Raw genomic sequence first — 132454 nt, forward strand, 5'->3', positions numbered from 1 at the left:
TTTCTGTAAGATGTTTGGATATAGAGTTTACTGTTCCTGAAAATCCAGGAGAAATTGGTATCTGTTCTTTGGTGGAAGTGCTATCAGCTGGTCAAGTGTGATTGAATTGTCCCATTCTTAAAAAATAACAAAGATGGGCTGACTAGATGGCTCAGAAGGTAAAGCACTTGTTGTGCAAGACTCATCCTGAGTTCAATTCCTAGAACCCACATAAATGGGGAAAGAAAGAACCAACTCTACATGAAAGCTCATAACCCCCTACTTGACACTTGTGGTCTCCTACTATGTCGTACCACAATAGTAATAATACTAAAAGAAGAAGAAGGAGGAGGAGGAGGAGGAGGAGGAGGAGGAGGAGGAGGAGAGGAAGAAGAAGGAGGAGGAGGAGGAGGAGGAGGAGGAGGAGAGGAAGAAGAAGGAGGAGGAGGAGGAGGTGGAGGAGGAGAAGAAGAGGAAGAAGAAGGAGGAGGAGGAGGAGGAGGTGGAGGAGGAGGAGGAGAAGAAGAGGAAGAAGAAGGAGGAGGAGGAGGAGGAGGAGGAGGTGGAGGAGGAGAAGAAGAGGAAGAAGAAGAAGAAGAAGAAGAAGAAGAAGAAGAAGAAGAAGAAGAAGAAGAAGAAGAAGAAGAAGAAGAAGAAGGAGAAGGAGAAGGAGAAGGAGAAGGAGAAGGAGAAGGAGAAGGAGAAGGAGAAGGAGAAGGAGAAGGAGAAGGAGAAGGAGAAGGAGAAGGAGAAGGAGAAGGAGAAGGAGAAGAAGAAGAAGAAGAAGAAGAAGAAGAAGAAGAAGAAGAAGAAGAAGAAGAAGAAGAAGAAGAAGAAGAAGAAGAAGAAGTAGAAGAAGAAGTAGAAGAAGAAGAAGAAGAAGGTCTAAAACAAACTCAGTGCACACATGGAAGATGAACATAGCATTCAATATGCATAGAGTGAGAACATTCTCTTCGAGCCTTTAGAAAGTTTAAGAGAAAGAGTCATCTCAGAGAGATGGATGTAAGCCCTGCCCCTTCATAACTGTATGGGGTCTAATAAGAAAGACTTCAAAACCTTCTGGCTTAATATTTACAATTCAACAATGTGCTTACTGAATTTATTTTTCTTTGGGAGATATGAACCAACGTCTCCTCATTCCAGATAGGGCACCAACAACAGACCAAAGTAAAACTTCCAATGAAGTCCAGGTTGGTGAACAAATGAGTTTATTGGGATTACTTATAGGGCATAGGTGAGGGACCACACTTGGGTGACTTCCAAGCCATTGCATCACCACAAAGTCTCACCCCATCCCTGATAATGACTTCATGGAAGCAGCATCACAAAGCCTCACTTTAGTCACCTTCTTCTTCCTGTATGTATATTCTAGTGTCTCCAAGGTCACTTGCAACTTAGAAGAAGTAGAGGGTGTAATGGTTGGAGTCCTGGGTGAGATTCCTGCACCCTCATATAGAGTGTTGAGGTGACATTAACATTACCATAGATCTAACTCTCCCTGTCTAGTTCTTGCTTCATTGGCAAGACTATAGGCTTCAGTAGCCTACTCTATGATGGTCATGGAATAAACATGTTATGCCTACTGCAGATACCCAAACTATCCAGTGATGTAGCAAGGGTGTGCTGGATTGTTTTATGTCAACTTGACACAAGCTAAAGTCATATGAGAGGAGGGAACCTTAATTGAGAAAATGCCTCCATAAGATTAGACTGTTGGTAAGCCATTAGAGCAGTGATTCTTAATTAGTGATTGATGGGGATGGAGTCATTTCTGAGCTGGTGGTCCTAGGTTCTATAAGAAAGCAGAGTGAGCAAGTCACGAGGAGCACGCTAGCTTACTAGCTTACAGCACCCCTCCATGGCTCCTGCATCAGCTCCTGCCTCCAGGTTCTGGCTCGGTTTGAGTTCCTGTCTTGATTTCCTTTAGTGATGGACTACAGTGTGGAAGTGTAAGCCAAACAAACCTTTTCTTCCCCAAGTTGTTTTTGGTCATGGTGTTTCATCACAGCAACAGTAACCCTAAGACAAAAGGGAACTCTCCAAATCCCAGGGAAGTGTCCTTCATTCAAACACAATGTTGTCCTCCATTTAGGAGGAAGCTATGAAGGGAAAGCTTGTTAGGGAGCAGAGGACTCTGGGGATTTTTCTCAGAAGGCTTCCATGTTGCCTCATGAGGCTGTGAACCCAGGCAACATACTTTCCCTCAAGGCAGGATTCTCTCTGATAAGATGTGGGAATTGTCAGCATCTCGTCTGCCAAACAGGTGCTCAGAAATGCACTTAGACGTGAGTGAGTCTAGGCAATATTGGACAATAAAGTTAATCACACCTTGACTCTTCCTGTGGGCATAAGTGAAAATTGGTGAGCTATGCCATGTAGGATAAAGTTCACCATTGAATTCTGGCTGTTCCCGCCAGGGCCATACATCTCTGTAAATAAAGGCTTGCTTCCCTCTTTGAATTGCTGTTCTTGCTCAAGACATTGAGGTTTCCCTTTGCCCTGGTTTTGAAAACTAACTCGGTTCCATGCTATTATCAGCAAAGCCTGCGAGAACTGACAGCCCTGGTACTCTTAAGTTATCAGGGAATAGTTCAGTCAAATAAAATGTAGTTGAAATTTAACTGAATTGTCAAAGCTTCAGTGAAATAGGGAATTTGGGCCAGAGCTGTTCACGTGATTAAAAACGATCCCTAGACACACACCTATCAGCGAGTGGGGTGATCTGTCTTACCACTCTCTGTGGGCAACGTACATTTTGTAAGTTCTGTGTATGCCATGGAATCCTGTATTCTCTCTGTTATTTCTTGAGAACATTTCACACCAAAAGCATGGATTTTAGAGTTTCTGTGAAATGTTGTTTGCTTATTTTATTTGCTGACAGGGTCTCTACCCCAGTCTTGAACCACTACATAGTAGAGTATATTATATTTCTGATCCTCTCTCCTCTGCCTCCATGGCATAGACGTGTGCTGTCACATCTGGTTTTATGCTATGTTGGAGTAGCAACCTAGGTCTTCATGCATGATAGGTAAATGATCTACCAGCTGAACTGTATCCCCAACCCTTCCATACATGTTTATAAAGATGCCATTGAATTGACTCCAGGCTTTTCCTCATAGATCTTGTTGTTTCATATTTACTCTTTGTAGGACTTGTTTTGTTTTGTTTTGTTTTGTTTTGTTTTGTTTTGTTCCCTTAGGTAACCGAGGATCCTGACAAGAGGCTCCTGAAAGTGAAATTTGTGGTACTTGGTTTATTTTTATCTATCCAATCAGCCAGTCAACATATATGACTTGAATGCCTTTCTCAACAACATTCTTAAGACCCGGAGATACAAAGATGCACATATAAAAGGCACAAGGAAATAAACACGACTATCATTACAAACCTTCAAACCACCATCTCTAGTTGGACCCTTGACTTACTCTTATGTTTATCTCCCAAAAGTTAAAATCTTTCCAACCCAATACCGATGCGCCAAAAGCAAAGAGTGCCACATGTGTCCTTTTGTTTGTAAGAACTTCTTTTTCAAACCTGCTAGCTATTTAAACATTTAGGAGCCTCAGAAACTCACCGGCTGTGCCAACTGGTTTTATGTCACCTACAAGCTAAAGTCGTCTGAGAGGAGGAAACATCATTTGAAAAAATGCCTTCGTCAGGTCAGGCTGCAGGCAAGCCTGTGGGGCAGTGGTTCTCAACCTTCCCGATGGTTCAATTCTTTCCTACAGTTCCTTGTGTTGTGGGGACCCCCACCCATGAGATTGTTTTCATTGCTACTTCATAACTGTAATTTGCTACTGTTATGAATTATAATGTAAATATCTGTGTTTCTGATGGTCTTAGGAAACCCATGTGAAAAGAGTTTGATCCCCAAAGAGGTCATGATCCACCGGTTAAGAACCACTGCTATAGACCATTTTCTTAATTAGTGCTGGGTGTGGAAGGGCCTAGCCCATTGTAAGTGATGCCCCCCTCTAGGCTGTTGGTCCTGGGTTCTATAAGAAAGTAAGCTGAGCAAGCCATGAGGAGCAACTCAGTGAGCTGAATCCCTCCATGGCCTCTGCATCAGCTCCTGCCTCCAGGTTCCTGCCATGCTTGAGTTCCTGTTCTGACTTCCTGCATTAATGAAGTGTAAGCCAAATAAGTCCTTCTCTGCCTGTGCTGCCTTTGGTCTGGTGTTTTATTGAAGCAGTAGAAACCCTAAAACAGATGTGAAGCAGGAAGGAAAGTCAAAAAGGACCTATTTCTGTTTAGATGCTAAGGTCTGTCCTGAGGGTTGCTGTTGTTGTTTGTTTAAGATTAGCTTTGCTTTTAATTAGTTATACATGCATGTACACCCCTGAAAGGCCAGAAAAGAAGGTCAGATTCCTTGAAACTGGAGTAGTGGGCAGTTGTGAGCCACCCAACATAAATGCTGGGAACTAAACCCAGGTCCTCTTCAAGGGTAGTAAGTGCTCTTAGTGACTGAACCATCCTTGGACTCCTGACCTCAGGATGTGAAAGGTATAGAATATCTGACAGTGGACAAATCATCTGCCAGGAGCTAAAGGAAGGTGAGAAGCAGCTGTTTCCTCAAATATTCACCGAGCCTGTCTGAATACCATGCACCACAAAAGCCTGTGATTGGAAACAGAACTGGACCTTTGTACCCTTCTTCCACCAATCACCTGGACAACCAAAAAGAAAAGAAGATGTGAACCTGGGTATTGTTGAAGAGGGCAATGCAAACAAGGGCTCTATAGTAAGAGATTGGGAATGAGAGGAAAATACTTCCTGGAGATTGGAAAAGTGAAGGTTGACTGCTTCTCTTTCCATTGTGGCCCATTGACGGCACAAACATCACCATGGTGACTACATGAAGCTTCTGAGGTTGCAGCCAACTCCTGCCATCTCTTCGTGCTCACCTATCGTGGATCTCTAAGAGATCTGTTAAGATTGCAGAAACTCTCCAGTCCAAGGCTCCTGCCCATTCCCAAGTTCTAACTTCCTGGTACCAGAATCTATCATATCTTCATATGCCCTATGCTGGTTATTGCCTAAGTCCTTCATCCCTTGTTTTGACTTCCTTTTTTTATGATTCAAATCCTAATCAATATGGTGCCACTTGCTTACATCTGCACCTATAGGCAACAGCCACCTCCAAGCCTATAGAAGAAAAGGCACTCTATCCTCAGTCATTAGAAGGCCCAAGCCCCTTCCTCTTCTTGGTCTTTCAAAACTTTAGTGACCCATCTCACCAATTGAAATCTGCTTTTGCAATTTTCCGTTAGAATGTGTTTTCTATACTAGACTAAATAATCACATTTCTAATCCTTATCAAGGACCTATGAAGGAATCTTCTAGTAGAAAGAAGGGAATTCAAGCTTTCTGTAAGATGCTCCTTATATTTGGGTTTAAGGAAATAGCCCAGAGATAGTGTTTGCCAGCAGGTATGTTTAAGGCCATGGACTCAAGTCCTGGCACCACAAAAAGTAAGCATGAGACGTAGCTCAGAGGTAGATTTGCTTGCCTAGCAAGTATGAGGTCCCAAGTTCAACCTCTACTACCCCAAACAAACAAAACACACTTGACTTTATCCTAAATGATAATATCTACAAGACAGTGAGTTATACCTGGTGGTGGTGGCACATGCCTTTAATCCCAGCACTCAAGAGGCAGAGGCAAGCAGACCTCTGAGTTTGAGGCCAGTCTGCCTATAGAGTAATAGGGTAGCCAGGGCTACACAGAGAAACTCTGTCTCAGAAACAAACCAAAACAAAGACAGTGAATTGATATATACTTTCTAGCATAAATTAGATCAAATTCATAATAATCATTACTAAAAGTGCCCATTTATCTCTATGCATCTGTGCTGTACTTGGGGAGCAGCCTCCTTGCCCATCTGCTGAGGCCCTGTCTCCAGCTCCCACCCCAGCTACCCCAGGCTAGCTCCTCCAGCCTCCTATTTATCTTTCTAGCACTTACACACCTTCTGCAACAGCAGGCATTTTTATGCTTCCGAATGCATTGTTATCTCTTCATGATGATATCCTGACTCCCTCACAATCAGAAATTACTTCTTACTCTTAATTCAAACTGTCCCTACATTTTGAGATTTTTTTCCAACTACATTTTATCTCAAATGGGACTTTAATTTTCTTCATGGTCTTCTGTTAAAAGAACAGAGTAGAAAATGGTATGTAAATGAGGATGTTACTGTGCAGAGAGAACCCAGGAAGTCTTTCTGCAGTGCCTGTTGGATGCCTGTGTGTGGCCACTAAGGCTCACAAGGCTGCACATTTATCTGCCAAGAGCTCAGCTGCTGGAATTCAGAGGGGAGGGGAGGTGTGGCAAGTTGAAAACTAATTGCTTTGAAAGGTTGTGCAAACTTGGAATCCAATTAGACTAACACTCAACACTCAGAGGGCAAGGGACAGAGAGACACCAGAGGACAAATGGTATTTATTTTTGCAGTCAAAATCGGGGCCTTACCTGTCGGGCTAGTGATATATTTTATGTTCTTTAATTAGAACAGTCCAAACATTCTCTGAACCACTTCTCATATCGCCCCAGGCTTTCCCATTCCACAGTGTCAAGAAGTCATTGAAGACCATAAAGCAATGGTCAGAAGGTCTCATTTTAGACAAGGACAATTCTGAGAAGTCACTGTGTAGAGAAAAGGTTGTCTGTTGAATGCACTTAATCGTACGTGCGTGCGTGTGTGTGTGTGTGTGTGTGTGTGTGTGTGTGTGTGTGTGTTTCACAGAGACATGTACAGGCCAGCAGGATGGTTTAGTGAGCAAAGGTGCTTGGGAGACTGTTTACCCAGAACCCACATGAAGGCGGAAGGAGAGAACAGGCTCCACAAAGGACCTCTCTGCCGTCACGGTGGTATGCGCTCCATCCCCATTTTCATACTGTACACACACACACACACACACACACACACACACACACACACACGCACGCGCGCGCACACACACACACACACACACACATACCAATAAAAATATTTTTAATTAATTAAGAAAGAAGGAAAGAAAGAAAAAGAAAGGAAACAAAGAGGGACGAACAAGATGGCTAGGCAACTAAGAGCATTGGCAACTCTTCCAGAGGACCACAGTTCAATTCCCAGCACCCTCACAGCACCTCATAACTGCCTGAAACTCCAGCTCCAGGGATTTGTTGCTCTTTTTTGGCCTCCATGGGCTTCAGGCATGCATAGTATGCAAAGACATTCATACAGACAAAATATCCATGCACATAAACTAAAATGATGATAAAAAGTGGCCAGCCATAACACTGGATGCTGAGGAAGGTAGTAATGGGTTCTACTGGTGATTTTCAGGGGCAAAACTTGGTTTTGCAAGGGCAAAAGTTGTTTGCTTTTGGTAATATTTACCTTTCTTAAATCTTTGCTATTCTGTGGCCCTAAACTGCTGGCTTCTGGCTATTAACACCAGTAGTGGGGGACTAAGTAAGAAAGTTGATTACTCACTCAGGCCTCTGTTCTTTTTCTCACAGGCCCCTTGCTGATCAGGAGAGAGGCTGGGGGTTCTTAACTCTTTTTGAGCCACAGAAAAAGGAAAAGAAAATCACACTAGCAGAAAAAACACCCACTCACTCTGGAGGAAAAAGAAAAAAGGCTTGAATCTCTATTTTCTGTTTTCAGTATATTCTAACTCTATAAAATTACTTCATACAACTATCAGGTAAACTGTTATAACAGGATAATTGATTACATGACTTTCTAATTAATTTTACATTCCAAATAACTTCATAGTAAGTTTAAGGAATTAATTCATGTCATAAATCCATAAGACTTAAGGAATAACAGCAGAATTGTTTGCATTCTATTAAGCCTAGTATCTGACTAAATGTTCACTATCTGTTATTAGCCCCCATAAGTTCATTATAAGTTTAAAGCAATAATTTGTATATCACACGTTAGCCTGGTTTTGTCAAGAGACAAGTCATCTGCTGTGTGTCTAACTAGTTTTGAGGTTCTGTATGGATAAACTAGTCTATTTTATTTTTTTCCTTGCACCTACAATAAATTATCCATTCCTAGTTTATGACCTTTAGTTACCAGAGAGTTTTTCATGATCGTAAATTTGTTCCAAGCCTGCTTTCTTATCCCAGTGCAATTAGCTCATGACATTTGAAGATTTACAGAGTTCTATTTGCAGTTTTTCACTCTATAGAGAATAGTTGGTCTGCAGAATATTTGCATATAAAATAATTACTAGAAATTATGAAATCATCAATTTATCTACATAGCATTACTACATAAGAATACATCTTCTCTAGTAGCAAACCATAGAAATGATCCCTGAAAGTATATACAGAAAATGTGGTACATCTACACAATAGAGTACTACTCAGCTATCAAAAACAATGACTTCACGAAATTCATAGGCAAAATGGATGGAACTAGAAAATATCATCCTGAGTGAGGTAACCCAATCACAAAAAAAAACCACACATAGTATTCATTCACTGATAAATGGATATTATTATCCAAAAGCTCAGATTACCCGAGATACAATCCACAGACCACATGAAGCTCAAGAAGGATGGCCAAAGTGCGGATGCTTCATTCCTTCTTAAAACGGGGAACAGAAGTATTCACAGGAGGAGATATGGAGACAAAGTTTGGAGCAGAGACTGAAGGAATGGCCATTCTGATCCTGCCCCACCTAAGAATCCAACCCATACACATACAGCCACCAAACCCAGACACTATTGCTGATGCCAAGAAGTGCATGCTGACAGGAGCCTGGTATAGCTGTCTCCTGAGAGGCTCTGCCAGAGCATGACGAATACAGAGGCGAATGCTAACAGCCAACCACTGAACTGAGAATGGGGTCCCCATTGGAGGAGTTAGAGAAAGGATTGAAGGAGCTGAAGGGTCTTGCAACCCCTTAAGAACAAAAATACCAACCAACCAGAGCTCCCAAAGACTAAACCACCACCTAAAAACTACACATCGACTGACCCATGGCTGCAGCTGCATATGTAGCAGAGGATGGCCTTGTTGGGCACCAATGGGAGGAGAAGCCCTTGGTCCTGCCAAGGTTGGATTCCCCATTGTAGGGGAGTGTGTGTGAGGGGGTGCAGGAAAACGGGGTGGCTGGGGAGGGGAACACCCTCATAGAAGAAGGGTGGATGGGATAGGGGTTTTATGGACAGGCAATTGGGAAAAGGGGATAATATTTGAAATGTAAATTTAAAAAAATAGCCAATTTAAAAAAAAGAGTACATTTTCATGTTGGTCTGCAGAAAATCTGCCCAATGGAGGGGGCTAGTGCCCAGGAATCATAAGACTGTGTAATAGTGACAGACAGGCATATACGCAGTGAGAAGCGATACTCGGATGAGATCTCTGAAGGCCCTGAAATTCAGAGTTTACCATCATAGCAGTGAAAACAGTGTTCCATGCCAAGAAAATTCACTTGCTTGCCTTAGTCTTTCCTAAATGGCTTCTGCCATAAAGCATCCTTTTTAAAAAAAGAAAGACATTTACTTTGGGGTGGTTGGGTTGGCTCAACAGTTGGAGAGAGGCACACTTACCACACAAGCTTTGCAACATGAGTTCAATCCCCAGAACCTGCAGCAGGAAGACAGCATCCACTCCCCAAAGTTATCCTCTGACCTCAACATACTCACCATGGCACGTGGGAACTCACCATACGTGTGTACACACACACACACACACACACACACACACACACACACCCCACAAATAACAAATACTAAGTGAAATTAAACTTTCTAAAAGAAATTCACTTTAAAATATTTCTCTGAATATTTATACTGTTTACCATTTATTGAAGAAAGAAGCAAATTTGCATGCAAATAAGATGAATGTGCTTGTTTATTTTTACATAAATAAATCTTGACTGAATTTTTGACACCATGGGGTATAGATACTGTAACATGTTTCAGAGTTGATCAGAATTCTGATTTTAGAGTGGTCAATGCTGAAAATATGACTTCACATAAATGCATCATACAAAATGGCAGAAGTGCATACAGGACCATTTGAGAAGTTGGAAGTTCTGTTCAGCTCAAAATTTACTGAATGATTTTTTTTTTAAGAAATAAACTTGTGTCAGCAATGGAGACAGGAATTTTAAAAAAATCAAACATCTGAACACAATATAATCAAAAGATATACTACCTTAATACCTATATGTTAAAGATGGCATTAGGAAAATATTATCTCTGCTTTCTGTAATTAAGCTGCGATGTTTCTATAAGAACAGAAAGCTTAGTCTGCACAGTCAAAATACTGTGCTCATAATGGTCTCAGCTAGTGTCTACTGCTGTGAAAAGACACCCACCATGACCAAGACAACTCTTATAAAAGAAAGCATTTAACGGAGGCTGCCATAGAGTTTCACAGGTTTAAGGCATTACCATCATGGTGGGGAGTACCTCAGCACACAGGCAGACATGGCGCTGGAGAAGTAGGTGATCGCTCTACATCTGGTTCCACAAGCAGCAGGAAGCGGGTGACACTGGGCCTAGCATGGGCTTTCGAAACCTCAAAGTCCATCCCTAGTGACACGCCCACATCCAAAAAGGCCACATCTCCCAATCCTTCTCAAGTAGTGCCACTTCCTGATGAGTAGGCACGTGAATACATGAGCTTATACAGTCCATTCCTCTTCAAACCACCTCACTAACATGTAATAGTTTGGACCCTGAGCCAAGGTTCAGGCAGTCATTCTCTGGCATTTAGTGACATGACAGCATGCTCAGTGCAAATGCGTCTGTCACGTGTTCAGAACCAAGGCTGGGGTTATAGCCCAATGGTAGAGTTCTTGTCTAGCATGTGTAAAGCCCTGGGTACAGTCCTTAATATGAAGCTTTAAAAAATTCCCTGAAATAACAATTAACCTATGCCAGAAACGTTTGAGACTCGATACACATTTGGTTTTTGAATTAATTTTTGGTTGTCGTGGGTTCAAAACCTTTTACTTTCTATGGATTCCACACTGAGTGCACCTGCTCTATAGCTCCTTTCACAGTGTACACTACTGCCTGTGTTTTTAAAAAATATTTGTTCGTTTATTTGTTACTTATTTACTTGTTTTTATGTATGTGGAGGTGAACCATGCCATGCATGTAGAACTCAGAACACAGCTTTCAGGGGTTGGCTCTCTCCTTTCACCTTACTAGGGGGCATCCTGCTGCTATGCTGTGAACTCCTGGAAGCAGGCAGAGAAACTTCACGATCCTCCTATCTCCACCTTCCATGTCTCCCTAGGAACTCTGGGATTGCAGGTGTGCGCACAGCAGCACTGTTTGTTTAGTTTTAACAAGGGTTCCAAGGATTGAACTCGGGTTGTCAGGGTTACACAGCTATCACCTTGGTGAATCTCCCCAGCCATTTTCAATTGTTGTTTGGCATCTGTTATGACTCCCCGCCCCCCAACCGTTATCTCATTCAGAAGATAGATTTCTAAAAAACAAAACAACAACAGCACCCTTAGCACCCATGGTCTGTTAAGACAGATCAGAATGTAGCTGCCACAAGGAAATTCCACATGGTTGGCATAGGGAAATTCAGAGTGAACCCAGGACTTTGTGCACGCTAGGCAAACAACTGTCACCCAGAAATATACCCAGCTGCAGGGAAATTCTTTAAAGAACTTACTAGTTTGCCCCAAGCCTGGCTGGACACTGACAGTTGAACCTTAACAGTTTTCACATGAACTTGTCCCCCACTCCAGGTTCTAGGAACTCTGGGGAAACTAGAAGCTTCATTGAAAAGCAATGAGATCAGGCTAGGTCATTTGTGCTGGTTACCAGAACTCAAGTGACTGGCAGCTTGGGTCCACATGGCCTGTCAGCAAAAGCCTGGGGCTCAAGCCTGTAAGACTCAGCTGAACTATCAGCAAACCTAGGACTGGAGACACTACCCACTAGGCCATAGTAATGGGAAAGAAGACCCCCCTCCCCCACCAAGCCAAGAGATGAACTTATAATTGGGTCCTAGACCAGTGACCCCTCACAAAGAAGCTGGCAGGTACAAAGTGTCCTGGCCCTCTGTAATTAGAGCTTCCCGTTCTCACAGGACTCAATGGTTTCCTCCAGTCAAAGAATATTATGAGCATAACAGGTAAGGGAAATAGAGCCCTGAAGAGGCTCGTGGATGGTTAGTAGGCTTAAGGAAGATCAGTGCCTTAACCCAAGCTTGTTCCTTCTGTAGCCCAGGTCTGAGGGAAGAGGAGACTGCACCTTTGACTTGACCAAAATCCAAAGCTGTGCCTGTGGTGTTGGAAGTTTTCTTGTTTTGTTTTGTTTTTTGTATATTTGCTTGTTTGGGTTTTCTTTTTGTATATTTGTTTGTTTTGTTTCTTGCTGCTCTTGAACTTTGTCAATGTGGGTGATCTTGGTCTCTTTATGTGTCTATTCAGTGAGTAGGTGGGATATGTCATTTAACTTTTATTTAAAACTATGCATGATTGTGACATTATTATTATTATTATTATTATTATTAATTTTTACTCTGTATATGTCTCTTTGTGAGTTTATGATGCATGTTTTCAGGTGGCCACAGAGACAAGAGGAGGCCATCAGATCCCCTGGAGTTAGAGTTGCAGGTGTTGTGAGCCGCATGGGTTCTGGAAACTGAACTCTGGTCCCCTGGAAGAGCAGCAAATGCTCTTAACCATTGACCTGTTTCTCCAGCCCTGACTTTTTTATTGAGATAAGGTTTTTAAAGTGTAGTCCAGGCAAGCCTGTAACTTACTATGTAGCCCAGGTATGCTTCATACTCAAGGAAATTCTCCTGCCTCTGCCTTCTAATTGCTAGGATTACAGGTGTGAGCCTCACGGTACTGCTTTTTGAAATAGCTAGTAACTCTGTGACTTGAATTCTCACTCATCTCCCTCAAATCGTGACTTAAGAAAGTCACTGGGGTTGTGCACAGATGGGCATGTCTGAGGTGTGAGTTAGGGGCAGGTATGGTCATAGTATTCTCCTAGCCTGCTTTACTTGTCTCCTTCCTGTCAGTCTAGAAGTCTGCAGCATCTTCATCTGCTGTGCCAGGCCCTGGACCAGCCTCATGTCCCCAGAGTTGGTCCCCATTTGTAAGGCATTTCCTAAATGGGGTAGACAGGGAGTGAGAGGCCAAGCAGAAGTTCCAATAGAACTTGTGTTATAGAGTTCATGTGTCCTTCTCTTCCTCAGATTCCAGAAAAGCTACCCAAGACTCAGACCTTCCAAGAGAAATCTGGGATTGATGTTGACTTGCCCCCAACCTCTGGGATTGATGTTGACTTGCTGTACGTAGGAAACTTCATGCCTTCCTTCCCATGTCTATCTTAGGCCCCAGAAAGCTGCATCTTGACATCTATAATCAAGGGAATACCTGTGTGTGAGACTTTTATATGCCAGGTATTGCTTTTACACAGGCAGTTGTGTGCATGGAGTAGCACACTATATAAAGGGCACTCCCCACAGATCCTCCCAACATAAGAACTTGCTGGGTGCATGACTCTATCACTATTACCTTGGTGATTATTTCATTGGTGGTAGACCGCAAAGATCCTAGGCTTTCCCCCTTCCCTCTTTTCTGCCCTCTTCCTTTCCTTCATTTCTACCTTTTAGCTGTTATTTTAAGCACCATGTGCATACTAGCTAGTATGCTACCATGTTGGACTAGCTCTTATATTAGTTAGTTAGTATTGTACCATGTTGGACTAGCTCTTATATTAGTTAGTTAGTATTGTACCATGTTGGACTAGCTCTTATATTAGTTAGTTAGTATTGTACCATGTTGGACTAGCTCTTATATTAGTTAGTTAGTATTGTACCATGTTGGACTAGCTCTTATATTAGTTAGTTAGTATTGTACCATGTTGGACTAGCTCTTATATTAGTTAGTTAGTATTGTACCATGTTGGACTAGCTCTTATATTAGTTAGTTAGTATGCTACCATGTTGGACTAGCTCTTCTATTAGTTAGTTAGTATGCTACCATGCTGGACTAGCTCTTTGGACAGGTGGTAGATGAAAAGGGCTGAATGAGGGGCAGAAGCTCCTATGGTCTGCAGTGAACACACAAATCCAGCGTTTGAGGTTTGTGTACTCATCATGGCACACTGAAACACCAAGTCCCAGGTTTCATTGACCTCACACTCCAGTGGGAGTGGCTCTCAATGACAGATATAGTGAAGGGAGTTCAGGAATGGTCATAGCTGTTTCACAGGGCTCCACTCTTGCATGGTTATCAGATGTGCATAGGTCACCTGTGCCTATGAGCCATATACCCAGCCCAACAACTCCATCCTCGAAGTTTTTGAAGGAGGAGGAAAGGGTTTAAAACAAGGGTAGATTCAGTCTGAGGTAAAGAACTAGCACCAGAATCAGCGCTGGCCTTCTTGGGACCCCTGCTTTGCCCACTGGAGGTATCTTAGTGGCTTGTTGCTCTAAACCCTCACTGGTTTCTCTTATTTCTGTTCGTTCACTTGATTGTTTGAGTGTAGTGTGTTGAGTAAGAGGGCAGCAGGGTTGGCAGTCACTGGAGCACTGCCTGCAGCCTCGAAGGTCCCTTTGATTCCCCTGCAGGCCTTTGTGGTCTTCTGTGCAAGAAAATCATCGGCCGGATCAGAAGCAGCAAACTGCAGAGGTTCTGGGGAGTTTGTGTGATCAAGGTGATAGTGTACATCCCTACTGTACTGTACTATTGGCATGGTCCTAAGATGTCTTCCTAAGCCACTGATGTACTTAACATGAGCTCTCATCAATTCAAATTCCTCCCTCTCATTTCCACCTACCAGAACTATATGGCCTAGAGGCAGACACTTGAACCCAACAAATTTCTAGATGTAGTGGGAAGCTGCTGCAGGGCTGGGTATCCAAAGCATTTTGTCATTTTGGCGATTATGATTCAAGTGGGAGGGAACTGGCCAGGAACAGAGAGGACTCCCTGCAAAATCTGTCTCCACGGGCTTAGCACAGGCTGGGATGACAGATCAGAGTTACAGAGAAAAGAGAAAGAACACTGAGGATGGGAAAAGAGAGGTGGGCTCTCAGGGCTGGAGCAACAATTTCCATCCCTTTCACAGTTGTCTCCCTGGCCTGTCAGCCAAGCTGCAGCCACATAAGGTACACACCCATCCACGCACAGGCACACGTTCATACGTGCCCTCCCGTCCCCTGGCTTCAGAACTCATATGATTCACTGATTACAGGACTGACTTGCTGATCTGACTACTCCATATCTCCTACTACTTCTGCACCCCAAGAGCTATGGCCTTGTTATCTTTTGATGGAGTTTTCTTTGCTGAACTATCACTGATTGAGCTCATTCCGTGTGCCATCTATTGAGAATCCCAAGGAAGGAACACAGTGAGGAAGAATGTAGAAGCCAGCCCAGCTGAGTGGAGGAAGTGGAATGGGAGTAGAAATGTTACAAATTCTGGGAGAATTTACAGGGAGGCAGGCAGCTGGAGGATGGGAAAAGAGCAGAGAGATACTAATTCAAGCATAGAGGAATGGATACCTTTGACACCTTCAGCTAACCTGTGCCTGTGACCTCTAGAGAAAGGGGGGGATGACTAGGCTGGTTTTGACGAGACTACCAGTCTCACTAGATGTTTAGACAATGGCAGTCACTTTGCAAGACAAAATTGAAAGTCTCTGATAACAAAGTACACGCTCTAGTGAGAGCAGTCATCACAGTCAGGACGGTAGCCACAGACTTTCCACACCATCCAGGACCTGTCCCTGCTAGAGCAATAAGGACCATTAGAAATTTAAAACGGAGGCATGGCATACCCTGGGCTCTGACTTATAGCAGTCTATGTAGCCTAAAGGTAGAGAAGAGGATGGACGGCTGACGGCTGGGAGTGAAGAGGCTGATACTAAAGTCTAAACAGAGGAGAAATAGGCTGTCAGGTGGCCCTTGCTGAGAGCTGCCTCCGATGCAGGAACTGGAGAGGTGAAGATGCACCGGGTAACACAACTCTGCTCCCCATGACAAACAAGAACATCAGAGATATTTGGAAGCATCCCTATGGCCTTTCCCCAAGGCCAGTTCTAGTTAGGCCGAACGTCCCTGTATCATCCTACTTCCCTGTTCCTGGCTTTGAGGCAGGGATGGGGCAAAGTCAGCAGGTAATGCCATCTTTCTTTTCTTGGCTCTACCAGACAAAGTGATCTAAATTTTCAGACTGCTGCTTTACACAGCTTACACCTGCTGACAGTAGGTGCCTTCAAAGGGAAGGGTTGTCTGAACTCAGGCTTGCCCAGAATCGTTGAGAAAGAATTCTCAGAATACAAAACAGCTTTAGGGACTGATAAAATATATGTAAAATTATGTTTGTATAATAATAGAAAAATTGAGAAATAAACATAAGGCTACGTGAAAAGGTTTTGAGTTCAAAGGTATTTTTCTCCACGTAATGCACATATACATGTGTGTTTATATATGTGCATATGTATATGTAGCTACATGTGTATAAATATATTACATATACAAGTGTGCACATGTATAAACACATACATATGTACACATAGGTATATATGCATGTATGCATTGCTAGAGATGTGATTCACATGTCTGTTGCACATATATACATCTGTCAACATACATTTCATGTATGCACTCTTATTTCATGAGCGGTGATAAGACACCAAAAATGCACCATTTACAGAGAGCTTTGCCCTTGATTGGACTCACTAATGTTTGCTGAATTAGAACAAACTTCTGCCTTGCCCATTCTGATTTTTATCGTTGACCATTGCTCTCAGGAGTTAATGTTTGATCCTGGCCATAAAGAAATCGACAATCACTGACCTATGGCCTATATTTGAGGAGGAAGAAGCCCCTTATAAAATAGCCAACAGTGGGTGGCCTGGCAGACAGAGCTGTTGTGGTCAGCTGTGGAAAGGAAACCTCATTGCCACCATGAACTTCTCCGGCAAGTACCAAGTGCAGAGCCAAGAGAACTTTGAGCCCTTCATGAAGGCGATGGGTGAGTGCTGAACGAAACCCCAAAGCTGATATAATGGCAATGAGGGGCTATCCCTTCTGTCAGCAGATAGTCAAGGTCTGATGCTGAGGTGGGAGGAGGGGTCCAGGGTATACCAAATAGAGGAGTTATCCAGTGACTCTCCTGGTCTCTTGGTACTTGTCCTGTTCCCTACTGAACAAGGCTAACCCAGAGAAGTGGAAATAGCCCTGAACTGGAGTATGAACTGACTTGAAGTATGTGTCCACTGGTACTTTATTTATTCTAAGACCTTGTTCCTTCACTTACCCATTTGTTCATATTCTTTTAGCAATCATTATTCAAGGCCAACCATATCTCAAGCACCATGCTTGTACATATACCAGGGAGACAGATGGGGCTACAATTCTGACCAATTATTTGGAGATAAATGTTATGAAGTTTACCCTAATATGTATGACTCTATACTAGACATTGCCATGCAGTGCCCACAGTAAATACTCACCATAAAACTGAGTTGGCCACTGTTATATTCCCATTTTACAGTTGAGGTGTCTGGGGACAAGAAAGGTGAGGTATCTGTGACAAAGATCACAGTTTAGAGAGTGTTTGAGTTAGAGTTAGAAGCAGGTGCTGGGTCCCAGGGACCCTATTGAACACTCTATGTCTCCCAGGGTGCAGGGGTTTAGGGGGAGACTTTGTGGTGGTGAAGGCTGAGCCTGGGACAGAGAGCCCTGTGTCAGAGGGTGAAGCAGGACAAAGGAGGGTACCAACAGGGAAAAGATGAGGGACAGCAAGAGCAGGAAAGGATACTCAGGTCACCCCAGGACTCAGCTTCTTTCTCAGACAAGTCACAGTCATGAATTTGAGGATTCCTTAGTTGTGCAGGGGACTCTCCACTCTTTCTGTGAACTCCATGGTTCCCATGAACCTCTGTTCATGTAAAAGCACAGATTAGTTCTGAAATCTGCAAAGCCCTTTTCTAGGGAAAAGGATTTTTGTACATTATGCCCCAAGAGCCTTGACTCCAGAGGGCACAGCAAGTTTACCTGGCATGGTCCTACTTTGTGCATGGCCTAATCATTCATAGCTTCCCTATGGATTTAGGAGTAATTTATTTTGGAAGATAAACATTCGGGAGGATGAAGTGTTACCACTCTAAGAGCAAGGCCCCCAAAGAAGGGAGGACCTGAGAGAGAGAATGAGTAAGAAGCAGGGAGCCACAGAGGAAAGGGTCCTTACTACAAACGAACCAATGGGCTGAGAATGTAGCTCAGTTGGTAGAATGTTTGCCTAGCATGCATGAAGCCCTGGGTTCAATCCCTTGCACCATATAAACCAGGTATGATGGCACATGACCGCTACCCTAGCACTAAGGATGTGGAAGCAGGAGGATCAGACATTCAAGGTCACCCTCAACCATAGAGTGAGTGGGGTCTCTGTTCCCCCAGTGTTTAACTTTGCATGGTCTCTAACAGGTCTGCCTGAGGACCTCATCCAGAAAGGGAAGGACATCAAGGGGGTGTCAGAAATCGTGCATGAAGGGAAGAAAGTCAAACTCACCATCACCTATGGGTCCAAGGTGATCCACAATGAGTTCACCTTGGGGGAGGAGTGCGAACTGGAGACCATGACTGGGGAAAAGGTCAAGGTATGTAGTCCCACCTCTGTCCACAGTCTGCTTCCCGAAACTTCTAACAGAGACCATGTCACTAAACTACTTCAGCAGAAGACTCAGAGGATTCTGAGAATAGACTTGTCCCAGGGATCATGGGCATCTTGGCTCTCACTATGGAGGATGTGGGGAAAGGGGCACAGAACAGGCTCCTCAGTCTCCAGGTCTCCCAGGTACAGTGCTCCTGGCTCTCAGAGTCCTTCAAGGAGAGCCTGAAACTGGGGCAAATCAGTGTCAGTGAAAACCTTTATCTGAGCCAGGGCAGTTTTACCTCCTCTGGAAGATGGTGCCAGGCAGCAATGTCTCTGTCTGTGAGCTGGGTGAGCAGTGGACAGGTGATAAGATCCAGGGGCTGTGGGTCCATCATCTGCTCCTTCCTGTGAAGCCTGCACAGCCCAGGGTAGCCAGTGGACTGTGCGTCTGTTCTCTGTCCCTACCTTCCAGGCAGCTTTGTGCCTCAGATTCAGCAGGAGGCACTTTAGCACTTAGGGTCACTCTCATTTCTGCCTCTTTTACATGCCAAGGAGAAGAGCAGGCAGGCAGGGATTCTCTGATTGGCTCATGACGAGGGTTGAGGTGTCATGGGTTCTACCACAGCCCCTTTTCAATGCCCACTGTAGAGGTTGATATTTAATCTTGGCTGATGTCCTTTGCTCTTGATTAGGTGTCTTCCCTCCATCCCTCTCTTACTTCCTTTCCTTTTATTATTTCCCCCCAACACCCTTAGCATCTTGCCATGTAGCCCATACTGGCCTCAAACTCAGCATCTCACGCTCCTGCCTCATGAATGCTGGAAAACCTGAAGCACTGTGCCCAGCCACAGCACTGTTTCTATTTACCACCGTCTTGGTGTATTCAGCTTAGAATCGGCACCACAATAAAAAAGACCCAACGGCCACCAAAATGAACTGAATACCCCCGGGTGCTGAGGATTGGAGTTAAGCTACCTCCTCCCTCCATAAGCTTGAGAAATGGGATTTTTTTTTAAATTTTATTTTAGGATTTCTCCCCCCAAGGCTGAACCCCTTAGGTAGGCTTGACATTTTCTTTCATTAATAAACCTTATTTCCATTTAGCGCTAGAGAACTGGAGACTGACAAGACATTTGATTCCTTGTCAGTTGATACCATGTAGGGATCCAACTTCATAAGCTTCATTGCCAGGCCTTGGCTCATGGGCCACGATCTGTCTTCCCTGCAGGCAGTGGTTAAGATGGAGGGTGACAATAAAATGGTGACAACTTTCAAAGGCATAAAGTCCGTGACTGAATTCAATGGAGACACAATCACCAATGTAAGTTGACACTCTGGTCTTGCCACCCCAGTGCTTGAGGTGGATGGATATAAAGGATGAGGGCTAGCCAGACGCCATCTCCCACTCTCCACCCTCTGTCCTGAGACCTGACTCTCTCCCTTGCCTTTAGTCAATGTCTTCCGCTACCTAAGAGGATCCATTACGTACCACAGAGTTGATAGACACCTTATTGAACAACACTTTTCTAAATGGAGAGACTAAGGCAACGACCAGGAGAGCTGGTCAGATGACAGCGTCAGGGTTTCCTCACCTGGGTCTATCTCAGGCTAATCTCACAGCTGTTCACTACTCAAGCCCTAGGGGAGTCTGTTCACTATAGACCTGAGGATTGGCACTCAGGACACCTGCTCTTGTCAAACCACAGCAGAATATCAGGGTGATTTCCTGACAGACAGAATAACAGCATCTTGAGGAAGGGACACCCTTTCCTAATTCACCTGGTGTCTCACTGCTCCAGGAGAAAAATGGGAAATTTTCAAGTTGTTTAATGTTAGCACATTTGGGCCTATTTGGGGAGATTATTTTTTGTTTGTATGTTTTACAATTTATCCTCAAGAAAATATTTCATAATACCTCTTTTGACTTTCAGACCATGACACTGGGTGACATCGTCTACAAGAGAGTCAGCAAGAGAATTTAGACAAGGCTGTATTTCATATTCTTTTACAGTATAAAATTAATACAATAAAGTTACCTCTGTTTTGAAATAATTTCTCCTTGATGATTTCTCATTGTGGTGCTATTGTTTTTATTTAATTGGCGAGTGTGTGTGTGTGTGTGTGTGTGTGTGTGTGTGTGTGTGTGTGTGTGCATGTTTTGGGAATTGACCCCAAGGTCTCACACATGTGAGGCATAAGCTCTATCACTGAGTATATCCCAAACCCCATTGTTTTCAGATATCCTTGGTCACCTATAATTTCTTAATTATAATCTGTATGCATCCTCTATATGGTCAGATCTGTGGTTTAATCTCAGCCTGAATACAGATTTCTAATTTATAAGTCCTAGACAGGAATGTCAAGAGTGACCAGGACTATAGAGTATGCAGTGTACCTTTTCCCTGCCAGCCACATGGGCAAGAAGCTGGAATGACAGCGTGCGCAGGACTCTGGGAGATTCCCTGCATAAGGACAGGAATCTGGAAGACCAAACAGGCAAAAGGGGAGCCATTGCCATGAGCTCAGCCACAAATGTCCATCTACCAATGGACAAGCGCTAAAAGGTTGGGCACTCAACTACCAAATTAACATTTTTTCTTTTATTGGAGGGCTTAATGTACAGACGTGGGACAGGTGTAATTCCTCCCACAACATGGGCAGAAGCAGAAAGCAGAAAATGGAAGCAAACCCCTGAATACTACTTTGTCTCAGACAAGTAGGGGCTTGATATCAGTTTAACAGCAAGCAGCAGAAATCCACACATTGAGATCCTATTGCCCAGCCACTCAGAATGTGGCCTTATTTGGAAACATTATTATTGCTGCTATCTGAGACCAGCATAAAGCCCAACAGAGGGCATACACATCTTTCTAGTCTCTGCATCCCCACAGGAAGAGGGGGGCAAAGATGAGAATCCTTAGAAGCTCATGGGCCAGTTTATGGGCTACCTGTCTCAAACAAGGTAGACCGTGAGAACCAGTACCCAAGGTTGTCCTCTGACCCCGCATACATGCCATAAAATGCATATGACACCCCCCCTACTCATGCATAGAAAAGAAGAGTAGAGGGGGCTGGAGAGATAGCTCAGACATCCACTGTTCTTGCAGAAGACCCAAGTTTAGACCCAGTACCCAATTAGGAAGGCTCACAATCACCCATAACTCCTAGCTCCAGGGGATCAGATGCCCTCTGCTGGTCTCTGTGGGAAACTACACTTGTGTTTACACAGACACACACACACACACGCACACACACACAAGTAGGGAGGGAGTTGTGAGGGAGAGGCAGGAAAGAGAGAGAGAGAGAGAGAGAGAGAGAGAGAGAGAGAGAGAGAGAGAGAGAGAGGGAGAGGGAGAGGGAGAGAGAGAGAGATTAAAATAAAACTAATACTTAAAAAGGAAGAAAAGGGGAATTAAAGTAGGTGTTGTAAATCCGTGCTTTTTAAAATTATCTATAAATGATGATGTCAGTTTAACACAAAGAAAATTACAGAAAAACATATTCCAGGCTGGCCTTCAACTTACTATGTAAGTGAAGAAACCCTTGAATACTTGATCCCCCTAGCTCCATCTCCCAAATGCCTATAACCACCTTGACCAACATAAACTTTACAACAATACTAACAATATAATATCCTTCATGTAAAGTCTGTTAAAGCAGGAAGTAGACAGCATCCATGGGAGCTGAGGACGAAGCCTCTAGGCAACCAGTACACCAAAGGACATGGGGACAGAAGCAGGAGGCTGAGAGCTTTTTACATAATTTATGTTGTTTGACTCTTTTACAGGCAACCAATTTTCTGCATTTATTTGTTTGATGCGGAGGTGATTTAGAAAGTATTTGGCTTGTAAATATAGTTGAGCTAACTGGCTTATGATTTTGGATCATAGTTACCGCTCCTATAAAACACATAATTCAATTTCTTCTCTTGTGGCATTTGAAAGGAGCCATGAGATGATTTGCAAAGCAAATGCTACTCTCAGTTTCCTGGGGGTGGTGTCAGGTGGCCAGTGGGTGTATATACTGGTTTTGTTATCAACTTGACACAAACTTTACTTGGGAAGAAACCTTAACAGAAGAACTGCCTCTATCATATTGGCCCACATGCATAATTGTGGGAATCGTCTTGGGTGATGATTGGAACTACACAGCCCACGGAGGGTAGCACAATCCCTAGGCAGGTGAGTCTGTGTCGTATAAGAAAGTTGGCTGAATACAAGCCAGAGAGAGCAAGCCAGTGAGCAGCGTTCCTCCAGAACCTCTGCTTCAGTTCCTGCTTCTAGGTTCCAGCCTTGAGTTCCTGTCCTGACTTCCTTCACTGATTGACAGTTACTTAGAAGTTGTAAGCTGAAATAAACCATTTTTCCCTTTTGTTGTGGTTTTGGGCATAGCAACAGAGTAGAGCTGGAACACTGTGATATTCACAGCATTGACAGAAACTGTCATTACAAAGAAAGCAAGCTGAGTGTCCTATAGGGGGAAAGAGGCTTGCTTTGTCAACAAATGACAACTAAGCTCTTTGACTCTGAAGCTAGGAAAAATAGTTCAAAGGGTTTTCAGCAAAGTTTCTAGGGATCAGAGAGAATTCCCTCCAAATGAGCCAGGCAGTCGTGGTGCACGCCTTCAATCCTAGCACTCAGGAGGCAGAGGCAGGCAGATCTCTGAGCCCAGGGCAAGCCTGGTCTACAGAGCGAGTTCCAGGACAGCCAGGCTCCACAAAAAAGCCCTGTCTCAAAAAACAAAAACAAAATAAAGCAAAACATTTCCCAAAATGACTCCTACCACGGTCCTGCACTGAGACTAGCTCTGGGTTGAGGAACTATTGCCCTGGGAGATGCTGAACTTGGATTTTGTACAGGTGCCCAGAGAATTTAGTGCCTGAACAAACAGCTGTTGATGGGCTCTGCGGTTTTCCTTTGGTCCATCCTATCTTCACTCCCCACCCCCAACACACTTGTATGCACACTCACACCTGCATGTGAGCACACACACCAGCATGTGAGCACACACACCAGCATGTGAGCACACACCCATGCTAATACCACAGCCTTTTCCCTATACTATGGGCATTTCACCAGCAGGGGCCACTCATCCTGTGAGAACACTTTCCTGGCTAATGTACATTCTTAAGTATGTCCACAAAATAGCTGTTTCCTTTTTCTCCTTTCTTTTGATTTTCTTCCTGTTCTTTTTCACAATTGCCCACATTGGAGTAAAGAAAGTTATTTGAAAGGGTTAAGGAAGGCGGGAGAGATGGCTCAGCAATTAAGAGCATTGACTACTCTAGTTCTAGAGGTCCTGAGTTCAATCCCCAGCAACCACATGGTGGCTCACAACCATCTGTAATGAGATCTGCTGCCCTCTTCTGGTGTGTGTGAGGACAGGAACAGTATACTCAAATGTTCATTGCAGTGAGTCACTGGTCTGGTTCAAGGTCTCTGGCTTCTGCTACTCTATCAATACTGGTCCTCAGCAGCACTCCTCTCACATATCCTGTTGTTGCCCTGTATTATGGAGATCCTGCAATGAACATTTGCAAGTAAAGATGTGTGGACAAAAGGGAATACAATGGGATACGCTGTGATACACTGCAGCTTCCACGATGAGATGGTTTTATATTTTGCTTTATTTTTTATTATTTTATTCCTGTCTTTTGTTTTCTTTTGGGGGAAGGTTGTAAGGGTGGAGGGCAGATATAAAGGGACTAGGGAATGAGTGGGAGTTGGGTGCATGATGGGAAACTCACAGTTCTCTCCGCCTTTACCCTTTTGGGGGTAAGATTTATTTATTGTATATGTGTGCATACACTGTCTACTACATACTTGCACACATCACAGTGGCTCCCACTGTGGACGGGCAGGCCTCTGGGTGTCCTCCCCAACCCACAATGCATGGCAAGGTGGCTGCAGATGGACTTTCTGGGTACTTTGTCTTTTATATATTTGTTTGTTTATCTATTTATTTTACATTTTAATTACTTACTTGGGGAAGGGGATGTGCAGATGCCATGTGCACTTGTGGAAGCTAAGACAACTTGTAGGTTTATGTTCTCTCCTCCCACTCCATGGGATCTAGGGGTTGAACTCAAGTTGTCAGACTTAATAGTAAGCACTCTCAGCCACTGAACCATCGTGCTGGTCCTGATCAGTTCTTACATACATGCTGAGCGTCCACAATTGTCTAGTGTCCCACATCAGAAAAGAATCGCAGGAGGCCTGAGAGCATCCAAGGGTATTTATTTTGTGAGCAGGTAAGGTGAAAGGGCATACAAGAGAGGAGACCGAGACAGAGCCAAGTTATCTGCAGAGAATCTTTTGACTTTGGAAAGGAGTTTGAACTTGACCCAGCAGACAGCAGGTGCTTAATGACAGGTTTACACTCTGCAGATAAAGTGCTTTGTAGGAAAATCCTTCTGGCCATGGTGGAGTTCTAGCCATAGTTTTCTTCCTCAGATCTTTAGAGAGGCAGTCCCTAAGAGAGTCACCAGGGAACAACTATGTCTGATTAGTGGAACCAGAGCCACCCCATTTTAGTGAAGATGCAGATGCCTTCATGGTGCGGTTGGTGTGTAGGACTCTTTTTTTTTTTTTCTTTTTTTCTTTTTTCTTTTTTTCGGAGTTGGGGACCAAACCCAGGGCCTTGCGCTTGCTAGGCAAGTGCTCTACTGCTGAGCTAAATCCCCAACCCCGGTGTGTAGGACTCTTAAGCATGTTTACTGTGGCTCTCGGGGATAAAGGTTTGCAAGTACAGTCTCCAGTTAAGCCAAGACTCCTTTAACATTCTAAGGATCCACTCTGTTGCTCCCTTTTTGTAAGTTTATATACGTGTTCTAAGCGTAAGACACTGAGTATGGTCTTCACAGTCCTATTAGGGCCAACTGCAAGTTACCAATCAGTGAGCAGGATGCTGGGCAGACCTGTGCACAGTTGGCCCACAAAGCAGATAAAGTCAGTTTCAGTCCATCGCAACCCACCACAACTCACCCCTTACCTTTCTAATGAGAAAAATGGAAACCCCAGGAGAAATGTGGTCTCAACCAGTGTAACACTAACGAGTTCTCTTTAAACGCTGCTGGGGTCTGGTGTTATCCTACAGTCTGTATAAGATAAGCCTTTTAAAAACTCAGCTGCCAACTTAGGCAGAGGGAGAGTTGAGGAAACTGAGGCAGGAAGAAGGTAACAGTGTGGTATCAGGATAGCTATGAAGAAACTGCTCTTTAAAACAATTAATTAAATTATAGTTTAATTTAGCAGCCACTGGCCATCTTGCCTAGTTAGACTTAAATGAATTGAAACTAAATAAAATAACATTTTCATGTCCTTAATCTGTTTCTAGTCTCAGTCGTCACATGCTGTTGATGACTACTAAACTGGACCTCGCAGATGAAAGCCCTCCCTATCACCACAGGAAATTCCATAGCATCAAGCTTCTCTGGAAAGACTATCAGAAAGAAAGTCCCATATCCAGAGATGGTTTGCTGGACTTTGCTGAGTGCTATAACATAAGATACTCAAATATACAGTTGTGCATCTCTTAACTTTGAGATAAACATGTCCTTCATTTATTCACTCAATTTACACTAATTGAGCACCTACTGTGTTCCAGGATCTATTCTAGAGACAGGAAGATGAATGAAGGAATGTGGCCCTGCTCTCAGGAGCCCACAACATGATGGAGGGTGTGGTATCTTGGGTGCTGTTCTGAGAATGACAAAGTGTTAGGAGACCTCATACTGGGGTCTCATGGAGCATACTGACTTTGATGCACCTGCAGAGCGCCCGGGAAGATGTGAGGGGCTGGAGCTCAAGATGTAAGATCAGATAACAAACCTGAGAACCAGAAGCCTCAATGTAGTCGTTACATAAAATGTCACCTAAATTCACGCTAGGAGTGTGCAGAACAAGAATAGAATTAACCAAGGACAAAGTCAACTCAGGGACATTTCAGCGTATCAGGGTCAGGTGGAGAAACAAGACCAGTGAAAGCCAGAGAGACCACATCAGAGGCTCATCACAAAGAAACCGAGTCACAGAAACCAAGCTTGGGCTGTATTACACAGGGAAGCTGGCTAGCGTACGGAACTAGAAAGGAGTCGTTTCAATGGAGAGGCAAACATGGAAGGCGGTGTGCAGTGGGTTAGGGAAGAAATGGGAAGAGAGGGGAGACAGATTGAAAAGTCTGAAGAGAACTCCAGCTGTGAAGGTGGCGATCCAAGGGTCCTTGGCATGCTAATTGGCGTCATTAAAGAAGGCCAGTGGTGCCAGGCAGTGGTAGTGAGTGGCTATACTCCCAGGACTCTCATGGCAGAGGCAGGCAGACCTCTGTGAGTTCGAGACCAACCCAGTCTATAGAGTGAGTTCCAGGACATCCAGGGCGAAGTAGAGAGACCCTGTCTTAAAAAACTAAGAGGGGAGGGAGAAAGAAAGAAAAAGATAAGAAGCCTAGTCGGGGGAGGATGGCAAGGCCTTGGATGGAAAGGGTGATAATGGAGTAAGGTCTGGAAGGCACTGGAAAGCAAGAGGCCCAGAGCAGGAACAGAGGGTGGCTAGTGAGAGAGGGGGACCACAGCCGACAGGATAGCTCTGAGAAGGGGACCCCAGTCTACGGTTCTGAGAAAGGTGGAGGAACACACAGTGATCCATTCTGAAGAAACAGGTTGTAGGAAGATGAGAAGCAATAATGGACAAGGTGGGCAGACAACTATGACAAAAAATGACCGGGTCTGGAGCAGGGTCTCTGTGGGAAGAAGAGTGGTGACTCAGAGTCACTGGCACGATTCTTAAGGGGATTGTTGGTGTTGTCTCTAAGCCTGAAACAACTGTCAGTCTTCATAGAAGTTTCTAGAGAAGAACTAACCCTCAAAAAGAACCAAGGGTCAGTGCTAATATTCCACAAAGAGGTGCTCACATCCCAGGCCTCAGCCGCAGGGCAGGGCTCAAGGGCAGGCAGGGTACTATTCTGGGATGACAGGTTGGGGACAGAGGAACTAACACTTTAGACAGATTGCAGTTTAGTGGGAACCATAGGACTTCAAGGTGTTAGAGGTCTGGGGTCAGTGATAGCACAAGGCTTCGTAGAAGTTTTCCTTCTACTAAAGGAATTTACTTCATGGTCTCCCTCCATGTTGGTGAGAAAGTTGGAATTCCAGAAACTAAAAGGCCATTCTGGGACCTTCATCTCTCAGTCAGAAGTCAGCCTCTAAGCAAAGGAGAACAAACTGGTCACACTTATGATGAGTTCCTAGGTCGTGTGGACTGCCTTCTCCTAAGGGCAGAAGCCCCCAGAGCACAGACAGGATAAAGGCATCAAGCAGAGGAACTGTCATTCACTCGATATGATGGGTAGAGCCTCATCAGGCCAATGATGAAGCCTAGGCTGAGGCAGACTGCTGAGTATCAAAACCCCTACACACTGCTTCTGAGGGTCCGTCATTGCCAGGCACACACACCGTCAGCTTTACCCTGAAAAGCCTTCCCTACTCCTACAAGTCAATGGCCAGGAAAACCTCAGCTTTCCTTCAACATCACAAGGAGATACAGACTTGGTGGGTAGGACCAGGAAGGGAAAAATTCCTTCTCTGTGTGTTCTAGAGTTATTCTAAAAGTATGCTTCAACTTGGATTAGGAAATTAAGACCACAGGATCCCAAGATCCCTACCTCTTTCTAGGCACCATTGAGTAGATCTCAAAGGGCCAAGAACAGTCCCAGCCTCAGGATACAGGTCATCATCACCCATCCCAGTCTGCAGAACCCTAAATGTTCGTAACTGTAGATGAAACCAGCAGCCCCAGAGACCCCTGCACAAAGAAACAAGCAGCCACCTGAGATTCTAGGTACCTGCCACTCTTAGCTCAGGTGTTTTACACACACACACACACACACACACTCACTCACACACACTCACTCACTCACACACACTCACCTCCTCTGAACCCCTCTCCATAGAGTGCACCGTGGCATTTACTATTATGCTGTACCTTGTTTGTTTACATTTTTCTTTCTAGCCGAAGTATATTTGGGGCTTCCTTGTTAAATAGACGGTGGAATCTAGCACCCGACACATAGAGAAAGAGTTGGTCTGAAATGAGAGAGAACTAAGCTGAGTTGAATTGAACCAAAATGGCGGTGGGGGACACAGAGTAGTAATTTCCTCAGCTCCGCAGCCACAATGCCCCCACCCTCCAACAAGGTCCTCATTGCTTCTTATGGAACAGAGCTGGGGCTGGCTCGTTGCTGGGCTCAGCCATGACCTGCATGGGCTGGTTGTTCAGGGCAGCCTCTCGCATTTTGTGGTACATGAATTCATTTTGGCGGAACATACGCAGCTCCATCTCTGTCTGCATCCGCATGGCCTGTGGGACACAGATAGATACAGCACTGATAAAAAGAAGTTCCCAAGACACAGTTATGAGGGATCTTTGGATAAATGACCCCCTGGTCAGTAAAATTCAACTCTATCCCTTCAGAAACGTGTGTGTGTGTGTGTGTGTGTGTGTGTGTGCGCGAGCATGTGTGCGTGTACGCATGCACACTATTATGAGCAGATGGTGTAGCAGTATGGCTAGCATCATAGAGAGAGGAAGCTGGACGCATGAAACAGTAGCCAAAGGGTTGATTTCAGCAGAAAGTGCTTCTTCTCACTATTAGCTGGGTACCTGGATCTGAATCCTGGATTCTAAACTCTCTGGTTGTAGGATGTCAACAAAGTGACTTGACCCCTTCAGCCCCCTGTTTCACCATCCAAGAGATGGCAAGATTTCTCTGTACCTTACAGCAGGTTGGGAAGATTATAGTGTACAACATGCAATGTAGTCCTTGTTGTCCCACATATCCATTCTGGGAATATTCAGAAAAAGTTAGGTGTTCAGAGGCCCAGGAAACTGTGGTAAGACTGACAGAGACTCTGCCATTGACAAGCTTAATATACTAGATATAAAATTAGCCAACTCTGACCTTACCATCAAACCACCAGATGGCTATAAACAGAGAACTACCCTCTATGGGGCTTCTGTTTCTTCATATTAATCAAGGGGGTGGGCTAAAGCATTCTAAGTTTCTTTCTGGTCTAGTAGTAGTCTACAGACTTCCACAAGGCAAAGTCCAGATGAACCAGGCCTCCCATCTTAAGAAATCTTCTAACAAGACAGTGACTGCCCACCTCCAGGATGCTACTTACCTCTAAGTCTTTGGTGATAGGGTGGGAGGGTCCATGGGTCACCAGGAGAATAGCATAGGCTTTGCAGATCATCCCGTGCCCTACTTCAATGTGACCAGCATGCCAGTTGGTCAGCCCTGCCCGCATCACAGCCATGCCCAGTTGGGCATTGTTATGGTGGTAGAGTTTCCTGCAGAGGCACAGAAAGTAATCCTGACTCATTATCCCAACCGTCCTCACATCTGTAGAACACAGGATAACTCCTAACATACTCTGGTGGTTACCATTGTCACCTTGACATAATCTAGCATCACTTGGGATAAGAGTCTCAGTTGAGGCTATATGTATGTTTGGGGTGACTGTCTTGAGGGCCTGTGGATAGCACCATCCCATGAGCTGAGGATCCTGTATCTTGTATGAGTGGAGAGGACAAAGTGAGGGCAAGCTTGCTTACATTCATTCATTCCTGTGGGTGTGCTGTGACTTCAGCTTCCCAGCAATGATTGGACTGTAACCTGGAATTGTAAGCTAAAGTAAATCCTTTCCCTTCTAAACTGCTTCTCTCTGGGTATTCTGTCACAGCAGACAGACATGACACCAAAGCCAGTACTCTTATGCATCAAGTCTGTCTAGACTTCCCACTAGTGATGTAAGGCACCAGCAGCTTGCCATGGGGTATTGAAATACATAGAGCTGACTAATGTTCTACACAGTGAGGTCAGGAGAGTTGGGAATCTGACCTGGACCACCAAGTCAATGCTTCATGGACAGAGAGGGCCACAGGTGTACTCTGAGCCAGGTACCATCTGGAGCACCTCCAGTTCTCTGGGGAACATGAAAGGAAGCTGGGAAATATAACTTTAATGTCCTTCTTGGGGCTGCACTATATTTTCTTTTCCTAGAAGGGCTCCTTCCTAGCATGCTGACAGAGTACCTGCATTTTTAATGAGCAGCATCCTCTAAAGAAAAGCCTTCTTATGACAACTTACTCATCTGACCAGAAACACAAATGCCTACGATAATATGAACATAGAAGGCAAGAGAGCACATTGGTGGAAGGGAATAAGAAAGCAACATACTATAATTTATAAGCAAGAATGGCCTCTCTCATCATAGAAGAGCTGTGAGAACTTATGAACATATGTGTATATCTGCACAATATTATTTTGTGTATATATGTACACTCATGTATACTTATATAAATATAGACACAATGTAAATATATTGCTATGGTCTGAATAAATGCCCATGCCCAAGACCTATGCATTAAAGATTGATCATAGCTTATTAAAGGGAGAATAAAATACTGTCCAAGCACTTAAAATTGTTTCATTTAGAAAAATCAAAGGCAGAAGACAAGGCTCAAGTGACAAGTAAGGAATGTATACACAAACAGACCAGAGATGACAACCAAGCTTCATCTGAGGAGCAGGTCTTACATCATTATTTGATCATTATTACTTGGGACATGATAAAAGGCTCATTTGTAAGAAGAAGCATGACCATGACTATGTCTTGCAGGTGATACCACTTGTGGGTATAAGGGGAAGAGTCAAATGTGTGCCATCTCTTTGGCATCCCCGGAGCAGAGGGTTTCCGGGGAACTACCTGAGACTCAGGACCATCACCTACATGTAGCCATCCACCATCCTCCTGGCATAATGGGAGGCCTCTTCAAAGGCCTGGAGGTAGGAGAGGACTTCTGACACAATGCTTAGCAACCGAAGCACGTAGAGGTTGGTGTCAGCAAACACTGGTTCCTGCTTCTCCAGGCACTCCCGACACAGCTTCACAACCTGGAGGGAGACACAGCTTCATCCATCACTAATGTACCAGAGTATGTCTGGACTGACAGACAGAACAGCAAGACAACACTAGATCACACTTTGAAACCTGGTGGAAAATAAAAACAAGGTTTGTGGTTTGAACCATCAAAATGGCCTGCGTGGCTAAGATGTAGGCATGGGAAAGGATAGATGTGGGGTATAAAAATGACACAACAGAGGAATTTTCAGTCAGTGGACAGCAGAGCTGTGGAAACTACATGCATGTGTCAACTCTCTCTCTCTCTCTCTCTCTCTCTCTCTCTCTCTCTGTGTGTGTGTGTGTGTGTGTGTGTGTGTGTGTGTGTGTGTGTGTGTGTGTGTGTACAGAGTAAATGTTTTGCTATGGTTTGGGTAAGTGCCCACCCCTAAGAGCTATGTATTCAAGGATTGGTCATCAGCCTTTGATATTATTGAGGGATAGAAATGAAGAGGGGAGAAACCAGAGGAATGGAGCCCATGGGCCGACACCTCCCCTTGGTGTGGCTCCTAACAAACGCCTTTGTCATAGATTCCCTACCATGCGTAACACTTAGATGTCATGTCTTCCTCCCCTCTGACAGAACTCAGGGGCTAAGGAGAATGCCTGACACTGGTCGCCCTAGTAAGGGCTCATACATGTGCAATGGACGAATTAGTAAAGGAGGAGGGAAAAAAAGAAAGAAAATGATGCCAACTTGAGGTAAAATTAACTACCATATTAACATATTCTAGTAACAGCCATACCTGGCTCATCCAAGCTGCATAAGGAGCTTGGAGGAAACTGATTCATGGTGCTTCTGCGCCATTTCAGAATGGACAGATCCAAGCTTAGACATCAAGACATAAGAATAAACTTCCAAGTTGCTGAGACTAACTTCTCAGGTATGATGGTATGTGCTGTGATTCCCGCACTCGGGAAGGTGGAGTTGAAGGCCAGCCTATACTACACACAAAGACCTTGTCTCCGAAAGCGAACCCAGCAGTAGCTCTGCAGACCACCTAGCTGCACATGGGAGACCTGTGGAGGCTAGGGAACCTTGACTCCTCTAGAGGAGACGCTAGAGGAGTTGTCCTGGCTGTAGGAGGGGCATGAGGTGAGTATAGTACACAGCTAGATGAGAAGCCTTGGGGCTTCAGCAGCCGAAGTTGAACGCCCAGTGTGCAGCGACAGGGTGTAAGAGGCATATCCTCGGTGATGGAAAAGCAAGTAGGCCACTCTGTCCACTCTTCCATTTCTGAGGTCACAGGCACTCCCCTCAACCCCTAGCACATGGACCCAGCGGCCGTTGCTCTCCTGGGCCAGATCTCATCGGGCTCAGCACTTAGTGAGAATATGTCCCTAATGGATGGTGAGATGGAAGGCCACGAGAGAGATGGCCTCCCAGGAGGGCAACCTGTTCAGTGGCCTCCCTTTTCTCATCCCTCCTCACTCTCCACCCTCTTCCCCACCACAACCCTTCATCAAACGTGCTCTCACCTCGTGATACAAACCCTCAGAGCGAGCCTTGTCTATTTTTTCCAGTGTATCCTTTGAGAATTGTGTCATCTCCTTCACCACCTCCTGGGAGGGCTGGGACAGAGAGGGACATCCAGTTTGAGATCACCTCCTAGAGGCGGGGGTTGGGGGCACCCCATTTTATCTCCAAGCACCAGAAGGCCGGGAATGTAGCTCCTTGGTAGAGCATTTGCCTTGCACGTGTAAGGCCCAAGGCTCAATCCCACTACTACCAAAAAAGAAACAAAAGTAAACTCTCTTTGAGTATCTGCGTCTTTGATGTTCACTGTAATGGATTCGCTCACTGTAATGCAGGATCAGAGTCCCCCGGAATTCCGAATGCCTCATTTCTCTAAGTGTGCTAAAGACCCCTGTGTCTTTGCCAACTGCTTCCTCATGCTTCTTTTTCTCACTTTCTTAATTTAGAGCTTTTTGGTTTTTGAGGATTTTACGCATGAGAACTGTATAGTCACTTCATTTCTATCCCTTTTTCCTATTTCAATCTCTCCCATGGTCCCCCACTCCCTCTCAGTGCTGCTGTCACACACCCAGACACACCTAGACACACACACACACACACACACACACACACACACACATACACACGTTAAGGATGACCACTTGAAGAACTTACCAGGAAGCTCATCCCTGGAGAAAATTGATTCTCCCTCTCTCTGCAGCCATTGACTACCTGTAGCTTTTCATTTAGGGGTGGGGCCTTGTGAGAGTTCCCCTGTCCACACTGGGAATGGTGTATTGACTATTGTACTTATTCAGGCCTTGCCTAGGCAACCGCTTTGCTGAGATTTCATGGGTGTGGCTTCCCTGTTGTGTCTAGAAGATATTCTCTCACAGCAGGCATCTTGGTCCTCCGGCTCTTACAATCTTTCTGCTCCCCTTTCTGTGATTCCCCCTGAGCTTGGGTGTAGGGACTGCATTGTGGGTGTATCACTTGGTCACTTCATGGTCACTTATCCTGTGCATTTTGACCAGTTCGGGATCTCTGTCATAGACTGTGCAAAGAGAAGCTTCTTTGATGAGGAGTGAGAACGTCACTTATCTATGCATAAAAGCATCACTATTTAGAATACAGTGAGAAGTTTTATGGGTTTAGGAGAGTAGTAGGTTCCATGACCTTTTCAGCAATGGGTAGTTTGCTAGGTTACAGTGCCAGGCATGAATTCCTACCATGCTTGGGCCTTAAGTCCGGTTAGACATCTGTTGTTCACTGCCAAGATAAAGCTGTCACTCTCGCATCGTTGAGGATCTCTTATTGGCCAGTCATCATTGTGGCTTTTAGACTTTCATGTGGGTAGAGTGTCACCTTTCAATACTGTGAGAGCCGGTCCCCAGGAAAGATGCTTATAGCTCAGTTCCTCCAAGTCCTGTCTCTGCTGTGTGTGATGTCTTCTGAAAGAGGGTCTTACCTTCAAGTGCTGGGAGGCAACCCAGGCCAGTGGCACTAGCCTGTATTGTCTGGGAGTCTCTTGGACATCCCTGATCAACAACTGAGACACAGGTCCCCTGTACCTCAAGTTAGCACTGGGGGTTTTGTTAGACAGTCCACAGTTTTGTTTGTTTTTTTGAGGGGGGATCATTATCATCCAAAATTGCATCACTCCATTTAAACTACACACACACACACACACACACACACACACACACACACACACACACACACATTTTAAATAGTAATTTTTAAATAGTAATTTTTAAATAGGTTTATGCAACCTAAAGTAGGCCTTTTTCCCCGTTCTCTGTCTCTGTCTCTCTCTCTGTCTCTGTCTCTGTGTGTGTGTGTGTGTGTGTGTGTGTGTGTGTGTGTGTGTAGAGGTCAGAAGAGGGCACTGGATTCCAGGAAGTTGGAGTCACCAGCAGTTGTGAGCTCCTTGCCCAACCTGGATTGTAAGAATGAAACTCAAGTCTTCTGGAAGAGCAACAAGCATTCTTACCCAGTGAGCCATCTCTTCAACACCCTTGTCACACTTTGATGACTAAGGTTTAGAACCTTGCTACCACCTTGTCCTTGGTAGTCTGGCTCACTATTGGGCTTTTGAACTCAAGAGCAGAAATAGACATTGACCCCTCATGTGTTTTCTCTGGAACTTTGGACTGGGATTCTGCTGTCTAAAATGCTTTGCTTCAAGTCAACTACATAGTCCACAGGCCTTGTATTTGTCTCCATCTGAGTCACTGATGTAGAAACACAGAACCCAGCTGTGGCGATGCATGCCGTAGGCCCTGAACCTCAGAGGGGGAAGGCTAGTGGATCAAGGCTCCAAGATCAATCTGGACTACAAGAGATCCTGTCTCAAGCCTGAGGACTTGATCCAAGAATTCCAGGGGCCACTGGCACTTACTAAGAGGACTCTTATGGCCACAGACATTCAGACTTTTCTATGTGTCTTAGCATGTACCCAATAGTTATTGATCTTGATCAAAAGGAAAATGTGAGAGATTTTTTCAGCTCTTTTTCAACACTCGACTCATGTGGCTTAGATAAACCAAGCAGTCTAGTGATCTGGCCAAAGCCCATTACATTAGGTTTTGATATGTGAGGTAAGGAATACGTTAGGTTTGGTATATGAGGTAAGGAATACATTAGGTTTTGGTATGTGAGGTAAGGAAGTACCATAGCTACAAAAACAGTTGCCATGAGGGCAGCATTATTTCTTGAAGGAGGTGTGCCCAATGTCTCCAAGTCCAAAGGAAGAGATGGAGAAAAGAAAGAGAGGAGAACAGTGGGAGCTAGAAGAGGACAGCAGGAGCTAGGTAAACGGGAGGGGCTACATAAGGGGCGGAGCTACACTAGAAGGTGAGCAGCCCCTCAGCAGGAGGCAGAGAGGAAAGAGGACAGAGTATGAAGAATGTTCCTGACCTTGGAAAAGCAGCCTTGAAGGCTAAAAAGAGACAAAGAAAAACCTAATTGGGCTAAACAAGGCGTCCAGAGGTACAACTGAAGAAAGCGTTAAATATTTGTTTTTATTTTCTCATTTTAAACTTTTTGTTTGCATTTCCTAGAGATTACTGTGCATATATAGTGGTTAGAGAATCTCTGGTGCTGATTGACCCAGGGGCTGCCTACCAGGCTCTCATAAATTGTTTTAAGGAAGAAAACAGCTGAACTTGGCATGATGGCTCAGTTCTATGGTTACTAGCTTTGGGAGGCTGAGTGGGAGGATCTGGATTCAGGTCCTCCTTGGCTACACAGCAAGTGCAGGCCAGCCTGGGCTTCGTGAGACACTGTCTCATAAGTTGTGATGACACCATACGTAGTTCAAGCTGAAGGAAACGCTGTTAAATTCTTCTAACTTTCCATTTTACAGACAAGGAAAATGAGGCACCAATGCACAATACATTACAATGGCTTAAAAAGAAAGAAAACAAAATTGCTAACCCTGCAGGGGCACACGCCTGCAGTCCCAGCACTTGGGAGGGAGGCTGACGGGCAGGATGATGAGTTAGAAACCAGGCTGAGCTAAATAATGAGTTAAGACCAGCAGGAGTGTAGCTCAAATTAATTCATTAAAAAACTATAAAGGTGTACTCAATCTTTCCTGTCCACACATTTAAGCTGAGTTACTTTTATTTTGAGTTCATATACTTACTTTAATAAAGAACCCAACTTAAGAGGCCATCAAGATGGCTGAGTGGGTAAAAAGCACTTGCCACGAAACCTGGCAACCTGAATGTAATCCCTGAGACCCATGTGGTAGGAAAACCAACTCCCACAAATTGTCCTCTGATCTACACACACACACACACACACACGCGCGCGCGCCGTGTGTGTGTGTGTGTGTGTGTGTGTGTGTGTGTGTGTGTGTGTGTGTGTGTGTGTGTGTTTGGTTTTCATTTTGTTTTGGGAGTTGTTTGTTTTTGAGACAAGGTCTCTCCATTATGTGGCTCTGACTGTTCTGGAACTCACATGTAGACCAAACTGTTGACCAGACTGGCCTCAAGCACAGAAACCAACCTACTTCTATTTCCCTGAAATTAAAAGCATGCCCCATCACACCCAGCCAATAAATGTAATTTAGATGTTTTAAAGTAGAAACCCCAATTTGGTGTCCAAAGAAATACTAGAAAGATTCTGCTTTGAATCTAGTTAGGTTCAAGCAGAAACCACTATTTTTTCTCTGAGACTTGTCAACCTGAGAGACACTGGAATGTTATCACCACTAGCAATTTATCTACAGTGATGGAGTAGGACCTAAGACCACAATCACCTTCTGAACTGTGGAAACCCACCCATAATATGCAAAGACTTTAACTACTATGTGTTGTAGAATTTTGTAAGGTGGAAAAAAGATTTTTTTGTCTACCTACCAAAAAAAGCCCTAAAAAACAAATACTAACAGTATACAAGCCATTTGATTCTGATTGGGGGAGAAAAGAGGTTATTCCTGTAAACAAACAAATAAACAAAAATAACTAAACATAATCCTTGGCCCAAACTATTTTATCTCCTGCATGGGAGGATGGCCAACTGGTCAGAGCTTCCTTCTCTTCCTTTCTGCAGAGATACTGACTATGCTTCCATGCCAAGGTGTGTGTGCATGTCTCCTAAGTGTCATAACATGGTAAGGCGACTGTGTGTGCATGTCTCCTAAGTGTCATAACATGGTAAGGCGACTGTGTGTGCATGTCTCCTAAGTGTCATAACATGGTAAGGCGACTGTGTGTGCATGTCTCCTAAGTGTCATAACATGGTAAGGTGACTGTGTGTGCATGTCTCCTAAGTGTCATAACATGGTAAGGCGACTGTGTGTGCATGTCTCCTAAGTGTCATAACATGGTAAGGCGACTGTGTGTGCATGTCTCCTAAGTGTCATAACATGGTAAGGTGACTGTGTGTGCATGTCTCCTAAGTGTCATAACATGGTAAGGCGACTGTGTGTGCATGTCTCCTAAGTGTCATAACATGGTAAGGTGACTGTGTGTGCATGTCTCCTAAGTGTCATAACATGGTAAGGCGACTGTGTGTGCATGTCTCCTAAGTGTCATAACATGGTAAGGCGACTGTGTGTGCATGTCTCCTAAGTGTCATAACATGGTAAGGCGACTGTGTGTGCATGTCTCCTAAGTGTCATAACATGGTAAGGCGACTGTGTGTGCATGTCTCCTAAGTGTCATAACATGGTAAGGCGACTGTGTGTGCATGTCTCCTAAGTGTCATAACAGGGTAAGGCGACTGTGTGTGCATGTCTCCTAAGTGTCATAACATGGTAAGGTGACTGTGTGTGCATGTCTCCTAAGTGTCATAACAGGGTAAGGCGACTGTGTGTGCATGTCTCCTAAGTGTCATAACATGGTAAGGCGACTGTGTGTGCATGTCTCCTAAGTGTCATAACATGGTAAGGCGACTGTGTGTGCATGTCTCCTAAGTGTCATAACATGGTAAGGCGACTGTGTGTGCATGTCTCCTAAGTGTCGTAACATGGTAAGGCGACTGTGTGTGCATGTCTCCTAAGTGTCATAACATGGTAAGGCGACTGTGTGTGCATGTCTCCTAAGTGTCATAACAGGGTAAGGCGACTGTGTGTGCATGTCTCCTAAGTGTCGTAACATGGTAAGGCGACTGTGTGTGCATGTCTCCTAAGTGTCGTAACATGGTAAGGCGACTGTGTGTGCATGTCTCCTAAGTGTCATAACAGGGTAAGGCGACTGTGTGTGCATGTCTCCTAAGTGTCATAACATGGTAAGGTGACTGTGTGTGCATGTCTCCTAAGTGTCATAACATGGTAAGGCGACTGTGTGTGCATGTCTCCTAAGTGTCATAACATGGTAAGGCGATTGTGTGTGCATGTCTCCTAAGTGTCATAACATGGTAAGGCGACTGTGTGTGCATGTCTCCTAAGTGTCATAACATGGTAAGGCGACTGTGTGTGCATGTCTCCTAAGTGTCATAACATGGTAAGGCGACTGTGTGTGCATGTCTCCTAAGTGTCATAACATGGTAAGGCGACTGTGTGTGCATGTCTCCTAAGTGTCATAACATGGTAAGGCGACTGTGTGTGCATGTCTCCTAAGTGTCATAACATGGTAAGGCGATTGTGTGTGCATGTCTCCTAAGTGTCATAACATGGTAAGGCGACATGGTGTTATGAGTTGAATGCTCAGAACGCAGCCCGACTTGCAAGTAGCATCCTTGCAGCTATAATTACCTAAGATGAGTCATGGTGAATGAAGTAGGGTTGACCTCAAACCCCACATGACTGGTGGCCTCATTAAAAGAAAAAGAGGACCAACCAGCAAGAGGAAGATGATGTGAAGAGACTCTGGGAGGAGACAGCCTTCCACAAACTCAGGAGAAACATCCAGAATAGATCCTTCCCAAATAGCTTGTTGATGGAGGATGGCGGGCCTCTGGCTTTCAGAACTGTAAGACTGGGACACTAAGGCTTAAACTACTAAGGCAGTTTGGGGCCTCTGCTATAGCAACTCTAGCAATGTAAGACACGTACAAGGCATCTTTGGGCCCTTTAACTTGTTTTTCTTGAGGAACAGCTCTCACTGCAGAGCTGCACACAGATGCCTGCTTCATGCGTGAATGGTTTAGGGTGTTATTTTCTAGTTACACATTTCCCTGTGTGTTGATTTGAGGGTATTTTTTCCTCTCACTACTTTATTGTTCCTAACAGTCCATCTTTATCTGTCTATCTTATAGCAAACGTGTGAGTGTCTCTTCTGGGTGAATCCTTAGAAGTCGATCTTCTTGGTGAAAATGTTCATGTGATATAATAAGAACACAAATAAGTTACTGGCCAGAAAATTGTGTAGAGCAGCCCAGGGATGAGAGAGAGAGAAGGGGGGGGGGAGACTGTGGAGGATGTTAATGAGCACATACACCAGTAGGTAATGAGCCATGAGTCAGATCATATGACCAGAACTCTGGAATTCACCCAGCACATCTGCTCTGACTAAGAACACATTCTCTCCTACATAGGATGCAGATGGGGGTTTAGAAATTCGTGTGCATGTGCTCACAGACACTAGTAGAGTAGCAGTTACAGAGAAGCATCTAGTTAACTTCTTGCATACGTCTACTAAGACCACCTTACTGGAAGAGAAAGGAAGCCTTGAGGACATTTTTACAACTCTGACTTGATATCCAATTGTTTTGTACCCTGAGATTTTCCCCCTTGACAGAATGAGATTTCCTCTATTCACAGATACAGAAAACGGCCTGAGCCTTTGGACAGAGTTCTCCCAACAGTGAGAACAGTGCCCCCACACCTGTGCTGACCCACCCTCCACCCCTGTGTGCTCTGAAGGAGGAAATGGGTGAGCAGGAATTGGCACCTTGCATAGTTTCTGCTTCTTGCTGATACTGTTATGGAAGTGTCTAAATATTTTGTTCTAGGTTTGCGTGTATCCTGACAGTTCAGCTGTCTCCCAGCTCATATGAGCTCCTGGCATCCCCTTGGCAAGCCTGCCCCATCTCCACAGTACCCATCTGTGCACAAGGGAAACCGTGGCAATCCCTTTGCCTGTTGGATTTTGATCTGAAGTTCTCCACATTACTTACTGCACAGGCTCAGGGTGGGGAACTGAATCCTGCTGAGTGCCTGTGCCAGGCCTTTTACACAGGCCACCTTGTCCAATGTTCACAATAGTCAGGTCACTGTTGTCCTTTCAGAGAAAGACTGGTTTCTTCAAATGTCCCCAGATCAGATGGGACCTGCCTGCCTCTCTCTTTTCTCCATCCCACTCTGTTCCTCAAGGCTATAACCCCCACCCTTGCCCAGTTCCTGGGAAGGCAGACGCAGACCCTGAAGCAGGGTTGTGTGTACCTTGGGGTCTTCCTTCACTGCCAGGAAGAGGTCGTCCTTCAGCCCCTTCTGGCAGTGTTCACAGGAGCAGTCAAAGTAGTACTGCTTCTTCAGCTGCTGCCTGCGCTCCTCGCTGAGGTGGAGGAAGTCTATGTAGGACACCGTCAGCTCCTCACCTTCTGAGATCTTGCCCAGGGCCCGGAGCTCAATCCTGAAGCAAGACAAAGGGTCAACAGAAGCCTGAGCTGATTAGCATTCCAGCAGCCCAGCTTCAAGGACAGCAGCCTCCACTAAGGCTCTGAGAAAATGCCCATCCCCTCCAGAAAGGTCGCAACCTAACACAGAGCTATCACTCAGCCGGTGCCATGTCTGCTCCATCCAGTTAACTTTTCTGGTTCAGATAGAAACCCCATAAAGGACCAGGCCTGGTCTTAAAGCTAGCTTTATGCCCACAGTTTTAGACACTCAGGTACTGATCAGCTGTTACAGGATAGGAATAATAACAAAGGCAAAACAAGAAAAGATCCAAAAATCATTTCCTTAGTTTGAAGACTACATCTCTGTAACACATACATGAAGCTGCCACCATCTTGGCCCATTCTACGCTAAACCTTTTAAGCTCCCTTGGACTTTATGTTTAGGTCCAATGGCTCGCGTATACATTAAATAGCAAACATATGCTCATCGGACCACCAAAGAAATTTGAATATAAAAAGGCTGGGGCTGTTCGTCTGATTTACTTTTGCATTTGTTGAAAGATGGTGCTAACTTTGTTAGTAACAGTAGTTTTATTTTTTAAATTTCCTTTCAAACTAGGCAAGGCCCTCTAGTTACTCAGAAAACATCCCACCTTACTGTGTAATAATACAGAAGGTGCTGTAGTGAAAAAGGCCCCTGACAGACCTCCAGCTACGCCAGCACAGTGTCTCTGAGACAGCCATGCCTCTCTACCACAGTCAGACTGCAGGAGGAGGAGGAGGGAGCAGAAGAGGAGAGGGAAGGAGGAGGAGGAGAGGAGAAGAGGAGGAGGGGGAAGAGAGGGAAGAGGGGGAGGAGGTGGTAAGAGGGAGGAGAGAGAGGAGGATGGGGAGATGGAAGGAGGCGGGAGGAGGAGAAGGAAGGGGAAGGAGAAGTGGACAATTTCAGTCCTCAGTTATGTTCCTGTAGCCCCAGGAGCCTGGAGTTTCACTGCCCAGGCAGGAAGTGGCAGAAAGCAGCAGACTGGGGCAGAGATTCTTGGTCACCACTCCTAGAAAGACTGTCAAGCACCATGAGAAAAGCAAGATCCCAGCACCCAGAAAGGTCCAGAAGCACCCTATTCTCTGTCTTCTTCAAAGATAAAGAAGCAACTGCTGAGTGGCAGGGATATGCGGATCCCACTATCTGGGCTGACTACTTAAGGTTCCAAAGCATACCCAACAAGTGATAATGTTGGGTGCTGAGCTGAGAGTGTGGCTCAGAAGAGACTGCCCTGCCTGAGCTCCCAGCACTGACGTCACGGAAAGGGAAAGGTGCTGCCCTCCTCTCGCTCCTCCGGTCCCCTTGAAAGGGGCAGAAGGAAGAATAGGGGCATTTTTCATACTCTGTCTAATAAGATACAATTGAACTCCATACTGTAGAAAGGAATCTGCACGAACATGTTACTGATAACTCAACACTGGTTTGTTCTGAGGTAACCATTATCACGCTAACACACAGCCCAGGCGCCACTGAGCAGTACAAGGACAATACTAGTGGCACACTAACTAGACTTCAAGACATCCACAGAATGAGGAAAGAGTGCTAGGAATTACAGGAGGGACACTGTGAGTGGCAGAGGCGTGGCTGACTGACCTTCTATGTCCCTCACTCCCACATTATTATCTGCTGGTAGAGGTGACAAGGACAGCATCTGTTTCTGAAGATGTAGTCTGCTGCCTCTGCAGACCATCCATTCTCTGGATAGAGCACAGTTTAAAATGTTAATCCCTGGCGGTGCCAGGAAGCTGGAGCGCTGGCATTCCAGGGACACTTTACAGTTTTCTCCAAAGGGTGTAGCTGAAGTGACAAAGACAACTGGGGTGTGGGGGGGGGGGTTGGCACGTGATCCTGCTCACTGCTTTCTGAGAAGCCTGGTATTTCCGACCTGTAGAGGACCCCCATTTCACAGAGAAGGCTGTCTATATGAGAGAAATAAGTCATTTCCCTCAAAATCCCAGAGTTCCATGGAGGCAGGGCCAAGATTAGGATTTAATCTTTGTACCCTTCAGACTGGCAGGTCCTGGCTTTCAACTGACCCCTGGGTCTGTGATAGATGCACGGGGAAGGGCCTTATTTTTAGAGCTCCACTAATGTTCTGAAATGCCCTATGTGAGCTACTCCTGGGCCAGTGAGGACAGTGGAGGGCTAGTGCCCTTGTGGAATAGGAAGGCAAATTGGAAGCGTTCCTCTGCTAAGCTTAATCTCCAGCCTCCACAGTCTATGTTTTAGGCATATTTTGGGGACTATGTATACCCCTGTAGACCCTTTACAGAGCTGGCCACCATAGTGACATATCAGTGTGAATCAGGGGCAGATTGGTTGGTATTTTCAGAAATTCTCCTTCCCATGCAAAACCTCAGGTATATTGAATTGTTTAAATAGTGTGTGTGTGTGTGTGTGTGTGTGTGTGTGTGTGTGTGTGTGTGTGTGTCGGGGTCAGGGGAATCAAAACCAAAGTGAGTGTAGTGATGCATGTAAGCCCAATGCTCTTGAGGATTATGAGTCTGAGGTCAGCCTGGGCTATATAGGAAGTCCAGGGCTAGCCTGGGTTATTCAGTAAGCCCTTTGATTCAATGAGAGGTCGGGGGAGAGGGAGAGGGAGAGGGAGAGGGAGAGGGAGAGGGAGAGGGAGAGGGAGAGGGAGAGGGAGAGGGAGAGGGAGAGGGAGAGGGAGAGGGAGAGGGAGAGGGAGAGGAGTTGGAGACAGGGAAGAAAAGGAGGAGGAGAAAAATGAAGGAAGACAAGGAGAGGGGAGAAAAGGTAGAAGGATATGTCACAGGAAGGGAGGAAAAAGAAGAGTCCAAAAATGAATTAACTTGATGTCACTTAAATATAAAAATATGCCTATAATCTCAGCTACTCCAAAGACTAATGCAGTAAGTTCAAGATCTACCTGGACAACAGAGCTCAAGGCCTAGGCAAATCAGTGATGACCTCAAAATCAAAAATAGAAAGAGGGCTGGGGATCTAGCTCAGTGGTAGACTGCTTGTCTGACACCTCAGGCCTTAGGTTCAATCCCTAGGACCGTAAAGAAGAAAAGAGAAGAGGAGTAGAGGTGATGCTTCTCAAACATAGCCAGATGTATCCCAATAAATCCATGACAGGTTGAAAACACTCTAAGCGTCTAATGGGCTGAGCATCATGGCTTAGCTTTGCCTGCCTTAAATGTGCCCAGAACATGGCCAAAAGACCACAGTTAGGCAAAGTGAGCCAGCACAAACCTGTTTTATAGTGAAGAACAAATGTCTCCCATAGTTTGTTTATCACTGTCCTAAAGGTGAGACATGTCATGGCGATAGCCTCACATGTTTGTTCTTACCATAGAACATAAGCACTGTTACGTCAAGCCACTGTAAGTTAGGAACTGTCTATACTCAGAACTAGGGATTAAGGGATGAACAGTGATTAAAAGAATTGAGGGCTTAGCCCTGCTCCTTCCTTCACCCAGCTTCCTTGATCAAATCTGATTCACCCTGAGACCCAGACCCCTTCCATCTCCAATATTCTACAGCTCTGTAGTGGAGCTAACCAACTGCAAGCAAGCGACACATGCAAGTGGTTTCTGCAGACATGGAGAACAAAGCTAGAACCACATAGACTTAGAACTAGGGAGGCCCTGAGATTTGCTTTTTTCAATATTGTTTATTTTGTTATTTTTGTTTTGTTTGATTTGAAACAGGTCTTATGTAGCCCAGGCTGTCCCAAACTCACTTGTACCCAAAGACGATTGGCATTCCTGATTCTCCTGCCCTACAGCCCTACTGCCCAAGTTGTGTGCTTTTGACTTTCGCACTACAGGTTTAGAACCCCAGCCCGGGACATGGGGGGAGCTATCCAAAGTAACAAGCAGTACATACTGACACAGATATACCAACCATTCCTGCCCTCGCTGCGAAGCTCAAATTTTGGAATACAACATTTTGCTTTAAATCCACTTGAAGCCCAGACCAAGCAAAAGACCCATGTGGTCTTCATTAAGAAAAGCCCAGGGGATATGGAATTTTGGATAACCTAAGTTTGTGTTTCCTGGCCATGGTCTTATTCCCTTTAAAAGGAGAGCTGTGGTTTTTGAATTGACAATCAACACGCCACCACATGAAAATGATCCACTTTTCTCCAGAGGAGTCATCTGGTATAGGTATGGCCCCACTGAGTTCAGACCATCTGGTGTTACTTCTGAGGAACCAGCCTGCCTCCATCTTGTGCCTAAAAGCCCTCTTATAGTAAAAACAAACTAAGTCATTCCTTCTTATGACTAAACCTCTGTTTCTCAAGGATTAGGCTTCACCCCTCCTGTAACCTTAATTACAAATGGTTCTGCACTGCCTGTTCCCATTCCATGGGAATGGCAATCCTGTGTTTGTTTCATAGAGTTGTTTACAGCCATTTGCCACCCTACCTTTGTTTCAAAAGGTTGCATGACCACCTATGACTACCTGGGTTTGACTGCCTGTTGCTATGACTACCTTCTTATGCCCACCTTGCAACCATGTCTTTGCTTCAGGAGGGACCAACTTGTTATGTTTATGCTCTGTTCCTGTAATCCTGCCTGTTTTTGCCTGTCATATCCCCTCATCTTTAAGTCCCCTACCCCTGAGCTATAAAAGCCTTGTCTTCCTCACATCCAATGCTGACCTCTCAAACCCTACCTTAGCAGGAGGCAGGCCATGTACACAGATTTTTAAAAGTTTGCTTTAATTACTTGCTTGCTTTAATTAATTTGGCCATGATGATTTGGTCGGTGTCTTTCTCCTCCCGTGTTTGGGATTAACAGTTTGAGTGTTACTAACATTAAAGACAGGTATTTCTTAGGCCCATCCAGATTCTGCCCCTGGGTTAGATGTAGTAACACATGGCTTTACTGAAGGGCATCTTCATAAAATCTGATTCCCCCTTGCAGCATGGCTGACAGATATAAGATATTCTAGATACAATCATATCTTTCAATCCAATTATCAGACTGTTAGAAAAATGGACCCTAAGGACATGGAGGTTTCTCTGGGGAGACAGAAGGGCCAGAGAGGGAACTCGTCTCCTGGAAAGAGATTTCACACAGTTCTAACAACTTACAGGATGAGACTGAAACCCAGATAATGATGCCTCAGTGAGGAGCATAGCCATACCCTGACCACAGCCATTCTGATGTGCATCTCCTATGGCTGCTCTGATGATGTGCGTCTACCATTGCTGTTCTGATGTGCGTATATCCCTGTCCCTCTATTTAAACATTGATCTGTGGGGCCTTAAAGATGAGCTGAGAGATTTGCTCATCCCTTTGTTCTCTTCTCTCCAGCTTCCCGATGTGACCTGAATTAATAAATCTTTTTCTGCTTTCCACTTTTAATTTGTCTTTTAATTGACTTCTTGTGGAAGGGTGGCCAGACCTGGCATGGCACAAGCTGTGACCTCCTAGTGACCTGCTAGAAAGCAGTCTGAGACACAATAAAGACAAACAAAACACACAAGCACACACACACACACACACACACACACACTCACACACACACACACGCTATCGCCTCAGCTATTTGAAGAGGGGAGAGAGACCGTGAGTCTCCATGACTCCATCTTTTGTGTTACTAGGTCTTCCACGCAGCTCAGGAAAGTGGAAAGACCTCTTTTCTAAACTGGCAGCATCTGCTTTCGTGCAGCTGTGCCTTGAGTCTATCCTATGATCACTGGTTTGGTACAATTTTTGTCTTCATATGTTGCTGTGTCAACATAACAGTTAACAAATTGTGCACACTTTACTTCTTTTTTAAAATTCATTTTTGTTATGGGCTAAAATTATTTTTTTGGCATGCCCAAGTAACGTGCATGTGCAGATTAGATTGAAATGTTGTGATTGAACATTAAGGCCTGGTGAATATATTCTACCTCATAAATGTAAGTATTCTAAACATCTTACAGCCTGTTGCAATGACATCTCTGGGGATTCTGAATGTGTCATAAACCTTTATTGATATATACACGGATTTTGATAAAGATTTCCCTCCAAAACAAATTCTAAATATATAATTTTTATCCCATTTATATAATGGCTAACATAAAATTCCCATGATTTCTTCAAAATATTTTCAAAGAACTGTTAAATGTAAGTTCTTATTATAGTCGAACTGTATATAAATAAACAAATACCTATCTTCACACCTTCTAAAGATGTCTATGCTGTGTCCTTTTTGTAACAAGTGTTATAGAAAATATAATCCCAACAAACAGTACTGCTTTAAATCTTGGTTTATTAAAATACATCTTACGTGGGATTATGTACAGAGACCATCTGTCAACTCATGGTTATGGTTTTTTTTTTATAATGTACTTAATGCCAAATTGGCTTATAAATAAATGCTCATGCAAACTAGAGTTGTTAATTTGGTTGAGCTTCATTTTGGCTCATAGTCAAACTAAAAATTTAAGAAACAGAATAATGATAAAAGACAAAAAGTATAATCAATGTGACCACGTAGATGAAACAAAGATGGCAAATTGTCCTAAATCTTTCTTTGGGATAATTAACATGAGTTTCTAAATTCAAGACAATTTAAATCTGTCTGGAGAGATGCCCCAGCAGTTAAGAGCTTTGACTGTTTTTCCATGAGTGCTGGGTTCAACTCTCAGTACCCATAACTGGTTCACAGCATGGGTTAGAACTGTCTCTAACTCCAGTCCCAGGAGATCTGATGCCCTCTTCTGGTCGCTGTGGGTACTGCCATACACATGGTGCATAGACATACATGCATGCAAAGCATCCAGACACATAAAAATAAAAAATAAATAAATTATAAAATCTGCTTACAAGACTATGTAAAGAATTCTGGTCAACAGAAATGAATCCACACACCTATGGTCACTTGATTTTTGACAAAGGAGCCAAAACCATCCAATGGGGAAAAAAATAGCATTTTCAGCAAATGGTGCTCGTTCAACTGGAGGTCAGCATGTAGAAGACTGAAGATTGATCCATTCTTATCACCCTGTACAAAGCTTAAGTCCAAGTGAATCAAGGACCTCCACATCAAACCAGATACACTTAAACTAATAGAAGAAAAAGTGGGGGAAGTATCTCGAACACATGGGCACTGGAGAAAACTTCCTGAACAAAACACCAATGGCGTATGCTCTAAGATCAAGAATCGATAAATGGGATCTCATAAAACTGCAAAGCTTCTGTAAGGCAAAGGACACTATGGTTAGGACAAAATGACAACCAACAGATTGGGAAAAGATCTTTACCAATCCTACAACTGATAGAGGGCTTATATCCAAAATATACAAAGAGCTCAAGAAGTTAGGCCGCAGGGAGACAAATAACCCTATTAAAAAATGGGGTTCAGAGCTAAACAAAGAATTCACAGCTGAGGAATGCCGAATGGCTGAGAAACACCTAAAGAAATGTTCAACATCTTTAGTCATAAGGGAAATGCAAATCAAAACAACCCTGAGATTTCACCTCACACCAGTGAGAATGGCTAAGATCAAAAACTCAGGTGACAGCAGATGCTGGCGAGGATGTGGAGAAAGAGGAACACTCCTCCATTGTTGGTGGGATTGCAGACTGGTAAAACCATTCTGGAAATCAGTCTGGAGGTTCCTCAGAAAATTGGACATTGAACTGCCTGAGGATCCAGCCATACCTCTCTTGGGCATATACCCAAAAGATGCCTCAACATATAAAAGAGACACGTGCTCCACTATGTTCATCGCAGCCTTATTTATAATAGCCAGAAACTGGAAAGAACCCAGATGCCCTTCAACAGAGGAATGGGTACAGAAAATGTGGTACATCTACACAATGGAATATTACTCAGCTATCAAAAACAACGAGTTTATGAAATTCGTAGGCAAATGGTTGGAACTGGAAAATATCATCCTGAGTGAGCTAACCCACTCACAGAAAGACATACATGGTATGCACTCATTGATAAGTGGATATTAGCCCAAATGCTCGAATTACCCTAGGTGCACAGAACACGTGAAACTCAAGAAGGATGACGAAAATGCAGATGCTTCACTCCTTCTTTAAAAGGGGAATAAGAATACCCTTGGGAGGGGATAGGGAGACAAAGTTTAGAACAGAGGCTGAAGGAATGCCCATTCAGAGCCTGCCCCACATGTGGCCCATACATATACAGCCACCCAATTAAACAAGATGGATGAAGCAAAGAAGTGCAGGCCGACAGGAGCCGGATGTAGATCTCTCCTGAGAGACACAGCCAGAATACAGCAAATACAGAGGCGAATGCCAGCAGCAAACCACTGACCTGAGAACGGGACCCCCGTTGAAGGAATCAGAGAAAGAACTGGAAGAGCTTGAAGGGGCTTGAGACCCCATATGAACAACAATGCCAAGCAACCAGAGCTTCCAGGGACTAAGCCACTACCCAAAGACTATACATGGACTGACCCTGGACTCCAACCTCATAGGTAGCAATGAATATCCTAGTAAGAGCACCAGTGGAAGGGGAAGCCCTGGGTCCTGCCAAGACTGAACCCCCAGTGAACGTGATTGTTGGGGGGAGGGCAGTAATGGGGGGAGGATGGGGAGGGGAACACCCATCTAGAAGGGGAGTGGGAGGGGCTAGGGAGATGTTGGCCTGGAAACCAGGAAAGGGAATAACATTTGAAATGTAAATAAGAAATGCCCAATTTAATAAAGATGGAAAAAAATAAAAAGAAAAAAAGAATTCTGGTCAAGATGTTCTCTTCTTGATCCTCATTCCAATTTTGGTTCTACTACATGGTCCCTATCGCTTGAAGATACAAATTAACCTAGATGACTACCTATTGCAGGATACATTTCTTCCTTCTTTGGAGATACTAAACTCTTTATTTATTCCAAAGGTTAAGGGAATAACTTATGTCTATGCTTTTGGATGTGTTTTGTTTCTCCGTGAGTATATGTTGTACACACACACAAAGGATTTTATGGCTATTTTTGACCATACTGCCTCTTTAAAAACAAATACACTAACAAAAAAAAGTTTTTCAAGATCCTTACTGTAGCCAAACCTACATAAGAAAATAAACCTAAAAAAATGTATTGTCATTTTTAAAACCTGTTTTAAAGCTACACTGACATCTTAGAGTTTAGAGATCACCTTACTATATTATTACCACAATAGACTTAAATATTATGCATCTTTAATTTTTAGTTAAGATAATAATAAGTATGTTATAAATGCCAAACTTTATCCTGCCCTGGAAAAATTGTTCTACATCTTATGCCTCAAAAACACAAATAAAAAGTAAATGTTTTTTCTAACAACAAAAAAACATATTTCAAGCTATGTGTTAAAATAACTTGAATTTTTAACAAGTAATTAAATTTGGTTAAGAAAACAGTGAATGTATTTTACCTATGTTTATGACTGTGAGATTTCTAAAATGTAATGCTTTCTGTGTTTTAGACATAATCTCCTGAGCCTTCATTTAAAATTCCATCACTAAAATGTTTTCTAAATGTTATAGTAATAGTAATAATAATAAAAGTATGTTGTAGAGAGATGTTTTAAAATGAATAAAATTGTAATTGAGTTAAAAACAATATAAAAGCTTATTTAAAAGTTCTTTAAATTAATTCAATATCCTTAGATAAAATTAATGCTTGATTTCCTACAATATTCTCTCAAGGTTTGATTTGTTCTTAGTATCCTCTTACTACACAGACATTTAAAAATCTGTGATTTAATCTGTTTTCCCATTGGACATAACCTTTGCTTTTGAATCATTGCTTTAAGTGTGTGTGTGTGTGTGTGTGTGTGTGTGTGTGTGTGTGTGTGTGTGTAAAATCTGTTTAGAGAGTTATGTCTACTTAGAATATTCTTAACCTACAGAATGATTATGAAACATGTTTTGATGCACAAATATTTAAATTAGTTTATAAAATGTTGAAAGCCAGGCAACCCAAGGCTCTTTCAGAGGCCTTGATGACAGAACAAGGGAACCTAGTTCTGTCCTCACTAAGGGCAGGCCTAGTGAGGTACAGTCTAGGGCTGGAGTGAAGGTTTCTGTCCCTGGGAGCTAGACTTTTCTTCCTGAAGAGGCAGGAGCTATCAGTCTCAAGGCCACTGTGTGCTGAGTCTGTGATGCCCTTAAGAACCTTGTGTTCCCCTTTGTGCAATACTGCTTGATTAGCTTCCTGCTGACTCTGTCTGATTGTATGATGTATTGTACGATTAGCTTCCTGCTGACTCTGTCCTTTTTTCCTCCAACAATGTATACGTAAGAGTATGTACTTCTCAATAAACCTCCTTGGCATAAGACACAGCTTATGATCATAGCACATCATCTGAGCCCAGCTCTCCTATCTTCTTATCTCCTCATCTTCTGGTCCTCCCCATTAGGACTCTGTCATTGAGGAGTGACATGTGAGTCCATACAATCTGATCTAGCAGATAAATGAATAATGCATAATATTGTAAAAAAAGTTAACTTTAATAATTAAAATCAAAATTAGTTAGAGTCTCCAAATAAACAAAGTCCCAAATGATTCTATCAACTGAAAGAAAAGAAGACATCACATCAAAGACTCCATTGTGATTTAAAGATCAGAACTGTATCAGGAACTTCTAGCTCACTCCTGGGAGACAGGAAAGGTTCTCACGTCATCTGAGAGCACATTAATGAGGACTTCAAGATGGTGCACAATACCTACTTCCAATGACACCAACGAGCGAGAGTTCCAAGCTACTAAACATCTCTCTCTCATTTTTTGTGTTTCTTACTCATTGTGTAATTAGATATTAGAAGTTGCTTATGATATCCATTATTCTTTGTGGCAGATTTCTAACTGATAAAATAATACTAATTTTAGTTTCAGTGAAGTTAAAATATTGTGTTCTTTCATTTGGCCATGCTTTTTGATGTGGTTGTTTGTTTACCTTAAACTCCACCTTATTCAAAATTAATATTTGAAAATTTCAAGTATTGTTTTTATAAATATATATTATAAACATATATATTTTTTCTCACTGTTCAGTATAATTTGGGCAAAACAAAATATTTAGTTTTTAAATTAAATTTTGACTCCATTTACTCTAGCTAGAGATATCCAAAAATTTGGGTTAACTCTTCTTATCTGAATTATACTAAGGACATCGGTTCCTAATAACAACAACATTGGTGATGGTTTATACCTTAGGCACTGATGTTAATTGATTTAATTAATATCCAAAATGTCCTAAAGTACAAATAGCCATCATTAAGAATTAATTAAACAATATTTTTATTAATAAAAAAGGAAACAATACTACAGTGGCTCATTTGAAAGTCCCATTTCTAAAACTGTAAATGTAAGGTGATTCATAGAGTACAAATAACTGTAAATACAGGGGAGTTATATAGTCAGTCTCATTAAAATATGTAAATTTTGGTTACTTTAAAAATGTTTTTCTCATATGTTACCTTCGCCTCATTAAACCAAGTTCTGTTCTTGATTACTTAATTTTAGATCTTGTCTTCCTAGGTCACATGTACGTGTTATGTCAGACACAGTGTTAAAAAAAAATTCAGACTCAGATCATGATGGAAAATAGGCTTGATTTGATCAGAAGTTTCTTTCTTAGTGGACTTTACAGCTATTCCTCTGTGTTGATGACTGCTGTCGTGCCTACTACTCAGCTTATATCAGTCCTAGGAACGAACCTTCCTAGCTATGAGGGACCTGATGATATTTAAGAAGAATATGTTGCCCACACATGTACAAAACGTGATCTTGGCCAGAAAGGGGAACTGTGAACAAAAATTCCTGAAAAAAAAGTGTGTCTGCAGAGATTGACCGACTGGCTAGCATTTCAGTCTGTAGGGGGGTTTGAATGTTGCCATTCCAGAGGCTAGTTACTTTATCCTAGGCTGGTTCTAGCCCTCCAAACCAGCCATCCCTTGCCCACTTCTATGTCAGAACTAACCAGAATTGATTAATTTAGCAGACTACTAGTTTTCACCAACTCACTATTAGTCTTCATCAGATGACATCTTGAGCCTGTTGAAAAGCCACCCCCCCCCATCTTGTTGTACCTGTCTAGCTCACGTGCCTATCAATGTATTTTAAACTTGCCTTGATTTATGATTTTCTTTGTTCTGCAAAATCATATAAAATATAAAATAAAAACAAAATCTTCATAAAACCACTATCATGCTGGAACGTGGAATTTACAATGCCCTAAATCTATGTTCCTGGGCCATGGTCACTCAAAATGGCTCCAAAATAGTCTCTTGTTTCTTTAAACACAAAAAGTGCAAAGTAAGGTGCCACCTAAGCCACATGTTCATAATTTTAATTGGTAAAAAGTACACATTGGATACATGTTTACCAAAAGATATTACCAAAAATAGCTCTGGGTACAATTAGCTTGGGTGAGAAGCTGGGTCTACAGATGAGCGCCCGGTTCTTTGTTAGATTAGTGATAAGCATTCTTACTTCATGGCAGGCCGAGTATAAGGAGCCAGTGTACACTGGGCTGAAATGGCTGGAAGGGAAGGGAGGGAAGACAGCAAACAAAGTAAAACAAAGGCAAGTGGCAGGCAGGCAGGCGAGGAGGAAGTCGTGGGCTCAAGGGCAGGAAGAATGGCCATTCGGTGAAGCCAAGACACTGAAGTGTGGGGCATGTCACATGACAGCAGGCAAGGAGTCGGGAAAGGCGGGTCAGGAAGGCAGGCAAGTGAGGGAGATGGGTCAGACAGACATGGATGTGTGAGAAGACTGACCCACCTCATCTGCGTGTGAAACATGGATTTCACCGCCTCATGACTGAAAGACAAAACAAAAGCCCACAGGGAAATCAATACCACTGCAGCCCGAAGAGAGCACAACCTTCTGGGCTCATGCAATCAGGGCATCGACACTTTCAACCAACTTCTTCCCTTCTAGCTGGGCTTCCGTGCCTGGATGCTGCCTGGGACAGTGAAAACACACTGGAACAGGGTTACAAAATGGAGTCACAGAGAGATTCACTGCTGAACAACTGATGTCCTTTCCCAGGTCCTCAGTATCCACTTAGAATACAACAGTGAGATTGTTGCAAGACAACGCGATTGAGAAGAGATTGCTGAGAAATGTGGGGATGATTTTACAGTCCCAGGGACAAGCGTGATGCATAAATAAACACGGTGTCTTTGATGGCTCTCCTTCAGAGAGTTCTAAATTGCATGTGTAGAGCTTACTTATTGTTGTGGTTAAAATCGGGCCACTAATACCATGTCCAGGGTTGTTTCCCATGTAGTAGGCAGATAGGCAGTGACTAATGACCTCCTCTCTTGCACAAAAGCCGACAGATCCAGGGAACACATGGCCACTCACAATTAGTAGATGCAAAGAAGCTACAACAGACACCAGAGATGCCCTGAAGCATGGGTCCTAGGTTCAGAGTCCCAATAGGGGCCCTGGGTCACCAGCACTTACAGAAGGGCCATCTAGAAATTGTGTATGGCTAAACGTGATTACTCAGTCAACCAGGCTAACCCTGGGTAACACACCTCTAAAATGATGCCATGAGGTCTAGGTCAATTGTCCCTAGAGGCTTAGACACAGGGATACAACATGCTAGAAGATATTATTCTCAGGGCCCAAAAGAAGCTTTTCCAATCTTTGTCATCTTTCTTAACTGCTCTAGATGCTGGGGTCAGAAACAGAAAGGAAGTAAGAACTCATAGTCTTGGCTATATTGCCACTTCAACCTGCTTCTCAGCTGAGATCCAGAAGCCACTGTCTCTGGCTTCAAGGAAGTTTTAAGAAGAACGCTGCTGGCTGCTGGCTTACAGTTGGCTCTCAACTGTCATGAGAGACCTTCGTTATGAATAAAGACAATGCACATCCTTCAGGCTTCATCCCCCAGATCATCCCAACCGGAGCCTTGCACCATCAGGCCCCAGGCTGTTTATTGATCCCCTCCTTTTGCGCCCCACTCCCAAGATCCAAGTGTTTGCCCACATGTCTTTGATCTGTGCCTTCCTGGGGGCAAAGGGCTGAACCCTGAGGACTGCGTCACCCAGGTTCCTTTGCTCTTTGGCCTCTGGGTGAGGTTGGCCAAGCGGAAGAGAACAAGGTTGAAGTTGCTAGCCCGTAATTCCAGCAGTGGCTAACTTCTATGCAGGTGCAGGTGCATGACAAAGCTCAGTCAAAGAGCCTTAGCATGGCTCAGACGGCCACTGGCCGCAGCAAGAGCTTTCTCTGCTTGGCCTGCTAAGTCTAGGAAGGATTTGTGTACCCAGCCCTGGACACCTTACCAGTCCTTGCCTGATCCTTCCCAAACCCTGCCCACACCTGTAAATTGTCCTTTCATTAAATTCTGTTTGAGTAAATTCCTTTGAATGAACTTCCTGTTTTCTTATAGAACCTTAGCTAGTGTAGGCTACTGCCAAGTCCTTTTTAGATGCTTTTGGCTCTAGGTAAATAATCCCAGAGTTCAAGTTTTAGAACAGTAGTTAATGATTTATCTAACACGTCTAGGCAGACTTAAAGATTCAGAAATGGACAAGGTAGAATTCTTCAACATCCACCTCAGTCCCTTCCTCTCCTCACAGTCCGGAGTGAGACTCTGAGTTGCTGAACATTGGCAGACCACGGTGGTTTGGCAGACCACGGTGGTTCAAGCTTATGAGTTTGACTTTGGTTGAAATCAAGTGGAAAACCATCCAACCCCCATTGCACAAGTTCCGAGAAAGAAGCACTCACTTGCCATTGTTGAATATGACAGTGCAGTTTGGCCAGCAGTCATGGTTCACCAGGCCCAGGTTGGGGAAGATGCCCACGCCCACTGCCTGTAGCCCTCTCTGGTCACTGAGTGTGAAACCATTGCAGTTGATCTACCCAGAGGACAAGAGAAAAGATTCAGTCAACAGACACAGATCCAGCACACAATAACACCCTAGATGTTGAAAGAATCTGGGAAAGGGACAGGTAGGGAGGCAGGACAGGATGCTAACACAGAGAGGGGGAACAATAGGGGTGAAAAGAGAATTAGAATATATATACATACATATATACATACATACACATGTGTAATTGACAAATAGCAAAACTAATCAATTTTTTTAAAGAGAGAGTCCATTTTCATCCTGAACACATGAGATGTGTGCCATGGAGGGAGTCCCACGTTTAGCAAAGCCTTACCACTTTGAAACTTTCAGTCCTTCTAGCCTAAGAAGACCAAAGATGCTGGTTCCTATTGCCATATGTGGGTCTCAGGAGTCATTTTCAGTATTCATCTTGGCTTACCTCTCCATATTCTGGTGTGTTTGTGTGTGTGTGTGTGTGGGGGGTGTGTATGTGTGGTGTGTGAGTGGTGTGTGTGTGGTATGAGTAGTGTATGTGTGTGTGTGGTGTGTGTGGTGTGAGTGGTGTGAGTGGTGTGTGTGGTGTGTGTGGTGTGCGTGTGGTATGAGTGTGTGGTGTGTGTGTATATATATGTGTGTATGTGTGTGCATGTGGTGTATGTGGTGTGAGTGTGTGTGTATGTGTGTGTATGTGTGGTGTGAGTGTGGTGTGGGGTGTGTGTGTAGTGTGTGTGTGTGTGTGTGGTGTGAGTGTGGGGTGTGTGTGTAGTGTGTGTGTGTATGTGTGTGTGGTGTGAGTGTGGGGTGTGTGTGTAATATGTATATGTGTATGTGTGTGTGTCCAAAGCAAATAAGAGCAAATACTCTTGAGCTAGGAGAGGTGACACACACCTCTGTCCCAGCACATGGGAAGTAGATATAGTTGGTTTGGGAATTCAAGGCCAGTGTGGGCTACATAGCAAGACACCCCCATAAATACATACATAAATAAATAAATACATAAATAGGAAAAATGAAGAGAGAAAATATGGTAGGGTAAACTGGCATCATTTTACGTTTCTGTCTGTTCCAGACTTTTGGCTTTCTCTCCTGAATCTGTCCCAACTGCTTCTGGAAGCTTCTTAGCTGAATACCACCCAGAGTCACCATGGCCTCTCTACTATGAGAAGTCACACTGGAAGAGTCTAGGTTTGCTTTAATGGGCTCATTTAGGAGTCTGACTCTGGGCTCAGAACCAGAAGGCGCAGTAAGCATTCCTGCTATACCTGGGAAGCAAGAGAACATCCTTCTGTCTCTGGCTGCTTGGGCTAGATGCCATTCCATTGTCATGGAAACAGAAAACATCATCCAGGGAGTTGGGACTTCCTTCCAATCCCAAAGGGGAAGAGGTAGGAGGGAGGAGACAGACACGGAGGACGGAGCAGGGATGTTGGAGGGGATGAAAGGCCATACCACGCCAAAGATGTGTGAGATGTACTGCATGCTGAACTGCTGGCTCTGTGGTGGCCAGTACTGCAAGAATGTATCCACGTCTACTCGTAGTTCCTTCTGCTCCTCCTCCCCAAAGTGCTCCACATGGTTCTGTAAGTCATCCACTGACACCAGGCAGCCCTCTGTGAGTCCAGTGCCCTCTCTCTCCACCCGCCACATGATGCGGGCTGCCAGCCTGGGAAGAGAGAGGAGGACAGCATTAGTAAGGTCTAGACACACTCATCATTCATTCATTCAGCAAGCACCAGTGCCTGCTGCACTCCAGGCATAGGGTCAGAGACAGACCTCTATTAAGATGCTTCCTGCGCTATGGAAAATTTCAGTGAACAAGGTCATTTTAAATAGTGTTATGCAGAAAATAAAATAGAGTGGCATGAGAGAGGTTGGGGAAGGGAGGCCAAGGTCATCAGGGTGGTGAGGACCAGGACATACATCTGGGCAGAAACTGGAGGACAAAGGCTCTGATTGGGGGCGGTGAAAGAACAGCAGACCTGGAGCCCCAGGGCAAGAGCGCCCAGGTGACCACAGCATAGAGGACAAGGAGTGGAGACAGAAGGTAGTTGGACAGACAGACAGGAGCCAAATCACATAGAGTCTGGGACACAGAGACAAGATTTAGGTCTTGGGCTTAAGGAAAGCAAGACAAAATAGGATAAGAGGGGATCCTAATGACCTTTGACTCTGAAACTGAGGGGCATACTTCACCCCATGGGCTTCCTTGTTAACTGTTAGGTGATACATTGCCACAAAATGAGTTCTATGTCCCAGAGACCCTTGGTGTCACACCTGACGCCCAGGAATTGGTGATCCAGGCAGACCTGCTCCTGCAGGGAGAGATTTCTCCTCTTGGCACAGCCTGGATCTTACTTCTTTCTGTTCACATCAGAATTATTCTTAGAAATGTGCCCTTCTAGGTTCTCCAGGTACCTGGGAACAAAAGGTCTCCACACAGAGCCCATGGCAACAAGGGGAAAGATATGGTTTAGGATAAGGTGTGGGAAAGATCAGTAGCTTCTAAATTCTGGGGATATGGTCCCAAGAAAAGAGGGGGCAATGGATGACAGATTTCAAGTCATTAACACATCAGTCAGTGGGAGTTGTGCAGAGGAAAGACGTTAGGAGATGAATTTATTGTGGGTCTTGAAAACTGTGACTCCAGTAGATAGAGGACAAGGAGCCTGTGGAGGCTGACAGAGCCTGAGCCTGTGGATTCCTAATGAGCCCAGAAGATGAGGGCTCCATTCTTGACTGCCATACCCTGTAAACACTTTTGATTATCACTGTCCTCACCCACTTTGCTTCCAAGGCAGTCTGGCTTCCTACAGGCCTGCCCACATCCCAGCACCAACACCTTCTAGAAGAGCTACCAACATTTGAGAGTCATCTAGGCCCCGAGGCTCCTAGCAAGGGCCCCACGTAGAAGTCTGCATCCTCAGTGCCACATGCATGTGCCTGGACAGTAGGAAGAACCATTGTAAAGTGAGCTCAGTGGCTTAGAAAATCTCTTATAAGAGACACAAGCTGTTAACTGCAGCATATCTTGTCAGAGCATCACTTTTACTCTTGTTCCCCAGAGAACACAGAAACCCTATTTTTTTCACAATGAGGGCTTTATTGAGGAGCTCTGTGGGGTGCTATGGGCCTCTCTAGTAGCTACAATTTGGAATCTGTGGTAGAGACACCCAGTGTCCCTCACAGGCCTAAAGGAGTGAGCGGAATAAAGGACCTGAGACATTGGCTCTCAGCCTGGCATCCTGAGGCCTGGGAATGCTGGCACCTCTGCCATCCCAGCCTGACCTTTGGAAATCCCAAGTCCCGTCATGGGAGCCAGCTCTGACCTGATATTTTCGTTGGGCACCTTCCCGTATCTCTTGATGGCAGAGCACTCGTTCTTGTGGTTCAGCCAGGCATCCTTCTGGCATGTGCGGTCGCAGTAATGGGCGAACTTGCATTGCCCGCAGCGATGGAGCCTCTCCTGCCTCTTGAAGCAGGTGTGGCACACGAAGTTAATGAGGCTGAAAACGCAGAGGGAGAAATGAAGACAAGAGGAAGTGCTGCGGAGAGATAGATGGCTCAGCGGTGGGGATCAAACATAGCTCTTGCAGAAGAGCCAAGTTCGGTCCCAGCATTTATGTCAGTGGCCCATGACCACTGAAACGCCAGCTGCAGAGGATTGACACCTCTGGCCTAAGAGGCCACCCACTCTCGTGCGCGCACACATACGCATAATTAAAAGAAGGGATGCCTTTGCCCATATTTTGTTGCAAATAACACACTATCACAAAATAGGTAAGCCAGAGAAGACACAGACACACACACACACACACACACACACAGACACACACACACACAAACACACACACACACACACACACACAGAGAGAGAGAGAGAGAGAGAGAGAGAGAGAGAGAGAGAGAGATCTAGCCTGGCTGGACGGCACACCTGCAATCCCAGCTCTCAGAAGGCAAAGGTGAAGGGTGGTGGTGGAGAGTTCGAAGCCAGCCTTAACAACATCGAAGCCAGCCTTAACAACAAAAGAGATAAAGAAGACAGATTTACTTTAGTTCGCAGTTGAAAGTGCCTGCTAAAGAATTAATTCCACCCAGAAGAGACCTTTAGAATGAGACCTTAATTTTGAAAAGTGAGAGTCTAAAGTTGAGAATGACCAAGACCACATTCTGAGTCAGGACTGGACCCCAGCTCCCCATCTGCAGGAATAGACCCTTTCCGTGTGCCCCGCTGTGGTTTGGGTGCAGTTTAGATGTGTCCCCGTGGTTAAACTCATGAGTCCTAATTCCCGCTCAGAAGTGTTAAGAGAGTGGAAAGAACTAAACTGTGTGTTTTGAGGTGGAGCCTTCGGGAGGTAAGGTTAATCAGGACAGCAGAGTGGAGCTACTCTCTCATGTATTCGTTTGTAGCTTAGAGGTACAAGCTCAGCATAAGCAAGACTCTGGGTTCAATCCCAATAATAATGATAATGATAATAATAAATATTAATAATATTAATAATAACCCAAGTAAAGATGCAAAGATGGTTCAGTGAGTAAAGGTGTTTGTTGCTAAACCTAACCTGAGTTCAATCTTCAGGACTCACACGGTAGAAGAAAAGAACTACAAACTCCTCTGACCTCCACATTTGTGACACACACGGGCACATTCGGACGCACATGTGCTCAAGCAATTGTGCACAAAATGTAACTTTAACTGTAATTTAAACTGCTACCCCAAACAATCAGTTTTAAGAGGAGAAAGGCTTGCAAGGACAGGTTTTAACTCATGGTTTCGGAGTGGTTGTCCGTGGTCAGTTGGCCCCATACTTTTAGGCCTGCGTCAAGATAGTGCCATGACAGGAGTGCAGGGCAGAGGAAGCCAGCCACTCACCAGTTGGGACAAAAATAGAAAAAGAGCCGTGTCCAGGATCCTGATATCCCCTCACCAGCACACTTCCCAGTGAGTCTGTTTCCTTCCATCAAGCCCCACCTCCTAAAGAATCCACTACTCCTCCCACTAGTACCACAGGCTGGAACCAAGTCTCTAATACATGGGCTTTTGGGGGGACAATCGAGATCTAAACTGTAGAATTCTGCTGTGCCCCAAAGGCTCATGTCCATCTCATGAAGCATCCAATCTACCTCCCTACAGATTCTGACAAATGTTTTATTAACACGGCCAGCATACCTCACTGCCAGAGGTTGTTCAGGACACTTGGTTATTTAGCTGAAAGTGTAGGTGTCACATTAATTCTAGCTGCTTTCAGTGTAGCATTCCAAACGGTCAAGGTCATTTTGAACTGTTCAGTCCTCTTTGATACTGGTATAAAAGATGCATCCTGAGTGTGGAGTCATCCGAAAGGCCTGACTTAGTTTGGGAAGGAAGAGGAATGAGTGTCCATCTCTGGCTCAGAAACACAAATCTAAGTCAGGAAGGAACAAGAGTGGGCCAGCAAAGGATCTGAGGCGGCGGGGTGGGGGTTAGATGTAGGGTCAGCCATGCTGGATGTCTGTCAGTTATTATTCCACATCTGTCACATCTTCACATCTGTCACATTTTCACATCTGTCAGTTATTACTCTGTCTGTTCAGGGGCATCCTGCGACTGCTCTAATAGCTTTATTTATTTCCAAATGGATATTCTAGAACGCTTTAATAGAGTCTTTTTTCACTCACACATGTATATTCTATATCTCATGCATTAAATTTTGTACCTTCTTTTATACTAAACAAAAATTTTACAAAACACAATTCCCATCCATGTCTGTGCCTCAAATGTTAAATACTGGAGACTGTGGGGTTACAGCTCAATCATAGTACACATGCTTTCACCTTTTCCTTCAATAAATTTAATGGTTGGCAAGACTGGCTCAGCTGGTGAAGGCACTTGCTACTCAGCCTGATGATCTCAGTCCCACCCTTGTTTCCCACACAGTAAACGGAGAGAACCCACTCTGCCTTCCTCCCCCACCCCATCCCCGACCTCCATATGTCTGGCATGTGAGACCTTGTCAAAAGCAAAACCAAACCAAACCTGGACTGGCCCCCTGGAAAGTGTTCTACAGCTCCATTTCTCATTGTTACAATGGCTGCTTGTTCCTTATCTATTTAAAATACTATCGAATGTAGTGTCGCATGACTGGTGTTGTGCTCTGTGACCAGAGTCAGCTTGAACAGCTAAGAAACTTCAGAAAGGACTCTAGAGGACGCATGTAGCTGAGGCCACATCGTGCTAGGGGATGACACACATGTGAGGGTCTGTCGAATCAACTTCTGGGGGGGGACTAATTTTTCTAGGATAAGTAACTTGTAAAGGTGATCATGCAAAGTTCCGTTAACAACAATCACTTGGGACATGTGCCATCACTGGTTAGGAGGTAGGATATATTATCGTTGGCGTTATGTAGAATCACTTGCATGTAGTGATTTAAAAAAAGGTTGACCAGCAGAGGGCTGCCCACCACCACACATCGCCCTTGGGTGGACACCAATATAATGAGCAAGTATGTGGTGGAGAGAGAGAGAGAGAGAGAGAGAGAGAGAGAGAGAGAGAGAGAGAGAGAGGGAGGGAGGGAGGGAGGGAGGGAGAGAGAGAGAGAGAGAGAGAGAGAGAGAGAGAGAGAGAGAGAGAGAGAGGAGCAACACAGCTTATAAAGAAAGAGAACTGGAGCTTTGATGAAGGTGAGGAACAGCCTGGTGTGAGTAGCCTGCACTGCCATCTGAAGCCATGGTAATGTCCAGGCTGTGCTGCCACAAGGGCTATGTCTGGGTCCGTGACCCTGCTGCAGCAGGAGTCTGTGTCTCTGTCCACAGGCCATGTTATCACCATAGGTCACAAGGATGTCTGTATCTGGACTGCCACATTAATGTCCAAGGGCTGGGCCCCTCTTTCGGGCACTGATGGAGAGCTGGTCTCAGTAGCTTGGCGTCAAAAAGCTGGCAGGCTGACCAACTCAGCTACCATCCAGGACCAGATCCAGGACCATGAGCTGGCCCACCCCAACATCTACCCCATCTGTGAACTGCTGGAGCACATGAGGGGACCAGTCCTGCAGAGCCAAAGCTGCAGGGTCTCCATGACACAGGGGAACAAGGAGAATGCTGGTGAGAATCCAGGATTGAAAGTATATCAGAAGCCAGAGGACTCGAGCCAGACCAATGACTCACCGCAATGAACATTTGCAAGAAAATCCGTTTGGGCAAAAGGATGTACTATGGGACACAGTGTGACACACTGCAGCTTCCACAGGGAGGTTTTGTTTTGTTTTGTTTTGTTTTGTTTTGTTTTGTTTTGATGGAAGGGGGTTCCAAGGGTAAAGGGTGACCATGGAAGGATTAGGAGATAAGGGGAATTGGGGTCCATGATGTGAAATTTACAAAGAATCAATAAAAAGTTTAATTTTAAAAACAAGATTTATTTATTCATTTGGTATACAGTGGTCTGCATACACATATTCCTGCACACCAGAAAAGATCACCAGATCCCATTATAGATGGTTGTGAGCCACCGTATGGTGCTGGGAGTTGAAATTGACACCTCTGAAGAGCAGCCTGTGCTCTTAACCTCTGAGCCATCTCTTCAGCCCTAAGGAAATTTTTAGTTAAAATTAAAAATGGTTGACTTTGAGTTAGTTTTATTATTTTTGTTATGTTGTTTTGCTTTGCTTTTTAAGAGATTTGTGTTTGTGTGTGCCTCTGTGGGGCTGTGTGCACTAGAATTCAGATGCCATGCATGACATCAGATCAGTTGGAGCAGAAGCTGCAGGCAGTTGTGAGGCACGTGATATGGGTGCTAGGAACTGAGCTTGGGTCTTCAGCAAAAGTAGCACTCATTCTTAACCGCTGCGCCATCTTTCCACCTCATGTTTTGTTTTTGACAGGGTCTCACGTAGCCCAGGCTAGTCCCCCAACTCACTATATTGATGACTTCAAATTTCTGATCCTCCTGTTTCAGCCGCTAAGTGCTTTTTACTTCTGTGCTAAAGTCCCTTTGTTGCCTGTACCAAGGGTAAACCAGATGTCCAGCCTCACCTTGTACTTCTCTGGTCCACACAACCTGTGGCTGACTGGGACAAGGTTTCCCAGACTGACACAGAAGGAAGGAATGTGCCTTTGCTGGTACCTGCCTTTGGTGCCTCTGAAGTGACTTGATACTCTTTAAATAGAGGACAGTTAAAAATGATCTGCTTGCCGTGAACTGTAACTACGTTATATTTCTAGAAATAAATTTCAGCTGCATGTCCCAAAGTCTTCAGAGTCACTTTGACCAGGAGAAAGCCATGTGTATATCCATGAAGTTCCTACAGTAAAGGTTCACCTATGACTGAGTAACAAGGAAACACCAATGATCACTTACTAAGCCTTGAATCAAAATCACTCCCAGCTCAAGACTATTTCCTCATTGTGCTGGTTAGTTTTAACTGTCAACCTGACTCAACATAGAGTCACCTGAGAAGTGAGTCTCGGTGAGGAATTGACTAGATGAAGGTGGCCTGTGTGGATGACTGTGGAGGACATCTTGATTATTAATTGATGTGAGGAGATCTAACCACTGGAGGTGATGCTGGTCCTTAGGCAGGTGGGGTCCTGAACAGTAAAAAGAGGAGGCATCTCTCTGGAGGCAAGGGTGTGTTCTCTCTCTCTCTCTCTCTCTCTCTCTCTCTCTCTCTCTCTGCTTCTCTCTCTTAGACTGTGTTGTGATTGAATTCCTGCCTTGCTTTTCCTGAGATGATGGTTCTGTAACCTTGACTTCTTAAGCCAGATAAACCCTTCTTCCCTTCTGTTGCTTTTGTCACAGCAACAGAAATGAAACCAGGACACCAACCATTTTATCTCACAAGCTTCTCTGCAAAAATCACTTCACCATGAGAAAATTTTCATAAAAACAAATGTCAATTTGGAATGATTTTTTTCTCATTGTGAGCTCAAATGGGAACCACCAAATATCCCCTCTGAACTCAAAACATGGCTTAAATTCTATTCCACAATTTTTCTTGGGCTTAGGGGCACATATGTAGATAAAAGGAGGAACTGAAAAGATGGAGCAGTGGTTAAGAGTGTGTGCTCTTGCAGACAGTCTGAGTTCAGTTCCCTGTACCACCTTGAGCGATTCACAACCACCTGTCACTTCAACTGCAGGGAATCTAACCTAACACCCTCGTCTGGCCTCCACGGGCACCTGTGTACCCAAGACATAGAGAAAGGGAGAGAGAGAGAGAGAGAGAGAGAGAGAGAGAGAGAGAGAGAGAGAGAGAGAGAGAGAGGCTGGGAGTGTTAAAATAAAACATAAAACAAATCAGTGAGCGCTACAAGCTCCTTTCTGACTTGGGTCTCCTTGGGAGAGCAGCCTTGTTTTTATTGCCACCCTGCCTCAGTTGGGACCTGGAGCTGGTACACAGGATGGTGTAGAACAGTACTTCTCATCTTTCACGGACTCACATACAACCTCAGAGATCTTGTTCAAAGCTCAGAATCTAAATCCAGATCTGGCTGGAGCTCAGGACTTCACATTTCTTATTCCTGAAGACACTTGGCAAGAAGGTAGAGAGGAAAATAGACAAACAAACACTCAATCCTGTCCCTTCTGGTTAGGGCATGCTGAGAATGCTAAGTACAGAGGTAGGGGAAGTTAAGACAGACAGAAAGACAGACAGAGGAATGCAAGGAAAGGAAGGAAGAAGGAAGGAAAGAAGGAAAGAAAGAAGGAAGGAAAGAAGGAAGGAAGGAAGGAAGGAAGGAGGAAGGAAGGAAGGAAGGAAGGAAGGAAGACACAGTCCTCCAGTTCCCATCTTTCTGTTGCTGGTGGGAATGTGGCAGGTTAGATCTGGGGTTAGGTTAAGCTGGACTCCACTCCTGACTTCAGTATCTACTGCCTGTATCACCCTGAGAAAGCTCTTACTTTTCTTAACCTGTGCTTCCAGGTGTGAAAATGTAAATAGAAACAACTATGTCTTCACAGTTTGTATATCTATAACTATTGCTTTCTCTTATTGAAAAAATATTTTACGATATATTCTGATCACACATTTCCCCTCTCCCACCTCCTCCCCTCTCTCTACCCACCCAACTCCATGTCCTTTCTCCTTCTCGTTAACAAACAAAACACCAAACAAACAAACCAAGAAATTCACAACGTAATAATAAGTATTATTATTACTATATTTTTTTGGTTCTTTTTTTTCGGAGCTGGGGACCGAACCCAGGGCCTTGTGCTTCCTAGGCAAGCGCTCTACCACTGAGCTAAATCCCCAACCCCTATTATTACTATTAATACCCACAAAAACACAAAATCAGATTTTTAAAATTAGACAAACTGGAATTGGCAAGATGGCTTCTCAACTCAGAGCACTTGTTACAGAGAACCCAGGTTCAGTTCCCAGCATTCACATGATGGTTTATAAACATCTGTAACTCCAGGTCCATGGAATCCAGTGCCCTCTCTGACCAATGGTTTACCAGTCATTCACATCATGAATTTCACATACAGGTAAAATACACATACACATAAAATAAAATATACCTTTCCAAATTAAGCAAACTAAAATGGTAGTGCCCTGTAATCCCAGCATTTAGGAGAATGAGGCAGAAAGATGAAAGTGAATTTGAGGTCAGCTTGGACTACATAGTGAACCTCAGGACATTATGGGCAAAAGAAGAACACTTTGTCTCAAAAAACAAAATGAATGGTAACTGAGTTGGCACAGTTCTTGCCTAGCTTGAAGAAAAGCCACATAAACTGGGCTTGGAGGTACAAGTGTATGTTCCCAGAATAGGAGGTCAAGACCAGCTTGGGACATCAGAGACTGTTTCAGAAAATGAGTAAGTAATTTTGTGTCCTGGGGTTAAGTAAATGTGTGACCTATTACTGGGTCGGGGCCCCCACACTACATACCCTGGTGTGCGAATGTCCCTCTTAGGCTTGAATATGTGAATATTTAGTCCTCATTTGGAGCTGTTTGGAAAGAACTAGGAGGTGTGGCCTTGTTGAAAGAAGTATGTCGCTGGAGGTAACTTCAAGTTTCAAAAGCCCATGCCATTACCAGTTAGCTCTCTGGTCCCTGGTAATCTCAAGATTTGAGTCCTCGGCTACTGCTCCAGCACCACTCCTGGCAGCCTAATGCCATGCTCCCTGCCATGATGGCTGTGGATTCTCACCCTCTGACACTTTAAGCCGGAACAACCACTATACTCTATGAGTTGCATTAGTCACGGTGTCTTACAATAGCGATGGAAAAGACCTTGACTTGAAACAAACAGAAAACTCCAGAACTCAATCACACACACACACACACACACACACACACACACACACACACACACACACACACACACACAATTAGTCAATAAAAAAAGTTATAAAGAAGTCAAGTCCCAGGGCTGGCGATGTGGCTCAGCAGCTAAAGGTACCTGCTTCTCTTCCAGGGAACCCCAGGTTGGTCCCCAGCACACACATCAGAAAACTCATAACCACTTGTTACTCCAGTTTTAGGGGATCCTACATCTGATCTGGTCTCCGTCCCACACAAGTAACATTCTCTCTCTCTCTCTCTCTCTCTAATAAAAACAATATAAGGAGCTGAAGAGATGTAGCTCAGTGATTAAGAGTACTTTCTGGTCTTCTAGAAAATGTGTTTCCTGGCACCCACATCAGGCAACTGCCTGCAACTCCACATGGCGTACATATGCATAGGATGGATAGATAGACAGATAGATAGATAGATAGATAGATAGATAGATAGATAGATAGATAGATAGATAGATTGATTGATTAGATAATAGATGATTGATAAATAACAGATAGAGATAGATGATATATAAATAGAAAAATTAGATTTGATAGCCAATAAATAGATGACTAATGGATAGAGATAGATTATACAAAAATTAGATTAGATAGGTAGATAGATGATGATAATAATGATGAAGATAGATGGAAAGATGGACAGGTAGATATAGCTAGACAGACAGATATTCTAGTTTTCCCATTGTCAAGGTGACCCAGAGTTAACTGGAGTAACAGGAGTAACAAGTATAAAGCAGGTGCCATGACATTCTGCTCTGGCACGAGCTCCAAGGACACACGCCTGCCCTGCCCATCCAATGTCTCATGGCACAGTTGAGCCAGGGAACTCGAGTTCTCTCTCCTCCAGCACCCACGGGAAAGGCAGCCATGGGAAAGGAAGTAAGCGGGGTTGGGGATTTGGCTCAGTGGTAGAACACTTGCCTAGCAAGCGCAAGGCCCTGGGTTCGATCCCCAGCTCCGGAAAAAAAAAAAAAAAAAAGAAAGGAAGTCAGCTGGGTGGGGAGAACTGCTGTTTGGGAATGAGGACAGTTCCCTGACAGAAATACCACACCACCACCGTGCCCATTACTTCCCCCAGTGATTGAGAGAATCCAAAATGCACCAGGTGCCCAAATTCCTGTTGGATTCCAGAAGAAAGGGTGTTTACTCCAGCCAGGTAACCCTCAGCAAGTCTTGTGCCTCCTCAGTCTCCAACTTCCTGTTCACACAAGATAGTCATTCCCATTTTCACCAAACTTCACAATTCTCAGAGTGATGTTTCTAGCCTTTCTTCTTAGCTTTTTGTATATTTATTTTATGTGTATGGATGTTTTACAGGCACAGAATCCCTGGAACTGGAGTTACAGACTGTTGTGAGCCACTGTGTAGGTGCCAGGAATTGAACCCAGGACCTCTGGAAGAGCAGCAGTGCTCTTAACCACTGAGCCACCTCTCCAGCACTATTACTCTCCTTCTAATCTGCTCTTTAGAGTGCCAGTGACCACTGTCCTCACAGGGCCGTTGGTCTCCTAAGTCTCTGCTCCCAGCCACTGCTACCAGAATACATGGACAAAACCTCTTTGCCAGAGTCCTGGAACACTCTCTGTCCTGGAGGAAAGTCCACAGTCACTCCTCACTCTGCAGCCCTGCTCTGGGTTCTGTCATCTGTCAGATTCAAGAGTACCAGAACGGCAGCTGTGTGACAGCTCCTTATATGGGAATAACAAACCATAACAGATAAACGCAGAGACAAGGTCTGTGCATGGCGAATGAAGCCCTGCAAAAACACTATGGATCCAATAAGGTTGAGCCAATGCTTTTGAGTCTCCAATTTGCTTAAAAACTCAGCCTGGAGGCTACAGTTATAGCTCAACTGGTAGAATGTTTATCTAGCATGCAGGAAGTCCAGTCCAAAAGAGTAAGAGCCCGCCACCATTGCATGGGGAAAGCGTGGCTTCAGGCAGGCATGGGGACTGAAGTAGCAGCTGAGAGCTCACACTTTGAACCACAAGTGAACTCCAAGTGGAGCAAGTCTTTAAGCTCTCAAAACCTGCCTTCAATAACAGGGTTTTCTCCAGCAAGGCCATGCTTCCTAAGCCTCCCCAAACACCAAAAACAACTGGGGACCAAGTAAATGTCTAAAAATATGGGAGACATCTCATTCGAATCATCATGGGGCGTCTCAAAGATGAACGACATGAGACTTTGCTTCCCATAGACCCAGGCTGAGCTGGCACACGAACACTTATGAAGATGCAGATGAATTGCAGTAAAAGTCCAAGAAGGGAGACTTTACTCCCACCAGGTTGGGGGAGGCGAGGCATCCAGATACTCAATCCACCAGACAGGAAAGAGGCATTGTTCTAACCCTCTAACGGTGGACTGAGTTCATACTCAGAAGGTCAAGGTCTTCTGAGAAGAGGCTCGAATGGAAGCCAAAGGCTTGAGGACAGGTGGCAGGCAGACACGAGTAAGAACGTGAGCTCACAAGATGCCCCCTTCTGGGAAATGATGTCAGGGAGATAACCAGGATGGCTGCTCTGAGTAAGTGCATCTCCGTCCTGTAAGCCAAGGGCAGAGTCATTGCAGGCATTTGCAGAAGGAACAATGAAATCAGAGTAGGTGAGCTCCTTTTGCCACCTGGGGCAGTCATCCAGAGGTCTGTGTCATCCTTGAGGCATTTCTGGTCCCAGGTTTGTACTGACTAGTATATACCTAGGTGCAAATTAGGCAGTACAACTTCCTTGTTCAAGTTTAAGGACAGTCTGTCTGCCTTGCTTTGTTAGCCTTGACCTGTTTGTTGAAACGGTCTCCTTGTGAAAACCCACGTTGGTCTCAAATGTGTGATCTTCCTGCCTTCAAATCTCAGATACTAGAGTTATAGCCAGGTGTGTTACCATGCCCAACCATGCATGCATATTGTGTGTGTGTGTGTGTGTGTGTGTGTGTGTGTGTGTGTGTGTGTTACATATGAAAGTCATAAGTCACTGTTGAGGCTTGGTCTTCTGTTGAGACAGAAGAAGGCAGGTCATATTGTGGAATTATGTCTATAATGCTAACTACTGGCCCCCAAGGCCTGGTTGCCCACAGGGACAAGAGAAGCTGCACATACGATGTGACCTTGTTCCTATTTAGATTAAATAGTTAATTTAAAACTATTGGTTAAAAACCAGGGGCAGGAGATAGGCAGGGTTTTTGGTTCCCAAGCTTCGGGTCTAAGGAGAGACTATGAGGAGAGGAGAGGAGAAGGGAGTAAAGGGGAGGGGAGAGGGGAGGGGAGGGGAGGGGAGAGGGGAGGAGAGGAGAGGGGGAAGAAGGTAGAAAGAAGAGAAGATTACCATGGGGTATCTTCTCTTATAAGCAATCTTATAAACATGGTCATGAGGGCTGGCCAATTGGCCCAGACAGAAGAAGGCAGGTCATATTGTGGAATTAATATCAGGGAAGTCAAGGATAACACTAAATCAGCCCAGCATTAGTGCTGATTAAAGCTTATTGTGAATATAAAGGCTGTGGGTCTTCTATCTGGTACCTGAATGATCAAAGGCGGGGTAAAAAAAAACAAAACAAACAAAAAACCCCAAACAAACAAACTGTTTGAGACTAAGTATCAATTACACCACGCAGTCGGAGTTAACATCCAGAGTCTTCCTCTGTCTTTCCCCACCTTACTTTCTGAGACAGGGTTTCTCACTGAACCTGAAACACTACTTCATGGGTTCTGGGGATTTGAACTCAGATCCTCATAACATATGTAGCAAGCATTTACCCACTGAGCCACCTTCCCAGCCCTATTTTTAACATACTTTTTATTAAAACACTAACTTCCACAAGCCAGAAGAGTGACATTAAGCAGGTAAGTGGCAGTCCAGAAAAACTCATTGACTCATGGGGGTTCCCATACAGCTAGTAAAGATGAGGTCAGCAACAGCATCTGCAGAAGAGACGCAGCCCAGAACGACTGCCTGAGAGTCGGGATGCTTTCTCATGCGACACACAAAGAACTACTGGAACTAATGTCTCCACCCAGTCTGAGCTACATAGCAAAACCCAGACTCAAAATATTAACACATAGACAAACAGTGGCACGCATATGCAACCCCAGCATTTGGAGTTAGAGGCACAAAGATCAGCCACTCAAGGTCATCTTCCACAGCACAGAGCTCAAGGCTAGCCCAAGCACTCAAAGACTTGTCTCCAAAAGCCGGTAATGAAATAAAATGTCAATTATTTTCAAAGTTCTTAGTTTCATTATTATTCAATACAATGTTGCAAAATAGCTCACAACAGTTTGAGCACCCTGTCAGCATATCTTGTCTCTATACCCAAGAAAGGTTAAATAAAAGGCATAGAAGGCATAGTTCTAAATCTATTATAGCTTATTCTCAAGTTTAAACATTGAGGAGAGAAGCTTGAATAATTTCGCAAACATTTATTTTCATTTTCAGAACTAATTGCTCAAGAATTTCTCTAATCCTGTTATTAAATTATTTCCATTTATAATATCGCTTGTCCACCACCACCCACTCGCCAGCTGCTATCAGATTAAAAGTCACATGTGTGCTACTGCAAATGGCAGGGCTAATCCTGTCTCCCCGACAGGCTCACACAGAATACATTGACTAAAAGCCCAGATGTCCCCAGGGGTCTAAGAACACTCATAATTGGTTTGATTTTCAAAAACACCCTGACTGACACTGATTTCTTTAAAAGTATTCAACTGTTTCTCATGTTCCCCTTTTTTCGTTTTACCTCCACCCAGAAATATGCACAACCCTGGGTACTTTCAGTTCCCAGCCAGAGTCACTTGGGAAATTGTCATGTTATTCTTTTAAAAATCTAGAAGGGGACTGGGGAATGGGTCAGTGGTATAGCATTTGCCTAGCATGTGCAGACATTGCCTAGCACAGGAGAGAAAGGGAATTAAAAAGAAAAATCCAATAACAGTCCTTGCTTCTTAATACATTTCTGTGATGAATTGTATTAATCTAGAATGTTTACATAATAGACTATGGCTGTAGAGGCCTGGAAAAGGTCTCTGAAAATGTCCACGTCCTAGAACCCGGTAGTGTGTCAAAAGAGACTTTGCAGATGTAAGTAGAAAGAGAAACTTATGAGAGAGCTCATAAGGTCAAAACATTTGCGACTCTTGCAGAGGGTCTGGGTTCAATTCCCAGCACCTACATAATGACTGTAACTCCAGTTCAAGGGAATCCAACACCCTCTTCTGACCTCCATGGGCATCAGGCACGCACATAGTGCACAAGCACACATGGAAGCCAAACACTTATGCATGTAAAATAATAGATGAAGAATGAAATATGTGAGCCATCTTCCTATCGAGGGGTATCCTCTAAAAGCTGGAAAGGGGATCCAGAATCATCACCCCATTTTAGACTCCTAACTCCAGAAAGTATAGAGAATCTGTGTTGTCTTAAGATTACCTGGGTTAGGGTAGTTTGTTATAGCAAAAAAAATATGATATACTGATTTATTACTGTAAGGACTATCACCTTTTTAAATCACACGTATATTCCTGCTTTTAAAAAGTCTTTATGTAATATAATGTGTGTGTGTGTGTGTGTGTTCAAATGTGAGGTGGGTACACAAGTGTCAGGCAGTCCATGGAGCTCAGAGGACAGCCTCAGACCCATGAGCTTCTCCTGAGATCCATGAGCTTCTCCTGAGGACTCTGCTCGCTTCTACTTCACATCTCTATGGAGAGGAGCTAGGATTGCAGACATGCAGCCACATCTGGTTTTAGAACTCTGAACTCAGTTCCTCAGGCTCACGTTGCTAGTGACCCACTAAGCTGCCCGCCACCAACCACTGCACAACCCTGCTTCTTACCTGCTTTACAGACCTAACAGTTCTCTGGCTCCAGAATCAGCTTTTGATTTTTCTAAAGTTAATAGTAGATATCCTTTTCTGCGCATGTTAGTCAGAGCATCTAGGATCCATCTCCAGAAATGCCCTTTCTTTTACTGACACTAAACAATAATAATTGCACGGACATGAACAAGAAGAATTAAGTGGACCGTGCTCAGAGTTTGCTTGTTTGGGAAGTGTGGAGACCCAGGCGTGCCCTGTGACTTCGACCTGGGAAAGGTTACTACTCTTTAGGTCTCAGGTTTCCTATCTGTCAGAGAGAAATAAATAAACTCAATGGGTTTCTACTACTATATTGAGAAAAAAGCAACAAAAAGCTTTCTCTGTGGAAGTAAAAATCAAATATGCACATCCGCACAGACGTTGATCTTCCACTTACAGATATTTCCCTAGCTTAGGATCCATGGAGATCCCAGAGGCTAAACTAACTCTAAAGTCAAGCTATCTGACACTGATTTATTATTATTTTAATATTTATTATTACTACTACTATTACTGTTACTATTACTGTTACTATTACTGTTGTTATTATTACTGTTACTATTACTGTTATTATTACTGTTACTATTACTGTTATTATTACTGTTACTATTACTGTTACTACTACTGTTATTATTACTGTTACTATTACTGCTACTATTACTGTTACTATTACTGTTACTATTACTGTTACTATTACTGTTACTATTACTGCTACTATTACTGTTACTATTACTGCTACTATTACTGTTACTATTACTGCTACTGTGTGGGGGAAATAATTGAGAGAGTGCGAGGTTGAGGGGATGGCTCAGCAGTCCGGCACTTACTCTCCTTGCGTTCCAGCATCCGTGTCAGTCAGCTTACAACCATCGGTAACTCCATTCCTGGGAAATCTGAAGCTCTCACCCGGCCTCCTGGGCAAATACACTCATGTACACACATGCACATCCATACACACAGGCACGCACACGTGCACGCACACAAAGTTGAGCTAGGAGTGAAGCACTTAGGAAGCCAAGGCAGAAGGACAACATGGGCTACATAGTGAAACCTTATCTTAGAAAAAGAAAGAAGAATTGAAAATTTGGGGTTCTTAGAACTGCCAATAGTCAGCATCACTGTATATTTCTTGCATTTGATATTAAATTAAAATAATAATCAGAATAAGCTGCATTTTATTACATAACATCCCCTCTCCTGCTGCACTTTAGCCCACTGCAACCCACAGAATTTCAAAGTGTAAGCTTTGGGTCATGTGATTCAGTTCTCTTCCATGTACAGCATCCCCATGAGTCCTCCTCAGCAGACAGGGAAGGGCCTGGAAGATAGCTCTTTTCATCTCTACACAGCACTTCCAGGACCCTCCAACCCAAAACAATGCAAGTTCGGTGTCAGGCGTTTAAAAGAATCTAGGTGTCCCCAGAAGATACTTTGGAGTCTGACATCTTTTAGAGTGTTAAATACTTTTATAAGCTAAAATGTTTAATAAGCAAAGTGAAAAATCAGTGACAACTTTAAAAGCAAATTATAAGCTGTGTGTGGGAGCATATGCCTGTCATCCCTAACACTTGACAAGTAGTCACGAGAACCAAGAGTTCAAGGCCACCCTCAGCTATAAGGTAAGTTTGAGGCCAGCCTGCACTATAGGAACTCTTTTTTTTTTTTTTTTTTTAGTTGTATTTGATAACATCCCAGTTTAATTCACAATCTTTTCTGACATATATCCACATAAATTTGAGGTCCCTTTTCTGAAAATACACTAAAATTACTCATGCTTGCCTGTAACTTTGTAAAATGTTGATGAGAGAACACTTACAAACGCACACCACTATTTAAGCACACTTACTTTCTCTTTAAAGAAGCAAAGTGGCTCAAATAGGAACCAAGCTCAAGAAACTACACAAAAACCAAGTGAGATTAAAGGTGTTAACTTCACCAACCTGTTGCTCCCATCTGTTAGCATTTTTATCTTTCAGACAGGGAGTCACTGTACAGCCCAGGATGGCCTGCTGGAGTTCCAGGCCCATCATCATATCCAGGTTCTCCTCTCTCAAATATCTGAACCCTCGGTGTGTCTGGGTTTAAACTCTCCCAGTGTTAAATGGAAGGCTGCCATGGATGGAGATATTGTCACAATAAGAGACAATATAGAATAGAGAGTGTAAGGCAAGCAAACAGCACACTGGGTGCTGGCCATGCTCACACTCCAGTTAGACCAGACTACCCAGGCTCGCTGGGCTCAAAGGCTGATCTGGACCTTGTGGGTCATTCTTACTTTATTGGGTTTTCTTTTGTTCCACAGTTGCTCGTTCCACTATTTTGTAATTATGGCGAGGCCAGAGCTTTTGTTAGTCTAAGAATACTGAGCCACACCTCAAATGTCTGCCTCAAATGTTTTTATCCTTCTGAACAAATGCCTGATTTCCACCTACAATTATTTTAAAGATATACAGTAAGTCAGCTGAAAAGAGAGGTGGGGTATGGGGCTAAGGACTGCCACCACCCTTGGGCACAGCACTGAGGAGTGGGTTGCTCAGTGGTGGTGGTTAGGACCAGCTAGTGAGTCTTCTCCAGGAAGGCCTTGCAGCACCTAAGGCATTGCTGGTACACCACCTCGAAGTCAGAGTCATTGCCATAATAGGGATCTTCAATAATGAGCTGCTTCTGTGGATCATAGCTCCCAAGTAGCTCGATTTTAGCTTTGCAGTTTTTAACTTGATTACTTTTTCTATTCAGATCTCTCAGATTGCTTTCATCCATACACAGTATATAATCGAATGTGGCAAAGTCTTCTCTTGTAATCTGTCTTGCCTTATGGGCTGTGCTAATGCCATGATTTCTTAGGCAGCTGACAGCTCTTGGGTCTGGGGGCCGGCCCACGTTCCAGTCGGAAACGGCGCTGCTGTCAATGGCCCAGTTATCTGAAACGTTTTCATCAGTTACCAATTTTCTGAACACTGCTTCTGCAATGGGTGACCGGCAAATGTTACCGAGACACACGAACAGCACTGACTTGGACCCAACCTCTGCTATGTTTCGGTGCAGACCCTGGCGCCAGGAACTCTTAAATAGACAAAGAAAATTATAAAACCTATTCAAGTGTGATAAGCACAGAAGCACAGATGGGAATATGTTCCGTGGTGAGCTCTTCCCTCCTGTGGTGAGTGTGATGCTTATAGTAATGACGTGATAGTAATGATGGTGATGGTGCTGATGGTGATTGTGATGATGCTGATGGTGGTAGTGATGACAGACAACCAAAGAGAGAGACAGGGAGGGAGGGAGGGAGAGAGAGAGAGAGAGAGAGAGATCTCCCCTCCTTGCCAAAGCCCAAGTCACTGTTCAGAATAAATCCATTCATCTTCTCATTCGACTTGATATCAAATTAAGTTAATTTGCTGAACATGAAAAATTAACAAAGGCAATGGCAAAAGGAACTAAATAAAAATAAGAAATCATAGGGCTGGGGAGATGGGTCAGCCAGTAAAGTGCTTCATCAGAAGAAAGAGGACCTCAGTGCACATGTCAAGAACCCATAGAAACGAATCCCAGCACTGGGGAGGCAGAGACAGGAGGGTCACTGGGGTTTCCTAGAAATCAGTCTAGCTGAGTAGGTGAGTTCCATGTACATTGAAAATCCTGTCTCAAAATAGTAGACAGAGGGGCTGGAGAGATGACTCAACAGTTAAGGGCCCTGGCTGCTCTTCCAGAGGATGCAGTCTCAGCTCTCAGCACCCACATGACAGCTCACAACTGTCTGTAACTCTGGGATCCTATGCCCTCGCACAGACACACATGCAGACAAAACACCAGTGCACAGAAAAGGTAAAATAAAAAATCACATAGAATTGAGGAAGACTCCCAACTAAAGCCTCTGGACTCCAGGTCACACAAATGTGTGCACACTCCACACATGCATAGACATAAGCACAAGACATAAAAATTAAACAAACGAGAAAGACGATTAAAACTTAGGAATCACTGTCAAAAGGAACACAATCAGAGCTGCCAAAGTGCTTGCCCAACAGAGTATGAAGACTTGAGTTCGAATCCCAGGCCCCCACATGAAGTTAGATGCTACTGCACACACCTGTAAATTTAGCATCTCCTAGCAGATGAAGAGGGGAGAGTCCTCAGATGCTCCTAGGCCACTCAACCTGACAACAAAAGGCCTTGGTGACTCCTTAATCCCAGAACTCTGGGAGATAGAGGAAAGCTGATCTGTGAGTCCAAGGTCAGCCTGGTTTACAGAGTGAGTTTCAGGATAGCCAGGGCTACACAGAGAAAACCTGTCTTTGACCACCACCAACAACAACACTACCACCATCACCACCAACTACAATGAACCCTGACTCAGACAAGGTAGAAGGTGAGGATCAAACCCTGAGGTTGTCAGCTGAGCTCCCCACACCAGCGATGGTACACCCTGTACACACTCACTCACACAGGACACGCGCACAGACTCAAAGGTAAACAGAGAAGATGCTCAAATTATTAAACGGGGGGGGGGGGGACGGTCTTCTAGTAAAAGCTCTGCTGTGTAGTAAAATGAATAAAATGAGCCAGAAGGAAGGCCCAGCATGGTAAGAATAAAAATTCTCTACAGAGAGCCGTGCGTGGTAGTGCACACCTTTAACCAGAGTTAAGTAGGGATAGGCAGAGTTGGTGGATCTCTGTGAGCTCAAAGACAACCAGGCTCCATAGAGTGGCTGGTTTTAGAAAAGAAGAGAACATTTTACTGGAAACCTCTCTACTCAACTCCAGACTTGAGACAGTATCTGGCTAGACTGGCTCTGGAGACGTCAAGGTACACGAAAGGTGGTAGCAGAACCTGCCATCTGGGTGTGGCTGTGTTTTTATATTTTTAACTCTAAATATGACTCCACAGCTGCAGTCAGCACGTGTGCGCATGCGCACAAACAACACAGCCCGCTCTGAAATGATTGGTGTCACTTGAGTTGCTGATTACTCCTTGGATGGTAAGGAGGCTCTGGTTCACTGCCTTTTTCCTGAAGGTGTAGTCTGCAGGGAGGAGAATTTTTTTCTTTTTCTTTTTTTCGGAGCTGAGGACCGAACCCAGGGCCTTGCGCTTGCTACTGAGCTAAATCCCGACCCCAGGGAGGAGAATTTAAATGTTGTCCCTGTTATCTCTGAAAAGCGGCGCCCACCCCCACGACAGCTGGTCCTGCAGATACTCACCCCGCAGCTTGTCAGAGGCTGTCTTAATTAAAGCCACACGGACGCCAGATAGGCCACTCCAACTGTGGCTCCGAAAATACTGTCATTCCAACATAACCGCTACACAGGGGGGTGGAGTGGGGGCAGTTAAATGAGGACTAAGTACTATTCTAAATTTTTGATAGTTCCACGTAGACAAAGTTGTAAGGACATGAGAACAGACCTCTAAAAGCTGAAAATAGCAAGCCCTCTTCTAGTCGCATGTGTACTTGTAGACTCAGGAACACATTTCAATTCCAGGAAAGTTTGATTTTATGAGAGATAGGAGCCCATCAAATGCCTCTTAATTGGAAAACAAGTAATATGTACAAATATTTATAGAGTAGAGTGTTTAATGTAAAAATTGATATCCTATGCAGTTTATGAATAAATATGGAAAGCCCTATGCATAGTTAAAACAAATTGATCTCTGAGGATTTAGAAGATATGTCAGGACAGGCAAGATGGCTGAGCAGGTAAAGGTGTCTGCCCCCAAGACTGAGGCTCTGAGTTCAGTCCTAGGACCCATATGAAGGAGGGAGAGAATTGACTTCAGAAAGTTGTTTGTTTTCTAACCTCCACAGGTCCACAATGGCATGTGCATACCTACATACAGGAATACACACACACACACACACACACACACACACACACACACACACACACACTTAATGTAATAAAAACAAATAAAGTAACTATAGATAGACTCATCATCCTCACGAGGATAGAATCAGATGTTTAAGGAAAAACAGCAAACTCTAGCCTGACCCCTGAAGCATGACATCATTTCTGTAAAACCAACAAAGACAAACTGTGGCTATCCAGTGTGCCTAGTGCAAATCAATGTGTGAAATAATACAAGAATGTTCTGGGAAATTTTGATTTAAAATAAAGCACAAGTTACCCCTAAGGTAGACATTGGGCAAGACTCTAATATTTGGAATACTAGAGTAAGTAAATTTATGCCTTACTTATAGTTAGAACTAATTTCTTAAATGTTCACACATGCTTTATATTCTAATGAGCTTGTTCAGGCTTTTAGTCTCATGTGCATATCCAAAGGAACTAACAAGAGGTTTCTTTGTAAGAAAACCTTTCCTGCCGCACCATGCCCACCCACCCACAGCCAGCGTGGCCTCTGTCAAGTTCTCTGTGATTAGAAAAGTGTCTAAAGGCCCTGCCCAACTTTGTCACTGTGATTGTATTGGAGACAATGGATCCTCACAGAAGAGAAATGCCAGTGGATAGCTATCAGAAGTGCAATTTGAAGGGCCAGAAAGATGGTTCAGTTGGCAAAGGTGCTATCTATCCAATGAGGCTGACTACCTGAGTTCAGTCCCCAGAGCCTGCAGGGAGGAAGGAGAGAGCTGACTCCGGAAAGCTATGGTCTGGCCTCTCCACATGCACTGGGGCAAGTGTATGTTCCACACAGGGGGCACACACATACACACACACACACACACACACACACACACACACACACGCACACACACACACACACACACACACACAAATGTAATAATTTTTAAATTAAAAATTAAGCAGCCCACAAACTTCATTCCTTTCCGTGATGATTTTGGGAGCCAGAACTCGAGAGAACTTGCCTCCTGCTTGCCATACCTGTCAAAAACCACTGCCGAATAAGCCCTCTCAGCAAAGATGACATCCGCAGCCCAGAACTCCTTCGTGGCCTTCAGTCCTCTGCCTTTGCCCTCGGAAGTAAAGACCTCCACATTCTCCATGCTGCCTACTGTCATCTCAGAGTCTGTCAGGCCCCCAGGGTGGTTCGCTCACACTGAGCCAAGCCTCTTGTCACAGCAGATATTTAGCTCCTTCACCGTCCCAAAGAGCAAGACTATAAATGGACTGGCCACCTCCCCTCCCCAACTCCTCTCCAGAACTGGTCTCTCACCTCCCCCTCCACCACTGTGTCTGCAGAGAGAAGGCAAATGAACAGCGGCCTTACAAAGGTCTCCTTCATCACCCAGAAAACACACCAAGACAGAAAATGACCACAGGCTAGTGTGGTCCTGACATGGAGCCTGTCAGGGTTTAAAAACCCATTAAAGATACTCCCTACATGTGCTATGTTCTGAACTGCAGTCATATTCAGCTTGAGTTGAAATCAAGAGCACTTGGTCAGTAGGATATTTTTAGCCTCCAGGTGCCTCTGACAATCAAAAGGAGACAACTGGAGTGGACAGAGAAAAGAGGCGAAGTAATAATGGCTACTCTGGGACCATTCAGCTGTCAGACACAGACATTCTCAAGTGAGATGGGCCCCTTGCCCCATCCCCACTCCAGTGTCTCCCCATGGCAAGAACTAAATAGCAGAAGCTAAAATGAGCCTTTTAGCATATACATAGCAGAACTCTTTGGACTTAAAGGACATCCTTTCTCTCCAGTGTCACCTGTGTCTCTCACAGCAGCCCACCCCATGCCATGGAAGTCAGAGGTTCTCAGCATCACTGATGATGCAAGAGAGCTGGATACAGAGAAGGCAGGCTTTGAAAATAACAGCATCCATCTCCAAGACCTTTCTACCAAACTCCCTCAAGCATGTGTCTGCTGCCAGGAAAGTATCAACTTGCCCTGTCCTTACTCTCACCCAGGAGGGATGACATTAGAGGCATGGTTCTAAAATTCTGGGGAACTTAGCACCACTCCTTGGCCAACTGGCCGATCTCACCAAGGTTGAGGAAGGGCCCTTGCAGGTTCTGCAATGTGGCTTAGCTTCTGTGCAGTATTTTTAGTTTCTGGAGTGTAATGGTTTGAGTGGGACCCTCACTGTTCAAGTGTCAGAAAACATAATTAAATGTTGGGGGGAATAAAAGGAGGTGCATATGACTACTCTCAAAGTGTGGAGGCGATTTTATTGCAGGTGTAAGGGAGAAATCTGGAAGAGTGGAGTCCAGGCTGATTGTGGCCTGAAGACTAAGCTGAACCATGAAAAAGAGAGGGGGAAGGATAGCAAGAAAGGGGTCCCTGGCTGAGAGGTGGCTTCAGCCAGTAGGCCATGAGATCTGTGTAGCCAAAATGCCTGGGTTATATAGGGGTCAGGCTAGGGGAAGGGATGTGGAAGCCCAGCCCTGGGAGGGAAAGACTTTAGATGGGGGAAGGATAGAAGTGCTGGACCTAGAGGTACTGAGTGAGACTTGTTCTGGGTTTAAGACATAACAATAATCAATGCTGCATTCAGAGGAGTCATGATATCTAAAAATTCCTTAGATCTGTACCCTCACAAATGAGTGAGTCCATTATCAAGAGAATGGATTCCTGCTAAAAAGGATGAGTTTGGCCTCTCCCCCACCACATACTCTGTCCACTGGGAACCTTCTGCCATTCTATGATTCAGCAAGATGGTCTTCATCAGTCTCCAGAATCTTGAGTCAATACATTTTTGTTCATTATAAATTACCCAGTCACTCCCGGCAATGGGCAAAGAGACACCTTGTTGGGTGTTGTTCTTACAGCAGTCAGCAGATGACAGTGCTTTGTTGATCAAGCATCCTAGCTTGACGCCTGATGTGGTGGTTTGTATATCCTTGGCCCAGAGAGTGGCACTCTTAGGAGGTGTGGCCTTGTTGGAATAGGTTTAACCTTGTTGGAGGAAGTGTGTCACTGTGAGTCTGCTACTCCCATCTAAAGATCTAAAGATGGAACCTATGCAACAAGGGTGGTAACCTCTGCCTCGCTGGCATGGTGGGTGAGAAATGAGGTGATATGTGCACAAGTCTTGGCATTTCATAAAACAGTCATTCGGTGATTTGCTTTATTTTATTTACTGTTATACTCTGTCTACGTCATCAGGATGTACCAGAAGTTCTGTGTCTTCAGCCAAACTGCATGTCTTAAAACTCCATTAAGCCTTGAAAACCCTTCCAACCCCCATGTCAGACAGATGCCTTAATTCTTAGAATACCAGAGCTAGAGAATCTCAGCTACTTCAGATGTATAGTAATGAGCAAAACTCAAAGCTCCACACCCTCCCAGCTGTCTTAATTACTATTCTATTGCTGTGAAAAAACACCATGACCAAGGTAAAGTTAGAGAGAAAGAATTTAACTTGAGGGCTTGCTTACAGTTTCAGGTGTAGTTTGTGATCATCATGGTGAGAAGCATTGTAGCAGGCAAGCATGGTGCTGGAATAGTAGTTGAGAACTTACATCTTATCTGCAAGATAAAGGCACGAGGAAAGAGACTAGGCTTGGTGGTGGTTGTTGAAACCTCAAAAGCTCACCCCCAGTGACACACCTCCTCCAGCAAGACACCATCTCCTAACCCTTACCAACTGGGAACCAAGCATTCAAACATGAGCCTATGGGGGCTATTCACATTCAAATCATCACACCAGCTATTGTAGAGGCTAGGGCAGGTAGATTGTGAGTTTGATGTCATGGGCTCAATAACATGACCCTATCTTGAAGAAGAAGAAGAAGAAGAAGAAGAAGAAGAAGAAGAAGAAGAAGAAGAAGAAGAAGAAGAAGAAGAAGAAGAAGAAGAAGAAGGACAATAAAAACCAAAAGTAAGTAAGTAAATAAATACATACATACATACATACATACATACATACATACATACATACATACATAAATATTGTTGATGTCGAGTGTGGTGGTTTGAATATGCTTGACCCAGGCAGTGGAAGTATTAGGTGGTATGGCCTTGTTGGAGAAAGTGTGCCACTTTGAGTGTAGTCTTTGAGACCCTTCTCCTAGTCATGTGGGAGTCAGTCTTCTCCTGTTTGCCTTCGAAACAAGATGTAGAACTCTCATCCAGTATCATGCCTGCCTGAACACTGCCATGCGTCTGGCTATGATGATAATGGACTAAACCTCAGGACCTGTAAACCAGCCCCAGTTAAAGGTTGTCCTTTATAAGAGTTGCTGAGGTCATGGTATCTCTTCACAGCAATGGAAATCCAAACTAAGACACCAAGAGAGTAAAAAAAAAAAATGTGTATTTTTCAACCCAGTTTGAGTTTTCAACCCAGTAAGTGCTCTGTATCAACATAGCTCTATAACTCACAGTTCTAAGGACAGTGCTCAGTCTACCAAGGACTCACACCTACTCTAGATGCTGTACTGGCACATGTTCAGCCCAAGCCATGAGGCTGAGAGGAAAGACAAAGACATCGGACTCTGAGATTTAGCTTTGTCTGTGGGTCTTCATCTCATCACAGTAGAGTTATGTAGTAGGAAGACAGGCAGAAGACAGGTAGCCCTTAGAAGATGTCCAAGTTCAAATCTAGAAATGTAATTGCCACCTTACAAATGTTACATAGAGAGTCCACCAAAATTCACATAGAAATAGACTTCCTATCATGAGGTATATAGAGGATAGAAACATAATCTAGTTGTAGTATTTGAAGGTTCTGCAGAAAGTAATTAAGTAAGTCAGATCCTTAGTCTGACAGTCCTGTGGCATCATAAGAGGAAAAGAGATGTGAGTGGGAAGGCTTTGCCCCTCAGAGCAATGTCCTGCTCTGCCCTGGGTCTCTGCAGAAAGTCCCACCAACAAGAGGACTTCTCCACACACAGACCATGGACTTCCCGGCCTCCAGAATCATGAGTCAAAAGGCATATTCCTTATAAATTAATCTGTGATATTTAGTTGGGGCATCAGAAAATGGATTGAGACACATGCCAGGAGGAATTTTGCAAAGTTGACTAAATTAAGGATCTGTCAGTGAGGGGATTATCCTGTAGTAGCCTGTATAATCCTGATGAAACCAATGTAACCACAGCAATCTTCATACAGGGAAGGCAAAGCAGGAACAGAAAAGATGGCCGTGGAGGCAAAAGGATCAGAGTCAGGGACACACTGCAGAGTCTTCCCTTGCTGGTTTGTGAGACAAAGGGATGGGATCATGAACCAAGAAATCCAGGAGACATGTGGAAATTAGAATAAGCAAAGAAAGAGATTCCCACTCCAGAGCCTCCAGAAGGAGCCCAGTCTTACTGACAAGGTGAACCCCAGGTCTGCTTTTGATCACCAGAACTGTAAGATGCTTATAAATGTACATTCTTAAGTCACTGAATTTGTAATAATTTGTTACCTCACTAATCTAACATAAACTATTATGTTTGCCTCTTACTACAGTAAATATAACTAACCATTTCCCATAGAAAATTCCAGTCCAGCCAGGACTACTCAGTGAGATCCTGTCTCAAAACAAAACAAAACCAAACAAGCAAACAAATCTGAAATGAAATTTAGGAAGAATGTCATTTACTAGCTCACAGCTAAAATCAAACTATTAACTCATTTCAGTATAGAAGACAATGGAAGTTAATTTACAATAAATTAACATGTGTGTTGCAGATGAAGTACGTAAACAGGTTTGTTTTCATATGTTTGGGTAGAATCTACGGTAGGAGGCAGAAAGTGGTCAGGTCAACCTATTCGCTATGATAGTGAAAGCTAAAACTGAGGTTGACAAATCTGGGTAGACAGATTTCTAATGGGGAACCGAAGCCTCTAGCATGAGTTTATAATGCAGTAAGCATCTCTTCTTATCGGAGTGCTGAACAAAGGGGATATGATTGTTTGTTTAATCAACAAAAAGACACATTCATTAAAAAGGTTCCAGTATATATTAAAGTGATTTAAACTCTTCTCTATGATAACATACAGAGTTCTAGGGGCTGGAGAGATGGCTCAGAGGTTACAAGTACCATAATGCTCTTGAGAGGATCCCAGTTAGGTTCCCAGTACCTGTGCTACAAGGTCACAACCAACTCTAACTCTATTTCCTGATGAACCCTTTACCTCTGGCTTCTGACAGCTCCTGGACTCATGTGCACATGTCTACACAGAGACATATTTACAAATGTAATATTAAATTGCTAAAAATAAATATTAAGGAGCAGAGTTCTAGACTGAGGTGGCATTAACTAATTTTTTCACCTACCTACCTCAATGTCCCTCTGGGTATTGGAGATGAGCAGAGATTCTTCATTGTCTAAGGTTGTCCTTTGCTCCCTGGGATATACAGCATCAGTGAGACCATGAGTATTGGCATTAGCTGTTGGGCTGAAGACTGGAAGGGGCCAGCTCGGATTATATTCCCAAAGGTAGTAAAAAATAGGGCTGTTTTGGAGAGGTTGGTAGATCATTAAACCTAGGCGTGACTTCAGATTCCTGCTGCTGCTGCTGCTGCTGCTGCTGCTGCTGCTGCTGCTGCTGCTGCTGCTGCTGCTGCTGCTGCTCTGGCTGTCCTGTAATGTTGTCTCGGGATATAGTTTAAGCTGGCTTTAAAAATGCCATTGTCCGGGGGTTGGGGATTTAGCTCAGTGGTAGAGCACTTGCCTAGCAAGCGCAAGGCCCTGGGTTCGATCCCCAGCTCCGGAAAAAAAAAAAAGAAAAAAGAAAAAAAAATGCCATTGTCCTACATTAACCTCCCAAGCTGCTGGGATTTCCAGTATACTAACATTTCTGTGTAAACACCCTCCTAGCATAAGAAGGAGTTCATCTTGCTTACCTGAATTTTGGGTAGAATGTGTTTCCAGATGCCTGTTGTAGATTAGACATTTAGCTGTACACCCCACCCCGTACTCCACTGCCATGTATACACATTGTTGTCCCAAACCTTTAAACTGATCGCCTCAGAGACCTTGGGAGAGTTTTGTTTTGTTTTGTTTTTTTAAAATTTATGTGTATAGATGTTTTGCCTGCATGTATGTATGTACATTATGTGTGTACACATGGAAATCAGAAGACAGTGTCAAATCCCCTAGAACTGGAGTTAAAGATGTTGGGAGCTACAATGTGGATGCCGGGAATAGAACCTGGGTCCTCTGCTAGAACAACAAATGCTCTTAACACTGAGCTGTTTCTCCAGCCCTATGTATGTCACAGTTTAGGGAATAAGTATGGATATGTGTGACGGTCCAGAAGTCAAGGGGAAATTTTACCAATATGGTTTTCGATAAGTTTTTGGTGTGCCTGTCCAAATAAAGGGATGCTACCACACCCTGCAAAACCTCCAAAGTCCCCTCTGTCAAAGACCCACTGGCTGAGCTACACACTCGAAAAGATCACCATCTAGTGGCAAATCAAGAGAGTGCAAGTGCTCACCTCCCTTCTACGTGTTAGTAAAAGAGACAACCCTTCAACTTCCTTTCTACCTGGTGCCAAAGTTCATTTAGGGCAGGAGTCTTCCAGGCTCTTTTACAGCCGTGAAGTAAAAATAGTTTTTACTGTCTTTAATGGTTTGGGGTGTGGGGGTCAAATGAATTTTCTGGCAAAATACCTAGACAAAATTCCTATTCTGGTTACTGTAGATATAAGTATCAAAAAGCAAGCATACTCACTTGCTCACATCTTTTCTATAGATGTATTCGTGCACAGTGGCTGACTATGTCCCCTGGAAAACACATAACCGGCAGGGCCAAAAGTCTTACTGCTGACCTTTTACAGCAAATGTCTGCCAGCCCCTGCTGTGTCTAATAATAGAACGCTCAGAGTGCTTGGCAATTCTAAACAGGCCAGGAGGAGCTCATACACTCATAGGCTCATCCATTCATTCCATAAGCAATGTGAGAGACCAACGAGAAAGTTTAGAGACAGAATTAAGGGGGTACTAACTAAACAGGAGGAATGTCATTGAAAACAAAGGTGAAGGGCTATGGAGATGGCTCAGAGCTTAAGAGTTCTTCTGTGCTGCTTTTGCAAAGGACCTGAGTTAGGTTCCCGACACCCACATCAGACCACTTATAAACCAGATGTGTCTCCAGGGGATCTGATGCATCTGACCTCCTTGAACACACACATACCCTCTCCACACACAAACACACTACACACGTGATTAAGAGCAAATCTTTAGGAACACCACATTTCTATTTATTTGCAAGTTTTTATGTAATACAGAATATTTTAAAAATAAAATTACTTTCAAGGGTGGAAGGAGGAAAGTTAGTCATATAAATGGTCCATTATATGCTGTCTCATTGCAACACAGACTAAGACCTCATGTTCTCTCTTGTCCCTGTGTTAGAAAAATAGCGTGGATTCAGCAATGGACTGCTTGTCTCTGTGTGAAGCCTAGTGAGCCTTTTACAGAAGTTTGTTAGGCAGTACGGGAGTGGCAATTTTGGGAAAAAGAAGCAATGCAGCATGTTGAGTTACACAATAGTGTAGTATTAACCAGAATCAGGGCCTTTGACATGGCCCAGTGGGTAAAGGTGTTATAATTCCAGCACTTGGGAGTCTGAGGTAGAAGGATCCTGTTTTCCAGGCAAGCTTGTGAGAAAGGCACAATCTTCAGCTTTAAAAACCAAAGACCCTAGTAGAGCTTTCTGGAACTCTAGCAATTTCAACACTTGAGAGGTTTGTTAATGTCAGAAGGGAATTGGTGGAGGCAAGTGGAAATGAAGGGGAGACAGACATCTCCTGAAATAGAACTGATCTTTAATCAGAAGTGAAGGGCTGCAGTCTCTCAGGGAAGTGAGACTATGCCCAAGTGGCACATGGGGGAGGGGAGGGGTTGGGATTTGTAGGACTAAAGTGGGGGCGGAGGAGCTTTGGGTTGTTAGATTCCATTTGCAGGTCAATTCCCCTGCCACCAGGAAGTGGTAGATACTAGCCGGTTTGGTCTGCGGCTCTCCTTATTAGAAGTGTCAGGAGTCAGCAGTCAACAGTTAACTCTGAGCTTCTCAGTCCACCTACAGCTTTTAGGTGATTAACCCTTCAATCACCGGTGTGGGACCAGCCTGAGCTAAAGTGAGACCCTATTACAGATGGGTCGTTGTGTAAAGGAGATTGATGCCAAGCCCCAGAACCTGAGCTCGATTTCTGGGGTGCATAAGGTAAAAGGGGCCCTACCCTCACTCCGCTCCACACAAAATAATGACAATGTAAAGAAAACTAAATAAGGGGTTGGGGATTTAGCTCAGTGGTAGAGCGCTTGCCTAGGAAGCGCAAGGCCCTGGGTTCGGTCCCCAGCTCCGAAAAAAAAAAAAAGAACCAAAAAAAAAAAAAAAAAAAAAACAAAAAAAACTAAATATACTTTCGTAGCGCCTGTGTGATGTATCTATGTGATAGAAGCATGTATGACGGTCATACCGTGTGTGTACCTTGAGAAATACTATGCACGTACGTGTATAACCTGAGAGGGAATGTGTGGACTATGAGCAGGGATTGTGCTTAATATTTGGTATTAATATAAGAGCACAAGAAAAAGAAAAGGCAGGTGTGCGTTTCTTAGATACTTTTGCCGGTGGATCTATACATTTCCAGACTCACTTTGGCTTCCTTGCTGAGCCTTGTCACTAGGTTTTTTTTTCCTCCAGTGGCAAGAAGGACGGACACCTTCTTACAGACCTTGCCGGTTAGTCGAATGACGGGAAGGGGCGGAGCAAAAATGGAGGGCGGGGCTAGAAATTTTCCTGCGCTCCAGGCCGCTCCGCTGCGCATGCGCGTCTGCGTGCCCCACCGCCATGGCGCTGGCGCCGTCCAGTCAGCCGCGGGTGGTGGCGGCGACTTCCCCTCAGGAAGTCAGGTCTCCGCCTCCTCCCCCCACCCCGCCTGCTCTGCGGCGGAGGCGGCGGCGGCGGCAGTGGTGTTCCTGCCTCTCCGCCACCTCCACCGCAGCCTCTGACCCCCGGCCGGCGTTGTTGGCGGGGAGGGGGACAGTAGTTGTAGACGCCCGCCCCTGCCTCAGAGAAGGTGAGTTCCCGCCCGGCGGCGGGGGCGGCCCGAGCTTCAGCCCTCAACTCCCGCGGCCTAGTGAAGGCCGAGCGCCCCGCCCCGCCTGCGAAATGGCCGACGAGCCGGGCGCGGCCGACGGCCCTCGGAGAGCCTCTCTCCTCAGTACCCCTCAGCACCGGCTGCGCCATGGCCAAGGGACGCCACGGCCTGGCGAGGAAGCCGGGGTCCGAGGGGGCCAGGAGAAGAGGCGGCCAAGCAGAGGGCGAGGGAATTGGGGGGGGTCAATGAGGAAGCCCCTTCTTCAAGCGACCCCCGGAGAGAGCGGCCTCGGTTTGGTGACGGAGCGTGGAGAGTAGACTTCACAACAGGCTACTTAGGGACAGAAATTAGGGGAATTAGGAGGGTCTGGAAAGTAGCGTGGGAGCTTCCAAGTTAAAAGTTTCCTCAAGGAGAAGTGAGGTGGAGGGGATCAACCCGAAGCTTTTCTAGGCTTCTGGAGAGCCAGGAAGACGAGTTAGAAAAAAATGTACAAACGTATCTTGATGTGGTGATCCGAGTTTTAGGATATTGACCAATGTGAGAGTGGCGAGAAACAAGATTTTATTCCATACCTACTGACTAGGAGCAAAGCTGAGCTGTGTTCTAAATTGCTCGGCGTGACTCAAGCCTTTTTTTTTTTTTTTTTTTTTTAAGAATGTGTAAAGAGAGGAGGCCTGAAGTAGAGGTGAAAAATTCCCAAGGCTTAGTCATTGCTTCTGCCGGCCGGGAACTGGAAGTTAGGTGTCTATCTCCTCCCACAGAGACCCGAAAGCGCCTCCTTCATCCTAATTACATTTATAGTCTATGAAAGACTGCTGAGTTGTGGGAAATAAGCCTAAAATGACGGGATGGATAGAGCCTTTGTTGGATGTGCTGCTGACGCCTTAAATCCCCAGCACTGGAAAGGCAAAGGCCATCCTGGTCTACATGAGAATTCCTAGCCAGCAGGAACTATAGAGTGAGACACTACCTCAGGAAAAATAAAAAACGGTGGGGGGGGGGGGGGAGGGCAGAATTGTTAGCTTTTTTAAGAGGAATCTCTACTATGTAGATCTGTTTAGACCCTGAGCATCACAGGAGGCCTGTCATCTGTTGAGGGCTAAAATAAACAGTAAACCTGACAGCCAGAGCTTTTCCTTAAAGGTGGGTTGGGGTGTCCCAGGGACTTGGCCTTAAGTTACTAGAAGCCATGTTAAATTGTGGTTTACGTTGCTTTTTATGGATGGAGGTTTGGAGAGTTTTGACACTCACCAACACATTTACCAAAACCCAAAAAGCTGCTACTATCCTTCCCTGTAGAAATGTGTGTGTGTTCTTATGGGTGCTACACACCTGAGACAGCCTGCACCTGTGAGATAAGGCTTTAACGCAGTTTTGGAAATAATTTTTGCCTTTTGATTCCCCACTGCAGAAGATTTCAGTAAAACACCAAGAAACAGAAAAACTATTTTTAGAACTTTTGCCTTTTATTGCTCCTTGTCTCCAGCGTGGAAGATAATGGAAGCCAGAATATTACAGGATAATTTAGATTCCACTTTCTAGAACACCTGTAAATATAACACGAAAAGTAACTTTTTTCATGATATCTGTAGTTTATGTCCTTACACAGTTCACTTTGGAGAAGTGGCACAGGAGTAAAATGGTATCCTCAAAACATATGAACACTTCCATTTAGTAAGAATGTTAATAGAAATTCATTATAATCCAATAAGTATCTTCAATCAGCCTAGGCTATCCTGAGAAAAAATTTATCTGAATTTATGTGTGTGTGGATAGCTTTTAGGCATCAACATGCAATTCTTTTTAGTTCTGTGATCAGATAACAGGACAATTTAGAATCAGCTCTTCATGGAAAAACAAAACCAACCTTTCTGCCAGTTTACACATCTACTCTTTTTCAATGATTCTAATGTGTGCAAAAGACTAAGTGATGATCCATGTTCTAAGAACTGCTGTACCACTTATAGGTGGTAAAAATTACACCAATGAGATGGGAGTCTTGATGACCTTGGGAAAGTCCTATACTTGGTCTTGGGTTGTGTCATCTGCTGAGTGCAAGGATGGGTCTGTGGAGGGCTCCCCATCTTCCGTTCATTTGGAGTGCCTGGAGACATTTTTGTTTGTAGCCCCTGAATAGGAACATGGTAAGCAAATTCTGTAGGTAATCCATTTGGTATAAGACAGAGATGGTACAACACTCCAAAGTGCACAAGATACACAACATACAATTATCCTACGAAGAACATCAGTATTGTCAAGTTTGAGGAACCTTACAATAACCAACTCATGAAGGCTGTGTAAATTAGGTTTAAAGTTTTGGACTGATTTCTGAGTAGTCTGGTATTCCTTCCATGGTGTGGGCTGTATATTGGGACAGTAATCATAGAACATGGAAGTTGGGACTTTTTATGGTCATTTGAACATTTGGCAACATTCAAAAAAAATCTCTTGAGTTCAGATTAAAACCACTAAGATTTGAAAAAAAACATACAGCAGTTTAAAAGGTACTAGTCACTGTTATGGGACCTTTGGAATGTCTTCCTAACTCCTCCTACCTTGCAAATGTTTGGATTATAGGAATGTACCACCCTACCTGGTTTAGGACTCCTATGTTTTATTTTCAATAGTTAGGTGACTCATACCTTTAATCCCAGTACTTGAGAGGCAGAGACAAACAGATTTCTTGAGTTTTAGGCCAGTTTGGTCTACATAAACTGCACCCCCATTCCTCCAAAAAGTTATGAGCATGTCACACATGCCTATAATTCCAGTGTTTAAAGGCTGAGGCAGGAGGCTCAGGAATTCAAAGCTGGCCTGGGCTGCACTGTGAGACCCTGTCTAAGGGGGAAAAAAGTATCTCAATCGTTACAAAAGACCTACAATTTTCAGTTACGCTTATAGACAAAACAAAAAAAGGCAGTGCTTGGAATTTTGTGTGAATGTGTGAGTGTGTGTGTATTTTAGTCTGAGTTAGGAAACCCCTCCAAAAGGTAGAAAAGAATTACAGTTCCAGTTACATTCTCACCTTCAAAATAGGACAAAGTAAAACTTTTTTTTTTGCAGCAGAAAGCTGATGAATAGGATCACATGAGTCAAGGAATTTGAGACTAACCTGAATACATCCTGTCCCAAGAAGAGTCAATATCATTGTGTTCAGTTTGTGTGGACTAATATGAAATCCAGGGAAGTTGTGAAAACTACATTATTTAACCTTTTTACCTTACTGTAGCTAAACTACGTATTTTTAAACAATTCAAAATAATTTCAAAGCATTGTGTTCACATTCTTTCTAAACTTTCTGATTTAACAGCTAACTTGACCACACATTTTTAAGCTACATTCTGGTGCTGAAATCTGGCTTAGTTTGAAGATAACCATCATAAATACAGATTTTTTTCATTTTTGCAAAAGTTAAAACTGTAATGTAGATACATGTAGCAAACCCCAGATCAGTGTGTGTCTTTTTCAGTTATTTTCAATAAAATTTACCCAACATGTAGCTAAATGTAATTCCCATGAATTATCAGTATAATATAGTATTAAAAGACTTAAGTAATTATTTCAAAGATAAGTTCATTTAGAAACCCAAATGAAATGAAGTGTCTGGTAAGTGAAAGATGTTTCAGACCTTTTATTCACTGGGTCACACTGTAGGTTATGAATATATCTATGTACCCTAAGGAATTATATAAGTTTTATGGCATTCTTCATGGTGCTGTGCCTCCTAGATATGGGCATTATTTACTGCCAGTAATCCTTGGCCAGGGATAGCTTAAGGTAAAAATTAGTTTCTTCCAAGCAAATACATCCAGGGCTTTACTCAGGTCTAGGTGCCACCTTCCTTCTATCACCCCCATCCCTGAGAAAGGAAGTAAATGGATCATGAACCAGCCACAGTAATTCCTCTCTTAAATCATTTTATCTTTTATATATTGGCTTATTGATGCTACATTCTTAAAAATATACCATGGATGTTTGTTCATAATTTCACATTTCCAAGTTACTTAAGTAGGTACAAAGAAGGTAAGCATTTTAACATATACATATAATCCTAGCACTCAGGAGGCAAAGGCTGGATGTTTACAGTTTGAAGCTATTCTGTTCTACATAGTACCAGGTTAGCAAGGGCTAAATGGTTATGTCTCAACAGAAATAACCTAAGAAATAAAGGTGGTGACACACACCTTTAATCCCTCGAAAGGCAGAGGCCAGCCTGGTCCACAGAGCTAGTTCCAGGACAGCCAGGGATACACAGAGTAACCCTGCCTTGAAAATAAATACCTGCAGAATTACACAGAGAAACCTTGTCTTGAAAAACCAATACATAAATACCTGAATATAATGTACGATACTGTTGTAGATTGGCATTTGTCTTCAGTTCACTTTATTTGATATAACGGAACACCACACTTTTATTTTAAAAGATTTCATAAATTCTAGAGGCTGGTTTTTCTTTTAAGATGCCACCATCAGATGAAGGTCACCTTCATGGAGGAAGGCAAGGGTATATGTGTGGAAAGATATCAAACTTGAAGCCATAAGTTCTCTTTTAATTGACATTAATCAAATCTTAAGGTGGCAACTTCATGGCCTAAATAGTTACCATTAGGTTTCACTAAGGCTTGTACTGAGATAAAGTTTCCAGCATTCCAACACCATCTTTGGGGGATATTTTCAGGACCATAGCATTCTTGCTCATAAACTGATATGCATCTGTAAAATAAATTTCAGCAGTTGGATACCTTAGATTTAATTGTAGACCATGTAGATATAATGATTTGGGCAAGATTAATTATGAAGGGAGAAAAGTTAGTCCAAGTCCTAAAGTTAATATACAATGTGACTAGCCTAATGTTTGTATGATCTTACATATTTAGTGAAATGTGTATGGTCACATTTTTGCCAACTAGGAGAAGGTTGCCTGCCTGCTACAGGTAAAGTTGGTTTATGGTTCCTCCCTATGATTCTCACAGAACATTAATAGTGTTTTAATTACCTGTGGGGATTAGTTCCTGACCCCCTACCTCTTGTAACGAAACCTATAAAAATCTGAATCAGGATAGCTGTGTATAGCCTTGACTTGAGTACAGTATAAATGCTATGTAAATAGTAATTATACAGTATTGTTTAGGGAGTGATGACAAGGAAAATAAGTCTTCTATAAACATGATTTTTTTTTATCAATAGTTGATTGAGTCCAAAAAAGTGGAACACAAACATATGGAGGGTTTACCTAGGTTTAAATCCGTGACTCAAAATTGACTGTAGTTTTTGAGATTATTCGCTACCAAAAATGCCAAGGTTCAGTGTCTTAGTCCATATTTCAGTATTGTAACCCAGATCACTTCCATCATCAGTCCCCAGGTACCTTCTCATTTACAGTGATATTGTCTGGACCACAGAAAAATGTTAAGTTCAGGTGTGATGTCACATATCTATAAGTCCAGGTACTTATGAGACTGAGGCAAGGAATATTAGAAATTTGAGGCTATACGGCTTGAGAAATGGTCACCTCTAAGTCTGAGGGCCTGAATTCAATCTCTGGGACCCAATAGTGGAAGGAGAAAGAACTGACTCTAGTTAGTTATCCCCTGACTTCCACATGCCTCCTCTGGCACGTACACCCAATACATACACAATAAACAAATGAAATGTTTTTAAGTTTGAAAGATTACCATATTAAATATTAAGCTTATTAGGTATTTTCATGTTATAATGGGGTTTCTAATGAGCACAAAGCTGTAACCATAGCCTTGTAAGCAGTTGGAAAATTAAAATTTGAGATGGTGTTTGAAATGGTATTGCTAAATGAAGATGGAAAATACAACCTTCAGTATTTTGCCTTTATTTTCTCTGTAGATATCAGGAATGAATGCAGGGAGGTTTTTATAAAAGGCATCTATGAAAGGGTGTTGCTGTTTAAATAAAAGATTTTTTTTATTATTATGAGAGGGTTGAAAATAAGAGGCTTATCTTTTTCAAGATTTGAAATGCAATAGATAAATTTTATCCATGCCATTTTATTTTAAGAACTCTGTGGTAGATAGTATTGCTCTTTTGATGGGTGAAGATAAGAGCTCAGAAAAGAAATAATGAGCTATTTGTATAAATAGAGTTTAAACTCGTCTTTCTAACTCTGAAGTTCATTTCTGCCCCCCACCTCTTAACACTGAATTAAGACAGTAACTTAAGTCCCTAGTAATTTAGCCACCACGTTCATTCAATAACTAGAAAATAAATTCAAGAAACTAAAAATCTGTATCAAAAGTTGGCTTTTTTGGGGGGTTGGTTTGGCATCAGTGGCTTCCACTGCAGTAAAGGTGATACACAGTAGTCTTACCTTTGACAGCCCTTCAAAGAGACTTCAATTCACTGTGAACTGTTTAGTGGTATTGCCTCTATATCATAGATGAAGATACTGACCCAGATGAGTTGTGACTCTCAGCTAGACACAGGTGCTTGCCCATATGCTGGTGTCTTGGAGAGAGGGGGTAGGTAGCAATTAATCACTACCATCTATACGTAATCATCATTTCTCTGCTCTGGTCTCATTGTTCAGAGACCTGGAGAAACGATCTTTTTAGCTCTGCCATCTTGGATACAAAAGTACTAAGTACGTTTGTTTTATTGAAACATAAAAGTCAGTTGTACTATTTAGAGCTCATCTAAGTAATTCCCACATACACACACGTGTGTGTGTGTGTTTGTAGGTACATACCTGCCACATCACTGAGAGCAGGTCGGGACAATTTGAAGTCAGTTCTCACCTTTCATGTTGGTCCCAAGGATCAGACAAAGGTCACTGGGCTTGGCCATAGGTGCCCACTAAGCCATCTTATCTAGTTTTATCCATTGGTAATGTTGTTTAAAACTACATCTTAGTTTACATGCAATTGAGATTCAAGTACTCATAGTTATTTCTTGGCTTCAAATTGAGAGGACTGACACTAATCATTGGGCAAGTCACTTTGAATTACTCTGTTTCTTAAACCCACAGAATGCCCTGTTTGCCATATTTGTGAGAATTAGGTGAAAGAAGGCATCTGTGTTTATTCTAATGCTGTAGAAAACTATCAGGTAATCAAAGTGTTATTTTGATATTTGAGTTGTGTTGAAATTAAGTTCCAAGAAAATAAAAAAAAATCATGACTATTCACAAAATGTTAATTTTTGTTTTCCCTGTATCAACATTTCAGTTATTACTTATGTGGACAATTTCAAACTCATAAAGAGATTATTTTCTGTTAGATCCTCTCTTACAAGGAGTTTGGAAGGTAGAAAATTCAAAGCTGTTAGCACATGTTCATAATGTGAATAGAAAGGACCCAAGCATTTTTGTCTTTGCTCACTTCCTCATGTTCTGTGATGACTGAAATTCACTTATGTCAGCAAAGTGATGTTGTCTTGTAGCCCCACACATTTAAGCATTTAACTGGTTTTTTGTTTTGTTTTTATTTTACCAGAAGTTATTCATATGACAATATTTTACCTGATAATGGCCAGAAATGTATATTTTGAAAGATCTTGTGTGTTTGTGCCTTTATTATGTTCAATCTAAAATCGACAAATAAGAAAAAAGTAATATTTGCCAAGAAACCTGGCTTACTTCACTTAATATGATGATCTCTAGTTGAATTCATTTTCTAACACAACATAATTCCATCCTTTTTTAAATGACTGAATAAAATTCTGTTGTATAGTATATACCACATTTTCTTTATCCATCTGTTGATGGATAACTTGATTCTGTAGCCTAGCTATAGTGAATAATGCTGTAATAAATGTGTATGTTCACTTGAGTGGTAGAGGTTTATACCCACAACTAGTAAAGCTGGGTTATATAGTGGTTCTATTTTCATTTTGTTTAAGGAGTCTCCATACACATTTCCATAGTGTCTGCTCAAGTTTATATTCCTATTGGCAGTGCAGTAGTTCTGGGCACACCCAAAGTTCTTGATAGCATGTATTGTTGTTTTCTTAAATGTTAGACATTCTGACTGGGATGATATTCTCATTATAGTTAGAGGCTTTTTTATTAATATATTACAGACATTTGCTAGTGTACCTGCCTTTACATGCATTTTGGGGATTTAAACTCTGTAATTGTGTCTTTGTAATTGTGTGACGGATTCACTGAGCCAACATCATAATTGAGGGAGGGTACATGCCATGGTATGAACATGTGGAAGTTAGAATTCAACAGGAGTCAGTTCTCTCCTACCATGTGAGTTAATCAAACTCAGATCCTTATTATCCATCAGGGCATCTCACCATTGTGATAATGCATTTAAAAATTTTATTATATTTTGACCATATTCTTCTCTTCCTTAGCTTCCTTAGCTTCTCCCAGATCTTCCCTAGCTACTCAGTTTCATGTGTGCTCGCGCTCTCTCCCTCCCTCCCCCCCTCATACACACACACACACACACACACACACACACACACACACACACACACACAGTTCATGTTTTGGCTCTGTGTGTGTGTGTGTGTGTGTGTGTGTGTGTGTGTGTGTGTGTGTGTGTTGGCCAACTCCTCCTAGGAATGGGACCTGCCCTGGAGTATGGTTGATATGCTTAGTGACACTCAATTGGACTTAATTTTTTTGTTTGTTTGTTTTCCAGCAGGTATCAATTACACATAGCTCCTTGGTTAGGAATAGGGCTTTGTGTCCACTTTACCTTTTTAGTGCTGAGACCCTGTCTGACTTGAACCTATGCAGATCTTTTATCTGTGCTGCTACAATCTGAATTCATATGTGCATCAGTCCTGTGTCTAGCAAACACTGTTTCCTTGGAGTCATTCATCACTTCTAACTAATCTATCTTTTCTTCGACATTGATCCCTGAGTTTAATGAAGATACTCTGTTTAGGACTGAGTTTGCCAAAGTCTGTCACTCTCCACACATTGTCCAGTTGTAGGTGTCCGTTGATTCTCATCTACTATAAAAAGCAGCAGCTCTGAGGAGAGTAGAATGATGCACTGGTCTGAGAACCCAACCTACTGTGACCACTATGGCATGCAGAGTCCTTAATTAGAGAGTGTTTCTGTAGGTCTCACAAAGGTACAGAAATATACTAGAAGGAATGGCTGAAATGGGCAAGTGGCAGAATAGAACAAGGTAGACCCTAGGTTGGCATCAAGAGGTCCCTGGTGGATGGAAGTGGACTGGAAAGAGGGGCTCCTGCAAGACTAAGTAAGACTGAAAAACCAGAATGGAGAACAAGAAGGATAATCCATTCTTTAAAAACTTTCTTTGGGGGTGGGGTTAAAATAAAATACTCATTGGGCATGGTGGCATACACTTTAATCCCAGCATTTTGGGAGACAGAAGCAGATAGGTCTTGGTGAGTTTGAAGCCAGCCTGGTCTACATAGTGAGTTCCAGGACAGCCAGAGCTCTGTAGAGAGACCCTATCTCAAAAACCAAAACAGCAAAAAGCTAAGTTTTAGTGGCTGACAAGATGGTTCAGTGGGTAAAGATACTTGCCTCTGGAGCCTAACAATTTGAGCTTGATCCCCAAAACCAACATGGTAGAAGGAGAAAATTGATGCCTGCAAGTTGTCCTCTGTCCTCTATACATGTATACACCTCTATACAAGCAATAAATGTTTTTTTTTTAAGTTTTCAGACTGACAGCAAACAATAAAGATGATTTTTGTAGATTTGGTCTTTGCTGGTTGTGTAGGTATGAACTTTTAATATTTGTGACAAAATTGTGCTTGGTTTCAGGTGAATGAGAGTTGAGTATTAGACAAAAATAGATATACTCTCTACTCCATGGTATAGCTCCCTGATTGTTGTAGTCTTCACTTTGTGGAGCATTCATGCTGAAAAACTGAAGCAATTAATGGTTGAATATGATCAGATTTCACCATCAAGTTCTCAGCCTGATAACGGTAAGGTTTTACTCATGTGTGTCATCTGAGATATTTAGAGACTGGGTTGTTTTACTTAGCATATTGTGTCTCCAAGATTCATCCACTTTATCCAGTTGTCAATGGACAGATGCTAGGAGTGGTTCTACTTTTTATAGATAGTGTTTATTCCATTGGGTAGACCATCATTTGCTTTATCTATTTACCTATTGATTTATATTTGGTTTTTGAAGGGTTCATACTACTATGAATGCTGATGTTTAAATCTTGTAAAGACATATCCTTTGGGTAAATGCCTCTGAGTGGTAAGATTAAATCATTACATAAGTGTGTATGATTAAGAAGCTGCCAAACAGTTTTCTGAGTGATTGTCCCTTTTACCATTCATGCCAGAAAGGTCAGAGTTATAGGTAGTCCACCTCCTCACTAAGCACTGTCAGTCTTTTACTCATTCCAGTGAATGTGTAGTGATCCCTCACTGTGGTTTCAATTCACACTTATTTTATATCTAATGATCTGCAACCTCTTTTCCTGTGTTTATTGACCATTTGTATGCATGTACTTTTGAAGTATCAAAATGGTATTTGCCTTTATTTCATCTTGTTTATTGTGGCTGTCCAATTAGAATTTTTTTATGTTTCTCAAATTATTATGAATCTAGTTTTTCTAATTCACCAAAGTAGGTTTCAATTAGGCCATTTTCCCATTCTCATAATAATCGCTGCCTCTGGAATGCTTTGTTGGATTGTACTTCTTAAAGGGCAGGAATATTCAGTTTTACATGAGGTTTTGCTACTGTGTCCTAATAAATAAATCTCTAAAAATATAGTTTGATATGGGGGAAAGAAAGATAATCAGGAATCGCTGTTGCTCTTCTGAAGCTTTTCTGTGTGCGTTATTATCCCTATTATGTTCATCTCTGCCTCCTCCTCAGTTTCCACCTCACACTTCTCTTCTAGGAGAGAACAAACCAGAAGGCATTCTAGAATGCCTTTATAGCAGTCTAGTAATAGAGGGGAATCCAAGTGCTATATAGATGCTGCAGAACTCCATTCTGTTCCTTCACCTTTTCTCATACCCTATTCCTATGAGTAGTAGCTCATCTTGTAGCTGAGTTTATCATTTCCAGCATTCCAAAATTTACAAACATCATATTCTTTCATTAGTAAGCCTTAGAGTACTGTAGTCAGGTAAGTATGTACATTTATTTTATTTGAGTAAACAGGATTTTAAAGATTAAATTACTTAATTGTGGTTCTGTTACTTGTCTTAGAAAACAGTAATATAGGCAAAATCATCACAGATTTAAAATGATCTAACATTTAGATCACACCTCTGCCACAGTGTGATTCACACATCCCTGTTGCCATACATTTTTGATTTCTAGCCTTATGAAAACATCTCATGTGCCATTTCTTTTCTATACTTTTTTCTCCCAGGTTAGAATATTGAAGTTACTGTGAGTGGTTTATGAGATATTTGACCATCATGATACTTCACTTTGATACAAGTTATCAAAATATTTAACAGTTAATGTAGGTTTTAATTTGGGTTTCCATTTGTTATTTCAATCTTTCTGAGAGTGAAGAATTTTTCAGAACAAAAGAATCTAGTATTTTTTTTCTCCATTTTCTCTACAGATAATCCCTTTCTGTCAACCTAATGAAGCATTCAAACAAACCATATGACTCTTTTCAAGATGAACTTGAAGATTATATTAAAGTACAGAAAGCCAGAGGCTTAGAGCCAAAGACTTGTTTCAGAAGGATGAGAGGGGAATATTTGGAAAGCTGTGGGTACAGAGAAGAGTTTGATTCCAGGCCCAGGTATAGAATGTTTGATCAAAGAATCCCATCTGGAACAAACCATTCATACCCAAGATCATGCAGTAGTTCACAGACAGAAGACCGGGTACCCCAGTGGTTACCAGCTCATGACAAGATAAGACTAAACTCTCTGAACTACTGTCAATTTACCAGGGATGGCTTCTCAGAAAAACCAGTCTCCTTGAACCTTAGTCAGCAAGAATACAATTGTGGCTCATATAGTGTAGAATCTGTAGTTCACAAGGATCTCTGCTCAGGACACAGTACCATCGACCCTCAAGTCAGTCATAGACAAATGTACCAGAAGAGGAAACGACATCTAGAGGAGGGCAGAGAAAGGCAGGAAGAACGGCCCAAACATGAGAGGAAAAGGAGTTCTGAGGAAATGGATTTAAACAAACATAAGAGCATCCAAAGAAAGAAAACAAAGGCAGAAACAGAAACTGTACAGGATGGTACAGAAAAGCTTAAGAATCGAAAAGAGAAAAAAAACCGAGATGTATCATCTAAGAAAGAGGACCGTAAGCGTAGGAAGGAAAAAAAGGAACAAGGTGAAGAAAGGACAGAGGAGGAGATGCTTTGGGACCAGTCTATCCTTGGATTTTGAAGCTCCTTAGATCTCCTGAGGCTCAACTGAAATAATAGTCAAAGAGCTTGTTTTTATGTGCATTCATATTCATGTCACTTGCATATGTGGACAGAAGTTCGAACTTCTAACAGAGTGAACATGAAGTATTTAGTGTGCTTGTTTTCCAACATGGAGATTTCTATTTTCTAAAAGATTTATTAATTTTTCTTACATATGGTAGAATTTCCCTTTAAGAGTGTGGCTCTGCTTTTATTGACCAAATTGCTGTGGTAGTGGAATTATTTTCCCTTGGGAGATCATTTATTTAAAATTGGAGGATTAACTGACTTTTGTGGAATCTATTTCTTGGTTGGGTTTCTTTTAGTTTTGAGTCACATATTTTGCTCACTCACTGGCTTTCTCTATGAGGCAATTTAGATTTCCTTTTTTAGATCTAACTTGCAATATATTTTTCTGGGTTGGAAAATGAAATAACATAATTTTATCTTACATATAGTTTTAAAAGTTTCAGAGACTTCACACAAAATCAGTTTATATTCTGAAAATGTTTATAATAAAGTATTTTAACTTCTGGATGTTGCTTTGTGTCAGTGCTCTGTTCTAGTGATTTTCTTTTGGAAAGGGAAAAGCAGTAACCACTCTTTTCACTGGCATGAAGGGAAAGATTTTGGAGGCAGAACACACTAAAAGGTGGTAAAAATTCTTTACCTACTGTGTCAGGCTCACATTTTATAAGAAGCTATGGCTCACAATAATTTTTCCAGATAATTGAAATGAAAAAAGAAATTACAAAAGAAAAAATGCTATTCTTTCTTGGAGATGCTGTGATTTCTTTAAAATGGCTCAAAGACAACAGTGTCATACAACTGAACATTAACTGCCACTATATCATGCAACTTTTACAATACTTTAATTAAAATCATAGCTATTGAGCAAGAGAAGACTATGAATGTGTGGTGTTGATCATATTGAGGCCACTGTGGTTAGCAAAATTTTTTTTTAAATTTAGCACAGAAGCCTTTTTCCTAAAATGTCCCCTGTTCTCCAACTTCAAGTTGAATGGTAGAAGCTACATGCCTGGGACAGCCTCCACTACAAAGAAACTTCTGAACCAAAATAGCAGGTGGAAAAATCCTGGCCAAAAGTTAGGAAGATGTCTTAAGTATGTTCAAAACAAAATAAAAACCTAATCCGAAGAACAAGGTGGGGAATAGTAGTATCCTTATGCATCTGCAAGTGAGAAGAATCAGAGCAATGAAGAGATCTGGGAAATCAAAAGAGGAGAAGCCTAAATACCACGGAGAAGTGCAAAGAAGTACAAAGCAATTGGCAATTTAGTTCCCTGCTCCTCAAGCCAGAGAGGAAGGGAGAACTGAAGACCACAAGTATATAAGGTAGGCCAGAGAATGCCAGCCATTCACAGTAACATCAGGACAGGATCCTCACTTCGAGAAAAACCCGTTTCTTAGCAGCTATAAGTCCATCCATAGGATTAGTCTGAAACCGTCCCCCAAGACAACCCAGCTTTGGAGAAGAAATCCATGTCCCAGCAAAAGCTCAACAGTGCTTTGCACTGTCTTGAGAAGGACCCATCAGAAGTACCTCATCATTCAAGACTGACTGCTCTGAGGATAAGAAGGAATGTTTCTTACAAATCCAATGGGGAATGCTAGCTTTGGGGAGGAGGGGAGTTAGGGAAATGGTTCTCAATGTTCCCTCTGTGACAAGAATCAAGACTGGTCACATGGTTTTACACTGGAGTGCGGGTGGGGCCTAGGTCTGAGAGCAAAAGACTAAAATTGGCAAAGGGTTTGGCTCCCAATCAACCCCCTCCATCAAAGAAGATTACTTTCTCCACTCTGATGCATTCCAGGTATACACAACATTTGGGTAATGCTGCACCTAGATAATACAAACTGAAGGCCACTGGAATGAGTGCCATGTTGTCTGCTACACACACCAATAAACATTCTGGACAGTGATACAACTTCTGCCTTCACAGTTTCTCCAGGTATACAGACAAAGCTTCCAGAAGTAAATATAGATGTTCTGAGGACATTACCTCATTTTACGTGGAGAGAAATACAGGGCAGATTGTAGATTGTCTGCTGCAACTTAGTCCTACTTGAACTTTGGTGAATCCTTCAACTTAAAGAATAGGGAACACAGGCTGGAGAGATGGTTCAACAGTTAAGAGCACTTGTTGCTCTTGCAAAGGACCTAGGTTTGATTTCCAGTCATGGTGATTCACAACATTTTGTAACTCTAGTCTCAGGGGTTCCAATGTCCTCTTCTGACCTCTGCAGGTACCAGGAATAGATGCAATATACCAGCAAAACATTCATTTACAAAATAGAAGATGAAAGCCTGCAGCCATTGACCCAGCTCCAAACAAGCATAACCTGAAGGCCCACACCAGACATATCCTTTGCATCAATAGACAAAATAGTGTAGACACATAAACCTATCAGAATCTTCACAAGTTGCTTTTATATTCTTTCTCACCTATACACAAAAGATAGATGATAGATAGATAGATAGATAGATAGATAGATAGATAGATAGATAGATAGATAGATAGATAGATAGAATTAAAAAATAGAGAATAAAGGGTCCCAGGTAATCCAGGTTACCTAAAGATGACCTTAAACACCTGATATTCTGCCTCCACTTCCCAAATGCTAAAATTGTAGTTATGCTTCACCATGCCCAACCAATCGTGTCTTTATCAGGATTTGGTAGGTTTAGTATTGGTTTTATAAAATTAATTTGAGGGGAATATCACAAAATAGTTGGAGAAGCATTCATAGTGATTCATCAAAGGCCTGGTAAAATTTAATAGTGAATTAACTTATCCCAAGCTTTCTTTGCTAGGAGGTAAAATTATGTCTCTGTAAGATTATACCTACCAAAACATAAGTGATACAAAGAAAACTATAGGCTAAGCATAATGGCACACACCTTTGATTCCAGCACTCAGTAAGCAGAGTCTTAGATCTCTTGTGATTTCCAGGCCAGGCTGGCCTATGTGGTACATTCTGGGACACTCAGGGCTATGTGAGAGAACCTATCTAAGAAAAAGTAAGCTATAAAGTGGTGTTGCTGATAAATATAAATGCAAAAATAAAAAATGGTTGCAAATTAAATTCAATAGCATACTTAAATGAACATCATGATCAAGTTGGTTTTGTTTAGAAGTGCAAGGATAGTTCAAATATACACAATATAATGTAGCAATTAAATAGAATCAATGATAAAGGGAAGATTACATAATTGAGCATAATAGAGCTAACCCAAAGACTTGAGAGGTAAAGGCAGAATATCAGAAGACTAAAGTTTCTCTGTCTGCTTCCTGGAGAACGGTTCTAGGGTTCCAGTGGATGAAGAAAAACCAAGGGGGCTAGTTAGACATGAGAGTACATATACTTGTGTCACCTGGGGAATGAAGTCAGGAGGACCAGGAAGTCAATGCTAGCTTTGAATACATAGTAAATTCAAAGCCAACCCGGGCTACATGAGACATCTCAAATAGCAAATAGTTAACTGTATGCTTATAATCTCAATACTTGGGAGTCTAAGGCAGGAGGATTACGAGGTCAAGTCAAACCTAGGATACACAGCAAGAACATGTCATCTTAAAAGAGAAACAGCATTCAAAAATAAGCCCTTTTTAGAAAATACATCAATGATGAGCAAACAGAAAAAGGAAAATAATTCTATTCAAAATATCCTTTACAATAGGAATAAATTTGAAAGGAAGTAAAAGACCTTTACAAGAAAACTTGTAAAATAGAGTTGATGAGATAGCCTTGCCAGTAAGGGACTTGTCACTATTCCTGACAACCTGTGTTTGATCCCCTGAACCCATAAGGTAGAATGAAAGAAACAATTTCCATAAGTTGTTCTCTGGCCTTCATGTGCACACTATAGGGGACACACACACACACAGAGAGAGAGAGAGAAAGAGAGCGAGAGAGAGAGAGAGAGAGAGAGAGCGAGAAATTTTTAATAAAAATGATGAAACACTATCTTAGGGTTTTTCTACTGAGAACAGACAACATGACCAAGGCAACTCTTATAATGACATTTAATTGGGGCTGGCCTATAGGTCCGAGATTCAATCCATTATCAAGGTAGGATCATGACAGCATTAGGCAGGCATGGTACAGGGGGAGCTCTGGCATCTCTAATCTCTTAGGGAATCCAAGGCAACTTCAATGCCATAGCTTGTTGTTCCAATATCTGGGATCCACACGTGATCATCTGAGCTCCTTCAAAGGTCTTGGGTCACTTCTCCAGCTCTGCCATCTGTGGCATTCTAGGCTCGAGTAGTGACTCCACTCCACTGCTGTTACTGTTCTTGGTTGTTGTCACATGGTACTGGCATCTCCAATAGGCTTCCAGGGCTCTTCTGCTGCAACTATGCTTCATCAATATTCTCTCATAGTCTCCCTTCATGGTGCCAAGCATCAGCTTCTTTACAATGACCTCTTCAGTCCTGGACCATCAATTGCAACTGAGGCTGAACCACAATGCCAAGACTCAGATGCTCTCTATGACCCCCTCATACCTTCAAAACCAGTTCTACCTGGGTAATTCTTAGACATTACCAAGCCCACCTGAAGCAGAAGGTACAACCTTAGCTATCTTTGGAACACAGACAGCTTCTTTGTACTCTCAGAAAATACTTCCCAGATTTCACCTCTGGGATCCTGGTATCTTCTTAATCACCACTAATTTCTTAGCTCCAGCTAATCACATCAATTGCCCCAGTAGTCTCTTCTATTCTGGACTCTAAAGCCAGAGCCACATGGCCGAAGCTGCCAAGTTTTGCTGCTTGCTAAAGCTGGAACCCTTGAACATTATCACCAGCTTTCTGTTTTCCATTTCCTTCACTACCTAAGCTTGACTGTCCTGGAACTTGCTCTATAAATTGACCTTGAACTCGGAATTGCATGGCTGTGTCTCCTAAATGCTGGGATTAAAGGCATGTACCATTACCCCTGGATTTAAGACTTTGTATCAGGCTGGGTTTGAACTCAGAGACCTACTTGCCTCTGTCTTCTGGGATTAAAGGCATGTACTACCATGCCTGGTCCTAAGTTTTTCAAGGCCACTATGCCTCAAGATATATATCAAAAGCATGTATCATCCCATGTCAAGATCTGGGTAAAAAGCCTGGGTCTTCCAGCCTCATAATCTGGATCTAGGGTGCCCTCCATTTCTAGAATGTAGTTCATTCCAGATATAGTCAACTTGGCAACCAGGAATAGCCATCACAGTGACCCCTGCATATTCTCCAACTTCCACAAGCATGCTGTGATATGTGTGTACTCCCGTTCACACACAAGTAAATATAATACACTTTAAATTTTATTTTTAATTTCTGAAAATTTATTATAATAGACGTTAAAAAAATCACATACCAAAATTACCCAGACATAAACACTGTAAACTCAATAAACTTCTATACAACTAGAGTAGCCATTTGGAACAGAAGCTTTGCAGGTTCACAATAGAATTTACACTTTCACTATCAAATATATTTTTTTCTTTTTCTTTTTTCTTTTTTTATCTTTTTTCTTTTTTTCGGAGCTGGGGACCGAACCCAGGGCCTTGTGCTCGCTAGGCAAGCGCTCTTCCGCTGAGCTAAATCCCCAACCCCCAAATATATTTTTATACATTTATCCTCCATCAAAAACAACAAGATCACAGCAGAGTTAGAACTAGAAAAATGATTACCCTAATATCCTCTTGTGTAACTGGTGTTTTATTACCCAAATTTGGTATTTTTTTTCTTCAAAGAAACCAAAAGAAAGATAACCTGAAAAGACAAGGACTATTGCACAAAGAAAAGGGATTGGTGGAGAGCAAAAGTGAGAGTTTCAAAAGGGAATGCTAACATGCAGGGATAGCAGCAAGGGGCTATAAGTGAATTCATGGAAGACAGAAGAACTCTAGATTAGAGTCATTAGCTATACTGTGGGACAGCCATAGTGGGCAAAAGGGCTGCTTATGTTAGACTGGGAAGGGAACTCTGGGCTGGCTAGCAAGCAAGGTTTCAGTGCCACGGTGTCCTGGAATAGTTGCAGTTGGGTTATACTGGCAATGACAGTCTTGTCCCATGTCAGAAATGACCCAGCATGACCCACTCACCCATCCTACACTGGCATCTACATTTTGCAGCTGGGGTTTGTTAGGATTAACACTTTTGACATGGTAATGACCTTGCCTGAAGACAGTGGTGACTTTGCCCTGAGCATGAGAGACAAGATCTTGGGTTCAGACTCCATCTTAAGGAACCTGACCCAAGGTTGAACTCTATATGCTCCAGATTCCAGATTACTTCCTAACAAACCTGAGTTTAGCTCCAGTTTCCAGGTTACAAGCCTGCCCCTGGCACTTCACTTCCTAACAACCACCAATCAGGAGGAAAGCCTAAATTTATGGTTTGGCTCCCAGCACCAGCCAAAAATTTTAAAGGACAACAAAACTCCATAGTAGCCCCCTAATCAGACATGTGCCAGGCTAGAAACCCCCCTTGCTTGCTTGCCATTTCCTGTAAAACCTTGTCCTGCTGAGGGCTCAGTGCTTCATCCTCTCAAAGTTGGTGGTGTGGCCCAAGCTCAAGCTTGAATAAAAACCCTAGTGCATCAGAATTGGCTCCTTGGTGGTCTTTTGGGGCTCACCAATCAGGCACAACAAGCATAGCCTTATTCTGAGGTCAGAGTATCTCGACATAGCCATCCCCAGAATGACATCCACAGTTAGGATTAGATCAGATTATGAGCCATGCACAAATGACAATGTCACCATGAAAGCAACTAGTTTTAAATAACGCAACTAGTTTAATTATAACTCAAAAGATGAATTTTTAAAATTAGCTGTAAGTTTGATTGCTGAATTTGACAATAGTTTTGAAAGTACAGCACTAGGGATTGTAGCTCATTTGGTAGGAATCCTTATCTATCCACCGTGCTAGAAGCTCTGGGTTCCATCCCCAGCGTCACACAAATCCACATGTTGGCTCAAACCAGTAATCCCAACACCCAAGAAGTGGAGTCAGAAAGATCCACAAGTTCAAGGTCATCCTCCATCCTCCCTAGTGAATTTAAAACCCACCAAGCGTATGAGACTCTCAAAATGGAGAAAGATAAGAAGGGGAAGTGCTCGGCGGTGGTAGGGAGGTTGGGTATGCTGAAAACTGGATAATTTATTTACTCTCTCAAGTTAAACACCAGACAGGATTGACTAGTGCGGATCTCACTACATTCTGGTTCGCAGGCAGTGAACTCTGTTGAGGGCGTTCCTCAATCCCTTTAAGTGTAAGATTGGATTTATTTCCTAGAGCTACTGGTTGAGAAAGCAGCAACAACAGAACTCAGACAGAGGAAGAGGTGTGACTTCCTACTTCCGGCATCTAGGCCAAAAGAGCCATTAGCAGAGCCGCAGAGCAGCGGAGCAGCTGGGAACCTGGGAACCTGGGATTGTTCCGGAGCTCACTAACTCGCCAACCCATGTGAAGTCCTTACTGCAGAGGTTCTAGCCAGGTAGACATTGATGCTTTGTGGTGCCCACAGGTCTTTCACGTTAAAGATCCTAAAGACTCGTAAGCCTAAGAAGGCCAGGGATCCACCTGTGTGGAGCAGTTTTTCCTTAGTAAACTACGCAAGGTCAGATGGTTCCAGATAAGAACTGACCCAAACGTGTTTCTCATTCCCTCTGATATTTGGCAGCATTTTGGAGCACTAGTGAGGATCATGGCTCAGGTACAAGGGGAAGCTGGGGCCGGAGGGGGTGCTCCTTGAATCTGGGATTTCTAGTGGATTTAAATATGTAGGGAGAAGTCAGGGCCGTTTGTTACTGGTCTCTTTGTGAAGGCCTAGTTGATTCCAGGCACAATTGAATCGGGTGCTGAGACATCGGGAATTCAGAACTTTGTGTGCACGTGTGGGAACCTACCAGATCTGAAAAAGTGTTCGTTCTTACTGCACTGTGTGGACTGTGTGAGAGAGGTACTGATAGCAGCAGGGAGCAGGGTAGAAAGGAAAAACTGGAGCCAGCTGTTTGTGATGACAGAGCCACTGCCGACCTAGAACTCATGAGCCAGGCTAAGCCGTAAACTCGAAATCCAGCTTCAGCCTCTGAGGTGCTGGGGTCACAGGCCCGTGCCATCATGCCTGATTTAGAATCACTTTAAACACCAGAGAGCAGTTACTGACCATGGGGAAGCTTTGAGAATGATGATACAAGGACAGCAGAGGGGTGTCAGAGGTCATCAAAGCTGAGGCGGCATTCCAAACATGCCCTATGAGGTGAGGAGAGAAGTCTGTTGCTGTGCTTGCTTAGGGACTTTGAACACAAAGACACAACGGCCCAGAGACCTGTGTGCCTGTATGTGCCCTTCCAGGGGAGAGCAATGCGGTTGGACGGTCAGAACCAGAGGAAACTGGCTTGAGGAAGCAGGAACCACCGGGGCTGTGGGTGAGCAGGGCTACCGTGCTTCCCTCTGCATCTGGGAAACCTGGTGGTTTCAAGCGATAAGAGAGAACTAAGGATCATTCTGGGTGTGGTTTTGGAAACAGCTGGAGTGGGAACCCTAGTAAGAGGCAGCATTTTGGAGCACTAGTGAGGACCATGGTTCAGGCACAAGGGGAGGCTGGGGCTGGAGGGAGGGCTCCTTGGATTTGGGATTTCTAGTGGATTTAAATACGTAGTTTGCAGCAACCTGACCCTGGGAGGAATGTTTTGGATGCTGAAAATGGAGCTAGGACTAGGGGTGTGGCACAATTGGTAGAGTGAGTCCTGCACCAAGGCCCCAGGCCTGCATAAAACCAGGTGTGGTGCGTGCCTATAATCCCAATACCCTGGGGGTAGAGGTGGGAAAAGGCCATCAAGGAGCTCAGAGCCAGCTTTGGCTTTATGAAACCTGTCTCAAAAGAGAAAAAATAAAGCCGGCACTGATGGCCTTGCCTCTAAGGTAAGGAGAAAGCAAATGGGAAGGGCTCACCCTGATGGTGAGCACGACCTGGGGTCTTCTGGGTCGAGGGAGAACTCTGAACAGAAGAAAATGTTTGGTCTCAGTATGGCATTTTCCTTCTTTCCTTCCTTTTTTTCTTCAACTAGGCATTTTCTTAGGCTTTTTTTTTCTTGGCAATTTCTTCTTCCTAGTGTACACATAGCACTATTCACTTTGATATAGTTCAAGAAGAATAAGCAGGAAGGGGATGACAGTGTGGCCATCTAGATTGCGGGTAGGAATTGAGTTCATTTTTCATGGGCCTGGATCCCAAACAGTGAAAGCGATGAGTGCTGTGGATGAGGAGAGACTCAAAGTGGGTCCCAGGACTTAAGAATTGTCATTTAAACCAAAGGCAAGCATGGAGTGAGCGGGAGAAAGGGGGTCAGGTCAATCTTAAACCGTGTTGTTGTTTCTTGGAGAAGGTCAGAGTAGAGGAGGAAGACCAACGGCCTGGCTGGGCATGGTCCCATGAGCCTATAATCCCAGCACTTGGGAGGTAGAGGTCGGGTGATCTAGTCCAAGGCCTACTTATTTATTTATTTTATTTGGTTTTTTGAGACAAGGTTTCTCTATAGTCCTGGCTATCCTAGAACTCACTGTAGGCCAGGCTGGCCTCGAACTCGGCGATCCACCAGCCTCTGCGTCCCAAGTGCTAGGACTAAAGTCGAGTGGTGTGCCACCACTGCCTGCTTCCAAGCCCAATTTTAAAAGATGTGTGCAGGTGCTGGGGCCCAGTGAGTAAGGCTCTCACTGCCAAGCCTGATGACCCAGGTTCTGTCCCACACGATGAAAGGGAAGAACCAACTCTCCAAAGTTGTCCTCTGACCACTTGTGTGCCACGGCACCTGTATGCCCCACATAGCCACACAAAATAAAAATGAATGCAATACAAACATTTGAGGGGCGTTGAATTACAGATATGCAAAGTGGAAGGCAGTGAGTAAACTGCGGATGCTGAGTCGGTAGACGGGCCAGGCTTGGTGAAGCTCATGGCGCCTTTTCTGCCAATGGCTAAGCCCCGCTTAAAGAAGGCCATTGGGGCAAGAAGTAGCATAGTCATTCTTCCCAATGTCACCCTCCCCATCTCCTCCTCTTCCCAGTGAAACAGCCTGTCCCTTTCCTCATAATCAGCATTGTTTTGGGCAGGTGTGCGGGAGGCTAAACCCTGGACATCCCATATTCTCCCAATGAGCTGCCCCTAGCCATTGTTTTACACTGGGGGACGGTGTTAAAGATTCTCTGTATTATCTGACTATCCCGAGAAGTTCTAAGTGCCCATCTGAACCTGGCTGACCATAACCCCAGCAATCGTATTGTATGCAGAGACCATAAATACCAGCTTGGCTAAGCGCAGGTGTGGACTTCTGATCCGAGTCTGGTCCTCCTTGAACAGGTCACACTTGAGGATGACTTAGGAGTTCTACTGTCAGGTACTCATGTGTCAACTTGCTCGACTGTCTTGCTTGTCTTCAACTCCTCTGTTCCTTGTGTGGCTTTTGGAGAGCCCCCTCCCTGTGGATGGACGCTATCTTTTCTCCTTGGCACCTTTTCTTATAGGGCACCAGGGTGCTAACCATCATCTAATAGTAAGAAAGGACTTTACTGTCAAAAGTTCACTCTTCATCTTTCCACATTGAAGAAACAACTGAGGCCCCTTGAAAATTCTTTCACCTCAGCAAAATCTGAACTCAATTTAAATCTCTCCACAGGAAACCAAACCCCAGGCTTGGGGTGTAGCTCAGTTGGTAGCATGTGCAAAGCCCTGGACTTGACTTCCAGCACTGTATAAACCAAAGGTGACAGTGTACGTGCCGTTAGCACTTAGGAGGTAGAGGCTGGAGGACCAGACATCCAAGGTTGTCTTTGAGCACATAGAGTGTTCCAGGCTCCAGCTACTTCAGACAGAAGAGAGAGGGGGTGGAGGGCAGTGAGGAGGGAGAAAGACTTAGGTCCTGGGTAGGGACTTCAGCCCCTGTATCTGCTTTAGAATTAACTATCAGGCCCTCCCAAGGATAAGGGCCTTGGCCCCAGAGACTGCCTAGGTTTGAACTATATATCCCATGGCACACTGTGTATCCAGAGTACTGCTGCTTCATTAGTCAAACTCCAACAGCAGAAATAGCCTAAATTTAGAGATTTGGTTAAAAATCAAAGCACAGTGCAGAGCTGCTCCAGCATGCTACTCAGCCCTCTAAAGTGTATTCACCCATTAGGAAACGGACAGTGGATCTCAGCATGGCTGGACATTGCTTATCAGTGAAGATGAATTATTCTATTGAGAAATGTTTCATAATCATAGCCGGAGTGCTTTGACTCCAACTAAGATAGCTGTGTGGTCACTAGACGATAGTCTGTTTTGTTTCAAGGAGATTTTCATTTAAAAAAAATAGTATATTTTGTGTGTATGTGGTGTGTGTATATATGTGTAGTATGTGTATATATGTGTGAGAGTGTGTGTGGTATATGAGTATGTGTGTTATATATGAGAGTGTATATGTGTGTGTGTTGTGTGTGTATATGTGTGTATCTGTGTGAGAGTGTGTGTGTGGTGTATATGAGTATGTGTGGTATGTGTGAGAGTGTGTGTGTGTGTGTTGTGTGTGTATGTGTGTATCTGTGTGAGAGTGTGTGTGTGGTGTGTATGAGTATGTGTGGTATGTGTGAGAGTGTGTGTGTGGTGTGTATGAGTATGTGTGGTATGTGTGAGAGTGTGTGTGTGGTGTGTATGAGTATGTGTGGTATGTGTGAGAGTGTGTGTATGTGTTGTGTGTGTGTGTACACTTGTACAGGTGCTACAGGACACATGTGAAGGTCAGAGGACAACTTGTAGGTACTGGGGAATAAACTGAGGCTTGTCAGCAAGTGTCTTTGCCTACTGAGCCATCTTGCTTACCCAGCAATATCATCTTAACGGGACCACCGTTGTCCACGTGAATTCTGTCGATCAAAATACTCTATAGCGCGTAACTATATATTGTTTTGGAAGGAGACTAAATCTCAAGCCAGCATGACAAATGTGACTTCACACTTTACAATAGAGAAACCATAGTCCATGAGGGTAGAATAGCAGGAGTTAGGTTGCATGATTTGCACTGCCATTGAAGCAGGTTTTCTGTTAGAACATTCCTTAGCTGAATGGAAAGAAGTCATAGAGGAAAATGCAGCCAAGCTTTCAGAATCAGCTGCCATGAGCCATTGAATGGTGCTAGTTCTCATTCTAGTACCTTCGTTTTGGACGGGGTCTCACTGACTGGTCTGGAATTTTCTGTGTAGACCAAGCTGGCCTTGAATTCACGAAGATCAACTCTGAAGTCATGAGACTAATGGCCTGCAACACCATGCACAGCTTGATTTCACCTTAGTTTAGTTGCATGATAGTCCCTTTTAACTTACAATTTAATTAGAAGATTTAATGACCTAGTCTTATGCGTGGAATAGTATTTACAGCAGCGGAAAGTTCTAAAGTTATCTGAGTTTTTAAAACAGATTTGTGTGTGTCTATGTATTATCTGCATGCAGTGCCCGCAGAGGCCAGCAGAGGGCACTGGATCCTCTGGAACTAGAGTTACAGCTGGCTGTGAGCTGCCATGAGGGTGCTGGGAACTGAATGGTCCTCTGTAAAAGTAGCCAGCGCTTTCAACTGCTGAACTACCTCTTTAGCCCAAATTATCTGGTTTTTAAACCTGTCACAACCATGATAAACCTTGTGCTCATTAGTCTGTGCAACATTTGGGCTCTGGTGACAGCTCAGGCAGAAAGTACTTGTGGAGCAAACTTGAAGAGCAAAGTTTGATCCTGGCACCCACGTGGAAAGCTGGGTGTGTGACACATGTGTGACCCCAGTGCTGAGGAGGTGGAGACAGAAGGTCCCTGGGGAATCACTGGGCAGTCCCTAGCCCTGTCCCACCGAGAGACTCAAAAACCAAGGCTCCCAAGGAATAATACCAGAGCTTAGCCTCTGGCCTGCACTCATGTGTACAACTGCCCACAAATGAATATGCATACAAGCAAGGCATGCACGTATACACATTCAACGCACACAAACGCTGAACACTATTATACATTCATATATATACATATGTATGTATGTACGTATGTATGTATAGATCCTAACATTACAGTGCGTTACAGCTGATGCATCCACCAGCTAAGACAGATGTAATCCTAGCACCCTGGAGGCAGCAACAGAAGAAGGATATAAGGCCAGCCTGTTCAATAGAGGCTAAGGCTAGTTGGTAGGACCATGTCGCCATGTTCAAATGAAAGCAGGCTTGAGAGGTGGCTCAACAGGTATAAGAATGCACTGCTCTAAGAGGACACAAGTTTGGTTCCCAGCACTTACATCAGGTGACTCACAACCACCTGTCAGCCCTGGAAGGTTATGACAACATTGGCCTCCTTGGGGCCCTATGTACAAATCCATACCTATATACATAGACATAATTTTTAAAATGTTAAATTAAAAACAAAACCCAATGAGCAATAATTTTCCTCCTCCGTTAAAGTGTCCTCTCCAGACTGTGTCAAAAGTACTCACGTCCAACATCGGTGACTATGCTCTATTAACTTTAAAGTAATGTAAAACACTCTCTCTTTGGACAGAGAAGATGTCTTCAGTAAAATGATGCATCAACAGAGTCTTCTCCCATTTTTTCTTCTAGAGAAATACATTCCTGATTGGTGCGATGGATGACTCATTTCAGCATGAACTTGAAGACTTCATTAGAAAGCAGAAAGCGAGAGGATTACATCCAAATGTCTCCTTCAGAAAGATGGCAGAGGATTCTGTTCCCCAAAAGAGAGATGGTGTCAGCCCTGGAGATACACAGCTGGGGTTACCATTCTGGTTCAGAAACTACTCCAGATCCTCTCCTTCCTATAAAAGGCTGACTGTGGAAAACCAGGTACCTTACTGCAGACAAAGACTGGAATCTCTAAAGGATTGTCTGAAAATCCAGCCAGTCGGTCCAGACAGAAAGGAGAGGACAAGGCACCAAGAGGAAGGAGGAGCCACCACTCAGGAGCCAGGGGTGCCCAAGGGGAGACTCTACAAGGGGAGAGTGAGGGGTCTGTGCAGCGAGGATAGCCTCAGCAGAAGGAAGGCCTCAGCAGAGCCAGGGGGTACACAGAAGTCTAAATACAGAAAGGAGAACCACCATAATGGGAGAGACTCTACCAAAGGCAGACACCGGTCCCACCGAAAGAAGAAGGGGCCAGAGGAGAGGGATTTGTGGGATGAAGCTATCTTGGGCAGTCGCTACTGATTGTGCATTTTGAGTCCCATGTGTTGATTCCCTTGGTAAGGATGGATTAAATGACCTTAGAGCAATTAGACTCCAGGAGGCTGCTGTGCTCCATGTGCTCTACTGGGGTAGAAATTGTGAGTCTGCACCGGGGAGCTCTTCCAGTGCTGGCAGTGACAGACCCTTTAGTATGCAAGGCCTTCGGGCTGTGCTGACAGACATAGTGACTTAAAAGCCTGAGTGTTGGGAGTTTAGAAGCCAATCAGTCCAGATAGATCTAGGAGCTGAGGCTCGAGATGTTCTGCTCCGAGCTTTAATCATCAAAGGTCCTAGCACTTGGCTCTGGAGCAGAAGCTCGCAGGAGTAGGTGGTAGCTGCCAGCTGTCCATCATTCCAACCGTCAGTTCTTGTGAGAGGCCAGGACTTCAGTTCTGGGGACTGGGGTATTCAGACGCCTGGCATCTCCCTGATACTCTTCCTGTGATCAGGGCCCACTTGCCCTTCTACAGCTTTTTGTTGTCTCCAGTGCTTCTGCTTCCTGTTGTTTCTGCCCTTGGCCACTCCGGGAACTTCAGCCACGTTCTTACCATCACTGCTGCTGTGGAAGACACGGCACCAATAGCTGTGTCCACCTTTGCCATTGCTACCATTCTGATGATGCTCCCGTCCTTCACTCTGTCTTCAGCCCCTCTACTAAAAGAAAGATCAAAAGAAGCTTGTCAAAAGAATTGTGATCTGCACTAATCAGCTCCATGTTTTCCCCATGCTGAGGATTTAATCCAGAGCCTTGGCACGAAAGGTCAGAGCTCTCTCACTGAGCCACATCTTACCCCCAGTCATGAGCCTTCTTCTGATGGACCACCAAGGGAAGTGCCCTGCCACACCTCGTCTGGCTAAAATTGGCTGCAGGATTCCCTAACACTCACCAAGATCTATGACTAGCAAGTCAACATAGGCTGTGTAAAACACTCTTAGCCATAATAGCTGGGATTAAAGGCATTCGCCACCATGCCTGCCGTCCGAGAATTGTCTTACGATATTAACCAGATGCTATTGAACAAGATAAATTAATAGATGTGTTAGTCAAAACATTTAGAAGCAAAGCAGAAGGCTTTGCTCTAAAAAAAATCTATAAAAATTAGAGTCTTGAACATAAGCATTAAATAAATACACAGAGGAACTCCAGAAAGACATGGGTATCTGGTAGGAGTGGGTTCAGGAGACAAGAACTTGGTGGGTAAAGGACAGCATTGTGGGGCAGACTAACCTTTGAGGGCCCAGTGAGACAGCTTGGAGTAGAGATCCTTGCCACCAAGCCTGGCTTAAACCTGAGTTTGATCCCTGAGTGGGCCCACACTGTAGAGGAGAGAGACAACTCCTGCAGTGTGCTGGTTTTTATACAGAGTTTTGTTTCATACAAGGCTTTTTCCCATAGCTATTTGTAAAGGCAAGAAACAGAGCAGAGGGAAATTATTTTTATCATTCTCTTCAATGTCCAGCCCCAGGTATCAAATCATCTCTAAAACAGGACCTTATGCACGAGTCTGGCTTTACTGCTTCCAGTAGGGGGTGGTAGAAGGTCATTGTGGAGTAGAATCAGGAAAGGGGGACCCTGCTTTCCCTGGTGTGCCCTTTCTAGTTACAGAAATGGGGAGGTGCTAGGGAAAGGGTCCTACCCGTAGACGATGCACCCCAGCAAATGGCTTTGTTGGTGGATTCTCTTTGCAGAGTGTAAATCCTGAGTGGTTGAGGAACGGACCCTCAGGCTCCCCCTCTCAGAGTTGTGTCTCCTCAGCCTCACCCATGGAGCCCAGCCCCAGACAGGTCGGCTGCCCCCTGCAGGTCACAGCCAGCCACAGGCTTGGTGGTCTTGATCTGACAGCTGTAGCATTTGAATCTTCACTGTACAACGTGGAGACGTCTTCATGAGTTGAACTGTATTCCAGAGCATGTACTTGTAGGCCTGGTGGATGGCTTCAGTGTATGGCAGTGCTTGTTACCAAGCCTGCCAACCCAAGTTCAATCCCTGGGTCCCTCATGGTGGGAGGATAGAGAACCAATCCCCCCAAGTTCTCTGACCTTCACATGTGGTGTGCACCCATCTTCTACACCCCCCAACACACAAAGCCTTTTAAAACATGCATTCATTTTATCTTGGATTTCATCAATAAAAATGTTGTTTTGTGTTGTAATGTGTGATGTCTGTGGCTGTGACTCTTGCCCACAAAGCCCTAAATACTTACTACCTGGCCCTTTACAGAAGTCCTGTCAAATCCTGCCCTAGAGTCCTCTTGTGCCCACCACTTTTTATTAATTACTCTTTTGTATTGAATTTTCCTCTGCCTTACAATCACTGTTGTGGCTTTCATTTGACCCTGACTAATACAGTGCTATTAGACAAACCATTTCTGCCAATTAAGAAATCATAAACCAAATAGAATAAGTATTTCACCTGTTTATTTAGACATGAGTGCTGGGGAGGTGACTTAGTGGCAAAATGCTTGCTGGGCAAGAGTGAGGAGCTGAGTTCGAATTCCAAGATCCTATGTAAAGTCAAGTAAAGAACTCCTACCAGACAGGAATTAGAGACAGAGTTTTAAGAAGGCCGGTTAGACAGGCATATGCAGCCATGAGCAAGAGGCCCTGTCTCAAAGTGAAGACAGACCCCTCGACCCCTTCCTCCTCTCCTTCTGTTGTATTGGATTTTTTGTTTGTTTGGGTTTTTTTTTTTTTTTTTGAGACAGTGTTTCTCTGTGTATCCCTGACTGTCCTGGAGCTGGCTTTGTAGACTAGGGTGGCCTTAAACTACTCAGCAGTCCACCTGCCTCTGCCTCCAGAGTGCTGGGATTAAAGGTGTGCACCACCACTGCCCATAGCAAAGAAACATTTTTACGCTGTGTTTCTATAGATGACCTAGCATGATAGGCAAGGCTGTCGATCACATCCCCATGTGTCAAGCCTGGGTGTCTGAGAGAACCAGGTTATGACTCTTAGTGAGGTCTTTTGAAGTATAGCCTACTGCTCCCCACAAATGTCCCTTCCATAAGGTACTTGGTCACCTACTTAAGTGATACAGGAGAAGACTGCTCACTGGCCAGCAGTTCCCTCCTTTTCCCCAAAGGGAAAATCTCAGATGCTGTTGTGGCTTTCACCCACTCTAGAACAGTTTGCAGCTCCTCTGACGTAAGTTTTTACCCTCTTTCTATCCGAAGTAACAGTTACTTTCTATCATGGTGTTACATTTCTTTCCGAGAGGAATTTGCTTATGTTTTTATTACTTAAGCTTTTTCTTTACAAAGAGTTGTTATGGTTAATCTCCATTATCAGCTTGATTGAATTGTGAGGTGCTTCTTCAGTAGAGCATGGCTCTGGGTGTCTGTCAATAGCTCCTGGAGAACCTTGGATCATGGGGACTCTGACCTCATGGATGGATTCATCCATTGACAACCACAGAGAATGCCTCCATCCTGCTCCAGTCCTTTCCTACCTGCTGCTCGTTCTACTTCTGGTTTCCCTTGATGTGAAATGGTCCACTCCACCATGATGGACAAAGACTTCTCAAACCATGAACTAAGATGAGTAACTCCTCCTGGGACAGTGAGATGGCTTAACAGGTAAGGAGGCTTGCCACCAAACATGACTGCTTAGGCTCCATCCATGAGACCACAAAGTGGAAGGAAAGAACTAACTCCTGTAATGTATCCTTTGACCTCCAAAGGTGGCATGCATGCTTCACCAATAATAATAATAATAATAATAATAATAATAATAATAATAATAATAATATAATAACTATAATAACCAAGTGTTGGTGACCCCTTCCCAGGTATTGGTCACAGTAACAAAGTATGACAAGAGTCAAATGTCCTCTTAGAATGTAGCTCTGGGAAAGTTAAAGGCCCCAGGTCTTTATACCCAGAAATCAAATGAGGACTAAAAATTTTGTCTTTATCTAGAATCATGGCTATGGTGAAAAGGCAGAAAGCAGAGAAAAGTAATCCAAGATGAAGTGAGGGCTGGCTCCTGAGGCTGCCCATGTCTGTATGCCTTGGGGAGACACATGTCCTAGTCCCACTCTGACTTTTCTATCTCACAGTGGCACAGGCTGTAGGACTTGCTGAGGAATTTCTAGCAGGTTCCATTAGACAGAGTTTTTTCCTGGTTCTGACTCACATCCAGTTCCTAGATTCACAGACATGCCCAAATATTTGTATGTGTTGGGTATAAAGTTGTCAGACAGAGGGGCTAGACTGTGGGTGCCACTGTTTGGGGTGCCCTCCAGGCAGGAGTGAGCAGGCTAAGGTGGAGGGCTGAGCACACAGAGGAAACAGCAGGAAGGACTGAGAAAAAAACAAAAACAAAGACAGCAGGGCCTTTATCATGACAGCTACAGCTGTCCTGCCATGGCTTCTCTCCCTCTCCCTTAGACAAAAAGGGTAAAGTGTGAGATGATGTCACAGGTGAGACAGGTACAAGATAGAAGGAGGCCTGTCATTGGACGAGAAGGAAGGGTGGGCGGGAGAAAAGTTTGAAGGAAGAGGAAACTGGAATGGAGGAGGAAGAGACAGGAGGGACGAAGAGACGAGCTGAGGGACAACAATGGAGGTTGCCATTAAGATTCCGCTCTGTGTATTTACAGGTTGTTATGAATGTTCTTAAGGGATGGATGTGTATTGATTGGGCTTTGTATGTTTTTTTTTTTTTTTAAAGATTTATTTATTATATATAAGTACACCGTAGCTGTCTTCAGATACACCAGAAGAGGGCATCAGACCCCATTACAGATGGTTGTGAGCCACCATGTGGTTGCTGGGAATTGAACTCAGGACCTCTGGAAGAGCAGTCAGTGCTCTTAACCTCTGAGCCATCTCTCCAGCCCCGGGCTTTGTATGTTTAGGTGGGCAATTATATCTTGTCAATTGGGTCAAAGGTTATTGTGTTGTGTGTTCTTGTTGTGTGACGGTTTGAATGTAGGAAAGTGTGTGGCGGCTGCTCTGGGCCACCACAGAGTTGGGATGTGTGTTTCTGGCATGGAAACCTGCCTTGGGAACTGGATGGGTAGAGAGATGGCTGCCAGGCTCAGAGAGAGGCCTTCAGCAGTATGATATGGGATGGAGCAAAGCAGGTGAGAGGCTTTGCTGACTGAGAATTAAGATATCCAGCAGATATCTTGGGGACTGCGGTGTAGACCTACTGGGGATAAAAGATACCTTTTTATTTTTATATTTTTACAATAAAAATCTTCATATGTAATAGTAACAATGAACCTAATCATGAATGCATGTATACACACACACACACACACACACACACACACACATACATACACACATACACGCTGTGGCTTTGAATGAAATGAGTACTTTGTCATCAGCTCGTTAACTTGTTAAATAAAAATCGTAAGCCATTGCTCTAGATGAGGCTTTATACTGTGTGCCAGTCATCAGATTAAAAGTCAAGAGTTGCTTGCCACACAAGCCTGAGGGCCTGAGTTCAGATCCCAGCCCTGACATAAAAACTGAGTGTGGACTCATGCCTGTAAAGCCAGCACTGGGGAAGTGGAGACAGGAGAATACTTGGGGCTTACTGACCAGCCTGTCTACACAAATCTGAAGACTCCGGGTCCAGTAAGAGACCCTGTCTCGGGGTTGGGGATTTGGCTCAGTGGTAGAGTGCTTGCCTAGCAAGCGCAAGGCCCTGGGTTCAGTCCCCAGCTCTGAAAAAAAGAAAAGAAAAAAAAGAGAGGCCCTATCTCAAAAGGTAAGGTGGAAATTGATTGAAGACATCCAGTGTTAGCCTCTGGCCCCTGCACACGTGCATACACATAGACACCCAAAACATCAAAGGAAGTCACCAAGCTAAAGTCCCATGTCATCAAACAAACCCTAAGCCATTTATTTTACCTTTCAAGAACCCAACAAAATGAGAGGTAACTCTTAGATCCTCCCGGTGGGCTATTCATTCATGGTGATAATGATTCTTACATCATTTAATCATTTAGAAAACTGAAATGATCAAATATTTACCAACCAGATAGTTTCCCATTGCTCTGTTCCCACCTTAGAAGGCAGTGCCTTTGAAACAGCCTGGTCCAGACTTGGCTTTTGTTTCTGATTGCTCTGGTCCTTCTCTGTCTAGAAAGTCGGTCTCATTAGCTCAGCCCTTAGGAACACCAATTCTGTGCTATGAACTGAAGTCTTGCTATGTTCTAGAATAGAAAATATACCAGTTAAGATCTTTAGACTAATGCCTGGCATAGAAATGCTTGTCTGTAATCCTCACTTGGGAGGAACAGGCAGGAGGATCATAAGTTCAAAATCATCCTCAGATATGTAGTCAGTTCAAGGATTGTGTCAAAGGAGGAAAGAATATTAATTTATTATTTTTCTTTTCCCATTGTGTGCGTGCGTATGTATGTATGTATGTATGTATGTATGTATGTATGTATGTATGTACATATGCATGCATACATGCATGTCTGTCTACAGGCACACCCATGTGTGTGGGCACAGGTTGAGGCGTGTGCATGTGGAAGCCTGAGGCTGATGTTGGGAGTCATCTTGGATTACTCATTTACATTATTCATTGAGACAGGGTCTCTCAATCAAACCCTGAGCTCACTGATGTAGCTAGTCTTTCTAGCCAGATTGCTCTGGGGATGCCATGTCTCCATGTCTACTCTAGCATCGGAGGTGAACAGTCTCACCCACCAGGTATTATACACATCCTGAGTATCTGACCTCTGGTCCTCACATGTGTGAGGCAAGTGCTTTAAAGACTGAGCCATCTCCCTGGTAACCCACTAAAAACTATTTAAATTATTGTAGCTTTGTACAAATTGCCCACTTTCTTCTTAGTGTCTCTTTATTAGTTGTATGAAGACTATATATTTCCTGTAGACAGAAATGCCACTGCCTGGAATGTATGGGGTCTGAAATAGCAGAGCATGTGACCTATAATAACCACACACGCTGCCACACCTGGGGTAGAACACAGTGTTATATACAATGAGCAAGTGTCCAGAGCAGGTGCAAATTTCTTGTCTCACAAACAGGCATGAAGACATATAGTTACAGTACAAAGTCTCTCAGAACGTGAGCTGACTTCAGATCAACCTCTCAGAGAGTGTTTTGAGCTATGAAAAATAACCTCATACACACATATATATGCAGTATTACTATAGATGCCTTGCTATGTAGATAGAAGAGACGTAGTTAGAGATGGATAGCACTGGGAGATAGGGAGATAAACAGAGATGATGCAATATACACAGATACATTTCCTACCAGCTGAGGACCCGAGCAAAACCTGATCCTTTAGGAACTCTCAGAACACCACCGCCACCTGACACAGGGACACATTTCCTCCCCTCACTTCCTGTGGTGACAGAGAAGGAAAGATCAAACTGGATGGTGGAGTTAATGTGAAACGCATCCAGGGGACAGATTTGTGCTAGGATATGTATACATTAAATACAGAAATGGAGAGAGATGGCTCAGAAGCCAGGAACACTGGCTCATCTTGCAGAGGACTCCAGGTCTGTTTCCTAGAACCCACAATGGCAAGTCAAGTCTGCAACTCTGTTCCAAGGGATCTAACACCTCCTGAACTCTGAGGGCATAGCACACACTGTATTCTTGCACATGCTCTGTTATCAGCTGGGACCCGACCCCTGGCCAGGACTGTTAGAATGCTCCAACATGGCTGAGAGGGGGTGGGAGAGAGTTCAACAGGTGAAGACCCTTACCACTTATTGTGAAGCCTGGTGACCTGTGCAAGCCTGGAAATATGAATCACACACACACACACACACACACACACACACACACACACACACACACGGGGAGATTTTATTTGAATATTTTCATTTTCTCTTTTTTATTTATTTTTATTACATTATCTATTTGTGTGAGCTCATATGTGGTGCACATGGAGGTCAGAAGACAACTTTCAGTTTATAGGTTACAGGGATTAAATTTTGGTCATCCTGCTTAGGTAAAAGCAAGGACCTTAGGTAAAGCAAGCACCTTTACCCACTGAGCTATCTTGCCAGACATCTCTCTCCCTCCTCTTCCTCCCTCTCCCCCCCCCCCCATCTCCCTCTTTCCCCCTCTCCTTTCTTCTAAAACTGGGTCCTACCATGTAGCTCAAACTGGCGTCAAATTCCTAACAATCCCTGTCTCAGCCTCTTGAATGTTGGGATCGCAGGCATAAGTCACCATGTCTGGCTGAATAACTTCTTTTAATAAGAGTCTTACTCTAAGGCCATGATGTGAGTTGATGAAAGGACGTAGGTTCCCTTGTATAAAATTTGAACGGTTTTGATGTAGGATATTGTTATGTAGTCCTGGCTGTCCTTGAACAGAAGGTCCTCCTTCCTCAGCTTGAATCAAAGGTATATGCCACCATACCCAGAGTCAAATAATTTTTTAAAAATCCTGTATATTTGCTTTTGGGTGTCTATCCATCTGGGGTCATTTTCTGGGGCGGTGGCCATGTTCATTTCAGAAGTTAACTCGATGCCGAGGCCAGAAAGATGAATTTGAAAACGGAGAACTGGCTCTCCCAAGCTGTGCTCTGACCTCCACACACGCATGCGTGCACACGATTACAATATAATAAAAGCCTTAGGCTAACATGATGTGAGGAACCTGCATAAATCTGACAGGATTGTCAGCTGAGATACACGGCGGGTGAAGAGCGTGCGGGCAGGGATGCAGGCCGCCTTCCTGCTGGTATATTCTAGTCCTAGGGGTTGTGAGGTTCTTGGAACAAGCTGGAACAGACACACATCTTGAACAATGTGCTGTACCCTTTGTAGCCGAGTAACTCTAATTAATGTTTTAAAGTTAAGTGGGGATCTGTAAAACTTAAAGATGTTGCTGTTACTCTGGATCTGTGGGTGCTACATAGTGATGGGCAGTGTTCTGTGACTTGCTGCTTTTGAATCACAGAACGATTCAGAATTACATACTACTAAGAGGACAGACAATTACAACCCAGCCAGAGTGGTACACACCTAGGATCCTAGCACTTGGGATGTGCAGGCAGGAAGATAAGAAGTTCAAGGTCATCCTCTTCATGGAGGTCTTTGCCAGCTGGGGCTATATTAAATGCTGTCTTGAAAATCCAACACCACCCACCTTCTGCCACCACCGCCACACTCAAAACCAGTAAAATTCGACCTGAAGTCAAGACCTGAGCAGGATACTGGCTTAGGTTGGCTCTGGACTGGGTCCCACTCACAGAGTGTGAGACAGTGAAGGTCACAAGTCAAGGGCAAGGTTCGTATGCACATGAACTGAGATGAAGAAGAGGCCGATGCTGAATTCCCTTGAAGTTGCTGTGATAATCCAGGTGCTGAAGAAATGATGGGGAAGTGAGGTGAAGCCATGGGCTGTGATATAGCCCAGAGCTCGCCCCAAATTCAGGAAATCCCGGCTGCAATCCCTCTCACTGAAAAAACAAGGTGTGGTGGCTCAGCCTGTAATCACAGAATCTAGGAGGTTGGGGCAAGAACATAAGGAATTCAAGGTCATCCTCAGCTATATCGAGTTCCAGGCCAACCTGGGGTAAGTGGCATCTTGTCTCAGAAAAACAAAACAAACAAAAACACCCCAGATTTTGAAAGGTAATAGTACTGGCTCCAGTTTACCTCAGATGGTGAGTCAACCCAAAAAGGGTCAAGTGAATGAGGAAGAGAATTGAAGAATGGACCGGGGTCCTTTCAGCAGAGGCTGCTGGTTCACTGCAGCAGACTGCTTCAGAGTAGCTGCAGGCACAGAAACCCATCAGACCAGTGGAAGCTCAGAAACAACCTGCCAGGAGCATTTAGAAACTGTGCTCCTAGGGTTGGGGATTTAGCTCAGTGGTAGAGCGCTTGCCTAGCGAGCGCAAGGTCCTGGGTTCAGTCCCCAACTCCGGAAAAAAAAGAAAAGAAAAGAAAAGAAAGAAAGAAACTGTGCTCCTTCCTGTCCCTCCCCTCCCCTTCCTCCTGTCCCTCTCCTCCCCTCCCTCTTGTCACTGCACCTCTGCCCTCCCTCCTGTTCTTTCTCCTCTGGCGCTGAGTATCTCTTGTATATTCGTTATAGTTTTCAGTTGGAACTATTTGCCATTTCTCCATGAATTTGAGGCTTTGGAGCCATGATGGCCATGCCCATATCAGCAATCCTAATCCCTTTAGGACTTCACTCAGTAAGAGATTTTTTTTCTTTTTCGGCTCTCTACTCAGACTGATGACACACTTGGCAGAAATGCTTCTGTTTTACAGGTCAAAGCACAATTCTATATCCCAAAGGAAGGTACCTATAGCAATGTGTGTGTGTGTGTGTGTGTGTGTGTGTGTGTGTGTGTGTGTGTTGTTGTTTGTTTGTTTGTTTGCTTGTTTGTTTTTGGAACAAGGCATCATTATGTAGCCCTGGCTGGCCTGGAATTCTGCCTGCTGGCACGTACCACATGCCAGGCAGATGTCCACAGAGGCCAGAGGGCTTCAGATTCTTTGGAGCTGGAGTTATAGGCATGGGCTGCCTGTTGTGGGTGCTGGGAACCAAACCCTATCCTCTGCAGGGTGGTAAGTACTCACTAAGGACCGCTCACCTCTCCAGTAGCTGCTATGCTGTTCTCTGTCTCTCTGTCTGTCTCTCTGTCTCCCTCTCTGTCTCTGTGTCTTCCTCTGTCTCTCCCTCTCTGTCTCTCTGCCTCTCTGTCTCTCTCTGTATCTGTCTCTGCCTCCTCTGTCTCTGTCTCTGTCTCTGTCTCCATCTCCCTCTCTGTCTCTCTCTGTATCTGTTCTGTGTCTCTGTCTCCTTCGGTCTCTGTGTCCTTCTCTGCCTATTTCTCTATCTCTGTCTCTGACTCTGTAGTCCTGGTTCTTCTGGAACTTTCCTCATCTTGCCTCAGGCCTTCACCCCCACCTCCTCTGAGTTTCATTTCTCTTAAGGGTAACAGTGGTCTCATTAACCCTTTACATGAAGACATTTACTCTATCTTTCATTTTCCCTTGGTGGTGGCATTTACAACTTTTTCCAAGGGACTAGAAAAAAACAACCTAGATTGTTTTTTCTTTAATTTGGTTTAGACCTGACTGTGAGATTTCCAAGTGTCACGTGAACACCAACCCGGTAAGCTTCCCCTGTGACACGGTCCCAGTGTTCTCTGACAGGCCGAGATGAAATCAGGTGGATATTTTCTGCTCGAAGTATTTTAGTAACTGTCTGTTTTGGTGTGGGACTTGAACCCAAGGCCTTGCTGGAGTGCATGCTCCTTCACTGAACAACATCCTCAGCACCGTATGTTTATACACATCTTTTCAACCATTAGTCATTCCTTCCCAAGCTATTTCAAGAGTTCCTGCTGGTGCCCACCACAGCTGATGAGGGTCACATGGCCCAGAGCAGGCCCAACCTCATCAGACCAGCAGCACCGTTTACCAAACTCCTATAGCTTCATTTTGTTTGGTTTTAAAACAGGGTCAGCCTAGGCTGGCTCTAACTTGGTTGTAATGGGGTGTAGCAAAGAGGGCCTTGAACTCCTCATCCCTTTCCTTCTACCTTCCAAGACTCACAGGTTTGGTCCACCATCCACCAATTAAAATGTTTTGCTGAGTGTGGGGTCACACATCTTCAATCCCAGCACTTGGGAGGTAGAAGCCGAGGCAAGCAAATCTCTGTGAATTTCAGGCCAGCCTGGCGTACATAGTGAATTCTGGGATAGCCAAAGCTACGTAGAGAGATCCTGTCTCAAAAAAACAAAAAACAAAAAACAATAACACAACAACAACAATAATAATAATGTTTTACTTGCTTTTTTTTTAACAATTCTTTGTGATGGATGACACGTTTGCTGTCTTGAATACTTGTTTGTTATTTTTTAAGCAATTCTTTATGAGACGTGTTTACCGTCTCGAAACAAAACCCATGAGTAAGCTCTTTTATAGCCACTCATGCAGCAAAGTTGGGCAGGAGAATTTTCTCTAGTGGGAGGACACCCAGGGGTAAAAGCCAAGACCCTACTTCAGAATAACAGCAGCAGAATTGATAAATCAAGGAGTATTTCACACAGTCATCTCTCTGACACAATAGCCATCAATAAGGTCCCTGGATGCTCAGACGGACTTGTGCTGAGCAAATGCTGACTGCAGACAAACCAGAGCAAAGACCACCAATTTGGGAGAACATAGGAACAAGGGTGGCTTTTTAAAACATTTAAGGGAGAAAGATGCACCTTAGTTGAGATGCAATACAGAAGTCCGTTCAGTTAAGTATAAATGATGACTGAACCTCCAGATGTATGCTTCAGGGTCACAGGAAAGGCTCACGCCATGCATCTGGCTTTTTTAACCCATAGCTTACCTAGTCAATATGACAGTCTGAGTTCTCAGTGTCCTTCCGAACTGCTCCCATAAGCAAGTGACACCGTCAAGCATGTGTTGCCACCCAGAAAGACGGTGCTAAGCAGGAATGACTACTTGAGCCCACGAGTTTAAGGCTAATGCGAGCAACCATAGGCTGCTGAGATGGCTCAGCAGGTAAAGGCACCTGCCTCCAAGCCCAGAGGAGTGAGTTCAAGCCTCAGGACTCACACGTTGGAAAGAGAAAACTCCTAAAAGTTGTCCTCTGACCCCCACAGTATGCTGTGTACATTCCCCACCTCCCCCCCCCAAAATATATATATAATGTAATAAGCAAAAAGAATAGTGAACTACTGTCTGATGATGAGGGGTCAGGGGTCAGGGGTCAGGGAGAATGGATAGAATACCTTCCATTGTGGCCACTGACTCAGCTGTTCAGTTAGCATGTCAGTATAAAAAGCATTCTGAGGCCTGAGGACAAGTAACAAGACCAAAGCTAACAGGACCCTCTGCTATCTCAAGTGTGGCAGTTCCTGGCCATATAGCCAGAGAACTGGTTTCCCTTTCTTCTCATGTTCCCAGCAAGACTTCTGTATTCTTTGTTTGTTTGTTTGTTTGCTTGGTTTGGTTTCGTTGTGGAATTTTGTGCTTGTCTTATTTTGAGCACCCTTGCAGTTTGGTGGGGTCCATAGGATTTAGGTCCTGGTCTCTAGGGCTCTCCCAACCATGCACTGTGAAGTCATCTCTTGGCTTCACTTCACAAGAAGACTCCTGGAGCCATGAACTGAATGTGGGCATTCACAAGACAGAAAGCTCATGGGCCCATGAAGACCAAATGGAGCACAGACTCCCTAGCCTGGCACACCGCTTTCAAACGACACCAGATGTCTCAGTGGCTTTGTATTGACTTAAATTACCAATATTTAGAGGGTGATTTATCACAAGAGTGAGAGTTTCCAACAGAGGCACTCAGGAATTCCCTTTCTGTGGTTTTAACCCCCTGACAAAACAGTTCCTTTTAACTCACAAACTGAGAGAGCCGCTTCTTTGGCAGGCTTGGTATTCCAGTGTCACTTATGTGACTGTGATAAAGCACTTTGATCAGAAGCAACCCGAGGGAGAAAAGGGTTTATATCACTTTAAAGTCCATCGTTCAGGGGAAGTTGAGGCAGAATCTCAAAGCAGCGAGTTACATAACAGTCAAGAACATAAAGTAATAAATGCAGAAATCTTTGCTTGCTCTTGCTACTTTCTCTAGTTTTACATGCTTCAGGGCCTAGGGAATTGTCCAGCCCACAGTGGCCTACCTGAGCCTTCCTCCATCAATCAACCGTCAAGACAGACCTCCACAGACATGCCCACAGGCCAACCTGATCTACATAATTCCTCAGTCGAAGCCCTTCTGAGGTGGTTCTAGGCCATGTCTAGTTGACGGTTAAACTAACCAGCACAGCCGGGTGTCCGTGAAGGAGTGGGAAGACGCACATGGGTGGTCATACTGATGAGATGAGGCCATTATAATGACATGCCGACTGAACTGATTTGAGAGAATTCTATACAAGTAGCAAGTAGTGAGTGAGTAGGACCAAGAAAGCCATGTACATAGCACAGATGTTCCCCTAAAAGAGGTAGAATGTGTTTTCTAAATCACAGCCATTTTAAACAAACATACAACATACCAATGGCCAATGAGCCGTAAGACGAGGCTTGACATCTTTAATTGGTAACAAAATGCAAACCAAGTCCCTGATGAGATAGCCCTTCACAAACACTAGGCTGGATACGAAGCCAAAACTCACAAGTGATTGGCGCCAGCAGGGGTGGGGACACCGGAGCTATTTTCCACCATTGGTGCTCTTGGAAATCAGAGTCACCTTTATGGAAAACAGTTCCCAAACAGATGGACCAAAGGACCCAGACTTTTCACTCCTGTGCTGGGCACAGGACTCCCAGCACTTGGACACTTCTGTCTTTTTAAATTGTGGGTCACAACCCCAGGAATGACCATGTAACTGAATGTGAGGGTTGCACAAAATTTGGCTGTGATAAAAGGTTTCAGAATGTGCACACATACCCCCTCCCCCAAATCAAGTGTCTGATGAATCCAGAGTGAACTTACATGGCGTCACATGGCTCTGAACACTCATTCAGTGTGGGCTCTTGGCCCTGCACATGCCACCATGCCACAGAACATTAGCAACTGAAGTCAGACTTGAGACAAGTTCATGTTGTGAATTGTGTGTTCGTATTAGACGTACTAAACTCTCTGCTCTTGCAGGAACACCATGGTTTAATTACAGAAACAAGAACTTTCAGTGTTTCCCATCATCCCTTACCGTGCAAATATTGAATTAGTGTATTTTACACTTTACTGTGTGTTAGAGGTTTTTGTTTTGTTTTTTTAATTTGTTTGTTTTGTTTTTTTCCCCCAACAGGGTTTCTCTGTGTAGCCCTGGCTGTCCTAGAACTCACTCTGTAGATGAGTCTGGCCTCAAATTCAGACATCGGCCTCCTGAGTGCTGGGCTTAAAGGTGTGCACAACCAGTGCCCTGCTAGAGTGTTTGATTTTTATAACTGATGTTTGAATTGCTGACCTGTGTTTCATCTAAAACAAAGCAAACAAAATCCACGATGAGGTGACTCAGTGGTTAAGAGCATGGTGGGTTCAGTTTCCAGCACCTACATAGCAGCTCACAACTATCTGTAACTCCAGTGCCAGGAGATCCAACACTCTTTTGACTGCCAAAGATTCCAGACATGTATTGATACACATGCACACATGCAGGCAAAACACTCACACACATAAAATAAAATGAGCACACCTTTTTAAATGTTTTAAATTATTAAGTAGATTTAGGCTTGCGATTAGGCCAACACTTTCTGAACTGTCCCGGACACACCTCTGCCGTTTGTGCTATGTTTATAGAAAGTGGCTCTCTCTGCCTTGACAATTATAAAATCAAAATGGCGCTCAACTCTGATGTTCTATGTTCTGAAGAATCAAGTATTTGGGCCAAATTTAATTCTTCATGTATAAACAAACCAGCACAACCATTCTTTAGTATGAACTTTTACTTTAATCATTAATAAATGGTAACATTATATATGTAGCAAAAATCGCTTTAAAATAATTCTATTGGGACCTGGAGAGACAGTTCAAGGGTTAAGAGTGCTCACTGCTCTTCCAAAGGACCAGAGTTAGGTCCCGACTCTTGTGTCAGGTGACTCATAACATTCCAAAACTCAGGCACCAGCATATTTGATGCAATCTTCTGGCCCACAAACACACAAAAATATGGTCTTTTTAAAAAGTAGAATAAAACAGATTTGTTTGTTAGTTACCAGTAAATGATTGTTTTATATAGGTGTTCCATAGACCTATACCTGGGGACATGGAAAATTTGGGGGTAGAAAGGGATCACAAGCAGAAAAGGGTAAAGAAGTCCTAGATAGGTAGAAGTAGGAAGATCAGGAGTTGAGAGTCATCCTGGGCCTGAAACCCCTGCTCCAAAACTGAAAGAGGCTGTTTACCAAGGACATAGGTTGAACAGTTCCATTTGTGAGGAAGAAATACATTCAACAGAAAGAACAGTTACCGGCTTCTGGCCCAGCGGCAGACGGGGAGCAGGCATACCATTCATTCCTCAGCAAACATACTGTGTCCTCTCGCATGGTCCATTTGTCATCTGTGCATTTTACCTTGATTTTAAGAACAGCTCCCATGTGGTTTTCCTAGGGCTATTTACCCTGTGTACCTCTGGGCCTTGGCAGGTTCTCCTGGGCACAAAGGTAACAGGCCTGTATGGTGGAGGCCAGCGGGACAATCGGAGGGCAGAGCTCAGAACCATTTCCTCCTTCCTCTCCAGAATCTTTGAACTCCTGCCTCAGCTCCTGCCCCGGTCACCAAGAACTAGCTGGCGGGTGTGGAGTGGAAAGAATAACACCAGTGTCACCCCATCCACTTCTGAGGCTCAAGCTCGCAGTGTGCATGGCTCCAGGGCCGGCTTGGCTGTTGCTGGCACTTGTTGACACACTCGAAATCTTCTGTGCTGTATCTCCCCACAGTCCTTCCCCAGCCTCCCTCTCCCCGAAGAGATCACCAAGGATCCAGTTTCCTTGGACAGCCACTCTTTCAACTCACCTCTGCCAACCTCCACAGGTCTTCCTGTTCCTCACAGTTCTTGATGGGGCTTTGATCTCAAAACTGATAAAGAAGGCCCAGGGCATACAGCACTGTAAGGCAGGGCAGGGCAGGGGAGACACACAGACACCCCAGTCCATAGGGCTCTAGGATTGACTTTGCCTCCCTTCCAGGCAAGGTCTCTGTAGCACTCCAGCTTCCCTCTCTCCCTCCTTTCTCTCTGTGTTGCTTAACTTTCCTTCCTCCCTCACAGAGGGGTCACTGTCACTCAGGGCCAGCCAAACTCTGGCACTAGGAGGTTCTCCACAACTGCTCTCCTTGCTGAGCCACACACATGTAAAGCCTCAGTTTCCTGCCACCATGTGCTGTATCTCCCCACCACAGTGGACTGTGTCCTCGAACCAAGATGAACCCCTCCTCCAGCTGCTCAGAAAGAACTAATGCGAAGAAGTGTCTGAATTGGGGCCGAGCTTCACAAAGCTGTGAGACCTGGAGTATGCTGACCTCTGTGACTCAGTTGTCCCAAAGTATCAGGGTTCTACCCTG

At 43.8% G+C, this 132454-nt stretch overlaps 4 protein-coding genes, 1 non-coding gene and 1 pseudogene across 17 annotated transcripts; 4 read left to right on the forward strand and 2 right to left on the reverse strand.

Moving 5' to 3' along the window:
• The first annotated feature begins 11734 nt into the window (after positions 1-11734).
• On the forward strand, positions 11735-20631 carry Fabp1 (fatty acid binding protein 1). Of its 5 annotated transcripts, none has more exons than XM_087655878.1 (7): positions 11735-12091; positions 13166-13260; positions 14546-14631; positions 16733-16956; positions 18411-18583; positions 19808-19900; positions 20511-20631. In XM_087655878.1, the coding sequence occupies exons 4-7, from the start codon at positions 16890-16892 to the stop codon at positions 20559-20561; spliced, it is 384 nt and encodes a 127-aa protein (XP_087512004.1). In that variant the 5' UTR covers positions 11735-12091; positions 13166-13260; positions 14546-14631; positions 16733-16889; the 3' UTR covers positions 20562-20631. The 5 variants fall into 5 exon arrangements, with proteins under 5 accessions (XP_087512004.1, XP_087512003.1, XP_087512006.1 ...); XM_087655880.1 differs by having other exon boundaries at positions 11754-11998; XM_087655877.1 differs by lacking the exon at positions 14546-14631.
• A 4167-nt stretch (positions 20632-24798) lies between these two features.
• Positions 24799-79976, reverse strand: Smyd1 (SET and MYND domain containing 1). 7 transcript variants are annotated; one of them, XR_015685422.1, is made up of 11 exons: positions 79791-79967; positions 59149-59325; positions 57272-57485; positions 55719-55849; positions 53757-53795; positions 40828-41017; positions 33017-33109; positions 31367-31530; positions 29756-29924; positions 28557-28931; positions 24799-25050 (listed from the first exon to the last, which is right to left on the reverse strand). XR_015685422.1 is itself a non-coding variant. In NM_001106595.1 (10 exon segments), coding segments are annotated over 10 exon segments (1473 nt in total). In that variant the 5' UTR covers positions 79928-79976; the 3' UTR covers positions 28165-28772.
• On the reverse strand, positions 74712-78394 carry LOC102549052 (low molecular weight phosphotyrosine protein phosphatase-like; annotated as a pseudogene). Its single transcript, XR_015687182.1, has 2 exons — positions 78355-78394; positions 74712-76291 (listed from the first exon to the last, which is right to left on the reverse strand). The product of XR_015687182.1 is annotated as a low molecular weight phosphotyrosine protein phosphatase-like (transcript).
• Positions 79977-85441: 5465 nt separating the features above from the next.
• Positions 85442-85523, forward strand: Trnaa-agc (transfer RNA alanine (anticodon AGC)). The gene has a single exon. It is a non-coding gene; the product is annotated as a tRNA-Ala (tRNA).
• A 3172-nt stretch (positions 85524-88695) lies between these two features.
• On the forward strand, positions 88696-101728 carry Krcc1 (lysine-rich coiled-coil 1). Of its 2 annotated transcripts, NM_001009413.2 has the most exons (3): positions 88696-88838; positions 98593-98759; positions 100379-101728. In NM_001009413.2, exon 3 carries the CDS (start codon positions 100401-100403, stop codon positions 101169-101171), a length of 771 nt encoding a protein of 256 aa, NP_001009413.1. In that variant the 5' UTR covers positions 88696-88838; positions 98593-98759; positions 100379-100400; the 3' UTR covers positions 101172-101728. The 2 variants fall into 2 exon arrangements, with proteins under 2 accessions (NP_001009413.1, NP_001380979.1); NM_001394050.1 differs by lacking the exon at positions 98593-98759.
• Positions 101729-108607: 6879 nt separating this feature from the next.
• On the forward strand, positions 108608-117610 carry Zmat1l1 (zinc finger, matrin-type 1 like 1). Its single transcript, XM_087659757.1, has 2 exons — positions 108608-108672; positions 114837-117610. Exon 2 carries the CDS (start codon positions 114861-114863, stop codon positions 115437-115439), a length of 579 nt encoding a protein of 192 aa, XP_087515883.1. The 5' UTR covers positions 108608-108672; positions 114837-114860; the 3' UTR covers positions 115440-117610.
• Positions 117611-132454: the final 14844 nt, after the last annotated feature.

Source organism: Rattus norvegicus, chromosome 4, assembly GCF_021556685.1.
Source record: "Rattus norvegicus strain SHRSP/BbbUtx chromosome 4, alternate assembly SHRSP_T2T, whole genome shotgun sequence".
In the NCBI taxonomy this organism is placed as follows: Eukaryota; Metazoa; Chordata; class Mammalia; order Rodentia; family Muridae; genus Rattus; species Rattus norvegicus.

What these genes read in the sequence shown, in the direction of transcription:
- Fabp1 (XM_087655878.1), top strand. Translation starts at nt 16,890, where the DNA reads ATGAACTTCTCCGGCAAGTACCAAGTGCAGAGCCAAGAGAACTTTGAG. An exon ending in GCCCTTCATGAAGGCGATGG is followed by an intron (nt 16,957 to 18,410) that starts GTGAGTGCTGAA and finishes GGTCTCTAACAG; the next exon opens with GTCTGCCTGAGGACCTCATC. An exon ending in ATGGAGACACAATCACCAAT is followed by an intron (nt 19,901 to 20,510) that starts GTAAGTTGACAC and finishes TTTGACTTTCAG; the next exon opens with ACCATGACACTGGGTGACAT.
- Smyd1 (XM_087656605.1), bottom strand. Translation starts at nt 79,927, where the DNA reads ATGACAGTAGGCAGCATGGAGAATGTGGAGGTCTTTACTTCCGAGGGC. An exon ending in AGGATGGTGGATGGCTACAT is followed by an intron (nt 29,925 to 31,366) that starts GTAGGTGATGGT and finishes GTGCCTCTGCAG; the next exon opens with GAAACTCTACCACCATAACA. An exon ending in CTATCACCAAAGACTTAGAG is followed by an intron (nt 28,932 to 29,755) that starts GTAAGTAGCATC and finishes TGTGTCCCACAG; the next exon opens with GCCATGCGGATGCAGACAGA.
- Krcc1 (NM_001009413.2), top strand. Translation starts at nt 100,401, where the DNA reads ATGAAGCATTCAAACAAACCATATGACTCTTTTCAAGATGAACTTGAA.
- Zmat1l1 (XM_087659757.1), top strand. Translation starts at nt 114,861, where the DNA reads ATGGATGACTCATTTCAGCATGAACTTGAAGACTTCATTAGAAAGCAG.